The sequence below is a fragment of the Gopherus flavomarginatus genome, chromosome 24 (assembly GCF_025201925.1).
Source record: "Gopherus flavomarginatus isolate rGopFla2 chromosome 24, rGopFla2.mat.asm, whole genome shotgun sequence".
Taxonomy (NCBI): domain Eukaryota; kingdom Metazoa; phylum Chordata; order Testudines; family Testudinidae; genus Gopherus; species Gopherus flavomarginatus.
In genome coordinates, this window is record NC_066640.1 from 11239849 (window position 1) to 11347117 (window position 107269).

General features: G+C 52.4%; 5 protein-coding genes and 1 non-coding gene across 20 annotated transcripts; 3 read left to right on the forward strand and 3 right to left on the reverse strand.

Annotated features, from left to right (window-relative positions):
* Positions 1–2737: 2737 nt before the first annotated feature.
* PLPPR3 (phospholipid phosphatase related 3) lies at positions 2738–52984 on the reverse strand. 3 transcript variants are annotated; one of them, XM_050933897.1, is made up of 11 exons: positions 52939–52984; positions 36900–36996; positions 25332–25728; positions 22212–22340; positions 11658–11777; positions 9019–9204; positions 7766–7895; positions 7000–7195; positions 6722–6779; positions 5925–6098; positions 2738–5700 (listed from the first exon to the last, which is right to left on the reverse strand). In XM_050933897.1, the coding sequence occupies exons 5-11, from the start codon at positions 11730–11732 to the stop codon at positions 4399–4401; spliced, it is 2121 nt and encodes a 706-aa protein (XP_050789854.1). In that variant the 5' UTR covers positions 11733–11777; positions 22212–22340; positions 25332–25728; positions 36900–36996; positions 52939–52984; the 3' UTR covers positions 2738–4398. The 3 variants fall into 3 exon arrangements, with proteins under 3 accessions (XP_050789854.1, XP_050789855.1, XP_050789856.1); XM_050933898.1 differs by lacking the exons at positions 22212–22340; positions 25332–25728; positions 36900–36996; positions 52939–52984 and adding an exon at positions 15110–15236; XM_050933899.1 differs by lacking the exons at positions 22212–22340; positions 25332–25728; positions 36900–36996; positions 52939–52984 and adding an exon at positions 13321–13380.
* On the forward strand, positions 24682–31865 carry LOC127040135 (complement factor D-like). The gene is made up of 5 exons (XM_050933951.1): positions 24682–24933; positions 26415–26571; positions 27057–27201; positions 28030–28287; positions 31167–31865. Exons 1-5 carry the CDS (start codon positions 24876–24878, stop codon positions 31320–31322), a joined length of 774 nt encoding a protein of 257 aa, XP_050789908.1. The 5' UTR covers positions 24682–24875; the 3' UTR covers positions 31323–31865.
* Positions 34247–39570, forward strand: LOC127040133 (mast cell protease 1A-like). The gene is made up of 5 exons (XM_050933945.1): positions 34247–34834; positions 35518–35674; positions 36099–36234; positions 37835–38101; positions 39229–39570. The coding sequence occupies exons 1-5, from the start codon at positions 34684–34686 to the stop codon at positions 39376–39378; spliced, it is 861 nt and encodes a 286-aa protein (XP_050789902.1). The 5' UTR covers positions 34247–34683; the 3' UTR covers positions 39379–39570.
* On the reverse strand, positions 41424–69633 carry MED16 (mediator complex subunit 16). Of its 10 annotated transcripts, none has more exons than XM_050933880.1 (17): positions 69231–69312; positions 67769–68550; positions 67064–67263; positions 66654–66761; positions 65827–65996; positions 64155–64586; positions 62888–62993; positions 62362–62517; positions 60915–61126; positions 60093–60299; positions 59253–59463; positions 58413–58546; positions 57528–57720; positions 57033–57249; positions 55999–56082; positions 49930–50005; positions 41424–43634 (listed from the first exon to the last, which is right to left on the reverse strand). In XM_050933880.1, exons 3-17 carry the CDS (start codon positions 67197–67199, stop codon positions 43575–43577), a joined length of 2502 nt encoding a protein of 833 aa, XP_050789837.1. In that variant the 5' UTR covers positions 67200–67263; positions 67769–68550; positions 69231–69312; the 3' UTR covers positions 41424–43574. The 10 variants fall into 10 exon arrangements, with proteins under 10 accessions (XP_050789837.1, XP_050789832.1, XP_050789836.1 ...); XM_050933875.1 differs by having other exon boundaries at positions 67769–68636; XM_050933879.1 differs by lacking the exon at positions 69231–69312 and adding an exon at positions 68852–68867.
* A 341-nt stretch (positions 69634–69974) lies between these two features.
* LOC127040411 (U6 spliceosomal RNA) lies at positions 69975–70081 on the forward strand. Its single transcript, XR_007771436.1, has one exon. It is a non-coding gene; the product is annotated as a U6 spliceosomal RNA (small nuclear RNA).
* Positions 70082–75597: 5516 nt separating this feature from the next.
* On the reverse strand, positions 75598–107059 carry R3HDM4 (R3H domain containing 4). Of its 4 annotated transcripts, none has more exons than XM_050933946.1 (8): positions 106918–107059; positions 94981–95135; positions 93733–93866; positions 85888–86011; positions 85171–85295; positions 82191–82276; positions 81042–81097; positions 75598–78909 (listed from the first exon to the last, which is right to left on the reverse strand). In XM_050933946.1, the coding sequence occupies exons 1-8, from the start codon at positions 106974–106976 to the stop codon at positions 78806–78808; spliced, it is 843 nt and encodes a 280-aa protein (XP_050789903.1). In that variant the 5' UTR covers positions 106977–107059; the 3' UTR covers positions 75598–78805. The 4 variants fall into 4 exon arrangements, with proteins under 4 accessions (XP_050789903.1, XP_050789905.1, XP_050789904.1 ...); XM_050933948.1 differs by having other exon boundaries at positions 85210–85295; positions 106918–107056; XM_050933947.1 differs by having other exon boundaries at positions 93733–93851; positions 106918–107055.
* Between the last annotated feature and the right edge of the window lie 210 nt (positions 107060–107269).

Sequence of the window (107269 nt, forward strand, 5' to 3'; positions counted from 1 at the left end):
TGCATTTACTTCAACCCAGCATGAGCGTCAGGCCCCGCCGGGGGCAGGCAGCACCTGGCTGGCCTTGCAAAGACACGCGCATTCACTCACATCCACGTGCACAGCGTCACCCATGCAGACCTGGCCCATAAACAGCTTAGCAACTGGCTTTGGGGTTAGGATGGTTTAGCTGGTTCATATCCTCCCGCCATGAGTGTGTGCGGGGGTGGGGACAAGGGGGACTTTGGGCTGGGTGGGGGCAGGAGAACAGCACTAGCTCGCACAAGGCAGCCAGCGTCATTGATTTGTAGTGTCAGTGTTACGCAGCAGGCCTTGGGCTCTCGCTCTCTAAGGGTTTGAGCAGGGACTGGCAGCAGGATTCCTGGGGTCTTAGATCCCAGAGGCTCAGGAGAGACACAGGTTTCTAGTGGGTTTTAGCTGGCAGGGGCATCCGGATTCTACGCCTGGCTCTGGGAGGATTGGAGCTAGTGGTCAGAGCTGGCGACAAAGCTGGGATTCCCGCGTTCTCTTCCCAGCTCTGGGAGAGGAGTGGTGCCTAGTGGTTGGGGGTGGGCACAGACCTGGCAGTCAAGCCCCCTTGGTTTCTCTCCTTTATTTGGCCTTTGGGGACGTCGCGTCACATTTCTGTGCCTCAGTTTCTCCAGATGATCAGACCGTGCCGGCTTTGTCAAGCACTTGCCCCCACCTCTGCCGAACGCTGCCAACAGGAACCCGATCAGCACCGATGTATAAATGACCCGTGTGGCACAGCGCGGGCGGCAGATGCGCTAGGAGTTAAAATTAGGCCCCAAAAAGCTAAAAGAGCAACTGATAATTACAGTGTGGCGGGGACGGGGGGACAGGGCAGGAAAGCTAAAGGAAGAGCGAGTGAAGACCTGTGCGTTGGGAGAGGGTGGTGCTGAAGCCTGACCCAGCCGTAGCTGCCGGCCACCTGCCTGCTAATTGTGCCCATCTCCCCTTCTGCGGGGGTGTCACTAGTGCTTTGTGGGGCTGGTGAGCAAAGCTTTCCAAGCTGGGGCACGGGAACATTTAACAGCAGCTGTGAAAGCCTTGGCGACGCGGCGTGGGCGGAAATCAGGCTCCAGCCGCCTCCGACCCGCCGCAGCAGGCTGAGTGATCACCTAGCGCACCGTGCAATTAGCCACAGGGCGGAGGCCACCAGCTTGGTTTGGGACGAAGTGGGGATGGGGAGAGGAAAGCGGGATGGGGGGGTCTAGGGCCCAGGGGGTGATCAGACTATTCGGGGTGGGGAGAGCCCTACCCGGCGCTGGGTCCAACAGCTGGCTCGAGTGTTGGCCAGACTTGCTTTTGAATGGGATTCAAGCGAGCGGCAGGTTGGATTAAGAGCCTGATGGAGCTGGGAGAACATAGGCCCGGCAGCCCACACGCTGGGGATCCTGCATAGACCCCCAGAGCAAGCCAGTAACGCTCAGGGACCAGCCCCGGCCCGAGTCAGAAAGGGGCGTTCCTGCCAGATAGGGGCAGCGGATGCTTTCCCAAGGACGGGTCGTCTGGGGGGGGCGCTGGGAATCAGGGCGCCTGGGTTCTACTCCCAGCTGGAGGAAGAAAGTGGGTGGGGCGAATGGGTTAAAGCAAAGAGCAGTGGGCCTCAAGCCGCTTGGGTGCCATTTGCAGCTCCGGGAGCGGAGTGGCTAGTGGGTAAAGTAGCGCCTGGGGAAGCAGGACTCCTGGGTTCTTCTCCGTACGCCACTCACAGATTCTTGCTGTGCTAGTGGAACTTCCTGCTGGCCGGTTTGCCCAGCTTTGTGGTCCCTTTGCACCATGGGTGCCGGCATAACGATGCCAGAATGAAGCCCCCTGAGTATACAGCCAGCCTAGCCGGTGAGGCCAGGTGAGATGGGGGATTCATGCAGGGGTTGCCTCTCTTCTGAAAGCACAGGCCACATGCCACCAGCGGTTCGGATCCCCGTTGCAAAAATGTCCCTTTTGAGAAACATTTTCATGCGGCCCATGGGCAAGTCATAACTTTGCACAAGGGCAAAGAGCAGCAGGCAGAGTGATGAGGGGCAGGGGCCGACTCCATCACAGGCAGGAAATTCCCACACTGAGGCAATGGGGTTTTAACAAGGTTTCCAGTCACTTATCTGCCACACAACAGACTCTGCCTTCCCCCCGCAACCAGGCTGAGGTGGAGAGAGACACAGGTTCATTCATTTATTTCCTTACAAACACAGCAGGTTCAGCCATCGCCTGACAGATGCATTTACAGTTTGGGGACTGGCTTAGTGTCAAGGTGTCCCCACCTTCTGGATCCCCGGAGTGGCTCTGCTTCCTCCTAGCGTTCTCACCCTTGCAGAGCGGGGTAAGGAACGGCACAGTTACATCTCTGCGTCAGTTTCCTACCATGACACCTGTAACTCCCTGCCCCAAGCTCCAGCAGCCACGAAGCTCCCTCAAAGTTGGGGGACGCGCCCTGTCTCGCCCGCTGCCAGGGGACCAGGCAGGGCTCCATCCTCACTGCTCTCCCAAGAAGTTCCCTCACCAGCCAGAAACGTGGCTGCCCCTGAGAAATGGAAGAGCACTGAAGGATCAGAGAAGCCCTTCTAATTGCACCGGTCGCATTGGGCAATGTAAGGAATCAAGGCCTCTTATTCCACTGTGTAATTCCCCTCCCCCATTCCCCAGTGGTAGCTCCCTGCACCCTCCTCTCCCAGCTAGGACCCCCCATCTCTCTGGAGAGTGTATTTCCCCCTTATGCAACCCTCCCACTCCCGTACGCATGCCTCCCATTCACCCACCTGCCTTTCAGCTCACAGCCCTCCCCCTCCCACTGCTCCTGACCAGCGAGCTGCTGTGGCTACAGAGACAGATGCCCGAAGGCTAAGCAAAGGCCACGGGGTCTCACACAGCTGCTGGCTAGAGCAGGGGGGCAGATATCCATTTCCTGTCCCTCCGCTGTCCCCCATCCCATCGCCGTGGGCCACATAGGGGCCCTGCTGCAAAGCCCACTAAGTCAGATGTCGCTAGGCTGGTGCTCAGACCCCCGGCAAGTAAGGGGCGGCCAGCTTGGCTGTGGATGGGGCAGGGGAACCAGGGGAACTGAGGGCCACTTTTCATGGGGGGCGAACGACAACGACAAAAGCATCACGAAGACGTCCTCAAACTTTCCCGCGCTATTTAAAAAATAAATAAATAAAAATCCCACCAGCTCAGATCACAAGGCTGGTGCGAAAGCCCCCTTCCCTCCCCCGGTCACTGTCTCACTATAGGGATGGTGAGACGAGAGAGAAAATTATATTGGCGCAATCGGGTTTCCCCCCTCCCAAGCCTGGGTGCTCTTCCAAAGCCTTGATCCCGCCTGGGATGCCCGTGCCCTGTACCACATTGTGCCAGGAGGGGGTGGTAAAGCGGCAGCAGGACTGAACAGCCTGGAAGCCACAACAAAGCACAGAGGGTTATTTATCAACGTGTCCTCAGCTGATGGGCAGCTAAGGCAAGTGCCCCCCTACCCCCAGAAAGCTTTGTCCGTCAGCCTCTTCTGACCACCCATAGGGAGTACATGGGGTGAGCTTCAATTGTCCCTAGGCACCCGTGTGACACTCAGCACAGAGGGCAAGGAGTGGCCAGGCCAGCACTGACACCTGAACAAGGGGCTCCTGAAAAATCTCCAGGCAGCCAGTGAAAAGCCTTTGAGCCCCAGCTAATGCCCCTTCCCACCGCATACGCCCCACGCGTCAGCCAGGGAGCTATTTCCAGAGTCCGACAGTGTTCGGAATTCAGTCGCTGGCCGGACGGGCCCCCCTGCAAATAAAACAGATGGAGGAGGACATGACACGGGACGCTGTCCAGGTAGCCGCTGGCGACTGGATCAATTGGCTGCCAGCTCCCAGCGAGCGAGGCAAATAAATCGACATGTAAGGCTGGAGACAGTTGCCTCAATTGGTAGCCCAGGACTCCTGGAATCCGCCTTTTCAAAGTCATTCATTCTCTCCCACCCCACCATCGCAACAGTTGAAACTCCAACCCTCCTGGGACCCATCAGCACCTGGTTAACAAATAAATAAACACGGAAAATTCCTCCCCTGGTTGGACATTGGGAGTCCCGCGGAGGGCTCGTTGTTTTAACGCCCCGGAGAAGAACTCTGCGGTCCCTGCGTCTTCTAGTCCACCCCTCCTATCCGGCGCTTGCAACATCTTCTCCACATGCTGCTCCGCTTTGAGGCTGCTGTAACTAAATCCCTGGAGACCCCCCCGCACCAAAGATGGATGCTCACACCACCCCGGTCCTGGCCTCGTCCCAAAGCAGCAGCACACGGATCGTGCTGATTGTGTCGTTCAGCAGCGGAGAAACCCACGGAGGCAGGTTCCCCACTCTGGACAGCTGCCCTGGGTCGGGGCAGGTGGGGTGAAAGCTGGGGGGGGGGGCGGGGGAGGGAATTACTCCTTAAATCTCCGGTTGGCTTGGATTTTCTTGTAGTAGTTTTCCGCCTCGTGGTCCGTGTGTCCCTCCTTCTCACTGACTGTCAGGCTGGCAGGCTTCCTCCGCAGGGTGGACTCTCGGCTGGCGGGGCCTAGCACGTTCTCCAGGCCGCCCTCACCCCTCTCCGCCGCCCCGCCCCCTCCCGGCGCCACGTTGATGGTGGCCACGCTGCCGTAACGCGGCTCGTCCTGCTCGATGTCACTAATGGAGGAGCCAGGGGAGACGCCGGCGCTCCTGGTGGGCCGGAAGCCCCGGTAATCCTTGCTCATCTCGTTCAGCTCGTAGGTGTCCTGCCCGTCCGAGCCTTTCTGGGCCACCTTCCACTCCCAGGGCCCGTTGCCGGAGGACAGGTGCACCACGGGGTGGTGCGGGGCGTGGGCGTCGATGGTGACAATGCTGGAGCTGTCCCGCTCTGACGGCGAGCGGTACTGGGAGGAATCGGAGCTGGTGGAGGAGGAGGAGGTCTCCGAGTGCTTGGGGGTGACCGACACCAGGCCCTGCTGCTTGGACATGGCGATGACCTGCATGAGCCGAGGCGGGTTGGCCACCCGCTGGCCCGCCCCCTTCTCCGCCATCATCATCCACTTGGCCCGCACGGCCGAGCTGCTGTTGGGGGAGATGTTGGCGGTGCCTTGGCTCTCTTCAGGGATGTGAACCAGCTGGGATGCCCCCGGCCGGGGCTGGATGAGAACCCGGGGCCCCATGGCGGCCCGCTCGGCCGTGCGGGCCTGCACCGTCGGGTAGAGTGAGGGGGGGACGTGCTCCTCTTCATCCGCGCCCACTGAGTCTGAGCCAGCCCTCGCGTGCCCACTGGCCTCCTCGGCCAGTGTCATGCTCCGGCCCTCCAGGGATTTCTGCTTCCACTCGGTGATGAGCTGCTTGGAGCGGGAGGCATCCACGGGGACGTGGATGGTCATGTGGCGCCGGGCGGGGTCGTCCATGGAGGGGGTGTTGACTCGGGGCAGGGTGTTGCTGAAGGTGACCATGTTCTCTTTGCCCATGGGGCTGCGGGGGGCCAGCAGGTCCACGTCCACACTGGCCCGTTTCAGGCTGCCCAGGGAGTTCTTCTCCCGCTGGACCTGGCGGTTCACCCCGTCTAGCCGGGTCTGGGGGTTGAGCTCATCCGTGCTGACGGACTTATTCTGGTGGTACACCGAGTCATGGCCCCGCTGGGTCAGGGCCCGCAGGGCATCCTTGGCCGGGGGGTTGGCCGGGGCCCTCTCGCTTGGCGCTTGGAAGTTGCCCACCGCGTGGTATGCCTGAAGGGGCAAGAAAGGCCGGGGTCAGGGGTGAGACCGCACAGCAGCCATCCAGTCACAGTTGGGGGCCCGCTGGCTCCCCATTTCTAGGAAGCTTCCGTTGCTCCTAATGCCAGTGACGGAAGCCAACCCCTGGAGGGAGATGCAAAGGCCCTTCCTCTCCATGGGGGCTCTAAGCTCAGCGCCCTGAGCCGGGCTCCCGCCCCCCAGGGGCGTGAACTCACCAGGTAGGCCGCGATCCCGGAGCCGATGAGGAAGCCAACGTAGACGTCGATAGGGTGGCTGCGGTACTGGGTGATCTGGGTCAGGCCGCAGACGCCGGCGGCGATGGCGAAGGCAAAGACCAGGATGGGCTTCAGGAGCTTGGTGCTGTCCGAGATGATGGAGTTGAAATACATCTGGCCAAAGGAGGGGAGAGCAGGGGCCTGTCAGAGCCACGGACCGAGTGCTAGCCCTGCAAATGCATGGGGCTGGCTGGGCATGAGACCTCCTGTATCGGTGGGTGACCCCCTCCCTGCATGGACTGCCCAGGCCTTTCTGGTTTGGGGGAGCACCTCGGCTAGTCCCAGGAGGGTGAGGCTTATGTTAGCTGTATGCAGTTTTGCATGTGTGTGTGTGTGTGTGTGTGAGTGAGAGCAAAGCAATCTGTGTGTCTGCACACATGGGCATGTGTTGAGGGGGCATCTGACTGTGTCGGGGGGCACCGTAGTTGTGTTTGCATTTGCATAAGGCAGGGCGCTGTGTGCATGTATCCATGCGTGTGCAGGGGTACACAGGGGGAGGAGCATGGGCTGAGGGGGCACCAAAAGGTGTTTGCATGTGTGTGGAGCAGCACGTGTGTGTTGGGGGGCTGTGTGTGCACAGCGAGGTGGCTTGCCTGGGGAAGGCGCTGTGCGGGGGCATGCACGAGGGACTGAGCTGGAAGCATGAGGCATGCGTGTGCCTGCAGGCACCACATACTTGCTTGCATCAGCCCACAGTTGCAGGCCGGGGAGATAAGGAGAGAGGCGAGTGAACTCACCGACACGTAGACAGCGGCAAAAGCTGAGAGTGTTGCATGCTGGGATGGGAAGGTCTTCCTGCAAAAGGGAAACAAAGGACAGCTCGAGCAGCCTGGACTAGTGCTGGCACGGACTTGGCTGTGGCACGGTGGGCAGCCAGATCACAGCGTGGCACTTGTAGCAGGGCCCGGCAGGGGGGCGGGTGAGAAGAGACAGCCTCGGACTCCCTTCCTTTGGGACCGTCAGGGGCAGAGTCCCTCAAGCCGAGCCCTTTGGCCCCGGACTGCATGGGACGTACCTGGCAGAGAGAATCGCATTCTGGTCCTGGCCTGAGCAGATGTCCTGAGTGATGTAAGGATTGGAGTCACAGGAGATCCCCAGCAGGGTGTAGTTGGGCTTGCAGACCGTCAGGAAAAAGGGAGCGTGGTAGCCAGTAGCCAGCTGGATCACGTCGGTCACCAGGGCGGTGGCACAGAGTCCGAACACGTGGACCCCTGGGGGCATCATCAGCGGGTCACGGGTTAGAGCCATGGCCACTGGGAAGTCACAGATGTTCCTCTGCCCCCTCCCACCTGCCTCTCCCCCTAGTTCCTCTGTCCACCTCCCCAAGTCCCCTCCCACCTCCTCACCCCTCCCAGGTTTGTGCCAAAGCCAGGTCTGGAAGTGCCACAGGGCAATGAACATTTTCCATTTCCACAGCACTTGTCCTCCCCAAGTGCCGTGCAGACTAGAACCCCGTGAAATGCAGCCACCTCTGGGGTGGTGGCCGCAGAGCCCACAGCACGAGAGCAGTGGAGCAGGGCCATGATGGGGTCAGAGGCCAAGGGCATCCATGTGGCAGGGGCAACCAGAGAGACACTAACATGGAGGATGAACGTGGGGCTTTGGAGCCTGCAGTGATCTCTGGGATGCTGCAGGTCACGCTCCAAGCTGCATGTGCTTCCCATGCAGGCTCCTCTGTCGCCGCCCCATCTTCATCCAAGCCCAAGGCAGCTTCAGAAGGAGCATCCCCCCCGGATACAAAGAACTGAAAGGCTCCAGGCCAGGACTGCGGCAAAACCTACCCACAAACCTTACAGTCCTGCGCAGGAAGGAGTTGAAGTTGCAACCGCCAGCGTTGATGCTCCCCTCTGACCCGCTGCGTCCCTTCAGCTTGGACTGCAGGCAGTAGATGATGCCTTCCCCAACCATGATCTGGGGGGAGGAGCAGAACTCAGCGTGGGCCATGCAGGCTAGTTGGCAAGTCAGAGCGAGGCGTATAAATGTAGAGGTTTTGGCACAGGGCAGGTCCTACCCTCTCCCAGCAGTAGGGATCGGGGCAGGAGTGATGGGGGGAACTCCCAGGAATTCCAGTCCTGACCTCTCCCAGCAGGGGGCGCTGTAGGAAGCAGGGGAAGAGCGCTGGCAGTGGGGTGGGAGGGAGCTCCCAGGTACTCCAGTCCTGACCTTTCCCAGCAGGGGGCGCTGTAGGGAGCGGGGCAGAGCACTGAGGAGTTCCCAGCTACTCAAGCCCTACCCTCTCCCAGCAGGAGGCGCTGTAGGAAGCAGGGGAAGAGCGCTGGCAGTGGGGTGGGGGGGAGCTCCCAGGTACTCCAGTCCTGACCTTTCCCAGCAGGGGGCACTGTAGGGAGCGGGGCAGGAGCGCTGGCAGGGTGTGAGGGGAGCTCCCAGTTACCACAGGGGGTGCTGTAGGGAGCGGGGCAGGAGCGCTGGCAGGGTGTGAGGGGAGCTCCCAGTTACCCCAGAGGGTGCTGTAGGGAGCGGGGCAGGAGCGCTGGCAGGGTGTGGGGGGAGCTCCCAGTTACTCCAGGGGGTGCTGTAGGGAGCAGGGCAGAAGCACTGGGGAGTTCCCAGCTACTCAAACCCTACCCTCTCCCAGCAGGGGGCGCTGTAGGGCAGGAGCACTGGTGGGGAGCTCCCAGCTATTCCAGTCCCAACACAACACACATCCCCCTCCCGCATACTCTACCATTGTCCTATCGTGCCAGGTGGCTGGTCCACAGGGGCCCCGAAACCTGGCCCAGCTTTGCATTGTCTCTGCTAGAGCCCCAGTTGCTGGGGCTGCTCTGGGCAGGGGGCATCGGGGCGGAGGGGCCTTTGAAGGGGCACAAGTCTGGGCTGCCATAGCCTGTGCCTGGGGCTGTACAGGCCCCTGCAGTCTCTGAAGAAGGGAGGTGAAATCAGGGCCGGGCGGAATCTGCCCTCCCTCCTCTCCAAAAGGTCCCTCCAGGCCTCTCCCTTCCCTCACCCCCTTGTCTCAGCCCTCCCGGCCCACGTGGAAAGAGAAGCCCCCCCGGGCTTGGCGCCGGCTACATACCGAGGCAGCGGGAGCAGCAAAGGCCAGGCTGAGAAGCATCAGCAGAGGAATCATCTCCTCGTTGGTCTCCACGTAAGGCATGGACAGGGCCCGGTCATAGCACTGGAAACCCACCTTGGCTGGCTTGAAGAGGTCGGTCAGCTCCAGGAAATACAGCGTCACGATGGAGGAAGCCACAATCGGGAGCTGGGCGAGGGGTAGGAAGGAGGCAAGCAAAGAGGTGGAGTCAGGAGCATGGTGCAGTGGGCTCACTTTCATCCCCCTGCCATGCTACAGACCTGCCTTCAAGGGCCTTAGGGCGCAATCACCCTCTAAGGCAAGTCAGGGGTGTCATTGTAATCACTGCCTTTTACAGATCAGGGAATAGAACCCAGGAGTCCTGACTCTCAGTCACCCCCACGACCACACTCCCCTCCTATAGCTGGGAATAGAACCCAGGAGTCCTGACTCCCAGACACCCCCACAACCACACTCCCCTCCTATAGCTGGGAATAGAACCCAGGAGTCCTGACTCCCAGTCACCCCCACGACCACACTCCCCTCCTATAGCTGGGAATAGAACCCAGGAGTCCTGGCTCCCAGACACCCCTGCGACCACACTCCCCTCCTATAGCTGGGAATAGAACCCAGGAGTCCTGACTCCCAGTCACCCCCAAGACCACACTCCCCTCCTATAGCCGGGAATAGAACCCAGGCGTCCTGACTCCCAGACACCCCAGTGACCACACTCCCCTCCTATAGCTGGGAATAGAACCCAGGCATCCTGATTCCTAGACACCCACGCAACCACGCTCCCCTCCTATAGCTGGGAATAGAACCCAGGCGTCCGACTCCCAGTCACTCCCAAGACCACACTCCCCTCCTATAGCTGGGAATAGAACCCAGGAGTCCTGACTCCTAGTCACCCCCACAACCACACTCCCCTCCTATAGCTGGGAATAGAACCCAGGAGTCCTGACTCCCAGTCACCCCCACGACCACACTCCCCTCCTATAGCTGGGAATAGAACCCAGGCATCCGACTCCCAGTCACCCTCAAGACCACACTCCCCTCCTATAGCTGGGAATAGAACCCAGGAGTCCTGACTCCCAGACACCCCCAAGACCACACTCCCCTCCTATAGCTGGGAATAGAACCCAGGTGTCCTGACTCCCAGACACCCCTGCGACCACACTCCCCTCCTATAGCTGGGAATAGAACCCAGGCGTCCGACTCCCAGTCACTCCCAAGACCACACTCCCCTCCTATAGCTGGGAATAGAACCCAGGAGTCCTGACTACCAGTCACCCCCAAGACAACACTCCCCTCCTATAGCTGGGAATAGAACCCAGGCGTCCTGACTCCCAAACACCCCTGCGACCACACTCCCCTCCTATAGCTGGGAATAGAACCCAGGCGTCCGACTCCCAGTCACTCCCAAGACCACACTCCCCTCCTATAGCTGGGAATAGAACCCAGGCGTCCTGACTCCCAAACACCCCTGCGACCACACTCCCCTCCTATAGCTGGGAATAGAACCCAGGCGTCCGACTCCCAGTCACTCCCAAGACCACACTCCCCTCCTATAGCTGGGAATAGAACCCAGGAGTCCTGACTCCCAGACACCCCTGCGACCACACTCCCCTCCTATAGCTGGGAGTAGAACCCAGGAGACCTGACTCCCAGACACCTCTGCTCTAATCACTAGAGAGTCTTTTTCCTATGTGTCCGTACAGCACCTGTCACAATCAGGCTCCAGTCTCTAGGGGCTGCAGTAGAAATGTTAAGCAGACCCTCTGCCTCATTCATTCCTCCCCCTAGGCCTAGCGTCTCTGCCCATCCACCAACCCCACTCAGACCTGGCCAGGAGGGGCTTGAGGGGCAGAGCTCGTCAGCCCTCATGTACCGATCCCTCTCCCCCTGCCCACAAGGCCTGTGGTCCATTTTGTGGTAAGCGTCTCCCTGGGAGAGATTTTATTAGAGCGCGAGACAGAGAGAGGAAACCTGCAGCTCTGCCACCCAGGGAGCAGTCATGACATGCAGCCACATGCCTCAATTCTCAGTGACACTCAGGCCACATTGGGCCCCTCTAGCAGAGTCAAAGGGCTTCAGGTGGGTGAAAACAGCTTCCTGAGAATGGCCCTGCCAGGGGTCTCCCTGATCAGTGCAGGGCTGGCACAAGGGCTCTTCTTGCACCCAACCCCAAGACAGAAGATTGCTGGGGGTGTGGCCGGGGCACACTGCACTATGGGTATTCTCTGTTTGCTGGGAGTCATGGGAAGCAGAGTGCAAGATAGAGCAGCCACAGGGCTGCTCTAACTCAAACCTCGAGTTGAGCAGACCCATCCACACCTTCAAAGTAAAGGAAGGACAAAGGTAGATTAAAGCCACCTTAACCCTCCTCCATCCAGGTCCCAGGCACAGGAAAGGAGTAACTGAGACTCAGCCCCAGAAACGGAATCAGCTCCAGCCGTGTAAATTGAATCATCTCCCATTCATTCCCCCGTCCTCAGCCCCTGCAGTGCTCAGCTGGCTCTTGTGAGAGCATCTCACATGCTGCTGACACTCCGCTCCCGCCTCGCTGCTGGGACGTGGCGCGAAAGGCAGCGCCCGCCCCCTCCCTGCTGTGCTCTGGGTCCCCTTGGAAAGCCTCTACCCACCTCCACAAAGTAGAAGCACGGAAGGAGCGTCATGCTATCCTTGGGGGCTTTGGACTTCTCTTTCGTGGAGATCATGGTGTCGGCTCAGGGGGCCAGCGACGGGGGCTCGCCTGGGTCAGTCTAGACAACGAGATACGCGGCAAGGGTTAGTTTAGCAGCACTCAAGGGGTAGGGGAGTGCTGTCTGGGGGGGAAGATCATCGTTACCCCAGGACCAACCCAGCACTGGAGCAAGTAGGGCAGGAGCGCTGACTGGGGTGGGGACTCTCGGCAACTCCAGTCCCAGCCTCTCCCAGCAGGAGGCACTGGTGGGAATGGCGCATGAATGCTGGGTGTATGGAAGGATCCAGCCACCTCATACCCAGCCTCACCCGCGTTGCCCCCCTGTCCAGGCTCTGCATTCCCCTTCTCGCTTACCCCTTGTCTCATGCCCATCCTGCCCACCCCACCCAGCCTGTGGCAATAACACCTACTCCCTGCTTTCCTTCCCCCAGGCTAGGAGCTGTCAGTGTGATCCCCCAGCCCAGGGTTGGTCTGCCCAGCATGGGGGAGTTGCGCTCTGTAACAGACTGGAGGCGGGACAGGGGAGGGGAGACATGTGGCAATCGATGGGTGAGGGGGAAGGACCCCGGCATGGGGCTGACGTGAGATTTAAACGGCTCACTCTGGGGATGCTGGAAAAGGTGGGTGGAGGTGCGAGGGGTAAAAAGCCAGGCAGTAGGCAGGCAGAGTGGGGTGACTGCTAGAGAGAAGGGCAAAACAAGGGCTGCCTTGAATCCCTCATCCTGGCCCGAGGAGGGGGGGCTGGAGGGAAGCCCAGGGCCTGGCTGGGGTCTCAGCAGCAGATCTTTGCAGGGAGTCCTGCTCTGCCCATTCTCCAGATCCCTGCAAGACACTGATGCTGCAGCAGGTTGCAGCTTGGCCAGGCTATCCTATTAAAAATGCCAGCGGGGGTGGGGTGGGGTGGTTGCGGGTGCGGTCTGAGTCCCCTCCCCTTGCTCCCCAACCCTGCCAGAGACCGGCAGGGCAGGGCTGAGGCTCCTACCTGCAGGCTGTGGAAGGGTCCCCACTTGTATTGCAGCCCGTGGGCTATACGCGGGAGGGGCGCCCCCTAGCGACCCCCCCGTCGTGCCAGCCCCAGCCCAGGACCCCAAGGAACAAAACGCCCGGGTACCGCGGCGCGAGATTGCGACAGGAGCCAGGCTCCGTGGGGAGGGGGGCGGGTCCCCCACGCGGGTGACAGGCTCAGAGAATGGGGCTGCACCTTCCCATCGGAGCCAGCGCGCGGGGGGGGGGGGGGAATTGACCCTGCCAAGCTGCCCCCCCCGGCCGCTACCCAGCCCCCCCCCCCACGCGATCCACGCCCCCAAACTTTCCCCAAGTCCTGCCCGAGGGAAGCGGACCCGGTGCTGGGACCAGTCGGGGGGGGGGGTCTGGACAGGGGGGCGCACCCCCGCTCAGGGGAAGGGGTTGGGGCGGGGGCAGCCCCACCCGAGCGCCCAGGGGTCTGAGCCGTGGGACCCGCTGGCCTGGGGATGGGGAGGGTCTGTGCCACATCCCCCCACCCCGGGCTGCAGCACAGGGCGGATCCAGCCCTTTGTCCGGCCGCCGGGGCGGGGAAAAGCCTGGAGCCCGCAGGTGCCCGCCCCGCCTCGGCCACTCACCTCGCCGCGCTGCCGGGGCCGGCCCGGACAAAGGGGGGCGCGGGGCTCGAGCTGCTCCCGGCTCGGCCGCCGCGATCCCTGCGGGGCTGGAGCCGCTCGGGCTGGCGGCTGCGGCGGCGGCTGCGAGCGCGCACAAAGCCGGCGGGGCGGGGGTCGGGCTGAATTGGGGCGGGGGGAGCGAGCGTGTGCGCGCGGCTCGGCTCGGCTCGGCTCGGCTCCTGCCCGTTTCCATGGCGAGCCCGGGGCAGCGAAACAAAGGAGCAGGCGGGGGCGCCCAGCAAGAGGAGGGGGGGTTGCAATCAGCGCCCCCCCATGCAGCTCTGCGGGTGGGGGGCTGGTACCTGCCCCCCGTAAGGGGAGGGGGTGGCTTAGCCCCCCCTCCCCGTCCCCAGCACCTGCTTGCAGGGCGGGACCGATCGTGTGCCCCCTCCTTCCTCCCACCCCGTGCATCCCCCAGCTGGAGATCGGGGACTCCGGCAGCCCTCTCCTGGCCAAGGTGACCAGATGTCCCGATTTTATATGGACAGACCCGATTTTGGGGTCTTTTTCTTATATAGGCTTCTATTACCCCCCTCCCCATTTTTCACACTTGCTGTCTGGTCGCTCTACCGGGGGCAGTGGGGGAAGCCATGCGGGGGGCTTTGCGAGCTGCCTGGCACACATCAGCCTCCCCTCGCTGAACCCACCCCGGCTGGAAATCCCAGCCCTGCGGAGCTAGATCCAGTCACACCCACAGCTGGTGGTCCTGGGAAGCAGCAAACAGATCTGCGTTCCCAACACACCTCCCCCAGCAGCCAGGACCCACTCCTGGGCCACTGGATCTTGGTCCCTCTGTGGAGCGTGTCAGGGCCCAGGGCCGGCTGGGAGTGTGTGGAGACCCACCACCAAACTCACTTCACATAAGAACTCCTGGGTGGCCCTCAGCTGGGATCAGCCCTTGGCCACGGTTGTGTCTTTTGCGCTTTACACAACAAGGACGGTATGGAGAAACCAGACAGGCGGAGCTTTGCCCAGGTCGCCACATTCCTGGGACACCAGCATGCCTGGCCTCGCGGCGTGCACTTCTCAAATATGGAACATGGTGGGCACCACTAGAAGGTTCACAAGCTATTTAAAGGGAGGCTGCACCGTTCCTATACAGTCACTGTCCCCACCTGGGCTGGAGCTGAAGGTTTCAGAGGCCACTGTCCCCAGCTCTCCCATGGAAACCAGAACCGCGGGACAGCACGGGCTCTTCATGACCACAGACACCAGCCAGATTCCCGTTTCCATGTCAAATCCCAGCTCAGACCCCCACAGAGGAGTCGGTGCCTGGAGTGAGTTTGTCCATTCTCAGCCGGCTCCATGTTCGCTCAGCCATCAGCCCATCTCTGTCTGCGGCATTTCAGCCCCCCTGCTGTCCCCTCCAGCAAAGCCTGGCAGGGCCATGTTTACTGGGTACCGTTGGTTCCCAGACAGGGGCCCTGGAATCCTTTGCACTGGCTGCTATGATGCCACCTTCAAAGCACCTGCTGGTGCAGATGATTGCAGGAAGCTGCTCATGGCACATGACACCTGGAGGTAGCAGTGGCACAAGCAGGGCACCTGGTGGAAGCGGCACAATGGTGAGCCAAAGCCTGTTCTTGCCCCAACCCACCCACAGCTGCCCCACAGGGGACCCTCCCCACAGATCAGCAGCACCCAGCAAGGAAAATGCCAGGTCTGGATCCGAGCCCCTCCTCACACCACTCCGGGCTCTGCCCTGGCAGGCCCCAAACTGGAACTCCCTCCTGGCATCTGGCCCTGGTACCTGCCTGACCAGCCCGGAGGAGAGCGCTGAATGAAGAGACCCCTTCGCAGGAAGCGCCGCAGCCCTGAGGGAGGGGTGGGAACTTCAGCAGCGTGACCGGCATCACAAAATCCTCTTGCCCGGTTACCTAGCAACACGGAGGCTGCCTGAGCCTGTGTCTGGGGATGCTCGCATCCTAGCTCCCTCGCTGGGCGGGGCAAACTGCAGCTTCCCTAGGGCCTGTTCAGCCTGGCACAGAGACTGTGGGGCAGACACGCCTACATCCCAGCCCCTCTTCCTCACGCGACCTCAGCGGGGCCTCCACAGCAGGACCAGCCTGGGGGACGGGCAGCTAGGAAGGGACCGAAGTTGAACTCTGGATCCAGATCTAGAACATCACGAAGTTCAGGGGCACGGGGGTTTAAGGCCTGATTCTGACTCTGTTCTCTCTAAAATCTCAGGCCCCATGTTCTGACCTTCCCTTGCCAGGACTGAGCGGTGGAAGAACTAGGTTATGGGATCTCTACCTAGGATCAGCACCCGCCCACGGGGATCTGTGTGCTGGTGCCGAACCCAGCTCTGCCTTCCCGAGACCAAAGGCAGGATTGCTCCCTCTTTTTAGTAACACTTTGCCCTTCTAGAGAATCTTTCATCCAAGGATCCCAAAGAGCTTTATAAATATTGGCTTTCTAGGCCTTGTGAGCCACCCATGTGATGGGTTGGTATTATCATCCTTATTTGATAGATGGGGAAACTGAGGCACAGAGCAATGAGGTGATCCACACACAAGGCCACACAGTGAGTCTGTGATGGCACAGAATCCAGGAGTCCTGTTGCCCAGCTTCCTAGTCCAACCAGTTGATCAAAGTCTCCTCCCACAGCTGGGAATAAAACCAAGGTATCATGAATCCCAATCCCCTCTCTAAGTACTGGGGACCGAGACGTGGAAATCCCATAACCCTGAGGTTCGTAAAGTTCCCATCCCAGCATGGAATGGGGAAATCTCAGCTCTGAGACCCTGCCTCGAGGGCAGCCCTAGGTGGGAATGCGGTAATCAGCAGGAACAGCCCAGCATTGGTAGCTGAGGAAAGCTGGTTTGCCCTGGCTAGCAGCTGCCTCCCCTGAGCCCTGGCCTTTCACTGCCAACAGCTGCGTGTCATTTGAACAGTGCACCCCTCTTGCTTTCCTTGCTGGTCTGATGGGCTTAGTTCCTAACCTCCCTCCTTCCATTGCTGCAGGCTCTTTGCCTGTCATGTAACCAAGCTGCAAATCTCCCTGCTCCCCCTGGTGCAATTACTCTCGCTGTGCTCAGGCTGCTCCTAGCTTCCCGGATTCCCTTCCTTATCTGCCAGCAGTTGCAGTGGGGAAGCACTGACAGGCCTGTAGGCATTTATCCAGGCAAAGCATGTCTCAGCTGGAACCCGGGAAAAGGGTCTGAACAAAAGGATCCTGCCAAGTCAGCCTAAGATTCACTCTACCCGGCTCCGCCCGCCCGTGGGTCGATGCTGTTTGAATGCAGCTCAGTTTAGGCCCAGGAGTGGGTTTCAGAACCTAGACTCGAACCCGAGCCACCTTGGGTTAGGATCTCATCAGCTGTCTTCATCCCATTTCCATTTAAATCCCAAATCACTGAAATCCCATTAGATTCCTGTTAGAACCCATTTCACTGAAACCTCATTAGCATTATTGACAGAAACAGCCATTCTCACAAGCCATGGCTGAACCAGAAATGTACAGCCCTCCTCCTAGCTTTGTCTCCACCCCAGAGGCAGGATTCATAAGAACAGCCCTACTGGGTCAGCCCAAAAGTCCATCTAGCCCAGTATCCTGTCTTCCAACAGTGGCCAGTGCCAGGTGCGCCAGAGGGAATGAACAGAACAGGTGATCATCAAGTGATCCATCCCGTCACCCATTCCCAGGTTCTGGCAAAAGAGATTCTGGATTCAAAAGGGATCAGGCTTGTGGTGGTGGATTCCCTGCCTCTAGCCCTGTGGAATGTCTCTGAGCCTTTCCAACCCTCCAGCTGCTCATCAACTCCTTCGTTATAAGATGTCCTCGGATCAGCCCCCCACATACTGCCAGGAACAGATGGAGACGGAGGTGGCTATGGTTTGGGTATGTTGCTGTTTGAGCTGCAAGTGGATGAGAAAAGCTCACTGCCCTGGAGTTCTATAGTATAGACTTAAAAATTTTTTGTCTCTTTACACCCCAGCATGTCAGTACTTGCTGTGAGGATACCTCGCTCCCAAAGCTGAGTGTGTCCCATTTGCCGGTACCCCAGCATGGAGTTAAGGGAGCATTGCCTTGTTCTTCTGCACCTTCCTATTCTGAAGTGCTTTCTGAGCTAGTCACTGGCGCTCCCACAGTGCTGCTTAGAAAGAATAGAGAAAAGTCCCCACGACTCTAGGCAACCAGTGCTCTCTCCTGCCATTGCGTGGTGGCAGAAAGTTCCTTGTAGAGCTGGTCGGAAATTGGGGTGTTTTTCCACAACAAATTTGGTGGTTTTGGAAACAAACAAAAACAAACTGGTAAGTATTTTGTTTCTGACACGCTCCCATGGTGCCTTATGGGAGTTGTAGTTCAGGTGCCTCATGTTCCCAGTCTCCTCTATTGGCCAGCCTCCTCATCCAGACTTCATCTCCCATGATGCAACATGGTCTCCAGTCGTGGAAGCAGTGCATCGTGGGAGCTGTTGAGCTGGGCCAGGTGGCTGTGTTTCCAGCTGCTTGTGGTCTCTGCTCTGTAGGCTCTGACTGGATCAGTGACAGACACACAGCATCTCTCTCTCCCCCCAATGCACACACACAGTTTGATACTATGGCTGGAGAAAGGAGACTGTGAGCCCAGCCACGCTGCTCTACTGACGGTCTCCTGCCCTCGTTGGAGGCCGCTCTGCTCCATTGCTCCTGCTGACAGTTGCAGCAGACCAGATGTGTGCCTGATGCCCATGCCCAACCAGCGCTCTGCCTCGCTGCCTTGTCCCCGCTTTCCCGAGCAAGGGTGCAGCTGGCAGGAGATGTCTCGCCTTCTGGATGGTGATTCCCTGGGAGATAGGGTTCTTCCCCTATGATAGGGCCAAGCAGTGAGAATCCCAACAGTACTACTCCAGAAACACGGTGATGACCCCTTCGTCCCATCACCACTGACGGATACTTGGGGATTGGGGGTGGAGGGAACCAATTGTGCTAAGAGTGCCACAAAAGGAACCAGGAACCTCAGAGGATGCTCCAGTCCCAGTCCAGTGGGGTGAGCTCTGTGGGAAGTAAGACGTGACCCCAGCCATTTCTCCGCCTGTGCCTGGTTCTCCCTTTGCTGCTACAGACACCTCCCCCTGTCAGCCTCACTGCTGGGGATGCAACTGCAGGTCCCCCGGATATTCCAGGCCCTGAGTGACTAAGGGAGAGAAGAGAATTTGGGCTCCCTGTTTTTCAGTCCTAGGGTCCCCAGTCCTGGGCTCACTCCTGCTTTACACTGCTTGGAATGAAAGGAGATCCAGGCCCTATCATGTGCAGCAACAGCACTCGATCCTCACAAACATCAGCTCTGGGCGTTCCCCTAAGCAGCCCACAAAGACTCCTCGCTGCCTGCACTCTGGGGGTACAGTTTGCCTCCCCATCCTGTAACCATGCCATTCCTGCACATAAGTGCATCAGGCACTAAGCATGCACAACCATATGCTCTGCACAAATGCTCACATGGCTTGCAAGCAACCTGAATCCTTCTGTATGCAGAGGGGAAAAACAATCCTGGGTCTAACTCCAGAATGTCACCAGAGTTATCCTCAGGCTGAATTTGTCCCACATGCTGGTATTTTGCATCACACTTTCTCTGTCACATATACACACTCTCTCTCTCTCTCTCTCTCTCTCTCTCTCACACACACACACACACACACACACACACACACACACACACAGTATCTCAGGTGTGTCTAAGCGGTGCACAGTGCAAGAAGGGAGCAGGAGATTAAAGTGTGAACCTGACAACAACAGGTGTGAATCTAAACAACCAGAGTATAAATACCAAAGAATATTCAAGGAGAAAGCCCATGCTAGCAGCTAAAGGTTCTTCTCAGATTTTGTTCAGCATTAGCTGAGGAATGACAACTCAGTACATTAGTGAGTGGCAGAATTAACCCCAGCTCAGAGACAGGCATCTCTGTACCACATGGGAGTTATTTATGGCATCTGAGGGTTTCCAACAGTTCCTGTGGAGTCCAGGAACTGAATCTCGAGGGGGAAAGACATGGAGCCAGTATCTGAGACCCAGGCATGGGTGAGGGACACCAAATCCAGCCACCCCTAAACAGCTATAGTGTTTAGTGACGATGCCACCAGGATAGCTTCTCCTGACAGAATAACTGTTAATAGGGGCAATGGAAATGGGGGGCAGGCAAGCGTCCGGCCACAGAAAGCGGGACGTAGAAGGGTAGGATTGGCCGCTGCGACACCCAGGATTAGGCTGGGGAACGGGTAGGAACCGGTGCGGTCAGGCCAGATCCTGGAACAGCTACCCCTGGCAGCTGGCAAGGGAGCCGCAAGCTGCTGGCCTCCCTCGCACCCCACCCCTTCTCCGCCTGGAGACAGCTCCCTGCCCCTCACCATGTCTCAGTAGCTCCCCCTGCAGAGCACCCCCCTTGTATCCCTTCGCCCCCCATGCAAAGTGAGCTTCCCCCCCTCTGATTGTTGAGCAACTGTTAAGTGTGAGCAGCTGACTCGAGTGATGCAATAAGAATCTCTGCCAAAGCCGAGCCTGACAAACAGCGGGATGTGACGCGCTCTGTATTGAGAACATTGGCGGGCTGGGCCGTGCTACAGGCTTGCAGGGGGTTGGAGCCTGACCTGGCTCCGTTTGGCTTTTGTGTGTTGTAAAACTAGAGTTTAGTTTGTTCCATGGGGGGTGAGCGGGACGGGAGAGGAGTCCTGGGATAGGTTATTGTTATTCTTTGGCTTCCCGTAGCACCTGTGAGCCCCAGTTGTGAACCACCACCCTACTGTGCTAGGTGCTGCACAGATCCAGAACTACAGCCGCTGCTAGACAACGTGTGAGCGAGTTCGGTAGGAAAGATCACGCCTCTCGTCAAATGTTTCAGACATTTAAGACTTAGTCACGCAGGAGCCAAGTTAAACAAACAGGCAGGACTGGGACTCAGGGGACCTGGTTTTGTTCCTGGTTCTGCCACTCGCTGACCTTGAGCAAGTGACCGCCCTGCTCTGTGCCTCAGTTTCCCCATCTGTAAAATGAGGATAATGATACTGGCCTCCTTTGTAAAGTGCTTTGAGATCAACGGATGAGAAGAGAGAGGATTAATTACTATTATTATTAAGTGCTTTCCTTTGATTCAGCATTGGCATCACAGCCTTCACCCTAGGGAAATCAGCGCAAGACTTGCCCAAGTAAACCAGGCAAACCAGAGAGGCTTTCTGTGTGCAGGGAAGGTTTCTAAAGAACATTGCTGTCACCTCCACTCATGTGAGGAACAAACCCGGCACTCCACCCTCAGCTTTGTTTATCAGGGGCTGGGGGGTTGCCATGAGTCATGTTAGCTGAGTTAGTTGCCAGGACCAGACTTGCAGGATGGGGCTGCAGGTCAGGACGGGTGGCATCGGCAGAGCGGTGCGTGGGGAGCCCAGGGCTGGGACAGCAAACAGACAGGCCTAGCTCCTCAAAGCTAAGCCGAGCCACAGTCTCTCACCCCTCGTCTTTTGGCCAGGCTGAGCTGTACACAACCCAAAGGGGGTGGGTAAAGGCAGCTTTAAGCCAACTTTGAACTCCCTGATTTGGGGCCTGTCTAATTGCCAGCATATATTAAAACCAGTTCAGAGCTGCTCCAATTCACACTCATAACCTCAAGGGGCTGTTCTGGCAGTGTAGCGATTGCCCCAGCCATGCCCCCTGTCTCCTGGGAACTCCCCCTATGCTGGGGGGGGAGCTGCAAGGGAGAATAATGTATGCAGGCTCTGCACCCCAGAAGCACTATCATGGGGAGGGGGGATCCTCAGAGGCCAGATCCCATAGCTTCACAGCTACTTTATACTACCAGGATCTGGCTCAGAACCTTTACAGGAACAACAGTGCACAGAGCAGGCGTGACCCTGACTTCACACTGAAACTGACTTCAGCAGATTTCCTCCTGTATTACACAACCATCAATGAGCAAAGAGCCAGGTTCCCTTGATATTCACCCTCCATCCTTCCTCTTTGAACAGCCCTGTTCTGGGAATTTCTCTATCACACAGATACACATCAGAGCCGCCTCTGCAGAGTACTTTGAAACCCTTACATGAAAGGGGCTCTGGAAGTGCAAACTAGTAATGAGAGTGTCTTACATCCAAGTGTGAAGCAGGTTTCATTGGTCTGCTCTCAGGTGAGGTCCCCATGAGAATATAGTATTCTATGGTATTGCAACTTTTTTTTATGGAAAGAGTCCCCAAAATTGCTTTGCCCCAGGCCTCCTGAATCCTCTGGGTGGCCCTGGGTGAGGCCAGGCTGAGATGGTAGCCGACCCAGCTCCAATATTTGGGTTGCAAATACTTCCTGTTCATTTACAAACAACTGTTTCTACTCGATTGTGTTTGAATTAATTTTCTTGTCACTGAAACCTGGTGGTTTCTCTCTCTCCAAGCTCATCTGGGCAAAATCTAAAGCGTGGAGCTGTTGGCCTCTTGCACAGGATACTGGCACAACCCCCGGAATTTCAGAACTGCGTCCGAGTCTCCAGTTGCCCCTCCCCCCGGGATAAAGGGGATGAAAACACAGCAGGGATGTGCAGAATCAATCATAGAATATCAGGGATGGAAGGGACCTCAGGAGGTATCTTGTCCAACTCCCTGCTCAAAGCAGGACCAATCCCCAACTAAATCATCCCAGCCAGGGCTTTGTCAAGCCTGACCTTAAAAACCTCTAAGGAAGAAGATTCCACCACCCCCCTAGTACTTCCACCACCTCCCTAGGAATGTGTCCCCCTTTGGGGAGTGACTCTGCGCCCCTTCTGAAGCATTAGTCAAAGCTGGTTTTTGGGGACCCAAGCCTGGCATGGAAACCGAGGTGTTCGCCCCACCTAGTGGTACAGATGAGAATGGCAGGAGAATACAACTCCCATAGCCCAGCCTCATTTCTTTACCATGCTCTCTGCTCCTCTGCACGCTCTCTTCTGTGCTTCAGGTGGATCTCGTGGGCTTGCCACATACCTTCTTGATACACGTAGGCCCCCAGAAATCATCACGGTCCTAGGCACAGCACAGCAACCAGCCTGGAGAGAGGAGGACAGAACACTCACCGGGTGAAGAGACGTTCGTCACATTGCTTGATGCGCCACTGGAAGGCGCTCCGATACTTCGGTCATGGGCATGGTATGAAAACCTACAGAACAGGCTAGGCCTCCTCCCTTTCCCCTCTCTCTAGAGCAGTGGTTCTCAACCAGGGGTCTGGGGCCTCCTGGGGGGCTGTGAGACGGTTTCAGGGGGGGCTGCCAAGCAGGGCCAGCGTTAGACTCGCTGGGGTCCAGGGTAGAAAGCTGAAGCCCAGGGCTCTGAGCCCCACCAGCCAGGGCTGAAGCCAAAGCCTGAGCAATGTAGCTTCACGGGGGGCCTTTGGCATGGGGCACCAGGCAGCTGCCCTGCTTGCTACCCCCTAACTCCGGCCCTGGCTTTCGGATGCAGAAAACCAGATGTGGCACAGGTGGGCCGTGGAGTTTTTATAGCCTGTTGGTGCATGGGAAGGGGGGCTCAGGAAGAAAAAGGCTGAGAACCCCTGCTCTGGAGTACTTCCCTGGCCCTCACAACTTCCCGGTGAGGTAGAGCAGAGCTAGTCTCTCTAGGTTTATATTTGGGGAACTGTGGCACAGAATGACTAAGTGACTTGACCAAGGTCACCTAGGAGTCTGAGGACAAAGTGGAGACTTGACCCTGGGTCTCTCCAGTTCCAGACGAGGCCTCCACCCACTGGGGTGGACTGACCAGTGCTGAACCCTTCGCTCTTCTTGGCTGACTTGGGTCATTGTGGTTCCACTTCATCTGAACTCTCTGACTCATGCAGCTGCAGAGGGGCTGCAGTTTGCAACAGTGGAGGCCTCTGGAGCAAGGAGTGTTGGACCCCAAACTTGGATGAATTGATATTGGAGGCTGTGCCACACCTCTCTGCAGCCTGCATGGCAAACATTGTCTCATTCAGCTGATCACCCCAGCAGGCAGGGGCTCGGCCTTCCACTCTCTGGCTTAACGCCTCTGCATTTTCCTCGCAGGATATTTCATTCTCCGTTATCTCTGCCAGACACATCAGATTCCTCTCTGCTGGCCATTCTTCTACAGCGAGACGCGCCAGTACAGCACGGGTCACTTGCCTTGTGATAAAAAACATCTGATCCAAGGTCGTTTTGGGTGCTGCAGTCCGGCTCCCAAGAAAACTGGAGCTCCATTATAACAACCTCTGATGCCTCTCTGTTGACAGCACCCACTGTCCCTGGGCTAGGATCCTTTAAATTGCTCCATTTGCTTCTAAATCTTTTGCTTCAGGGGCAGTTTTATCTTCAGATGTTAATTTTAGAGTTGAGTACCCCAAGTCATGAGAGTTTGTGTCTCACTCACACACGGGCTCGGCCCTGGGGAATACTGACGGGAGCGACCATGAGGGACACGTAAAGGCCAGGTTTACCAAGGTATTTAAGTGCCTGAAGATGCAGATAGGTGCCTAGTGGGGTTTACAGCAGGGCAGGTGCCTAACTCCCATTGGAAGTTACTAGAGCCCAGATTGTCAAAGGTATTTAGGTGCCTAACTTCCATTGAAATCAATGGGCGCCACGGGCCCAAACACCCGTAAGGATGCGGGCCTAGGCACCTAGCTTCATTTTTGGCTCTTTGGGAATCTGGCCCTAAGTCGTGACCTTCTCCAAAACACGATGTTGATGTCTGTATTGTTACAAACATTCTGAACACACACACACACACACACACACACACACACACTTACTTTCTCCCTTTCACTCACACCAGACCTTTACCTTTCTTTCTGGCCAGTTACATTGCAGATTATTTACCAGTGTCACTTGGCCACTAGCCACAGGGCGGCTTCCCTGAGATCTCAGACTATTCCCTTCCCTTGGTCAAAGTTCTGTCTCATGGCCTTGCCCCATGTCTAGGGCTATCAGAGGGGTGCAATAACCCCATCACTGAATTGAACAAGGGCAAAAAAACCATGCTGGTTTGCAGCCCTGGAGACCAAAGTCCTGGCTTCCTCCCCAGCACAGGTGCGCAGAGAGAGGAATCAGGTTGCAGCAGTTCCTCCAGTGACTGGCCTGTCCTGGAGGGAGCTTTGCTAAGGAGGAAGTTCACTCAATGACCCATTCAATTTTGCACAAACAGGGGCAGGCAGGGAAGGGGATTTTTCCATTCTTTGTTCTTCAAACATGAGCAGTTGGGGAATGAACTCTGCCTGCCCCTTTTGTGTTTGAAGAGCAAACAAACATTGCAGAAATCCCCTTCCAGGGAAGCCAGGCTTCAGCAGCTGGGATGGGCTGCTTCCTCCCTGGGCTGTTTGTGTTGAGAAATCATGAGCTAGCCCCTGGCACCGCTACAACCAAAAGGCCATTCCAGGCTGAGCGCTCAACAGCTGTTGCAAATTTCCTCCCAACTCTGGCTTTCCTGGAAATCTCCTTTTTTCCCCTTCATCCCCCACCCCCAAAGCTCTGTTATAAAAGGGAGGTCTCTGCTCTCACTCCCAGCAGAGCCGCCTATATCAAGACAAGACACAGCCCGAATTAGAGACAGATCTGCCGTAATCTGCGGCCAGCATGGGTCACCTTTCGCCCTTCCTAGCTCTGATTGTTCTGCTGGGCATCTCGGTGTGTGGTGAGTGCGTCCGTTCTCTGACCCTTCCCATACTCCCTGCTCTCTTTTCTGACTCATGCGGGCATGGCAGAGACATGGGTCTGCATGGGAGGTGGATACTGCAGGGCAGGCCTAGCTAAGAACTGACCCAATAAGTGAAGCAGATGGGTGTCTGTGCCGTAGTAATGTGCTGCCTTGCCACATAAAGGGGCAATTTAACTTTATAGTCTCAGCAGCAGGCCTAGGGGAACCTAGGACATTTCACCACTTTCTCCAGCCCCTTCCAGCTGAGGATCTCAAAGCACTTTATCAACCCAAAGGAAGTGTCACGACCACCATTTTATGTATGGGGAAACTGAGGCACAGAGCTGAGACGGGACTTGTCCACAGTCACCCAGCAGATCAGTGGCAGAACTCACCTCTCCTGTGTCCCAGTCCATTGTGCCAGCCACTAGGCAACATGGCCTCCCCTGGGATTAGGATACCATGGTGACTGTTGCTGGATGGATCTACAGCTGAGATTTCCTCCATACCAAGGACTGAGATGGCGGGGGAGGAAGGTGGAGGGCACTGTTCATCTTCTTCTAGGTCACTGAGCTGGGATCATGTACTAGAATCAGGTGCGGATCTTTCCCATGGTGGATGCAGGTACTGGCCATTGGTAAATATTGACTAAGGCCTCCTGCTATTCTCCCAAGCATGCAGTTGATCCACTGCTGCAGAACATTCGGAAAAATCTTCAGCCGAAACACCTGGAAGCATCTCACGTTTTGTACGTGGGGCTTTCTTTTTACCTGTTTCTTCTTCTTCAAGTTTCTGAAGGGGAGAGAAATTTTCTAAGGTCTAGGAAAAAAAAAATCTGATTGTCCAACCAGCCAGCAGAGCTCTGCAGACACAATCTAATTGCCTGCACCGTGGGCCTGGGCGAAATGATGTTTGAGCATTATTTGCACAGGCAGTCTGACTGCTTAACACACGCTCTGCCCTGTGTTTGTTTTTAAAAAGCCAGGGAGCTGGTGATAGAAACCGGCTGACTCATCCTGGACCCATTTCAGCCCATCGCAAGAGAGACTCGTATGTGACGATACAGATGCGTTACATCCGAGCACTTGCTGAAGGTCCAACCTGCCTGCCCTGCAGTTCCCGTGTGTTTGAAGGCAAACATGCCCTTGTAACTGAATCAGGCAGAGGGGGGTTTCAAACCTGTCTGTCTTACACCCCAGGGGAGTGCCCCACCCAGCTGGCTGCTCTGGGGTGGGCCTCTAAAGATCTCGCTGGAGAACACAAACAGTCCACGAAACAGAATTCTTGTCTCTCATCCATTGGACAAGAAGGTGCTCACACACCCCTGGGGATGAGGGGCCGATACGTCCCTTAGCTAGATGCCCTGCTCTGGATGTGCTCCCCCAGCTCCTGTTAATGCTAAGGGGAGACGCTCCACAGGAAAGGAAGGCTGGACAGAGCAGGTTCAGTGGCTAACGTTCTGTTTCTCCTCCCACCAGTGGGTCGCCCCAGGGGCCGTATTCTTGGAGGCTACGAAGCTCCTCCCCACCTGAAACCCTACATGGCTTCCCTGCAGGTGGATGGGAAGCATGTGTGCGGCGGGTTCCTGATCGCCGAGCAGTGGGTGCTGAGCGCGGCTCACTGCCTGGAAGACAAGTGAGTACCGGCCTTCGCGTCCGATGGGGCGGGAGTGCAGTGCTGGAGAGAAAGGGGGTGTGGAGGGTGGGCTAGCTGGTTCTAACACAGACCCCAGTAGTTATTTCAGGGGATGCTCTGGAGTGAAGAGCACGGGCCAGATCTTGCTCCCATCGCAGTCAGTGGAGGTTTGTCGCTGATTTCAATGGCTCCAGCCATTAGGGTTGTTAAAGGGTCACTATGAAGGGAAAGCTTGGGGCCCAGCAAGCACAGAGGCTGGATTCCCCTGTCACCCAAGGAGCACGTGTTCCTTCTTAGCCGGGGCTGGGCCCACAGGCAGGAGAGTCTGGGTTGACTCTCTATGGCTGGGAAAGGCAGAGGCTGACTACTGGTGATCGCTGTACATCGGGGTGAAGTGTACAGCCAGGAGGGACCGGAAAGGTCTCGCAGGTCAGTGCTGGGGGTGAGCAGAGCACCTTACGCTACCGTCTCCATCTCGACTACAGGCACGGCAAGCCGTTCCAGGTCCTCCTGGGAGCCCACTCTCTCTCACAGCCAGAACCCCACAAGCACCTTTATGGGGTGCGCGCAGAGATCGGCCACCCCGGCAGCAGCAGGGAGACTTACGACGACGACCTCCTTCTCCTCCAGGTGGGCACAACCCACACAGCCACCATCCCCCACTGCAGGCACGGCGCCTCCTACTGACTCCCGTGGGCTTCGGGCCAGGCCCAGCTCCTCAAAGGCACCAAACTCCTGTTGATTTCACAGCTGAGTCTCGCCTGACTGGCCTGAGATCCAACAAGCCTGATACCCATGGACATCCCTGGCTGGGGTCACCCAATTCACCCCACTGCAAGGGAGAGGAGGATAAGCCCAAGGCACCGGCAAGGACAGGGCCCGTTCTATCCACCAGCGGCAGGAGAACCCTCCCCATAAAGCAGCTGCAATCACACTGCTGCAGCAGGGACCGACTCCGTGGGTGCTCCTGGGCTGGAGCTCCCACAGGGGAAAAAAAATAGTGGGTGCTCATCACCCATCAGCCACCTGCCGATCCGCTGGGAGGCACTGGGGGTAAGGGGGTGGAGTGGGGGCAGGAAGAGGCGGAGCGAGGGTGGGGCCTTGTGTGGGGGCCGAGTGGGGACAGGGCCTCGGGGCAGAGTGGGAGTGGAGCACCCACCTGGAAAAATGAAAGTTGGCGCCTCTGTCCCGTCACCATTAGTTGGGGTATTTCCCAGGTGATCGCCACGTACCCTGTGCTAACGCAGCACAGCTCTGTCCCTCTCCAGTGGCCACACCCGCTACAGGTTTGAGTCCCCTCCTGGTCCTTTTAGCTCACGCTGTAGAGAGACTCCTGCTGGAAGATCCAGAGGACCCAGGTTTTATCCCCGCCCAGCACCCAGCCAGGGGCAGCGTTACAGCTACACAGTCTGTCTCTTTCACCCCGACTGACCCTTGTCTCTTTGCCTCTCAAATCAGCTAGAGGAGAAAGCGATCCTCAACGAGCATGTGAAGATCCTGCCCTTCCAGAGGCAAGACAGGGATGTCCCCACTGGCACGGTGTGCGAGGTGGCCGGCTGGGGTAAAATGAGCCACACCGGGAAGCTGCCTGACAAACTGCAGCAAGTGGAGCGTCCGGTGATCAGCCGGGAGGTCTGTAACCGCAGGGCCCACCACGACAACACCATCACAGAGAAGATGATGTGCACGGACTCCAGGAAGAAGGACACCTGCACGGTATCTATCTCCGGGGGAAATCGCTCGGCTCAATTCTCTTGCCTGGGGGTGGGGGTGGGGATGGGGGGGGTCAGAGCTGTGTCTATGCGCTTGCGTGTATCAGTGCGAACAGGTGTATGAGTGGGTATCTTTGTAGGTGTGTGTGTGTGTATGATTATTCTGGTAGCCTACCTATCCTCCTGCCCCCAGGGGTAAATACAGAACCATGTAACTTCTGGAGTCCTGGGTCCTTTGCTCTCTCCCTGCAGAGTTCTGGGGCCTAGTTCTCCTCTTAGGCTGGAGTTAGGCCTGACTTGCACCTGTCTAAGAGAGCAGAATCAGGCCCTGAATGTCACCCCCTTACTGTTGGAAAGAGAGGAAGCAAAATCCTAGTTTGTATGGAGCAGACGTACAATCCCATAGATCTCAAAATGCTCCCCGGAGGTAGGTCTCTCTTATTAGCCCCATTTTACAGATGAGGAACCTGAGGCACAGATCCTTACCACTGGTCACACTGCAAATCAGTGGCCAGATCACCACTGAAGTAAATGGGACCAGGACTTCTCCCTCCGTCTCCTGGCTGTTACCCCCAAATCCACTGCACCAAACGGCCTCGCCTGGATACACGAATAAGGGGAATAACTAAAAGCCTAGATCCTTCCCCCTGCTTTTAGGGCTTGTCCACACAAGGAGCTATTACAGAGTACACTATTTCTGATAACTGCACATGTGGACACTCTTATTCTGAATTAACTTAGTCCAGCGGATTAAACTAATGCACCAGGAATTAAGGTGATTCTGAATGAGGCACTCTCATTCCAGGATAAGCGCATCCAGCCATGGAGTTAATCTGCTTGAAACTCACACCCTGGATTGATTTTTACGTGTAGCCAAACCCTTAGAATCAGGTTCTGTCCCATCTCGCCAATGACACCTACGCAAGACGGGCGTCGACTGCGCCCGCCCTCACTCCAGAGCATTTGGCTTGACCTAGCCGCCCCCATGAACACTTTGCAAAGCTGAATACAAGATAATTATCAGCATGTGAGCAAACATGCAGAGGTGCTTAACAAAACGTCTAGCTTATCTTCCAGGAAGCTACCCGGCACGCAGCTGCGGTGCAAGTTACACATCTCTTGCTACTTTGGAGCAGGGACTTTGGTTATTTATTAACCTCACGTAACATGTTTTCTGTTCAAAATGAATCGAACCATTCGGCAAGGTGGAAGGGTGGGGAGGTAGTAACCGTGGTTAGATCCAAGCGCTGTGTATGGCTCAAGAGACCACATGGCCTAGTGGATAGGGAATGGAATTGGGAACCGAAAATCCTAGTTAGGAACAAAGGACTTGCCAGGTCCATCTAGCCCGGTAGACAAGAGGGACCAGAACCAGTTGCTTCGGGGGAGCATGCAAGAACTCCACCAGAGGCAAATGTGCTCTGGCAGAGGCCTCCTGTGTGCTCTCTGCCTCAGTTTCCCCATCTGTAGAACTGGGAGGCTCTGGGGGTTAAACTTCCCTGGCTGGATCCTCATCTCTTGCTGCAGAGAGTTCGTGTCATCTCAGATTGGCCTCTTCTCTCAGCTTCTGGCAGCCCTTTCTCTGCCGCCTGACCCCTAGGCCTCGAACGGAGACACCCCCCGAGCAACAGGCCACCCTGAACGCAGAAGGGAGGGAGCTTGATGCTTGAGCCCCTACTCCTGGGGCACCCCCTCAGCCTATCCTTGCACCATTCAAAATGATCCTCAGCTTCTCTGCTCAGGAGAGGGCTGAAGCCGCGGCAGGGGCTGTGTGTCCGGATTGAGCAGAGCTGGGGGCTATAGGAAGGGACTGAGATGCATTTGAAGTGCTGGTGGTGGGTAGGGCTGGAATAGCAGGGGTGCTGCCAGCTAGTGGGGTGCTCTGGCAGAGCCGGGGCACGGGAGACATGTCTGTGCTTTGGAGCCAGCACACTTGGTTTCTCCCTTTCTGACAGACCTGCAGCCAGATCCAGGTTTCAAAGACTGAGCCTCCCTCCCAGCCCCCACCCTGTGATCCCCGTCAATCCACATCCCCCTCTGCCCCCCAGAACCTGCCAGCCGCCAGGGCTCCCACACTAGCCTTGACGAGCAGCTGCGCTGGGGTGACAGTGTCCGTGGGTGAGCTGCAGGGCACTGGGGCCCTGCTCTCTCTGAACCCCATCCGGGGTTACCCAGTGCTCCGGTCCCATCAGCTTGCTTGTAACCCCAGACGACTGAGCCGCCAACCCCCATCCTAGCCTGTGGTGGACAATCTGTTCCCACTTCCCTCTCATTCAGTCTCATCCTGATCTAATAGGTAGGGATTAGTTCAAGGCCTGAGGTTTAGCATAATTAATGATGACCTATTAAATTGGGATATTCCTGACATCCCTATAAATGTCCCATCTCCTTTCGGGACCTATTCCTGTCTCTACTGTGTGTGCCTGGGCTGATCACTCTGCTCTTCTGTGTTTCCAGGTCCCCTCCTGTCCCTTGTCTATGTAGCCTGTGGGTTCCTCGGGGTGGGGTGTGTCATGCTTTGGGTCTGTGCAGCACCTGGCACAATAGGGCCTTGATCTCAGGCAGAGCTTCTTTTATCAAATATTGCCTTATTTGATACAATACAAATAACGGGGAGACACAGGGCAAACTTCCGCCCAGCATCTTGGGCAAGGGCGGCAGGTGTACATAACAGATGCTCTTCTAGCCCGGGAAGAGTGGTGATGGGTAGCCATGCCCAGCATGGGGCTGATGGGAGAGGAAGGCTGGCAGACAGCCTGGCTCCCAGCATAGCCATTGGCTGCTGAGCAGGCCCAGAAGGGGGCAGAGGAGGCACAGTGCCGTCCACGGTATGTGGCAAACTGACCTCCACCCCGAGGCTGATCCTGTGACTTGATTCTCCAGGGGGATTCCGGCGGGCCGCTCGTTTGCAATGGGATCGCCGAAGGGGTGGTGGCTGCCGGCTCTCGGGTCTGTGGGAACCATAAGAAGCCCGGAATCTACACTCGGATCCCCCCCTACGTCGACTGGATCGAGAGAGTCATGGCTTCAGCTAACTGAAGGTGGACGGGTCAGCCCTGGACTGGAAGGGACCGGCTGCCTGGCCCCTGCAGGGGCATGCAGCAGACTCCACGCTATTTCCCAAGGGCAGGGCTAGCGGCTAGCATGGCAGAGAGCACTCAGACACTGCAAACGTCAATGTAACCGGACATCGGGGGCTTATGGGGTGCCCCACTCCTGCTTTCAGCTGCCCTTGCAATCAGATAAGCTCACCGCACTTCCCTGCAAGCAGCATCCCGGAGAGGGGAGCAGCCACCCCGAGGACTGGCTTCTTCCACCCAACACAACGGCTGCTCCTGGAAACCACCCGGCCCAGTTCTCCTGTCTGCAAAGAGACACGTCTGGCCTGCCAAAGGGGCGGTTTGCAAGGGGGTGGGAAGGGAAAGAGGTTTTCACCCTACAGGATGGGGCCCAAGGCAGGATTTCAGGTGGCATGTTGTCAACTCTGCCCTCCCCAGTGCAAGCCAGCTCCGGTGCAAACCTGACCCGCTGTGGCTGTTAGCACTGAGCACAAGTATTGCAATAAAAGGGAACTGACTGTAACTGCGGGTCACCAGAGTCGTTGGGGTTGCACAGATGTGACACACTGGGGATCAAATTGGGGGGGGGAGGTTCCTGGGGGAGGGGAAAGTGTCACAAGATTTTTCCCCATCCCACATCAGACGTGGCCCTTCCTCAGTTTTCCCACATGGTCCACCCACTATCTCATGTTCTGGTGGCACTTCACTCTCCTGCTTTTAGATTTGCGATTCTCATGCAGCGCCGTGATTTAGCCCTCTGGCCAAACCAGAGTCCATTCCCTCCCCTTCGCAACCCCTCCACCCCACACACACACACTGTTGGAGAGGTGGGAGTAAACAAAAGGTCAGCCAAACAAGGCAGACATCCACCAATCTCACGCCGATCAAATGGGGCCACACAACGCGCCCCAACTGTAGCACCGAGCTACAGTTCCCCTTCCAGTCCTGTCCTAGCTCATGGGTTCATTTGCACAGGGCAAGAGGAGACAGCGTGGTGGAGGGCACTGCTTCCTCCCTCCCTCTCTGGATGGCCCAGCCTGGACCCCTTAGCAAGTACGTCTCAATTCCCTTCCTCTCCAGCCTGCCCAGGCTCCTTGCTTCAGGAGCCATCCCTCCCGCAGGCCTCCTAATTCCCTTCCGAGGCAGGGGCTGCTGTCCCCGGCTGCGGGCCTTGCCCTCTGGCTGGTGGCTCTCTGGCCTCCCTGCAGCTCTCCGCCATGCTCACCTGCCCTAACCCATCAGCTGGGAGGCAGTTCCCTAGGCACCGGTGGGGCTGAGCACAACTCCCCTTAAAGGGCCAGTGCACCCTGTGACAGGAGGTGCTGATTTATTCAGTGCTGGCGCAACAGCCCTCGGGCTTGAAGGCATCTGCCCACCGCACAGGTGGTGGCGGGGTGAGAATCCCACACGTAGCACCACAGCCCTGCCCTGGAGGGATGAGAGGGGAGCTGTTTCTGGGCAGGCCAATGGTTGCTGGCTGGGGGGGAGGGTTTGGAGCAGGCACTTTTTCCACTGAGGCCGGGGTGGAGACTCATCAAACTCATCACACCTTCCAGGCGTCACCTAGGCTGGATCAGAACTGAAAGGCCAAAGAAAGACTCTCCCCTCGCCAGCCCTCTGGTTGCTACTATTGTACTGATGAGTATTGGGTAGGTGATGCCAAGAAACGCTTGGTCCTTGACACTATGTGGAAGACACGGTTCCTGTCTCAATGGGCTTCCAGTCTGGAGCACTTTTCCTGTTGAGGACATCTACTGATCTCTCCCAGTCTATCTCCCAACCCTCTGAAGGTCTCATTCATCCCTAGTGGAGCTTCATTGATTTCCAGGCAGCTACACCAGGGATGAATTTGGCTTCAATGCTCATGGGGAGTCTCCTTGTCTGAAGGGAAGGCTGCATAGACAGACGGGAATCACCAAACTGGATCAGAACCGAGGTCCGCTATCCTATTTCTGACCAGTGGCCAGCACTGGCTGCTTCAGAGGAAGGTGTAAGATCTATACAGTAGAAAGTTATGAAGTCATCTTTTCTAGTTACCATCAGTTAGAGGTTGGTTTACCCCTTGAAGCAGCGGGGTTCATATCCCCATAGATCTTGAGCTAATCGGTATCCTGTGGCCATAAGTTCCACAGGTTCATTGTGCCCGTTCTAATGCCAGCTGCCATTCAAAGAAACGAGAACCTGGGGAACTGGGAGTCTGCGGCGGTTTTGCATGGGAGCAGGATGGGAATCCCAGTTGAGCCATGCTGGTTTGTAGTATCTACCAGGGAGTGGGAAACTTTCAAACTGATGGCAAAGTTCAACTAAGCAAAATAAAAACCCAGCCACAAACTGTGCCAGGTTCGTTGGGAAACAGTCGTGCCCAGTTGTGGATTCTCCCTGGGGGCTTTGATGCCTCTGGAGATGACAAGGTAAGGAACTAGCATGGATGCTGCATGGACTTAAAAAACTGCAGACGTCTCCCAAACTTTGCTTCCCCAGACCAAGGCAGATCCATGTCCAAATTACACACTGTGAGATGCGGGGGGCATCCAGGGGGTCTGATGGCTCTGAACTTGGAGCTGGACAGTTACATAAACAAACCACCATCTCACCAGCTGCCCCTCCCAGCTGCCTCCAGGGCAAAGCCTGATTGCCGTGCATTCCCGATGCAGCCCACTCAGTCGCAGCGGAGGTGCAGAACGCACCACAGGTGAGCAGCGATCAGGGCTCTGGAGTCAACAGAAGTCCGATGCTTGGGGGCTTCCGGCTCACCAGGGATCAAGGCTGCTTATTGGATGTTGCATGACACCCCCTCAACACAGGCTGTTGTGTACTTTGCCCTTTACACAACAGTGATGGCACAAAGAAACCACTGGCACAGTAGCCAAATAACCATATTATTAACAACATACAAGGCCTCGTTACACGCACACACACACACTGTTGCTCCACCTGGGTTCTAAAACCTAGAGCCCAGTGAGCACCACTCGAGGGCTCCCAAATTACTTAAAGGGAAACCACCCAATTCCGCTACACTGCACAGTCCAACAGATGTGCTGCTCTCCATCTCTGCTTCCCTTCCCGCCCAAACCTGCAGGAAGATGATCAGGCCCTAGCATCTGCCTTAGTTTTACTTGTACATAAGGAAGTGAGCTGAGACCCTGCAAACTCATTCCTGAGGGGAATGCACTTTGGGGGCTCTGTTTTCCCAAGTCCTTGAAGCTGGGACGAGCGCTCAGCACGATGGAGCATGGACTCTGCTGTTAGACTTGGCCTCACCCACCTTCTCTCGCGTCTCCTTTGAGCAGGTTCTACTCTCTGTGGCTCTGTGGTTTCCGTTTTGCAGAGAAAGCACCTTCATGCTGATCCAAGCAATTTGCTGCTCCTTTCAAAGGCATAAGAGCCAGGCTGTGTTTTTATTTCAGCCTAGTCACGCTTCGAGGACACAAGAGATGGAGAGATCCTGCATTGTCCTGCTGGGGCTGCTGCTGGCGTGTTCCTGCCATGCAGGTAAGTGAATCGCACACCTGGGCCCGCTCTTGTTTCTCTGGCAGGATCTGCATTAGCCATGGAGCCGTGTCATAGCAAACCCCACCTGCTCACTCCCTCACCTGGCATTGCACTTTGCACAGGCTTTGGCTACAGCTGCAGTCAGATCCAGCCACTCTTCTAACATGTGATACAGCTGAGAGGCAGTGGGCATATGCGGGGGAGCAGTATTCGACATCATGTCTTCTGGCCTTAGAGATCACAGGAGCCACATGCAGGGGTAGAGATGTGTAAACTCCCTGTGACACTGGGAGCACAATCTTCCACTCCCTCCAGGTTTTCCTGCATCCGACTCACCAGCTGTCGGGCGCATGTCTGTTTCCACCACTTACCCCACCAGTCTCCAGGCTTTGGTTTCTAGAGCCTGGTGAACGCTGGACTCCCCTTAGCCAGATCCTGCATGGACGCACGGCTGGCTGGAATGTCAGCCGCCCTCATGATCTTACACGCAGGTCAAATTTTGCCCTGGGTTGCACCACTTTGCTGGGGTTGAACCTGATCTTCTAGCTGCTTGGCTGTCCCAGCTGCTGTCCCGGAGAAGCGCAGGTATGCTCAGACCAGTGGACAGCGTGAATCCTGACGTCCGCTCTCTCTCTGCTCTGCCAGGCGACAGCAGATAAACTCCGTTTTCTCCCCTTCGGCAGGCAAGCAGGATGCTCTGATTCTCGGGGGACGCAGGGTGCAGAATCACTCCAGGCCCTACATGGCCATCCTGGAAAGCGATTATAAGGAAATCCTGTGTGATGGGTTCCTGATCCAGCCAGAGTGGGTGATGACCGCAGCCCACTGCAGGAGCTCCAGGTGGGTGCCTTGATCATTCAGCTGAAGGCTCCTGGGAAATAGGCTCCTGGGGAGCTGGAGGCATAAACCCACCCTGCACCGTGGGCTGCACATAAAGGAAGAACTAGCCCCAATGCGTCCCCTCTTCCTCCATACACTGCACAGCCAGGATTCGTAGCTTCTAGCAGGCCTCTCTCTCCCCATGCTCTTACACTGCACTAGTCAGTCACAGCTTCTCAAATGAGGAAACTAAGGCACAGGGAGGAAAAGTGACTTACTGAAGGGCTCACCCAGCCAGTCAGTAGCAGACAGGCTGAGAATCCTGGTCTCCTGTTTCTGAGCCCCGCTGCTTTAGCCACGGAACCACGCTGCCTGTCTCAAGGACAGTGCACAGGGTCTGGGTTGCCGGTGATGGCTCTGTTCACGGGAATGTTCCTTCTCACAGAAACATGCGAGTCCTGATTGTGCTGGGGGTCGAGCTGCTGAGCGAGAGGTCCAACCACATATGGGACATCGCAAAGTTTTACCAGCACCCTGATTACGATTCCACCACCTGGGAAAATGACATCATGCTGGTCCAAGTAAGTACCTCCTCCCAGTTCTCACCCAATTCCAGGGAGCCCAAGGTCATCATCACAGTTAAACACAAGGGCTGAAAGCTGGAGAGTGTAGGGATCACTCCAAATCCACATCACCAGCGTGTGTGTGTGAGAAAGAAAAAAAGAAAGAAAGAAAGAAAGAAAGAAAAGCCTGTGCTATAGTAATTGAGTTTTATTTGATAGTCAGGCTTCTCCTGCTGCTGGGATGTCCTAGTTCTTTGGCAATGGCTAATATTCCAGGGCTGACGAGTTTACGCTCCATGGACAGAGGAGCATGTAGCAAAAATGATGAATCGAGAGACCGGGGGGAGTCTCCCCTGGAATTGCCCAATGGGACAATTTGCCTGGCTACTTAACATCTCCAGGGCTTGACTCTCCACTGCCCTGCACCTGCTGCAGGCATCGGCACCTGTGCAAAGCACTACTGAATCGTAGCTCTTTGCACTGGTGTAAATGACCACAGGCGTTGCAAGCCAAGGGTGAAACCTGGACCACCATTTCTAGGTCATTTGACTGCCCTCCTCGGTTCAAAGGGGCTCGTGCAAATCATTCAATCGGTTCTTTGTAGATGTGCTATTTCTGACGCTGGGAATGAGGACAAGGGGGCTCAACATCTGCCCTGCTGTGTATGTCCCACTTGCATGTACCTTTTCAGTCTCAGGATGCTCTGGTGTCGCTGACAGCATGATCTTTGTCGGCTATCGCTTTGCAACGCTGCTTTATAACCTGCATTTGATGGGCTACCTGCAAAAGGGAGGCGATATAATGTCAAACTAAGAAACACACAGATACATAAAAAAAATAGATTTGCTGACAATCTAGGCTAGAAAAGCCTTTGGTTTCATGGTTCTTTCTGCCAGGAGGGACCAAGGTTTTAAAAACTGGGAGATTACATTTTAGATTGTATTACATCAGTGCCTTGGTATCTGAACTGAGAGCCCCTGTGCTCGGCTCTGCACAGACAGAGATTAAGAGACAGACCCTGCTGGAAGCCCTCACAGTCTAAACGGCAAAGGTGGGGAGAGGAAAAAGAGGCTGAAAATATTCTCAAAAGCACCGAAGTCCCTGTGAGCTGATGGATGTTCAGCACTTTTAAACACCAGTTCTCTTTTCTAGGTGCCTAAAATACAGGGATTGGAACTCCAAGTCTTTTTAAATCTTGGCTCTATTTTCCGACAGATAAAAATGTCTGACTTTTCCTCTAGAGGGCACCAGGCTCCATCAAAGGCAGCCACTGTGTATTTAAAGCAGAGGTGGGCGAAATGTGTATTTCCAACCAAAGGGCCAGAGTCTAGGATCTCTCCACCAAACCCAAAACGACAGGCTAAGATGCTTCCCAGACACCTTGTACCCCTTGAGCGTTGACTAGGGTGACCAGACCGCAAGTGTGAAAAATCGGGACAGGGGTGCGGGGTAACAGGCGCCTACATAAGACAAAGCCCCAAATCTCGGGACTGTCCCTATAAAATCAGACCATCTGATCACCCTAGCATTGACTGACAAACAAAAGGGCATTAGGTCCTGTGCTAAGCAACTGAGTGAAGAAGCATGTGCTGTGAATTCATTCTCCCACTGTCCGCAGCTGAACACCCCTGTTCCCTATGATAACACGGTTCAACCAGTGAAACTCCCGCAGCAGTACAGGGAGATCCCCTGCACAGCTGCCTGCAGCACCGCTGGCTGGGGACGCACCAGGAATGGTGATAAGGATGCATCAGGGACGCACAGCCAGGTTCTGCAGGAGGTGAACGTCACCCTGGTTCCTAGGAAGTCTTGCGCATCACTCCACACACGGAAAATCACCAGGAATATGATCTGTGCTGGGAACAAGGAGCACAACGCCTGCCAGGTACCTTCTTTTCTCTTGCTCACCGAGGAGAGGTCTGATGAGGAGCAGACAGGCTCCAAGGACACAGTTACCGGGGCCACAGTTACCCCAGAAACCCTGGGGGATTTCTTCCCAACAGGGCATCCTGGGTAACTGATTGGCCCCTTACTGTAGTGCAATCAGCAGTCCGTTTCCTGAGTGGTTTAGACCAGGCTGGGCTACAGGCAGACTGTAGGTGATCTGTCTGTGGAACTCATTGCCACAGGATAGCCTCAAGAGCGTAGTAGGTTTCATAAAAGGACTGTATGTTTCTGTGGATAATAGGAATATCCAGAGTGATGATAATATGGATTTAGGGACAGGGAGGAGGGATATAAATTCGCACGTTTCAGGCCATGATCCAACTGCTAACTATAAGTGGTGAGGAAGAAAGGCTCCCTGGGGGCCCATTATTTCGTAACAACCTACTCCTGGGGCTTTCGCAGCTTCTTAAACCTATAAACAGCCAGCACTGTAGGAGGACAGATCCTGGAGCTCTGGTCTGATCCAGTGTGGTAATTCCCACATTTGTCATTAAGATCCAAATTCGGCTGCCAGGCTCATTGGACTGCAGGCTTCCTTCAGCAAGCGTAAAATGCTGCTTGTCTGATTCGTCAGCCTCTCGCCCCCTGTTTGCCCTGGAGCAAGTGACTGCGCGAGAGGCAGGGCGAGACAACGGCAGGCCCACTGAGTTCAAGGGGTGATGTGGCGAGAGGTGGGGGGCCTAGAGGTCAGGGTGCTAGCTTGGAACATGGGACTGCTTCTTTGCTGGCTTCCTGTGTGCCCATGGTTAAGTCACTTAAGTCCAGATCAAAGGGATTTAGGCACCTGACTCCCAGAGGATTTAGGTGCCTAACTGCCTTTGAGGATCTGGGCCTTGCTCTCTCGGGGCCTCAGTTCCTCCTCCATAACCTGGGGACAATAGCACTGCCCCACCTCGCAGAGGGGCAGAAAGGGTAGAGGCAGAGAGTCAGTGAGGTGCTCAGATACTGTGATAATGGGGCCATAGAAGTACTTTAGGTAGTTGCCCTGAGACATGAGTCAGGTCAAGCTTCCATGGTTCCTGTGCTGTTAACATGTGACCTGGCTCTCATGTGTCACGTCTGCAGGGCGACTCGGGCGGGCCGCTGGTTTGCAATGGCGTGGCTGAAGGCGTGGTCTCCTTTGGCAGCAAGAAATGTGGCGAGACCCCGACAGTTTATACCCAGATCTCCAGATACCTGCCGTGGATCAACGAAGTCATCAAGTCGGGCAGTTAAAGGATCCCAGGGGGCTGCTCAACATCCATCCTTCCCATCCAGCAACATCTCCCTTCTGTAAATCCTACCCCAGCACCCCCACCAGGAATGGCTCCCTCACCCTGCTCCCCCAAGTGCTGCTAAGAACCCCACCCACACCTGACTCTATTAAAAACACAAGCTGAGCATGTGCTTGTTTTAACCGCTTCACTGCTGAGCCCAGCTGGGTCTGGTGGGCTCTGACGGTGCACAGGATAACGCTGCTGGGGACCCAGGCCTGTCCTAAAGGCAGTGAAAGGATTAAATGGGGAAGAGAGATTTTTACATCTAGATAATCCAGACTGGGAGAGTAATCCATTTGTTCTCTGTTTAATTCAGTGGTGACAGTGATCAGTGTGAGTTAGTGGCTGCACCACTGGGGATAAGAGCCTACTATAGCTAGCAGGGTTACTCCTTTAGCTCAAGCAGTGGACACTCTGCCTTTAGCACTGGAGAGCAGGAGTTCAGTCCCCAGCGACACCACCAGAGGATGATTGTGTGTCCATACCCCAATCTCAATCTCAGCCTGCCCACTGATGCTACCAGAACTGGCCGTTGGCTGACCCATGTTGCAATGGCTAGAAAGAGCTCCGAATTCTTCTCTCCTTTATTTGGCCCATGCAAACTCAGGATCTCATTTCCTTTGCCCATATTTTGTTCCACCCACCTGCTGTTTCTTGTCTTATATAGCTTGTAAGTTCTTTGGGGCAGGGACCAGCTCTCTTTGCTTGTACAGCACCGAGCACCAAGAAGCCCTGATTCATTTTGGAAGCTGCTAGGCCCTACCAGAAATACACATAATAAATAATATCCTGCTGCTATTTTGATACTATGAGGCCTTTTGCTTTTCAGTGTGAAAAATGCTTTTTGTCTGATCCTAATAAATCTGCTTCATACCTGGTGTTTGTGTGAAACCTGCTCAGCAGAAATTTGCCCCTCTCCTACCTTCCTTTCTCAGGGAGGATTTATTTGCAAATATTCCATTTACAGACTAGGAATGCCCCCTTTCCACCCCCTTCCAGTGGATGTGTGTGCTAACTGAACCCAGGGCACTGTACATACTGTTTGGGATCACAGCACCTAAGCTGTGTGTCATATGCCCTATAGTGTATGTGTAACACCAACAGACCCCAGTCGTCGGTAGGCAGGATCAAACCTGGGATCTCTGGAGCTTAGTGCATGAGCCTCTAAAGCATGAGCTAAAAGCCAACTTGCTGTTAGCTAAAGCTGTGCACAGACTCATTTGATCTCTCGCTCGACGTGGTCTCAGTACCACTAGCTGGGACAGAACCCCACATCCAGGAGGTGTGTGGGTTACATCTGCATATGATGGGGATTCTCCTTTAGCCCAGCCAAGAGGGGCCTGTATCTGTGCCTATGGGTGCAAGTTCTGGGCCGTGATGTTCTGAGGATAGTGAGTTTGTGAGGCTGAGATAGGAACCCAGAGGAAGCAGTTCTGTAGTTTTTCTTAAGAGTGCCCATGCACTGAGATCAAGAGAAAAGCTGGGGGAGAGGAAAAACACCTCGTTCTAGTCCCCACTGGCTTTGGCTTTTGAAGTCCCTCCTTGCTCATGGGAGAGGAATGTCAACCCACATCAGCCATCATGTGTCTGTCATGTATACATACGTGTGCACACAACACAGGCTCTGCAGCGTGGCCATCTCTAGTCAAGCTTGGGGGCAGCAGCAGGCAGTTCCTGTGCTGGAGCGCAGCAGTTGAAAGCTGCTCTCAGATGAAGGCAGAGCAGTTGGCGAGGGCCTCAGTCTCTGTTCAGGTAGGCAAGAGGAAGTGAATGCCAAAGCTTTAACACTTGGGGTGGGGATAGCTGCCACTGGGCGACCCATAGATCTGATGCCACCTTGTCTTAGACTGTGATCTCCTCTGAGCAGGCCCTAATGCAGTTCCCAAACTTTAACAACCCGTCAACCCCTTTCACTAAAATCTCAAGTCTCGCGAACCCCCTCCTAAAAATGAATGTTTCCAGGGATTTTCTCATTTACCCGAGTATAAATTATAAAAGCAGTGATCTTGGCAATATAACATTTGTTTTTATGACATGCTTATCACACACTATTTATTATTAATTATTTATCATTACAGTATTTTTATTACATTATGAAAACGGCACCACCCTTCCTAGATCTCACTTTGAATAAGCCTGTTCTAAGACAAGGCTCCTATGTTTCATCAAGGAGTATCAGATGTGAAACAGCAGGAAGGGATTTAAGGAGCCAATTCAAAGAGTTCCTCCTACACAAGCATTCAGGTCCTGAGCAGTCCAGGCAAACAAAGCACGTAACAACAAAGCTTAAACTTGTTCATCATCATAATTTTAAAAACTAGACTAGCTGCCTATTTCATTTCAAAAACAGCCAAAAATATCCACCTCCCTTTCCATTTCTTATAAGGAGTCTTGAAGTTGAAATCTCCTCACTGTGATAGATGCTTGCTTTGATCTGCTTAGCTCTTGGAAGTCCAGGGGCTCCGGGCTGCTGGCCCCGGGCTGCCCGGGGTCCCTAGGGACAGCTCTGTCCGCCACCAGGGAATTTTTTCCCAAGAACCCCCTGTAACATTTTGCAAACCCCCAGTGGGTCACAAACCCCAGTTTGGGAACCACTGCCTTAATGTACCATGTTCACTGGGGTCCCCTTCCATTTCACCCCAATTACAGATGCCTAGGGCCCTGGTACAACTGCCCCCTCTTCCCCCCTCAATCAGCCCAGCCCAGAGCTAAGCAGAGTTGAGTCAGGTCTATATTGGACTGGAAGTCCTCAAGGGATGAGCAGTGGCAAAGGTTGGTGTTCTTGTATCTGCCCCAGTGCTGTAGAGGGCGCTGTGCTGATGGAGGTGCAAAACTGAGCCCCTGATTCCACTTGTGTTCCTTAAAGATCCCATGGATTCATGAGGACAGGGGGGTTAATCCCAATGTCTGGGGCAAATTCAATTCAGGCCATTACAGCTGTAGAGGGGGAGCATCATTAATCTGCCCACCTAGATTACTTAATTCAGAATATTCAAAGTGGTAGGACGGGAGCTCAAAGCAATAAAGTGCCATTTTAGGATCCATCATGTAACCTCCTCCCATCTGCAGCTCAGGTCATATGTGGGCAAGTCAGTTTCAGGTGTCCGTGGTCCACATCCATCCCTGAATCTCATTAGAGGGGTTATAATTTGTCTTCCATCTTAATGCAAGAAATGTCTATGTCAGCTCAAAAGTGCATAGGCTGCGAGAGCTTCTTTTCTGTCAGCAGCTACTTTACAAGAAACCAGCTCAATCAATGAAAGATCTGCTTAGGAAATGCTGTCAAGGCATCACTCTGCTCAGATACTTAGATTGATCATCACCACGTATTTATCTGATGCAAAGCTACAGAGCTCAGAACAGAAGTTTGGAGTCAGCGTGCCTCACTCAGCACAGATCTCCCGCCTGGAAGGACCAGGTACATAATTCAGAGGCACTTAGCAAATTAAATCATCCATGCCCCAGGCCTCTGGATGCCAGCAAAAGAGATCAGGCTTACCCGCCATGCACTGGGATGCATAGTTCACATTTAAGGCCAAGATCCAGCTCTCTTTTCGATGGGCACGGACCAAGACCTCGCATCTCTGCTTTCCACTGGGCTCAGACCAGACAAGGAGTAGTTTAAAGATCAGAGGAAAAGGCTGCGTATATGCAGTAGAGCTCCTGCTGGTGACTAATCAGAAGTGAGTAAAGTATATTACCCAGAAAAGTCACCTTCAGTTAGGAGCGTCTGCAAGGAATTCTTATTAACGTGTATGACAGGAACACTCAGAGGCCTCAGCCCAGATCAGCATTCCATTGTCCGAGGTGCTGCACAGACACATAGGGAGAGACAGTTCCTGCCCCACAGAGTTTGCAGTCTCAAAAGATGTGTTGCTATCTTCATTTCACAGGCAGGGAACTGAAGCACAGCAAGATTAAGTGACTTGACAATAGTCATACAGAAACCAGTGGCAAAGCCAGAAATGGAACCCAGAACCTTCACCACCAGGCCAGCCTGAATGGTGGCCCTCCCACCAGCAGAGCACATTGAAAGATCCCCTTCCAGGGGCTAATAATCTGTCATAGTTTCTTCTCCGACATTTGTACGTGGGGCAGGCGATGGTGCAGCAATGAGAGTGAAACGTTTTGCGTCTTGGCACCTTGCAAGGCAGCTCAGCGATAAGATAGAAAGCTGAGACATTTGTTGTTTTCGTTCTTTTTTTTCAGCAGAATCTGCAAATTGCTGATAAGGGAAATAACCAGTATAGTCTCGCAGCTTAACTGGCCGTGGGAAGGAAGTGAGGGATAATCTCGGTATCGCAGCACTCCCGCCCTGAGTCTATTAACAACCATTTTGGAGCGGCAGATTCCTGGACAGAAAGACGACTTCTGATTAACTCAAAGATACTAAACCTCAGATAACTCCCCCCTGCCCCCATTTTAAATTGCTCATGATATCTTTCATCTAAAGGGGACAAATGCTTAGCACACAGAAGGCAAGGTGCGATAACTGATCATTGGTATTACAGGAGCACAGGCAGATCCCATTGTGCTAGGTACTGTACATATAGACAGTCCCTGTCCAGACGAGCTTACAATCCAAACAGAGAAGGGCTAGGTGGGGAAACAGAGGCACAGAGACCTGCCCAACATAAGGGCACACATCACCTGATTCTCTGGCCAACACCCTACACACTCAACCACTTTGTCTCCACTGAAGGGCGTCCATAACTGCCTATTACCTGGTTTCTCTAGCCTTCCTCTGAAGCAGCTAGCCATTGCCAGCGATGGCTACTGGCCCAGATGGATCACTGCTCTGACATAAGAATTGCTCTGTTGGCTATCACAGTGGCATCTACAAACCTCAACTGTGATCCGGGCGTGTTGTACCAAGCACTCCACAGAGACATAGTGAGAGGTGGTCCCTGCCCCAAAGAGCTGACAACCTAACTAGAGAGGCCGGACAAAAAGATTATTATCCCCATTTTACAGAGAAGAAACTGAGGCGCAGAGAGCTGAAATGACTTGCCCAGGGTGACACTGCTGGAAAGTGGACCCACATCTCTTGAATCCCACTCCACTGCCCCCGATGTCTTACTATGTGTATGGACAGCACCCGTGTAATGGGAGGCCACCTCAGCCAGGCATCTCTGGGCATTGTTGCAATACGAATTATTGATGCAGAGGAGTGACATTGGAGAGGGTGGTAGAGGGGTGGGGCAGAACGGAACAGAAAAGGAATGGAATTCCTACCCTATGGGGACACTCTTGACCACCATGGGTCTGAATCAAGATGATATCTGTGGACTTTCTTCTCTTGCCCAGAGTAGGAGAGAGAGAGAGAGAGAGAGAGTGGTCAAGAGGCCAGGTCACAAGCCAGGAGAACCCCTCAGTTGTATTTGCAGTTCCAGCACTAGGTGACCTTGGCCACATCCCTTTGCAAGCTATGGATGACAATCGCTGTATTAGAGCGCGATATTATCATCTTCCTGCCATTGATGGTTTGCACGAGAAACAGCTCTGATCCCAGGAACATCCTAGCTGCATCTCCGGCAAGAAATGCAAACTGAGAAACATCATCTGGCTCCTTACAAGACAATTTAGAGACGCTGAATGACTTTGGGAGGGTGAGAACAACAAACCCTGAGCAGATTAACTCAGATTTGCATAAGAGCCACAATAAGCGAGCAATTATAGCCTGACAGAAATGTGCAGGGGATCATCCTCCACCAGACGTTCAGTTATATCACCGCAACACCAATGGATTAAACCCTGGCTGCTGGTTCCTCATTGTGAGCTTGCAGGAGGCTGAGTTGGTGGAAAGACTCCGATTGACTTCAAAGGGATTTGAGTTAGGGCCCAGTCACCCCACTTTCTTGCCAATGCACACTCCACCCGACACCTCAGAGACAGCATGGCAATGCGGATTCTAAGCTGCAGCCCAAACACTGATAGCTGGAGCCCTGGGGCCCAGTCAGCCCTCTGAGCAGCCGATATTGAGACCCCAGTACAACAGAAGACACGATCTTTGACGTGTAGATTACATGGTGCATAAGCTATCCCTTCCCTTTTCACAGAAGGGGAAAACTGAGGCTCAGGCCAGCAAAGTGCCTTGCCCAGGGTCACGTAGTGGAGAGACCCAGAAATAGATCTTAGATGTCCTGGCTTACAGTCCATCCAACCGCTAGGCCAGCCTGCCTGAGGCCAAACCATTTCCACCATCGTTTGAGTCATCACCAGTTTCTAGTTAGAGTACAGTGGGGATGGAGCTGGTCTCTAGTGCCCCACTTCCAGCGAGTCCGCAGTAGCATTCACAGTCTCCAAAAGGAGCTGGTCTAGCTCTGGGGTGGGAGCAGGGTCACTGGAGTTTGCAGGGGGGGGGTCTCTCCTTAAGGGAGAAGAAGTGCCCAAATATTAAGCAGAGGCTCTTTAAATGCAATTGAGCAGGCTGGAACATGTCAGAAACGAGTCCCAAACAACTTCATAAAAGGAATCAAACCATGCCCTAAAAGAGTCGGCCAAAGCAACATGGGAAAGGCCCCGGAGTGTCCATGCCTGACCACTGGCTTTGAGGTGGGATCTCTCAGGCCAGGAGGATCGTCTCCAAAAGCGCGGGACTCTCTGTGAAAGCAATATTGACTAGCGACGGGTTCTGTCCACCTAGGCCATAAATAAGCCTCAGGAGGCTCCTGAATCCCCCTCCCTGCCCAAATTTCCAGATGCACAATTATGAGTAGCAGTGGGATAGCAGCACCTCTGGTTCAAGTCAGCTCACTAAAACTAGCTGTGTGGATACTGTGGCTCCAGCAGCCACCCAAGATCAGAACTAGTGGGGTCCAGTGGGCTTGGACTTGGGCTGCCATGGCCACACTGCTATTTTTAGCATGCTAGCTTCACTTAAGCAAGCGTGAGTCCGTCTACACGTGCTAGGAGGCTGCAGTGTAGACATACCCCAATGATTTGCCCCTGCACCCCCGCCCCTGACCTTCTGTCTTGAATAAGGCCATTTCCATGACGGCAATAGAGTTGCATCCACTTACACCCCACACTGAATGTGACCCACTAATCTTTGGGTCTCAGGAGATCATCTAGACCCAGCACCGTAGGTCACTGGCAAACAGAACATGACGTCTCAGAGAACGACAGGGGCGTGACTAAGAAGTGAGAAGCCTACATAACAAACTTCCCAGCCTAGATCCCCAGATGGTGTAAACTGGCGTTGCTCCACTGAAATCAATTAACCAGATTTCCAGCTGGTATCACTCTGCCCGAGCACCACTGAAATCAATGGGCTCGATTCCGAGCGGGTGTCTCTCGGCATTGCTCCATTGACGTATGTTTACAGTGATTGACACCACCTGAGGATGTTGGCCCCAGCAGCTCGTTGCCTGTCCGGAGATCTGCATCCAATCAAACGCGCTGCAGACAGCTGCTTCAAAGAGAAGTGAGAACAGCCAGCCTCGGTGCTGTCGAGATGAAGACATGACGGTAACTATGCTATTACTCCTGCCACCCCGTTTCACCTGGGGGAGGGCCGTGACAGAGACAAACGTTTCACAGTAACTGGTTTAACCTCTGTGCTTAGAGTGCTTACAACCTTTCCCACCAAGCCTAGTAAAAACTTTCCCCTTAGCTGGATGTCTGAGTGGTTATTGGGACCCCCCAGGGCTAGCGCCTACAAGGACTCGTGGCTGAAGCACCTACAGGGCTTGCGTCTGAGCTGCAGCACAGTATGTATGTTACTGGCACCCTAGGGGCCTGGGGTACAGAGTAACCCCAGTAATTACAAGGCTAATGGGTGAACAAAAGAATGAGCCATGGCCCTTTATAGGGGTGCTTAAAAAAAAGAGACTTTGGGGGAAATCATGACACCAGATGGATTGAAAGGAGGGAGCTCTATTATCATGCCTGCCACCCCCACCATCTCCTGGGACCCCAGGATCCACCGTGAGACTGTTGGGCCTTCACCACCCTGAGAGATGTGCTGACCGGACTGGGCCAGAGAGATGGAACCAACAACCTCACCACCTCCTCTGACTTTGGCTAAGTCCTGAACAGCACCTCTCATGTGAGATGGGGGCGCCTGCCAACACCCCACCTTTCTCCTCCTTTTCCGCTCTCCTTTTGCCTTCTGTTTAATAAGACTTGTCTCTTTTGCAGCACTGACCAGGGAGACGGCTAAAATCAACACCCTAAACAGTCCAGCACCGGTACGAGTTTGCCAGCTCTCGGGGTGACAGATCAGACCACGGGCTGTGCTCAAATTCCGCCAGCAGCGAGGTTACAACTGAGCATCAGCATTACCCAGAAGTCACATTTTCTTTTCTCTTCCCTGTTGTGGGTGTGTGTCTTAAAAGAAGCAGGATAGGACTTTAAACACAGCTCCAGCCATTCCCAACTAACTTTTTTTCCTCTTCTCCCAAACTGGAATAGTTAATACTATCTTAAAGACTGTCACATGGGGCAGGGTTTCCTTATTAAAGCTCTCTCCAGCTCCAGGGAAAGGGAATAAGCAATAGTGTTAAAACAAAAGCTTTACTTAATACTGTATATTTCCAACGTTTTACCTCTCTTCCCTTCTTTTTCAGTGCCTTCAATAAAAGATTATAAAGATGTTTTGACTGGTGCTTGTTTCCAAGGGAAGAGTTTTCCCTGGTGGGTACAAACAGGTGTGTCCCTTCTGCTGCGAGCAGGTGGGAGCAATTCTCCCAGGACACCTCCAGTACCCCTGAAAGTGTCACGCTCAGCAAGGGCAACATATCACAGCTGAGACACGCTCAGGGACCGAGCATGGGGTTGGGATCACATCCTCATTTTGAGTCCTGATAAGCCACATCGTTGCTTTAAAAGTCAGTTTGTTAGTGGAATCTACCACCCCAGCCGCCCTCTTCCTTGTTAAGTGGGTCGCTGCCTCATTTTTATTTCTGCTGGGAGCCAACTTTCATCCCTTCTCTCTGTAACTGGGCTGGATGGGCACTCTCAGCTCAGTGCTCTGACACAGCTGCCCCAAGAGTTTGGTTGATGGAGCAGCACACACTGTAATCATGTTAAAAATTTCTTTTTGTACCTGATGGAGAGCCCTGGGGACCTGAGTTTCATAGGCATGGGAACTAGGAGGCAAGGGGTGCAGCACTCCCAGGTTTTGTGTGGGGTCCTGGCCACTGACCCCATGCCCAGGATTCCACTGCTGCTAGCTCCACTCCCGAGGCTTTGCTCCCAGCCCCAGCTGTGTCCCCCCCCTCAGCCCCCTGTGTCTCCCCACCCTCCCGAAGCCACAGCCCGGTCCTGGCCCCAGCTCTGAGGAGAGCGGGAGGAGGTGCGGACAGGGGTAAGTGGGAATGTGAAGTAAAAAGTTTGGGGACCACTGGTTTTCAGCACTCCCCCTGTAAAAAGTATTCCTGCACCACTGCCACGCCTTACAGATCTCCATAGAGCAGTGGTATCACAATACAAACTTCCCCTCCCACTACCCCAACCAGTCTGCCACCTCACTCCTTGCTTGGGAGAAACCCTCTCTAGAGTGCAGAGGCCAGATCAGGCCTCATGACCCATTGATGCCTTGATCTCTCTACTGGGAATGCCAAGGCCCCTACTATAGATTGTTCAAACAAGCAGGGCCAGTTGTGATGGTGAGTGTATCCAGTCATACACCTGGACATGGAATGAGCCCAGTAACCACCAATTTAAAGGCACAGGGACCCAATTTTTAGAGGTACTGAGTAACTGCCCGAGCTGTGGGTGCTCAGCAGTTCTGAAATTCAGGTCTTCAGCACGTTTTCCTCCTGCATGATCATCACCTTCAGCAACTGTCATGAACAAGGGGGCTGGATCCACACCAGTGTCTATCCACTAAGTTTGGCTGTTGGTTCTCATCAGACTCTGCAGCATGGAGGAGACATGATCTCTCCACCAACAATCGGCAGGTGAATTCACATGGACACCACACGTGCTTTTTTGCATCAGACCGCTGGAGACTCTGCCAGTGGGGAGCTGGGCAACTGACCGTTGCCCCCTGCTCCCCAATCTCATTCTTAAGTCAACAGGAGATAATGGGGCAGTTTTGCTTTGATAGCTCTTAGCGTTTCAGACGGGAGGAAACTGGCTTCTATGGAGACTCAAGACCCGATTCAAGCCAATGAGACTTAAATTCTGCTTCCTGTGGCCCCCCCAGAAGCAGAGAATAGCCCAGTGCTCTTTGACCATACACTCATCACACCCACTGGGGGCTGGACTCTTGCTCCGCTGTGACTGTCTTCAGTAGTTGGGCAGGGCCCCGGTGAAAAGCAGATTCTCACTAGGCTGTTTCCCCTCCCTTTATGTCCCCTTTATGCTGTCAAAGTGGTGTAAAAGCACCTGAGGGTGACTGAGAATCAGGCCCTATATCCGGACAGGCCTGCTGCTTTACAGTTTGTACGAGATCTTACGTACGCTCTAACTTGAAAGTTAACCATTTCATTTAATTCAAACACAAACCCTGATTTCATAGTCCCTCAGTCACGCAGCCCCCCAAGATCCTGCAAAGGGATACACCTAAGTAGAGCCTTCTGGGCATGCAACGGGAGCTCAGCCAACTGCACGAACGGGGCCACAGACATCGTCTGGAGCTGAAAACAGATGTACATTTCCTACTACAATAGCCAAAAAAAACCCTCAGACCTCTCTGTGGTTAAATGCTCTTTTCAGACTTCTACTACCCCATCCCTGAAAACTAAAACTATAAACAAGCCTCCCCCATTGCCCAGGGAACACATGAATGAACTCTTATCTGCCATGCATCTAAATGCTGAAAACCCCAGGGCAACTGTGTGTAGTTGATGCCACAAAATAGCTGTAATTAATGTGCGGTTGTTGCCGAGTGTCCACAAGGCAACGGTAGGGGAACACAATCGAGTACAGTACTCGTGCTTATTGCACTAGCAAGCCCCTGCTCCCCACATTAAGCTAACACTGCACATTACTTCAAGTACAAGGGTGATTGGGGGCAGCTAATGTCGAAAGGCGGGATGGGAGATCAACTATAGTCAGTTATTCAAAGTTTTTTCCTTTTCAATGGCTAATAAATGTTGTTTTCAAGCAGCTTCCAGGTTATTTTCTTCCTAATTTGGCTAGCGATTTAACCCCTCTTTCCTAATGGAGTTAAAATTAACATGGTTTTCCAGTTCATCTCCTTGTTTATGCACCAGGAGAACGGCATGTGCATTAGATACTTGTTTCTGCAGCACTAACGTCAGCTTATTATGCTGTTGTCTAAATTGTTCCCACAGCAATAGAATTTTTAAAATGTCACAGCAGTGTAGTTCCAGGTAGCTGCTGCTGAGAGATTTAATGAAATTAATGTTTGTTTGTTTCATCCACATGGCATCGCTTGTGGTCACCCAGGCTTTAAGCTCTTTTAAGGCAGGGCCTGTCTTTCTACTAAGGCAAAGGTCCCCAAACTGTGGGGTGTACCTCCTAGGGGGGTGTGGATAAACGTCCACGGGGGTGCAGCAGGGCCCAGGCCAGCCCCTACGGGGGGCAGGGAGGGAGTGCCACCCAGCCCCACCCCCAGCTCTGCTCTAGTCCCACCCCAGCCACCTACCCAGCTTCCGTACCTGCCCCAGACTTGGCTGGGGCTCCATTCCTGGCCTGGGTCCAAGGCTAGGGGTGGGACTGAGAACAGAACTGCACCTGGCCACAGGCCCAGTTGCTAGCCTCCACCACAGCCCAGTTGCCACTCTCCTCCCATCCCCCCCTTCTGCCTGTCTGCAGCTCCGCTCTGGGCCTGACCCACTCACAGCTGTGGCCCCAGCCTCATTCCCCTTTATCCCATCTGCATCCCTGCTCCCAGCCCTGGCTCGGGGGGTGGGAGCATGATCCTCAAAAGTTTGGGGACCACTCTGCTAAGGGTTTGCACAGTCCCTATTTCTAGACTACTGGGGCTGTGTGTGGCTACTGTACTACAAACAATTCATAGATTTTAACATTAGAAGAGATCCATGGGGCCAGACCTAATACATCCAAGGGTGCTGAGAGAGTTGGTGGATGTGATTGCAGAGCCATTGGCCATTATCTTTGAAAACATGTGGCGAGCAGGGGAGGTGCCGGGCGATTGCCCATCTTTAAAAAAGGTAAAGAGAACCCAGGGAACTACAGACCAGTCAGCCGCACCTCAGTCCCTAAGGAAAAATCATGGAGCAGGTCCTCAAGGAATCAGTTCTGAAGCACTTGGAGAAGACGAAGATGATCAGGAACAGTCAACATGGATTCACCAAGGGCAAGTCATGCCTGACCAACCTGATTGCCTTCTATGATAACTGACTCTGTAGATATGGGGAAAGCAGTGGACGTGATGTATTTTGACTTTAGAAAAGCTTCTGATAGTCTCCCACAGTATTCTTGCCAGCAAGTTAAAGAAGTATGGATTGGACGAATGGACTATAAGGTGGATAGAAAGCTGGCTAGATTGTCAGGCTCAACGGGTAGTGATCAACAGCTGAATGTCTAGTTGGCAGCCGGTATCAAGTGGAGTGCCCCAGGGGTCAGTCCTGGGGCTGGTTTTGTTCAACATCTTTATTAATGATCTAGATGATGGGATGGATCGCACCCTCAGCAAGTTAGCAGATGACACTAAGCTAGGGGGTGAGGTAGATATGCGGGAGGGTAGGGATAGGGTCCTGAGTGACCTAGACAAATTAGAGGATTGGGCCAAAAGAAATCTGATGAGGTTCAACAAGGACAAGTGCAGAGTCCTGCACTTAGGACGGAAGAATCCCATGCACTGCTACAGGCTGGGGACCGACTGGCTAAGCAGCAGTTCTGGGGAAAAGGACCTGAGGGTTACAGCGGACAAGATGCTGGATATGAGTCAGCAGCGTGCCCTCGTTGCCAAGAAGGCTAACAGCATATTGGGCTGCATTAGTAGGAGCACTGCCAGCAGATCGAGCGAAGTGATTGTTCCCTCTATTCGGCACTGGTGAGGCCACAACTGGAGTATTGCATCCAGTTTTGGGACCCCCACTACAGAAAGGATGTGGACAAATTGGAAAGAGTACAGCAGAGGGCAAAGAAAATGATCAGGGGGCGGTGACACATGGCTTCTGAGGAGAGGCTGACGGAACTGGGCTTATTTGGTTTGCAGAAGAGAAGAGTGAGGGGAGATTTGATAGCAGCCTTCAACTACCTGAAGGGGGGTTCCAAAGAGGATGGAGCTTGCCTGTTCTCAGGGTGTGGCAGATGACAGAACAAGAAGCAATGGTCTCAAGTTGCAGTGGGGGAGGTCTAGGTTAGATATTAGGGAACACTATTTCACTAGGAAGGTCAGTGAAGCACTGGAAGGGGTTCCCCAGGGAGGTGGTGGAATCTCCTTCCTTAGAGGTTTTTAAGGCCCGGCCTGACAAAGCCCTGGCTGGGATGATTTAGTTGGGGGATTGGTCCTGCTTTGAGCAGGGGGTTGGACCAGATGACCTCCTGAGGTCTCTTCCAACCTTAATCTTCTATGATTAGATCTAGTCTGACCTCCTCTATAATATATGTAGGCTAGAGAATTTTGTCCACTAACCTTCTGTATTGAGCCCAGTAACTTGTGTTTGACTAAAGCATGTTCCATAACAGCATCCAGTCTTTGAAGTCATTTACAGATCGAGACTTCACCACTTTCCTTGAGAGTTTGTTTCAGTGCTTAGTCACCCTTACTGTTAAAAATGCATGCCTTGTTTCTTGATTGAATGTATCTGGCTTTTAATTGGCTTCTCCTTGGGCCTCTCTCTGCTGGATTAAAGAGCCCTGCAGTATCTGGTATTTTCTCCCTTTGAAGTTTCTCATACACCGCAATCTAGTCATGTAATAAAAGAAGAAAAAGCTTTCTGGTGATTTAAAGAGATTTTACCAAAACTTTTTGTACAAAATTAAGAGAATCATTATTTACAAGACAGCTACTAGTTCAAGGACAGCCCTACTGCTTATATCGTCCCAGGGCAGTAATGTCCTTCTGTCACTTTCTCGGTTCCTCTGAAACAGGGAGAAATGCTCTCAATCATTAAAATAGTGATACTTTACACTGATAAAAAGCCTTTCACCGGAGGATCAAAGTGATTTATAAAGGGTCCATGTGTGTGTGGGCAGGGGGAAAAAATCAGCATTATCCCTCTGCTTTTATAGATGGGGAATCCGAAGTTAACCGACTTGTTCTATGTTTCACAGGCTGTTGGTGGGAGAAGTCCCACTCAACTGATTTGACCATTAGACCATGCTGCCCCTTTAGAGAATGGTAGAGAAAACCATCTGGAAAGATTCCCCTCTTAATAATCTTCTCTTCCTTTCATCCTAGAGCACAAAGGAAACAAAATCAATACAGGCAAAACCAAGGAGGATGAGAATCTAACTGCTCTACATTGCATCTCGGGCAGCACTGAGTGGTTCCTTTGTGATAGCCGGGTAAGGAAGAGCACTGTGTACTCTCTTAAGGTTTCAGAGGGCTGACTCTGGTCCTCTTCCCAGAGGTTTCTAAAATGGGAAGGCTGCTCTGGGCTTTTCTCCCCCACCTAGTGCAAGTTGTTCCCTTTTCCCCCTGCAAGAGGAGATTTCAGGAGTAGCTGAGTGGCATTCTCCTCCAAAGCCCGCCACAGAGGCAGTTTTTGATCCAACGCTGCTCCCACTGTTTCACGGCTGTGGTTTTGTTGGGCGATTTCAACATGGTTACGCAGCCACATCTGAGAGAGACACGAACAGAGAAAACAGGTCACCTGAAATGCAAGCTGGCACTACCAAGGGACTTTATGGAGCAGGTTGGGATGGAGAAATCATAGGCGGGAATTAGCTTTTTGTCCTTTCCAGGTGATGTTTGGGAGAATCAAAGCAACATGGAACAGGTGTTGGAAATGATCCCCAATGGAGAGGGGAGATCCAAGGACCACAAGGCAGTCTTCAGGATAATGGCTCCCGGCTGCTATTTATATGAAATGTAGCAAACACACTGGCCTTGTAAAAACAATCTGGTCTGGTGACTTTCTATTAAAGCTAACATTTAAGACCAATTTAATCATTCGTTCACTGCTCTATCATTGCATAAGCCAGGCTCATTATTAGAAGAGAAGTGAGAGAAAGGTGTGTGACTCTAAGCCACATATTCGTCATAGCAATATTGTTAAGATCTGATTATGGCATAACTAAGATGTATTCTACACAAGATAAGTCATGTGACATATCATTGGAAAGGTTATGACTGACTGAATATGATTATCTCATCCGTACTACACACATCCAATTTCTTTAGTAGATTAAAGCTAGGTAATCTGCTTTAATCTGTTCACTATCCCTTACAAATCACTTTAAATTATATTTTGTAGTTAAACTTCCTTTCGGTTTCAGAGGGGCAGCCTTGTTAGTCTGTATCAGCAAAAACAATGAGGAGTCCTTGTGGAACCTTAGAGACTAACACATTTATTTTTGTTTTGTCTAAACCAGTGCATGGAAATCACAACTGTGGGGTAGAAAGCTGTGGATATTCCTCTCCACGCTGAGAGAGAGGGTGAATTTCATGAGCTTCTGCTGTACAGATTTCTGTGCAGCGCAGGATGGTATAATTTTGGGTTTACCCTCTAGAGGGGATGTGCACTTGAGTACTGGGCAGTTCCTTAGCTGAGCCTTCCCACAAAGAGTTAATCTCAGCACCCGGGTGAAGCTGTCACTGTGTGTGTCCCGGTAAAGTGCAGTCTGAAGCTTGAGGGAAGGCTTGGCAGGCTGTACAGCAGTACAGTGTTAAGGGAACCCAGGCTGATGGGTCAGGCGGGCTCAGTGGTACCCCAGTTCCAAGTGGCACTCTGGGGGGAACCTGTCACAAGGTGCCGCTTGGAAGGACTTCAAATGCAGACCCATTCTGAAAAGTGATTCTAAATATGACATTATGCGGTTCTGTATTCATTCCCTTTCATCCACTCCAAACCGGTACACTGAATAGTATCTCTAGCTTCCAAGCATGCAAACATAGCCTGGAGATCTTTCCTATTCATGAATAGTCGCTAGTTATAATCTGTAGGCTGAGTTCTGCCCTCAGTTCTGCCAATGCAATTGCTGTCCTTATATCCTGCACCTAAATCGATATTATCTTCAGATATAACTGAGTGCAAAACTTGGCCTTGCAATTGGAATGTAGTTAATAATTCTGCTGAGAATGTACAAAGCGGGACAGACTCCAGCTCATTCTTCCACAGCTGGGCTGGATTTGCAGAGCATACCAAGCAGTAAACACACATAGAACAGTAAAACATTTAGTACCCCTGGGGAGCATTGTATGGAGTAAGAATGGTGCCATTTTACACAGTTTTCAGACTAGATCAGCACTTTAGGGATCTTAGTGAGCCCAGGAGAAAAGGGTCAGAGAAGAGCATAACCATGATGGTCTCGGCTTCCTTCCAATATCCAGGGGCATGAACATAAGATGAGAAAGAGCCATGTACTAAAGGTAACATTTTGTCATGTGCACAGTATTTAACGTGGAAAAAACTACCAAGGAATTGCTAACAATACAGATCTATTAGTGTATAGGCTAACACTATTCAGGGCGGTCAAACCCTGAATAAATACAGCTGTGAATTAACGGAGTGACACATGCAGAGCTTACCGGGTACATGACTTGCACTCCTCTGTTGGATACGCCCCTAAGTGAAGCCGTCTCAAGTGGTCAATTTTTGGCTGCCCAGGTGCCCTGCATAGGAAGAAAAATGTGAGAAAACCACACTGCTGAAAAATTGTAGAAGCTGTTTCCATGATCACAGGGTCGTTACACAGAAGGCCTGAGACCCAGACAACCAAGGTTCACATGGAACTATGGACAACTGATTCCCTTTGGCAGGCGTGTCGTGTATCTCCTAATGGGGCAGTGAGATAACTCTTCTCCAAGTGTAAGGGGCTGCACTCAAGGGATTAAAGTTCCACTTCTAACCATAATGATTAACTATTCCACAGTCTCACAAACCGCTGCCTTCCTCCTGTGAGTGAATTTCTATTATATAAATAGGAAGCATTTAACCCTCGTATCCTGGCCAAACCCCATCTTAAGAAATTACATTCTGCTTACCTAAATTCCCCCATAGTTTCAACCAAATGCTGCATCTTTTTCTCCAAGTTCCCCGCTAAAACCTAACATACAAAGTTTGACAGAGAATGGCTACTATGCTCCACCCGAGGAGTGGCTGCATTTCAGTGAGGGCTGACTTGATCCCTGACCATGCAGTCTGCAAAGCAGTGAGATTTAACAAGAGGAAAGAGATAATGTAAGGTAGTGTTGCATTTTTAATTCCCATCACATTTTATTCTTTGAATTCCCATTTCAGATTCCTTAGAGTCTATGTGTCAATAAAACACTATATCCATTTTAGAGACTGAAAAATCAAGGTGCAGAGAGAGCAAGCAACTCATCTGTGGTCACAGAGTGAATTTTTGTCAGAGTCAGGGGTACTAACTTAGTTCCCTACACTAACCAATGTATCACACTCCCCTCCTTAAGAAAGGAACAGCAATTTTGACTTCTGGTCTATTTTACTGTAATCCCTAGATTACAAGCCTTCCCAGAACTGAGAACAGGATCCAGGATTCCTGATTCCCAGTCCTCTCTCTGCTCTAACCACACTACCTGCTTGTTTCAGATTTCCATACCTGACAAAGACATCAAACTGCGATGAAACAGTGTGACCAACGAGTCCAGGGGCCTTCCCGAACTGCAGCCTGATGAGCTGCTTGTTCTGCAGCTTGCTGATAATGCCATTATTGATGGGTAACCAGTCTACACTGGGAATAAGCAACTGGCTGGGGAGAAGACAGCACTCGTCAATCAGGGTATCGTCTGGCTCGCTCGGGTGAGGTTCATCACGACCTGCATGGGAGACGAAGCACAGAGAGAACTTTCTCTAGCATGCTACTGGCTTAAAGGACAATAAATGTGGTTGCCTGCTAGTTTCCCCCTCCCCAACCCAGTAGGGCAGCTCAGGAAACCGACAAACAATCCTTTTGCCTCTCTTTCTCCTTTTGATTGCTACAGACCTACCCAGAGCCTCATTATCCCTAAGTGTTTTTCCTGTGTACAATATGCAACATCCACTGCGCACAATATAGGATGAATCTCTCTAATTCTGGGAAGTTCTGAACCCTTACAGCACAGCCAGAGTTTAGTCAACAGCCTGAAGAGTAGGGACATGCTGTCCTGGGTATCTGAAGTTGCCGTGTAAACAGGGAGGCAGCTTGGCTTCAACAGGCCCCAGATCCGGATCACCACCATGAGCTCTCTTAGCATCCCCAGTGATGCCCCATCTCGCAGGAAGCTGTGCCCTGGCCGCACAGGGGATCCCTGCAGGGAAAAGGAGGAAGGGCAGGGAAGAGAAACTCTTATGATCTGAGCTCACAGACATCACCACCCGAACCATTTCCCACACAGGTGATCTAGATAAGGTACTTATATGGCCCCCATTACTGTCATCACCTGCTAAATTTTGCAGCATGGCAAAAGGGTAGTATAGCGCCACATGTGTTTGTGCTCACTGTAGGTGCCCACAGAGTAGAAGATCAGAAGTTCTGGAGTCCAACTCTGATTTCACTTACACAGGTGGTTTCTCCATTCAGAGTTACTCTGGATTCATGCTGGCATGAGCACGATACCAGGGCTTGTGGTTTCTATTCCTAGCTCTGCCACTAATTCGCTGAGTGATCATGAGTAAATCACTTTCCCTCTGTAAGAAGAAAATAATGCTACTGACAGTCTTAATTAATGCTTGGAAAGCACTCAGAGACTTAGATGAAAGGCCCTAGGAGAAGGGCTAAGAAGGGTTACTGTGTCCTCTGCGTAGATCTGCACACTGCAAGATGAAAAGTCACGCTGAAAAAGACGTACTTGGCATTAACACAGGCTTCAGAGCAATCCATTTCTAGGACAACACACGCTGGACACACCGATTAACCCAACAGCACATGGCCACTGAATGAAAAGCGGCTTTCATTACCCGCCACACACAATGCTGCCAAAAGTGGAGGACAAGTTCTCACCTGGTTAGGGAGGCTAGCAAGTAGATAGAGCACAAAGTCTCCCACCCACTGGATGAGCTGCTGCAGGGACTGCAGGGTAGTCATCTCCAGGACAAACTCCTCTGTCTTCAGGTTAATCATCACTTTGTCAATGTCTGAAATGGAAGCAAGAGAGCTCCTAGCACCGGGAGAAAAGAGGCTCTGGGAGTTTCCACCATTGTGAACAGACTGCTCTGCTCGCTTTTAAACCCAGCTACTGACTACAAAGGCATGCAACTTTACATCTACCCCAACAGTGTAGCCCGCAAAAGGCAGTGTGGCCCAATGGGTAAGGCACTGGGCTAGGCTGCAGGAGACCTGGGTTCTGGTCCCAGCTTTGCCAACTGCCCTGCTGTATGTCCCTTCCCTGACGATGCCTCTGTTTCTCTTCCCAGCCTTGATCTGTCTTGTCTAATAGACTGTAAGCTCTTCAGAGGCAAGTTTCTGCCTAACTGTGAACCTGCAAGCCTGGCACTGGTTGGAGCCTCTATGTGCTATCACAGTATAGATACACACTCCTGGGGATCCTTCATGCCCAGCGCCTGTAATAGCCTACATAGAGTTGTCCACATTCTCCTGTTTCATTGGTGGGCAGCTGGTCTCTGACACCATCATCTTTTGGGGTTCCACCAACATGCCTCAGGTTCACAAGTGAGTGAACCTTCGCTGGGACTGGTCGTCACTAAGGTGTGGAACTCACTCCCCCAATGGAGTGTCCACCCTAATCTAAGTCCCCCCAATGAAAGACTGATTCAGAAAGGGAGAGAGCTGATCATCAGTCATGCAAATAGCCGCGCTGTAGCAAGGGATGCGAACCGCTACCTATGTCCGTAATCTTGGAGCAGATCTCGGTGAGCCGGTCACCAGGGCTCTTGTCTGGAGTGTTCAGGAAGTGCGGGCGGAGCAGCGATTTCAAGGTGCAGCTGATGGCGATCAGAAATAGCTTGGCATGATAGTCACACACACGTGCCACCGTGTTGGAGGAAAGCTTGCAGAGAGAGGCCTTCATGGCAACGATGCGGGTGGAGAGAACCTGTTTGACAGGGACACACAAGGATGGGCACAGAAACAAGATCAGATTTAGAATGAATCTACTTAAAACAAAAACCTGCTACTCCCCAACGCCCATTTCCTCTCTCTAGACATCACCCTGAGGAATGAATGCTGGTCTCCATCTGTACTACCACTGGCCACAGTACCATTCACATCAGCAACAGGCTTTACCAGCCTACCAGGAGTTTCCTGAGAGCTGCTACGGGCAGGAGCTGCTGAAATCTAATACTCTTAAGGCAGAGCAGCCAAGACAGGGGTACCAACCGTATGCTTAAAATGCTAAGTACGAATAAACCAGCAATGCTCCATCATTGGGGCAAACCTATTAGACACTAGACAGTACGCTGAATTCATGCATAAGAATACTCTGCACAGCCCTTCATATGCTGAAGTCATATGCCTGTCCCAATCACTCCAAGCCCCCAACAGTACATAAGTACCAGATTCGGAGAGGCAGTGTAGCCTAGTAGTTAAAGTAACCTGTGGAAATTACTGGAAACCAGTGAACCCTGGAAATTAACATCCCCCCCATCTACTCCTGATCCTGGACTCCCCTTCTACCAGTCCACACTCTGCACTGGGCCTCGCGTGCCTCTGCTGTTCCCTCACCTGCTGCAGGGCTGCATTCTGGCGCATATACTCCTCATGCAGCTTCTCCACCAGGTTCTGCACCATGTTGGGCTGAACATGGAGCAGGATATCCCACCAGTCGTACCCTGTTACCATGCAGTATTCCAGGAGGAAGAGCAGGTGGCGGAGAGACATGTTCATGTCCAGCACATGACCCATGGAGGGAGAGATCCGGAGCATGCTCAGCTGAAGAAAGGAAAGGGAACACACATCAAGAGGATCCATCCATTCTAAGGGACTAACAGAATCCGAGTGGCAGGAGATCAGAAAAAGTTATCATTGATCTACAAAGCCTCCAACAGTGAACAATGTCAGCAACGTTCCAGCAAGTTTTGTCTACACTACACCCTGCAAATGTACCTCCGCTACGATCTGTGGAGACAATCTCCCAGGGTACGGGCACTTCAGTCTCCATAGCAGTCTCAGACTTTGCTTCTCTGTTAAAACTCTCAACAAGAGGCCAGTTCTGGAGAGAGGTGTGAAAACTGGACTGAGACCTAAAACTCATTCCACACAAGTTAACGGACTGTATATCTGACAACAGCAATTTTTAGTTACTACTGAGCTGGAGATACAGTTCTGTTAAACAAAGGGAAAATGCAGGCTCTATCTTGGAAGAGACTCCCTACTGGCAAGATCAAATGGACTTGTAATAATGTCCCCTGGGAACTCCTGGAAGACCCATTGCTTGAGTCATGTAAGAGCAAGCAGAGCAGAGGCCTGGCGAATGGAAGGGAGTTTGTCCTGGCCTAGAAGAGCTAATAGGTCTTTTCCCACATCTAATATAACAAGGCAAAGTACCTTGCCATGGTTATCAATCCCGACCAGGGCCAGCGAAGTCCAGGAGAGCTGCATGGCTTTGAAGTGAACCAAAGGACCAGCTGCCCGCTGCCTTTTGATTGCCTGCTCATCCACTGGGCGCTGAGAGGAAGAACCATAGAACACTGCCATGGTCTGCAAGGACAGGCGATGAACTATGTGGACGCTACCGTCGTGGAAGGCCAAAGCAAGACCTGAGGGCAAGAAATATCTGGGGTTTAGCAAGTGACTCCAATTAGCGCAACCCATCCCACCCCCATAAGACACAGATAGTCGTCACAAAGCCAGACAGCATCTCTGCAGACAGCCCAATGGACTCCAGCCTACCAGAAGCCTTTCTTCCCCACTCTGCCCCACATTTTTACAGTAATAAGAATACTTGGCTCTTTGTGTAGGATCTGCTACTGGAGGATCCCGAAGCACCTTGCAAACATGAAGACTCCATCTCACTGGGAGGTGGGTACACAGTACAGCCATGCTGGTGTGTGTTAAACACTGATGCACTCAGTCCCATACAGGGGGAAAAGCAAAGGTGGACCCTGCCTCCCAAGCCCTACAGTCTAAGAGTACATCTGCACTGGAACAGAGGTGTCATTTCCAACTCGGATGGACGTACACATGCTAGCTCTGATCTACCTAGCATGCTAAAAATAGCAGTGAAGCCGCAGCAGCAGGGCAGGCTAGCCACCTGAGTACGTACCTAGTGTCTCAGATAGGATCGTGCTTGGGGCCTTCCCACTTGCACTGCTGTTTTTAGCAAGCTACCCGACAGTGATCGGTACTGGATAAACTGAGGCAGGAAGGGGGTTAAAGGCCTGATCTACAGAGCACCTGCTGCTCCCACTGACTCCACAGGGGAGTTATGGGTGCTCAGCACATTGGAAAAGCAAACGTTATTCTAATCAGGTCCTTGTCCTGACCTATCACTGTGGTACCTGAACACCCTAAGTGATTTGCACAAGTTCACCCAGCAAGACAGTAGCAGAACCAAGAATAGAACCCAGAAATCCTGACTCTCATCCTCCACTCTAACCGCTATATAGTATCCCTCCTCAACGTCAGCCTCATTAATAGCACTGCCTGGACAGCTGAGAACAGGAGCCCAGACCTTTCTAGGTTTCTTCAGTCCTCACTAGTAGACATGCAGAAAGTCCTTTCATGTTGGGATACAGTGACAGAAGCCTCAGGCATCCCAACACAGCTACAACAGCTCCTCCTGAGGAAGCTCTTCCCCATCGCTAGGGGGATGTACTCGACCAGACTCAGTCCACTTTTAAAGGACTTCTTCATTCCTGCAGAGCATCTTCTATCAAGAAACACACAAACACACTCCAAAGTAGCTGGGGCTCTCTCTGTTCATAGGTGAGATGAACAGAGGCAGCAAAAACTTCTATCCGCAGCCAGATGATCAGAAAAGAAGCCTCCTCACCCAGTCCAGGGAAGAATTTGGTGTCATTGGCCACTTTCAGATCAGTATTGGTTAGGGAGATTGGCAGTTTCGGCAAAGCCACAGCTGAAACACGGTCCAAATCATTAGTGGCGGAGAGAATCCGCCATTTCAGTATCATCGGCTGCTTGTCTCCAACTTGAAAGAAAAAACGAACAAAACAAATGACAGAATTTCACTTTAAAAAGTCAGAGAAAGTGCCACAGATGTCCCAGTTTTGAATTCTTTCCCCCCCGCCCCGCCCCGCCCCAAATGCTTGGAATTAAACATTGATAATAAGTTTATTCACTCAGACTAATGCATTTTTATAGACTCATTAGTTTTACAAAAAAGTTGTGTTTTTTTTCCCCTAAATCCATCACAATGGAGGGCTTCTAGTAGTAATAAATCGAATGCATAGAAGAAAAAAGGATGAAATTTTGCGTACTGAGTCAAGAGTTTACACTAAGTTTTGATTTTCCTTGGGCTCGGCTCCTGTTTCTGAGGGGCATCAGCTGCTGAAACTCACCCACAGGAGAGATCTGTTGGAAGATGTTATTGACTGGCAAGCCCTCTTTCCGGAGAGACCAGCACTCCACTATGCTGCTGTTCTGGTTGGAGGCACACAGCAGCACCTTCAAAGCAGAAAGGAATTGTCAAACCAGGCACAGCTACAAAACTGTGTCTTTCGTGTCCTTCCTCTAGACCAAAAGGGGGAAGGGGGAGATTTGCTACTGTAACTGTCTGCATGAAATTCAGAATAGGAAAATGCAGAGTACAGGGTGAAAAAGTGAAAAACGGAGGTTTTGCAACACACACAGTTCCAAGATCTTCCTTGAATGTTTAACCTTCTGCACCCTTATGAGACAGACATCACAGGCAGAACTTTGATATGCATATCTAGCAACTATCACACCCTTTACCCCTTCAAATTATGAACACTCTGCCCTGTTTCTTCTCCCACAAGTCTGTAAAATGCAGCTCTTCTCAATGCCAGGAGAAAACAAAATCATAAAATCAGACAACAGGAATTGAACTTATTATTACAGGTAACAGCCCTATAAACTGTATTCATCTCCTTAGTCACAGAACATTCACTCAGATCTCTGAGATAATGTGCTCCATCTCACCTGGAGAAAACAGCTAGAAGTGGAGAGTTTGGTCTTTATCATCAGTAAATTCTTGGCCCCCTGCTGAGACTGCCAAACTGCTACCAGTTAAGACGACAGCTGTGAAAGACACCCATCCACTGCCAAGCAGACTTATGCCATCAAATCACTTCAGACAGACCAAGAGTGTCCAAGAGCTTTAAGCGCAATTGGCCTGGGCTGGCTTTGAAGCAGTGAAACTCAACCAATCGAAAGATTCATATCCCAGAATCCCATGAACAGTCTAGTGCCCCTCAAGATCAGCTATTTGTTTGGCCATTCTCCCAATAGAGACAATAACCACCAGGATCAGTAAGAGTATGGTTTTTCAAATTGCCTTTCCATGACTCAGAGAGCCCAGCTAAAACACCAGAGTGTAACACGTCACACAAACCTCTCACACAATTAGGCCCAACCACCAGAGTCTAGCTCCGAGGCAGTGAACTGGGAATGCAGTGGAGCATTGCAAGAAAAGATCCATGTGCATTGGTAGAGCTGGTGGGGAGCCCTAGATTGGCACAGCAGATGGGCTACTGGTTAGTGCAACAGCAAAACTGTAGGGAGGAGTTTATAGATCCAGTGGGTCCTTCCCTTTCCTAAGCATTTAACTCTTGGAATGCCAGTATAACACAGGAGGAGGGAGCTCACCTGCTCAGACATGTCCCTGGCGAGGAATTTCAGGTGAGTGATGGCTGGATACTTGTCCTTGCGGGCTGGGTCTGTGGTGCACCGCATGAAAAGGGAGGGCAGAATCTCTGTGTCAATTTTGCATTTCTCGTTCACTACGCTGACGCAGACTTTGTAAAACTGGATGGGAGAGGTGCTGCTGCCATCCGAGGTGGCTACCACAATGTTTCCCCCACCCGTGAAGGCAATGTCCGCCAGGGCGACACGGCAGCGCAGACGGCACAGGCTCTCCGTGGACGTCAGCACTTGCCCATTGGGCTTGAGGAGAGAGACTGTCACCAGGCCACTGATGGTCACAGCGATCCAGCCTTCCATGGGCTTCCCACCAAACAGAGTCAGGGAGGGAGAGAACTTGACCCGGGAAAACTTCTCGCCGAAGTTTGATGCTCCGGACTGTGAATGGAGATTAACACACACACAGAGGTTTCATCCTATGGTTGAACGACTCTGCCATTACCTGAGTCTCCTTCTAATATCACCGTGACATGGTCTAGAGCAGTGATACTCAGACTTCAGTGGTACAGGAGACAAATCAGCGACCAACATTACCCAAAAGAGCCACAGTAGTGTTAATTCATTGTTTCATTTACTATATCTATCTATAATTATTCTCACAGCAAAACGGCTGAGCAGGCAGTATTATTTTATCTACTAAAATTATTCAACAACACAGTAAAAGCACCCTGATTGGTTAGTAATTAAATCACAGTGTTTTAATATAATGTGCTGCAGAGAGCTGCAGGAGACACATTAAAGAACCATGTGTAGCTCATGAGCCTAGGTCTGAGTATCACTGGCCTAGAGAGTTAAGCAGGGGATTAGGAATCAGGACACTGAATTCTTATTCCTGACCTTGCCATTTTCTCACTCTGTGACCCTGGATAAGTACTTTCGCCTCTCTGCGACTGAGTTGTCGTCATTTGTCACATAGCAGGGGGAAAATATCAACAGCTTTTTAAAGCTGAGCTCCTCTGGTGAAAGGTGTAATGGAAATGCAGAGGGTCCATATTAGGTACATGTGCTGTGAGCCAATAAAGGTCTATTTGCCTCCTTTTTTGTCCCTCGGAAGAGTGAAGCTAAGCTTCTTCTGCCTTAGCAACAGCACAGTGCTGGATAGAATGCATCAGACTAGAGTAGAAAATGAGTTAAGTTCAGGCTGTTGGCTTGAGCAGAGAATGGGAACCACATTCCTCTCATTCCTGCTCCTATACCAACTTGCTATGCAACCTTGGGCAAGGCATTTCGCTGTAAAATGGGATAAATATTTATCTCATTGGCGTATCAGGAGGGTTGTGTATTATGAGACGTCCTGTGGAATGGAAAGTTTGCCAAAGGCCCCAGATTGTCTCTGGAATCAGGGAGATATTCCAGATCAGGCAGGCTATATGGTATACGTATGGTCCTCATTGCTAAGCACATCTTACAATTCTGAAGGCATTTATCCTCACAACACCCTGTGAGATAGGCCAGTGCTAGTCTCCCCATTGTACAGCAGGCAGAGAGGCTAAGTGACTTGCCCAAGGTCATACAGGAAGTCTATGGCAGAGCAGGAATTTGAACCCACATCTCCCTGGTCTTAGACTAGTGCCCTAACCACTGGACAATCCTTCCCTGTGCAAGAGCTAGAACAAACCTTTTCCACGTGCAGGGCTAGCTTCACACCATTATGCAACCAGGAAAGAGCCACGATTGGATCTCCCTCCACCATGCTACCCACGGTGTTCTCCCAGCTGTTGGCCAGGTGATCTGTCATGCCCCAGCACTTGATGTGTCCATCTGCATCTGCTGACAGAAGCCTGGAACCTAATGCAATGCCATCAAAAGGACACAAAGGTCAGAGCACACCTCTCACAGAGATTACCAAGAACCCAGCCACAGACATCTTCAAAGCAATGCAGTGGGAGGGGGAAGCACACAATGCAAGACAAAAGGATTAGGGAACATTATGCTCGCACCAATATAAGCAGAAAATTCATAATTCAAGCAGCAATTTAACCTTGAGCACCAGTTCCCACTGTGTACTGGTGATACTGTGAAATCTTATCCGGGTTGGGTTAATTCCTTAAGGATTCAGCAGATCCAGGGCTCTCACCTGTTGCTGGATTTTAAAAGTACCTCCTTCAGCACCTTGCAGCTACTACAGGTTGGCTTTCAAGACGTGACTCCTGGCACCCAACAGGACATTTGGTACAACTCCAGGAGACCAATCTATCGTTAATAACTAACCCAAGAAGGATGAGAAGAACAGTCCTCTAAGAAATCCACTATGGACCTCACAATGCAGGTCGGATTGAACTGAACAGTGCAGATATTACATGACTGGCACTATACAAAGATTCCAGATAACAGAAATCTAAAGGAGAAAGACCTCCATAAATTCCCTCTCTATGCCCCATCATACTGTGAGCAATTTTATGAAACCAAAAAAAACCCCCAACCAGCTATAAGAGCAAAGCTTACCTGACTGATCCCACTCCAAACAGGTGATGATTTCAATGTGCCCAGAGTTAATGGAATAAACATCCCATGGATGCTCAGTGTCCAGGATATGGATCATGTGGGTAAGATCTAGGCAGGGAGAGACACCAAGTCATTTCAAAAATTTGCAGTGGGATTTAATTTATTTTTAAAACATTCAATTTTTTATTGCAGGACATCACTGAGCTTCAATTATTTTTATAGGGCTATAAACATATGTTGCTTTACAAGACCAAAAAATAAAGCCTCTGCTCTGAAGAACTAAAGATCTAATTAGAGTGTTTTTACACAGCAAGACCAGTCTGACGCAGGGGTTTTTCCAGCTGGGGGTCATGAATCGGTGTCAAGAGAGGGAGCAGATAAAAATCACAGACCATAGGGATGAACTGTACCTTTTTCCTCCTCATTTTTGAGGTCTGTTGTGAAGGCAATCAGGTTTCTGCAGGACCAAGCACACACCAGTGGGATGGAAGGACAGTGGTTGCTTTTGGGCCTTTTTTCCCACTCACAGACATATGCCAAATCCATTGTGTCCTGGAAGACCTCCAAGGCACCACTTGCCTGTTGAAAGCCTATTCATAGATCACTGTGCCTAAGAAAGAGAAGAATGAATAGGACGAGCAAAGGACCCTAAGCACATAATCAAAGATCCCCTGTTAAAAACAGCAGTCATTTTCACTTTCCAAAGGAAATGTGTCGCTTTGTGCAACCCCCACTGAAAATAAGGATGCACTGACTTACATTATCAGTCAAAGCAGGCAGAGTGGAGAATTCCTATCATGGCTAGTTTTAAACCTTTCACCGTTTAAAGACTATTTTTACCTCCTGTGACATAGCTGGACCCCTTTGCTCCCATTTGCATTAATTCCTTTCCTCACTACTCTTTCCTTTCTCCCATGTCCTCATTCCTCTCGAGATCTCCCACTTAAGATCCTCCCAACCTTTACAGCTCATTCCTTTGTCCCTAAAGGTAAGCCAGACATGGTGATCCTGAACACCGTTAATTAGGGTTTCCCTTAGTACAGGGTAGCCCATACTTGGGCATCTGAGAGCAAAGAAAAGCCAATGGAGCTCATAATCCTTACAGCCACAATCACGTGCTTTAAAGGTTACATTTTCTGCTAAGGTGGAGAGAATGTGATCACACAGTTTATCCACTGTACCACTTCTTCCCAGGTAAAAGAATACCAAGTCTCCAATCCAAATCCCATATCACTCATTTTGCTTGTGGGTACCTATCTCCATAGCCCACTGACAAAACAGTTCTTCTGTTTGAAGGAAGAGTACAGTGAGATTAAAAGATAAAACAAGAGCCCATGTAGTGGGCTGGATGGTCTCTTTCTAAATGGCTTAAGCTTTCTTGACGTGTAGGTCCAGTAAGCACACTAGATGATCATTAACTCTCTGAGCTTCTGTATAACAGTCCCTGTTCTTAACCTGGAAATACAGCTCCATTAGCCTCATATGCTATCTGTATACAAGTGCTGCCTCTACTGTGGAAACATTACCCCCTTGTTACTAGCCTTGGATCAAGGCTGGTGAGGCTCAGATGCTGTTAGAAAACAGGATGTTTTCTTTAAGCGATTAGCGACCGTGGCGCAGTGACGGTCACCAAGGTACCACAGGGGTCCCCCAGAGGTGTCACTCTCAGGACTACAATGGGCCTGCCAGTGTTTCCCCTCCACCCATGAACCCCTGCTACCAACAGCACCCCCCGGGGCAGCTGGGATCCCGCCACTCCTAACAGCGGGGTGGGCAGGGTCTTCCACGCAGGCCGCCCCCAATGCCACCAAGATACAGGGGTTGGGAGATCATCCCCCCCAACACACACACACACCCTGGCACAACCAGCCATTCGTGGAGATGGGGAAGTGCCCACCTCCTGCAAGGTGGGGGGTAACCCCCCAACACACAAAAACACCCCCTGGCACAACCAGCCATTCATGGAGACGGGGAAGTGCCCACCTCCTGCAAGGTGGGGGGTCACCCCCCCAACACACCACACACACACACCCTGGCACAACCAGCCATTGATGGAGATGGGGAAGTGCCACCTCCTGCAAGGTGGGGGGTAACCCCCCCCAAGACACACACACACACACACACACACACACACACACACACACACACACACACACCTTGGCACAACCAGCCGTTCATGGAGACGGGGAAGTGCCCACCTCCTGCAAGGTGGGGGGTAACCCCCCCCCAACACACACACACCTTGGCACAACCAGCCATTCATGGAGACGGGGAAGTGCCACCTCCTCCAAAGTGGGGGGTAACCCCCCCCAAGACACACACACACACACACACACACACACACACACACACACACACCCTGGCACAACCAGCCATTCATGGAGACGGGGAAGTGCCCACTTCCTGCAAGGTGGGGGGTAACCCCCCCCAAGACACACACACACACCCTGGCACAACCAGCCAATCATGGAGACGGGGAAGTGCCACCTCCTCCAAAGTGGGGGGTAACCCCCCCCAAGACACACACACACACACCTTGGCACAACCAGCCGTTCATGGAGATAGGGAAGTGCCCACCTCCTGCAAGGTGGGGGGTAACCCCCCCCCAACACACACACACACACACCCTGGCACAACCAGCCGTTCATGGAGACGGGGAAGTGCCACCTCCTGCAAGGTGGGGGGTCACCCCTCCCCCACAGAGGCAGGGACAATAGCTGTCCCCTCCCCCACACGGGAAGGGGGAGGGTAATTACCCCACCCCAGAGAGAGGTAACTGCCCCTCCCCCCCGCTTGAGAGACTCACCTACCTCCCCCCAGCGCTCCGCGCCGCCTCCTGTCTGCCGAGAAAGGCCCCCAACCCGGGCTGCCCCCAACGTGCCGGACCAAACCGCCGCTCTCAGGGAGCAGGCCAGGGCCGGGGCTCGGCTCCGGAGCCCGAGGGAAGGAAGGAGGAGACTCGCCCCGCTGGCCGGTCTCTGTCAGAGCGGGAGGCGGTCTCGGAGCCGCTAGTAGACAATTCGCTCAGGCATCGCAAGGGGCAGCCCCAGAGTGAGGGCCTTCGACAGCCGAGGCGCTGCTCCGTTTATTTGCATAAACGCTTACCCATGAATCCACATGCCTGAGAAGCTGAGATGAGGGCCAGATTTCAGTGGAAATAAATAAAAATACAATATCATTACAAAATCAAATATTTATGTATATTAATTAAAATAAGAATATGAATTTGATTAATATAGTTTAAAAAATACTAAATTCACCCTTACTAAAATAATGTCAATTTTTGGAGCTATAAATACTAACTTGGTCCTTCTAGCATTTGTGCTTGCTTCGGCAGCACATATACTAAAATTGGAACGATACAGAGAAGATTAGCATGGCCCCTGCGCAAGGATGACACGCAAATTCGTGAAGCGTTCCATATTTTTCTTGCCTGCTATTCCCCTCTTGCAAGGAGTGAAAGGAAACAATCCCCAGGGGTATTTCTGTTAAATCCCTCTGGGGCAGGGTTTTACAAATGAACCTAAGGGGTGAAGCCACCCAAATATCCCCCCCAAAAGCCTTTGGGAAAGTCCAAGCCCCCCACCCCAAAGCTAATTCTTCAGAGGTACCCAAAGCAACCCATATTGAGGTTCCCCCATAACCCAAATTTACCTCAATCTCACTCTTAATTCTCCAGATCTCAAGTAAACGCCAATATCTTGATATTTACATAGACCCAGATACACCCCACTATTTTTTCTGTTTGGTTACATACAAATTACTCCATATCTTGGAAGTTGCATCGGTGCAAATGAAGCCCAGCAACTTGCTACTTGCATAGACCCAAATAAACCTCAATATCTCAGTATCCAACAAAACTTCACCATCGCAAGTAAATCTGAAGAATTCCCCAGGTTCTCTCTATTTAGGGAAAGTGACAGGCCATATTCTTAGTGGTATGAGTTCCTGCCTGGCTCGGGATTTTGTTACACCTCATAACTTGGCCCAGGTTTGCCCGAAGTTCCATGAACCCAGATCAAGTTTGAAGCCACAGCCAGACCAAGTCTGAAGTCAGCCCCGTGGGGGCTTGAGGGAGGCACAAGCCAGCGCTGAGGTTCGAGCAAGCTGGGAGTGAATTTTGGAGTGAATCAGGGGCTCTGAGGTTTGAGCAAACACCCACCCACCATCAGGTGCCAGGGTGGGAGTTGTGGTTTCAACATGAAACTTTGTGGAACTGCAGAACATGCTGTCAGCAGCTTCATTCAAACTAGAAAACTCCCAAGCACAACTGCCTGCTGGGGAGGAAAATGGTGCCAAACCCCATTCACATGGGCACTGCCAGTTTCAGGACCTCCTGGCTCCCACGAGCAGGGGAGGCATGGTGGGGGTGCACAGAGTTCTAGCCCCTAGTGACCACCCTGACTTACTCAGCTCCTTGGTCTGTTCCCGTTCCCTTTCCACGCTGCCCCATTCCAGAAACATGAAACAACCTGAGAACTGGGGACACATTCAGCTTCCTGACAGCTGGGCAGCCCTTTTTAAATTATTGTTAGCTACATTGCTGTAGTACCTGTCAGGCTGCGTCATGGACCAAGGGCAGGGTGCTAGGGGCTGTACAAAAAGACGATCCCTGTCTCCCACTTTGCATGATGCAGTGTGACCAAGCAGGGCCTCTGGGACAGTTCTCTGTCCCCTCGGGGGCTTAAAGTCACTCCTCTGGCCTGGGGCTCTGTGGATACACCTGAGGCACTGGGTTGATTCCCCCAGGGGCATGCAGCTGGCTGGTTTCATGCTCCCCATTAGCCTGGCTGGTAGGTGGAACAAAGCATTGTGTCCCTTGTCCCCTCCACATGATCACCCCTGCTCCTCTACCTCATCCAGCAAAGACAGATGGAGGCTAATCTAATGCACTTGCAACCCCCCATTTCCAAATGAAAACGTGCAAGATGAGAAAACCCGACAGAGAGCAGGTGGTGCTGAGAAGCCCTGTGGGCTCAGTCCTTGGGCCTGATGGCTCCAGTCAGAACCCCAGGGGGCTGCAGAGCGATGGCTGCTCCAAACAGCCTCAGCTCTGCCAGAATGAACCAGCCAGTTGGGCTGGCCAGAGGCCCAGGAGGCCTCTCACTCCCTATGATCCCCCAACAGCTCTCGCTCCTTGCAAGCTTGTTTCGCTCCCTGGCTCCTGCCTTCCCATCCAGCCTGGCAGGGGGTAACGCTTCTCCACAACAGGTGGCAATTAGAGACCTCCTAGGGCTGCGTGGGGAGCCGGGAAGTGGCAGGAGGCAGAGCGAGTGCTCCACGGGGCTCCATCAGACAGGTGCCTTTTATGTGCCTGTGAATAAAGCTGCTCATTAGGGCCTGACTTCCCTGCGTTTCCATGTTCTACTGCAGTTTGCAAGGGGCTGAGGCAGCCCCAGCTCGCCATAAGCAGGAGAGACAAGCCACAAAGCCCAGGCCCCATGAGTGACCCCACTCCCACTTTCTGCTTAGGCTGGGGGGTGGGAGGGTGGGAAGGGCATCTCCCCTGGCTCCCTGGCGTCCAGCTGCAAATCACGAGAACATCCCCCCAAGAGAAAGGGAGATTGAAAGGACAGCGGAGGATCTGGACCAAGTCGTTCAGATTTTGGATCCATACTCCCAGGGTCCTCAGGCTTCTGATTCCACCCTCTTTTTCCTATTCCAAGGCACCCTCAATCTCAACCTGTGTCCATTTGCTGTCCCAGCCTTGGCTCCCCACCCCGTTCTTCTGATGCATCTCAGGCCTGACCTGCAGACTCCTGCTGTTCTAGCCTTGGGCCTCCCAAAAGCAGAGGAATAAGTGTGAGGTAAAGAAGAAACCCCACCCGCATTCACTGCCCCCTGCCCTAACCCAGCCTGCATTTCCCCCCGTGCTCCAGGCCCAGTATCAAAGACCCGAACCTCTGAGCCCAGCCCACATGGGGGAGACTGAGCCCCAAGCCCGCTCTGCCTGTAGGGTCGAAGAGCAAGGTGCAGCCGGCTCAGAAGGAATCCCCAGCGGCACGAAAAGGGGACTTTTATTGGTGGCTAAGTCACCCAGTGAGACCTGCAGCCATGACACGAGGCTTATGGCTACTTACCACACTGAACCAAGCCCCTGTAATCCCTGGGTCACACTCCAGCTGCAGAGCCACAGGAGGATAACAGCCTTCTGCTGCTTCCAGCTAGTGGAGCTGCTGGCCCACATGGGGGAGGGAGGCGTTACACTCCCCCCCACAGTGAGATCTGGTCCCACGATACAGTCCCACTGGTCCACGCAGGCACCTTCCACAGACCCACGCCTGGGGCTGATTGGCGAGTTGGGTGGAGAGCCGAGATACTGCACAATGTGGCCCTATAAAGTTGGGGGAGGGGGGAATCAGTCCTGACCCGATAAGAAAAAACTCCAGTTCGTCAGCCCCAGAACAACAGGCCTGTGGGGTGGAGCCCCTGGGGCCAAGCCAACCTGATCGCAGCACAAACCCTAGCTGAGGGGGTCAGGCAACACCCCATGCTGCAGCTATGGGAATGAGAGCCAGGCTTAATCAGCGACAGAACCCAGCCAGAGTGAGGATAAGGTCTCCAAGCAGCAAGCCTGGGAAGGGCCCTGATTAAGCAGGGGGAGGACAAGGAACCCCAAGAGGAACTTAGAGGGTGGATAGGAAGTGATGCAGGGAAAACCACAGCACAGGTAGATGAGCAGACCCAGCTCTTCAAGCCAGGGCCCTGGGCCAGAACCCAGAGTGGAGAGTTGGGCTGGGTTCTCCCACCGGTCCCGAGGCAGGCCGCTGTGCACCTGCCTACACTGCAATTAAACACCCGCGGCTGGCAGTGGACTCAGGCTGTGGGGCTGTTTAACTGCAGTGGAGACGCTCGGGCAGGAGCCTGGGCTCTGGGACCCCCCGAGAGCTGCTATGCCACACCTGACCCCAGGGGCACGAACCCATTCACAAGGCAGCACCTCACTATTAGCCCACAACTGCAGCTCCCCCGGGGGCACTAGAGAATCCGTTCCCGCCACAAGATAAAGCTTCAAGGGGTCCAATGTATAGGTCTTGGGACTAGCCATCAGCACGGCCTTTCCCCTCCTCCCCCCCAAGGGAAAAATGCAACTCCCGTTGCTCTGGAAATATAGCCAAGTGTGAAAGCTGGAAGTAACGGTCTGGAGGAAGAGAGATATTGTACTGCAGCCACCTGGACATGACCCTAGTTGGACAGACACGTGTGTGCACGTTCACGGTAGGATGATGCTTACTGGGAGAAACAGGCAGCAATACAAACTGCTAGATCAATTTCACTCAGAGACCCGAGTTCTACAGAAGATCGAGCAGCCCCATGGAAGCACTAACGATCACCTGTGGCCAGGACTCAGCCCTAAGGCTGATCCCACTTACGTGACTGTAAATCAGCTTTAATAGGAGCTGCCCATGTGCTGTGAGCACAGCCCAGTGCGATCCCAATGTTTCCTCATATTCCCATCTGTATCCACCTGTCGTCTTAGATTTCGTTTGTGAGCAATTTAGGGAGGTGCCTAGCACCGGGGGCGCTGGCCTGGAACTGGTAGGTGCCAGCGCTGTACAAACCACATATGCAAACCTGCCTGTTAGGCCTTGGCCACGCAGAGGTTGCCCCAGCTTAACTAAAATCAGAGCCAACTTATGTGGCGCAATTACATCTCTCCCAGAGTGCACCCAACTGACTGCATTACGGGTCTAGCCAGGGAAGGGGCAAGGGTGTCCTCTACTGGCTCAGAATCCCAGACATCCTGTTATCTTTGCTACCTCGGCTCCTTCACCTCAACCTGCTTGGTTTGTCTCATGCACCTGTAAGCTCATCTTCTAAGCTGCAAGGTCTTTGGGACGGGGGAAGTCATTCGTCCATACAGCACCTAGCACAACCAGTATTTAATATGAGCAAGAAATCTATTTACAACCGGCGTCATTCGCTCAGACCTCAAAGGGCACAAGTTACGGAGAGGAACTCGTTGACCCACTGGTTTAGACGTGGGCCCGCAGACGGCTTCCACTGGCTTAACTACAACTTAGTTTCACATCTATATAGTTCAACCAGTAGAACTTGTGAACAGACAAGGCCTCTTATGGCTAACAGAAAGGAGAAAAAGGTTGCACTTTAAAAATGGTACACAAGTACCTTTAAGAAAAACAGGTTGACTGTTTGATCGTTTAAGAAATCTGCTGTTATGAAACACAGAGCTTTTGTATAGTAGGTTGATTGAAAATATAATTTATGCCTATGTTAGTTTCACAACACCCAAGGCGCTAAGTGTATTTAAACGCAGCGTGCGATGGCAGCTGGCCCATTTCTCTTCAAATGGAAGACGGATGGGGCTACAGCAGACGCCCTGGAGTTTCTCCCAGTTAGGATGACTCACAAGTTAACTGCGACAGGATATTCCACCAGGCCATGTCTTCACTATGGAGCACACAGTGGCACAGCCGTACCGCTGCAAGACCTTCTGTGTAGCCGATATATGCTGATGGAAGAATCAATCATAAGAACGGCCGTCCTGGGTCAGGCCAAAGGTCCATCCAGCCCAGTATCCTGTCTGCCAACAGTGGCCAATGCCAGGTGCCCCAGAGGGAGTGAACCTAACAGGCAATGCTCAAGTGATCTCTCTCCTGCCATCCATCTCCACCCTCTGACACCCAAAGGCTAGGGACACCATTCCTTACCCATCCTGGCTAATAGCCATTAATAGACTTAACCTCCATGAATTCATATCTCTCTCTCACACACACACACACACTCTCTCTCTCTCCCTCCCTCCCTCCCGCCGACACAGTGCTGTCCACAGCAGATGGTTTTGTCCACACCCTTCACCGACAAAAGTGCTTGTGTAGACAAAGCCTCAGTGTCCTACAGTTCTTGCTAACAAGACCACCCTCACACCCTGGCTTGGACAGAGGGCAATCGCCATTACACGACCCACGAGCAGACAGAGGACTCCGGAGCACCATGATTTATTGTTCTTGTGCACACACCTTCACCAGCTGAGTCAGCTCAGAAGGAAATTTTTTTTTTTCCTTTCAGCAGAAGCCCCAGCTTTGGCCTCTGGCTGCCAGCAGACTGAAGCATTACAAACTCCACACAGTCGCCATCCCGCACATAGATTTGCTCAGGCACAGCTGCCGTAAGACCAGGCGACGGCCCTTTCAACTGAAGCAAGAGCTGGGGCTGACAGATACAACTGACACATTAAAAAGAAAAATCTATGAACATTCCCGGAAGCACGACACACAACATCCATATCCACATTACAAATCGCAGTACGGTCCTGATCGGGTGCTGGGCTGCACGGAGGCACAGTCCGTGCCAAGATCGCTTTGGTTTGCGTCGTCTCACCAGACCAGGGCTCTCAGGAGCACGGGCTGGAGAGGCAGTGTGCAGAGATGGCAAGAGGGGAAGCCAGGCCCCAAGGCAGAGCAAAGCATGGACTCTGGCAGGAGTCGGCCTTTTCTGCCCAGAGCAGCTCCCAGAATGGTGCGTGGGTCTGACGCGCACAAAAGCGCGTCCAGGGGAAGTCAAGCGCTGTGCTCTGCTGTCCTGCATTGTCCAGCTAGACCAGACCCTCGCCCAGGCTGTCCAAAGCAAATCTCTGCGGCAGTGTGTGAGAGGGCTTTTTTGCTGAAAAAGATTTTCACATCCAGCTGCTTTATAAGGGATTGTCCACCCACTCGGTGTAAAGCCTCACTTACAATCTACACCGATGCTCAGCGAGAAGAGGGGAAATGGGCCTGATCCTGCCCTCCGGGGGCCTAATTCTGGTCAAGAACCCGTACAAGTCAGGAGTAACTCCAGTGAAACCAACGGAGCTGCACGATAGCGGAGAGGAGAGTCAAGCCCTGAACCTGTGCAGAGTGTTTGTCACCTGGGATTCTTTACTACTCACCTGCGGAGAATTCCAGCACAGGAGCTGTGACACAGGCAGTGCAAACCCGGCCCATCCCTTTAAACCAGCTGCTATGTACAGGTGAGAGCAGCTCTTGATATGCACCAAATTAAACACCGCAACACGTAGGATACATATTAAAAACCACACACATCCGAACGGGCTCTTCGCTGCACTAGAGTGCTGGAAGCGGAGCTATTTAAATTGCGCCATGATATAAACTCCCCCCAAGCCCTCCCCCCATGCCAGAAACCCCTGGCAGACCCAAGCGGCCCAAGCTGTGACGTTCAGCTCTGACCACCCAGCCCCGCTTGCGAGCAGCAGGACTGCCGGGGGCCTGGCTTAGATTCCACAATCACAAACCCAAACCTGTAAAATTACACACTATATTTAGAAAAGGCCCCCGCCCTGCAGAGAAAGCCAGAGCTTTGTGTTAGATGTCTCACTGGTAACTGTCCCAGAGCTTAAACAACAGCGATCCGGCTTCAGGGGGCCGTTTGCTCAATGCCAATCTACCCGGAGGCACTAAACAACGGGCTGGTTGCTCCCGCCCGGGCTGGCTTCCTGGACAACTTCTCTGAGCTTCTGTTGGAGCCAACAGGTCGCTCTCCCTAGTCCACAACCAAGAAGCCAGCAGGGGAGGGGAGGTGGGCACTGAGTCCTGCCTGGACACTTCTTCGAGCTTTTCACACAGATATTTCACTCCTTTGCTTTCCAGAGAGGAAGCTAGGTAAGTGCTAATGCGTGCCTTGCGGGGGGCGAGGGGGGATCTCCACCCCCTGTATGTCACTGGATTGTATGCAGGGCTGAGGCTGCGATGGGTTAGGTACTAACCAAAGCAGCGCCCGTGCCTGACCCTGAAAGGCTGTTGCAGTCTGTGGTAATTCCCCTGCCTCCCTGGTTTGTGAAATGCAATTTACAAGTGATCTGCTCCAGGCAGCTGCTGGACATTCAGCAAAGCACTTCAGCGCATGCTTTAGCTTAGGCATCTGTTGAAGTGTCTGCTGAGCTGGGGAACGAGACCAATTCAAATGCTCAATGGCCAGGTCAGAGCAGCTGAAATGCTAAGGCCGAAAGGGAACTGTTTTGTCACAAAAATACTGCTCCAAACTCACCCCCGGGGGAAGCCAGAGTCCCCCAGGGACAGGTTGGTTGTTTAAACGAGCTGGTGTGTAGACAATCACACTTCCAGGGAGTGCAGCTACTGCTGAGAGATAGCACCACGCCCAAGGCAGGGCTAGGCAGGCTGGTCACACACCGTAAGCATGGTGATATCTGGCAGCAGCAGCAGGTCCTGGAACCCCCCTGCCAAGCTAAGAGGTCAGTGAGTCAGAGAAATGAGGGGAGGATGTGGCCTGAAGGAGCTGAGATGAAGGGCCCCATCTTCACTATTCAGGAGTGATCTTGTTCCCCCAGCACGGTTAAAAGCACAATTCCATTTTATGCGAACAGAACTTTCACCATCGCCCCGAACCTGGCTGGATTCTGAATCTGGAACATGGCTTGGGGGACAGAAGAGACACAATCAAGATCCCATCTACGCGACAAGAGGGACCAGCGTCGCAACAACAGCTGATATGCATTTGACAGCGTCGATGGACACTTCCTAACCTCCCACCAGCCTACAGGCAGCAGGGGAAACCCCTGGAGTCAGCTCCTACCCCCCTCACCCGCTCCAACCAGTAGGATGCTGCCCATCCAGAGCAAAGGCCTCAGCCTCCCAGCTTCAAGAGAGGCAGAGTCCTCAGTCCTTGAGTGGGGTTGGACACGTGAGCATGATGAAGGTTGACGTTTTGGGCTGTCCAACAGGTGGTTCCACCCCCGACAGGGTGGTCTGCCTGGGGGGTGCTTGCAGGCCTCTGCCAGGCCCCCCTGCGAGAAGCAGAGATGGTGCCCTCCACTGGGTCCTGGGAGCAGTACGGAGAAGCCTTGGGTGGAACCAGGAGCACCCTGGGGGTGGGGAGGAAGCTGGAAGTCACACCAGCTTTGCCACATGGGAGGAAAGCGGCAGCTGCGGGAGATGCCTGCAGGGCTTCAGCGATGGGCAAGGGAAGACTTCCTCTCTAAAAAGCAGGGAACAGGTGACGGCGATCTAACAGGCTCCACACAAACCCACCCGCCAGTTAGGCCATTGCACAAGTGCAGAGACTCGTCAGAGGGTGGGGACACACCCTGTTTGTGCGCCAAGGACTGAGTGGACGGAGAGCAGATATGGGGATCGTAGAAGCCATCAGAGCACTGAGTGGGACGTCTTCCAGACCTATCAGCTCATCTGCTCCAAGTAGGCGGACAGCAATAATTCCGGGGGCAGGAAGTCTCTGTGTTTGTTGCTCACTTTCATTTGGCGTTTCCCTTCAAAGTCAGAACCTGGATAAAGAGAGAAAGAAGTGTGAGTTCTTTTTTTTGGAACCAGATCATGCCTCTCTCTCTCACACAAAGACCACAGGATTGGGGCCTGCAATTGGGGTATATTCTAGGACCAAACAGAAAGATACAGTGCTCTTCTACTCATTCACCCCAGAGAACAGACCAGATGGGTCTCATTAGTTCCAACCCAGGGGGATAAGCTATATAAGCACCTAATGCAGAAGGCACCAGAGGCAAGGACAGTGGTGTCCTGCCTGGAGAAAATTGTAGCAGCAGTCATGCTCAGGAGAACTCTTAGGTTGAGGTTTGTATTTTGTTACTTAAGGTTGAAGTTTTCAAAGTTGCTGGAGGGGGCTGGGCAGCCAAGTTGATAAATGCAAGCCCCAAAGACGGGGTAGGTTTGGGCCAGATCTGGAATGTTTGCGTGCACTGGGTTAAAAACAGGGCAGGAGCACACCTGCTTGCAGACCCCCTCAATGACCTCTTATAGCACTGCCCAGAGAGAGGCAAGTAGGGTCAGTCATGTTTGACAGATGGGAAAACTGAGGCACCACATGACAATACGACTTGCCCAAGGTCAGAGTCTCCAGCAGGATTCGAGACCAGGACCGGCCCACATCTGAGCTGCTAAATCCTTGTGCCTCCCAGCTGCGAGGTGGTGTATTCCCAGTAGGGTTTGTATATGCCTCGCCCCATGAGCCCCTTCGCACAGACAGCACGCAGTGTGCCCTTCCAGCCATCACACCCTCCAGACAGACACTCTCTTGCTGGTTCCTGGTGGCCAGGCCAGCCTGCTGCTTGAAAGGGAGCTGCAGACAAAGGCTGACGCGGCAAGAGACTGACTGGGCCAAGTGAACAGCGGGTTGTTTTGAACCAGCTGAGCCAAACCTCCTGGTGAACATGTGGAAGGACGGCAGGATGCTCACTCCCCAGTGAACGGCTCCCCCAGAGCTGCAGCCAATAGCAAGATCAATTCCAGGACCCGCAGGACGTCTCCCAAGGGCTCAGCCTTGCAGTGGGATGGCAAAGCTCTGGGCCAAACTCGGCCCTCGTATAAGCAGCAGCCATAGGCGCTGACTCCGTGGGTGCGGCGGAGCTGGAGCACCCACAGGGAAAAATTGGTGGGTGCTCTGAACCCACTGGCAGCTTCCTGCCCCGCCTCAGCTCACCTCCGCCTCCTCCCCTGAGCACGTCTCTTCTCCCCCTAGCTCCAGCACTTGCTGCCACGAAACAGGTGTTTTGCAGCGGCAAGCACTGGGGAGAAGGGCGGAGGACGGAGAAGGCAGCACGCTCGGAAGAGGCAGGACTGGGCTGGGGATTTGGGGAAGCAGCCCAATAGGGGCGAGGGGGGTGGAGTTGTGGATGGGGACTTCGGGGAAGGGGTAGAAATGGGGCGGAGTCGGGGGGTCTGAGCTCCCACCGGCACCGGGAAAAGTTGGCACTATGGCAGCAGCAACCCCCACTGCCTTGCCAACACGCCAGAGCGAATGGGGTTCCCGGCCCAGACGTGCCACCCAAGACACTCCAACTCCATCTCCCCTAATGCACACCCCGCTAGCCGTAAGCAGTGCTGCAGCTTGGGAATGGATTCCTTCCTTTCCCCACCCGCGGGCTGTGCCGGGGCTTGGAATAATGACGCACAGCGGGGAGGGAAGCAGAGCCCAGGGCAAAGTCGAGTGGGTTGCAAGCAGCTCATTGAGCTGTGTAATTAAAGGCTGCGTCCAGGCGTTTGGATTCCCAGGATCTGGCCCTAAGGGGACTGGCCATACATTTGAGACAGCAACTTGCGTTTCCAACGGCAGTACAAACATTAGCCAGTCAAACCCCACAGCACCCTAGCAGGGCAGGAATGAAGCACTGAAAGATACACAATGACTCACTGGCACAGCTGGGATTACAATGCTGGAATTCCTGCCTCCTAGCCACATGCGGCCTTCACATAAGCTCCTGGGGTAACTCACCAGACTGCCCAGCTCCCAGGGCCAGGGGGAAGCGCTGGCAGCATGTGGGGAGAGTTATCTGGGAGCTGCAGCGGCAGGCGGGCGGGCGTGAGGGGAGAGTGGGGAGGAAGAGGGCTTAGCTGGAGAGGCTCGATAGCAATGGAGGAAAGAGAACCAAAACAAGGCTCTTACTGGCAGAGACGAGGTCCATGTACTGGCAGAGAGCGTGGAGCAGCAGCCGCTCAAAGCTGGAACAAAAACAAACCAACCAGGCTTTGGTCACACATGGTTCTGACACTCCATCATAAGAGCTCACAGATCAGACGCTTCACAGCACGTTAGGCCCCCTGCGGCAAACAAGCCATTGGTCCAGATAACAGGGCCGGCTCCAGGCACCAGCGAAGGAAGCAGGTGCTTGGGGCGGCCAGTACAAAGGGCCAGCACTCCGTCCGCTATTGGGGCGGCACATCTGGGTCTTCGGCAGCAATTCGGCAGCGGGTCCCTCAGTCCCTCTTCCGAAGTGCCGCCGATCGGTTCCTGCCTCCCCCAGCCCCCCGCCACTTGGGGTGGCAGAAAACCTGGAGCCAGCCCTGTAGATAACCGGAGGTTGGAGCAAATCTGGCCATCTCTCTCTGACGAGGACGGGTCGGTTGAGTCCCTCTCCAGCCAGCAATCTTAGATCAGATCTGACTCTTGGGGTATGTCTACATTGCAGTCAAATACCCAGGGCTAGCTAGGGCGACCAGATAGTAAGTGTGAAAAATCGGGCAAGGGGTGGGAGGTCATAGGAGCCTATATAAGAAAAAGACCCCAAAATCGGGACTGTCCCTATAAAAATCGGGACATCTGGTTACCCTAGGGCTGGCCTGCATCAGCTGACTCAGGCTCACAGTGCTACAAAAATCAGTGGAGACAGCCAGGCTTGGGCCAGAACCTGGGCTCTGGGACCCCTAAGTGGGGAGGGTCCCAGAGACCAGGCTCCCACCCAAGCCTGGACATCTACACTGCAATTTTATAGTCCCGCAGCCTGAGCCTCTGCCCTGAAAGCAAGTCAGCTGCGTACACCAGCCATGGGCGTTTTATTGCAGTGAGGACATATCCTCATTTGGTGGCCGGAAGGCAGATTGGGTTCCAGGGGATGCAGGTAGAGGACTCCGATCCCCACAAGTCCATTGCAACAGGCAACTCTACAGAATGACTGTCACGCACCCTGCATGGCCTCATTGCTAAGTGAGAACCCGCTCCAGCAGGAGTCACCGGACAAAACCCTCCCTCCCTCTGCTTCCTCTGGGACAGGAGCCAAGGTGCCCTGCCGTCCCAGCAGCAAGGAAGAAGGATTACCTATTGTCCATCATTGCTGTGTAGACAGAGTGAGGGGTGACTGAGAAAAAGGCCAGTAACTCCTCCTCCAGACACTCCAGGGTCCCCTGCAAAAACGAGAATCAAGTGAAGGTGACAGTATGGCTGAGAAGCTATTTGGAAGCTTGAAACCAGCTTCAGGTCACCAGCTGCATGCATCCAGAAAGCTGGGCCAGCCGACAGGCCGACCCGCGAACAGAATGCCATGAGATCCTCACACATCTCCCTCTGAAGTGGGCGGTTGCCAAAACAGCGTCTTCCATATCCACGGGTAGCAAGCTTCTGTGCCTACATTGTTTGTGTTCCCTATGTGAAGTCACGTTCTGCCGCCTCGCCTCTGCAGGCAGGGGGGTGAGGCATGCAGCTAGTCACAGGGACCGGGCCCCAGGAATTTCTCTGCTTTTGTCACCAGAGCCAGGTTTTTTTTTGGGGGGGGGGGGAGCAGGGGGGGAGGAATGTAGCATTTCAAATCTGACTCCTCATCTCGCGGCAGATCAGAGTCCCAGTAGACCAGGCCCAGCTCCCCTGTATCAGGGCAGCTGGGCCCAACTAAGCAAATTCAAGGGGGGAGACAGGGGTGATAAAGCTCTGTCAGAGGGGGCTTGATTTGCCCTGGAGCTGCTGTTCCAGAAGAGTAGCAGAGCTGGCCGGAAATGGGAAGCTGCACGAAGCAGGATCACCAGAGACCCCTGGGACAAAGGCTGAGCTGAGGGACTGTTTCACTTGCTTATGTTTGGACAGTAAACCCAATCACAAGGAGGCTGGGCATGGCAGCATAGGCTTGAAAGCTGGGGAGAAGCCATGCCATGTCACAGTGCCCTCCTGCAAGCCTTGCCAGACCCACTGAGAGCAACTGATTGAGATGCAGGATGTGAAGCACCAGCCTTTAGCCATCACCAATGGAGAGGGAAAATCATTCCAACAAGGGCATTGGATCAGGACTCCCGGGTTCTGTTCTCAGTTCTGCCACTGATCCATGCAGGATCTTGGATAGGTCACTTCTCCCCCCAGCCCCATTTCTTTAATCGACCATCTCTGTATTCACACAGCGCCTAGCATAATGGGCTTCCCATCTCTGGTGGGGCGTCTAGTCTCTGCTGCAATACAAATAATTCATACGGGCATTGGATGTAGATGGGACAGGGGGGACTTTGTTCTCTGCAGCCCGAGACAAGCAAGAATCCAAGAGCAGCAGCCCCCAGCTGCAGAGCTTGTGAAGAGAAACCTCTGTGCTGGCATATTTCCCCTACACAGTCTCTCCCAGCAAATATTTACATTTGTGTTAACAAGCCGGCAGCGGCAGCGGCTAACAAGCTTCCAGGAGGTTACTCCAGCCTCCTGCTGCTGCCTCCGGCCTGCCCCCCAGGATAACAACCGAGCAGCTCTTTGGAGCACTGTGACCTAAGAAATTAGCAGCAAAGATCGGTGCAATTGGAGCTCAAATTGGAGCAGCCACGCCAGGCACGAGCTGGGGCTGCTTTTAAAAGCAGGTGCTGAATGGAGGCAGCAGAAAAACAGACCAAGAAAATTATAGCACTGAGAAGCAAAATCAAAGGGAGCGGAGAGTTAAGGGCCCTTCGGTAACAAGGGATAATTGTCAGTGTACGCCTACTGACATGCCTGGTCATACCAAGGCAAGTGTAATGTCTTCCTCCCGACAGCGGAGGTGCATGATGGGAGCGTGTACCCGGCCTGTGAAGTCTAGACACCCTTGTGGATCCTTTGTGTGGTTCTCTTCCCCACATCCTTCCTACAGAGCATGCTCCTCTCTCTCTTCATCCAAGCACAGAGGCCAGCAGCAAGGATGTTTGCTAATCGAACTCTAGCAGAGACAACTTCATCCTCTGGAGTGAACCAAGGCTAGGGCGTAAGATGCTCTGGCGGGATAAATCTTCCTTCTCCGGAATAGGAACAGCACAAGCTGGGGCAGCGAAAGCCTCCCCGCAGTGGTCTGCCAGCGCCCCTCCAACCCAATGTGAAGAGGCTGCCTCTACGGAGGAGGCTGGTGCCGTCTTAGCACCCCACTGGTTCCTTGGCTTCCCCCCATGAAGTTTATTAATAAAGGGAGGGCAGTTGTGATTTGTGTGATGTGGGGGGAGAAGCTAGCTCAGTGGTTTGAGCATTGGTCTGCTAAACCCAGGGTTGTGAGTTCAATCCTTGAGGGGGCCATTTAGGGATCTGGGGCAAAAATCTGTCTGGGGATTGGTCCTGCTTTGAGCAGGGGATGGATTAGATACCTCCTGAGGTCCCTTCCAAGCCTGAGATTCTATGTGGACACACCAGGAGCTGGCTGGAGACACTTGACCCCCTAGCCCCCGCCCCCAGAGACTGAACAGCCAGCAGATGACAAGAATTCAGTCCTTACTGACCCAGAATACACTGAAACCCCACAACCTAGAGAGGACAGGCTCCATTTCCGCCCTGCCCCACTCCCAAAATCTCTGAGCCACTTTGTTCTTGAACTGACCAGACTTCTCTGGTCACCCACTGTGCACTGCGATTTCGACACCCGCTTCCCATCAATGGTACTGGGTGAAAACTTCAGCCCAGGCTTCCTGTGTCAACTGCAGTATCTTCAGCTGCAGCCGGGGGTGTGATCTGCAGCTCGTGCAGACGTCCCCGTGCTGGCCTTAAGCTAACGAGCTTGCTAAAAATAGCCGCACAGCCAGGGTGGCTTGGGCTCCACAAGCCCACCTCACCCCCCGGGGACGTGCTCCCTTGTGTGGCTGGCATCATCGCATCCTCACTGCTATTCGTAGCAAGCTGGCCAGATGGAAGCTAGTGCAAGTACATGAACACAAGCTGCAAATCACACGGCCAGCTGCAGTGTAGAGATTCCCTCATGCATAAGCTGCAGCAGGAAGTGTCAGGACAAGCATTGGCTCCGCCCACTGGATGGAAGTGGCACATGGGTCACTGAGTCTACAGGAAACTTCTAGTTCCAGGTGGGAGCTTCCAGCACCTGGATGGTCACCTGACCAATGACGTGGCAGGGTCTCACCATAGGGATCCTGCCTCGTCTCAGCGTGGTGCGAAGCCGGCGGCTGATGCGCTGGAAACATTCTTTCGGTGTGTAAGCAGGATGCTCTGGAGGAAACAAAGAAACAGATTTAAAGAATTGGCATTCCCAGCAGCAGCCGCAAGCCAGGGACTTGAATCAATGTTGCCCTGAAAAGTGGGAAACTAGGCAAATGCAGCATGAAGGTCACACTCCTCAAATAAGGTGCACAAGTCACCTTAACTCTGCTCCAGTGGGGACAGCTCAGCCAAGAGGGATCTGGAACAGGAAGAGGCAGGCATGGCTGTGACAGTCACCCCAGTGATTCCCTGCTGTTACAAGCCCCGAATGCCTGGAATCAGGGAGACACGAGCTGCCTCACCTCTGTCCTGGACCAGCACCAGCACAGGGATGAATTTATCTCCATAGCTCCGTGTGGCATGACCTGCCCCCTCTCACCTCTGTGGATGCAGGCAGACACACCTGATAAACTGAGGCTCAATATTAACTAGCTCCCTGCTGATTCTTTTAGCAGAGAGGCCAGGTTGTCGTGCTTCTCTGGCACAGAGTAATGTAGGAGGAAATGAGAGCAGGGTGCAGCAAGGCGACACCCAGGAACGTAACATCCACTTCAAGATTCAAAAGTCACCCCTGTCCGGCCTTCCCTTCCCCTCTCGGTACCTTTCCACTTGTCCTCCGCTTTAACAGGGAGCTTCCTCTTGTGCTGCTTCTTGGCCTCTTCCTCTAGGTAGAGCAGGACCCTCTCCTGTTCCTCACCAGACCGGTTCATGAAGTCATTCCAGATCTGCGAAGGGAAGTCACACCACAATTTCAGTGTAGCCGTGTGCAGTGGACTCAGATTCAGTCACCAGAACTCAGCCACCTCAGGTGCATGCAACGCCGTGGTCTCCAGGCACCATTTGAAACTTGGATAAATTACTGCCCCTTCAGCCCACCCACTCCCCAGTCCTTGAAGCTTGTCATTTGGGGCAAATCTGTTCAGTGAAGTCCTTGAGCAGCTTAGAAGATTCACAGCCAGCTAGGAACAGAGATGAACAGACTAGTTTACAGGAAGAACTTGGCCTGCCTAGCCCCGCCCTTGTATCAATACCCGAGTTCGCACCCAGAGATACTGGATCAGAGTTTGGAGCTCGTCACACCAGGCCTCTGAACTTGCTACTTATTCATTCTGGGGGCAGCTCAAGGTGTTAGCTCTGAGCCAAGAAGTTCTGCATGGCCTTGGTGTGGCAGTGATTCCCCCTCCAGGAAGTTTTGCTGTCAGCTCTTGGGACTGAAAGCTCTGGAACCTGTGGCAGGATATTCTCAGAACAGTCTTTGGACTTTGCTCCTCTGGCCCCTGGAGTATTCCAGGACTCTCCGCAAGATGCAGCTGTCTGGGTCAAGCGATTCAGATTGTTTTAGGGGCAGGAAATGCAGATTTTTTTGTCTTTTTAGACCCAACCTATTAATGGTTTTTTTAAATGAATGTGACGAGTGCTGAAGTGTTGGTGCCATTTATGAAATCCAACTGATCTCAGCGCTAAACGCTAATTTAGGCTTTCTAATTCATGCTACACTTTGATCATAAAAGGCTACAGGCATGATGGGTTTATTATTGGTTTCAGTCCTACATTCACAGCGCCAGCCCTGCCCCTGGATCTTGGATAAGCTGGGGAGAGACCAGCTTTCTCGGCATTAAAAAGCATACACGAGTAAGGTGATGCTGTATTCTCTTGGCCAGATTCCGAGGCCAGAAGGGACGACTGTCATCATCCAGTCTGACCTACTGTGTAACTTCCCCCAAAATAACTCCTAGAGCTGAGTGGTTAGAAAAACATCCCATCTGGATTTAAAATTTGTAGAAAATCTGCCAAAACCCTGGGTAAACTGTTCCAACGATTAATTACTCTCACCGTTAAAAACGAACATCTCCTTTCCAGGCTGAATGTGTCCAGCTTCAACTTCCAGCCAGCGGATCGTGTTACACTTTTCTCTGCTAGTTTGAAGAGCCTATTATTAAATATTTATTCCCCATGTAGGTACTTATAGACTGAGGATCGAGTCACCCTTTAACCTTCTCTTTGTTAAGCTAAATGGATCGTGCTCCTTGAGTCTGTCATTATCCAGCATGTTTTCTAACCCTTTAATCCATCTCATGGCTCTTCTCTGAACCTCCTCCAACTTGTCAATCTTCTTCTAAAATTACGGACGCCACAGCTGGACACAGCATTCCAGAAGAGGTCGCAACAGTGCCAAATACAGAGGTAAAAATCACTTCTCTGCTCCTATTCAAGACTCCTCGGTTTATGCATCCCAGGATGGTATTAGCCCTTTTGGATATAGATTTGCTCCAGCAGCTCACATTCAGCTGATTATCCACATCCCCTCACAATCTTTTTCAGAGTCTCTGCTTCCCAGGATAGAAGCCCCCAGGAAGTCCAGGAAGTATGGCCTGCGTTCTTTGTTCCTAGATGTATACTTTTGCATTTAGCCATATTAAGCTATTCAGACTGCTCTGTATCAATATCCTGTCCTCTTCATTACTTACCACTCCCCCAATTTGTGCGTCACCTGCAAACTTTCAGAGATGATTTTACAGTTTCTTCCAGGTCATTAATCCAAATGTTAAACCACGCAAGACCAAGAACAGATCCCTGCGGAATCTTACTAGAAACAGCTGTTCAATCATGATTCAAAGTTTACAGTTACATTTTAAGATCTATCAGTTAGCCAGCTTTTAATCCACTTCATGTGTGCTCTGTTAAATTTGATATCTTTCTAGTTTTCTTTTTTAATCAAAATGCAGTGTGGTACCAAGTCAAATGCCTTACAGAAGTCTAAGTGTATTACATCAACACTTTATCATCCAAACTTGTAATCTCCAAAATAAAAAAAAATCAAGTTAATTTGACAGGATCTATCTTCCATAAACCCATGTTGGATGGCATTAGTTATACTACCCTCCTTTAATTCTTTAATAAATTAAGTCCTGTATTAGCTGCTGCATTATCTTGCCCTGGATCAACATCCGACTGACAGGCTTATCATCCCATTTATCCTTTTAAAATATGAACACAACATTAGCTTTCATCCAGACTTCTGGAACTTCCCCAGTGTTCCAAGACTTATTGGGAAAAAAAATCAATATTAACAGTCCAGAGAGCTCCTCAGACAGCTCTTTTAAAACTCCTGCATGCAAGTTTTGTGGACCAGCTGATTTTAAAATGTCTCTCTTTAGTAACTGCTATTTTACATCTTCTTGAGATACTAGTGGAATGGAAAGAGTGTTATCATATATGATAGGACATCTCCCCCTATCCCCTTCCCTCCCCGCAAATACAAAACAGAAATATTTATTGAACATTTCTGCCTTCTCTACATTATTACTGACAACTCTACCAGCTTCATCTAGTAACGAACTAATACCATTGTCAGGATTCTTTCTGTTCCAAATATACTTAAACAACTCCTTCTTATTGTTCTTAACTCTGCCGGTCAGATATGTCTCCTTCTGTCTCTTTGCTTCCCTTATCAATTTTCTACCATTCCTAGCTTCTGATTTATATTCATTACTGATGATCCCCGGGTTACGCAAACCCCACCTATGGAAATCCAGACTTAACGGAAAAAGTTCCATAAGTTTTGTTTTTTTTTTTTTTTTTTGGGGGGGGGGGGGCTAATTGTTGGAGATACATTCCCGACTTCCGCAAAATTCGACTTATGCCAGGCATTCCAGAACAGAATGCTTGCGTAAGTCAGGGAGCTTCTGTACTATCAACCCTTCCATTTGATATTTTATTTTTTAATTTTTTAAAGCTGCCTTCACCTCCCCTTTAAACCAAGTTGTTTTTTTTAACCAATACAGCCTTCTTCTTTGATTGCGGCTTTTGGGACATCTAGTAAAGTTTTCCTAGGCAATTTCCAATTATCAGTTACTTTTTTTTTTTAATTAAATTCTTCCTCGGAGATGACTGGGCTCATAATTGTCTTCCGCATTGTGAAACTGCATCTTTTAAAGCACCAAATATATATACACTGATGATCTGGACTTTATTCCATTTGCATATTTAAAATGTGATCAAGTCATGATCAATTGTACCTAAGCTACCATTCATTTTTAGTTCTGTGATCAGTTCCTCTTTATCTGTCAAGATGGAGTCTAATGTAGAATTCCCACAGCTGGATGCAACACTTCATGAGTTAGGAAATGGTCATCAATAATATTTAGAAATTTCACAGATGATTTAGTACTGAGAGCAAGAGATATCCAGTGTGAGTCACTCAAACTGAATGCCCCATGATCACACAGCTTCCCCCGCTCGCCCCACCCCACATGTTATAGGGAGACATGTAAGGAGATGGTCATCCTGCTCCCAAGTGTGATTTGGTGATCTGTACCAAACACCAACTAATATTGCATCTGGTGCTTTATCTGTTCGACACTGATCCATAAGCGTTCAACATCATTTTCTTCCACGTTACCAGTGACTCAAAAACAGGTAGGGCCATTTTTGACAGAGTGCACCCTCCCTTTTTTGTCCCCTTGAGCCTTCCTAAATAGGTTCGGACCATTGATTTTAACATTCTGGGACTCATCCCACAAGGTTTCGGTCATGCCAACTAAATTGAATTCATGCTCCTGAATAAGCAACTTCAATTCCTCATTTGTTACCCAGGCGCCTAGCACTGGTGTACAGGCAATTACAGAATTTTTTCTCTTCATGTCCTTTGGTCCCTTGATTAATTTTGTCCTCAGCATCCTGATTCTGTACTAAATGATGCTTGTATCTTCCCTCCTTTTCACCCACCTTGTTTGTTAGTCGTTTAATGCCCTCCTGACCACTCAAAATCAGTTCCTCTTCTACTGAGATGGAGGCCATGCAAACTATAAACTTCTATACACCAATAGAAGGTGGTCCAATGTTTCACAAAACCAAAACCATACACCACTTACCTAGCCAGCAGTTCACTTCCAGCATCTTCCACCTTGCCTTTTCCTTTGTTTCTGAGATGATCACTTGGACATTCTTCTTCTTCAGCACGCTTCCAAGTTCCCTGAAGACATCGTCTATCGGCGAGCTCTCTAACAACACAGTATCATGAGTGCCTCTAGGAACCACCACCAATGGTTCCTTTCCCACAGAGTTCCAAATCCGATCCAGCCTTTGAGTGACATCTTGGGGCTTGGCTCCAGGAAGGCAGCACACCATCCTGTTTTCTTCTCGTCCGTTGCAGAATGTTCTTCTGATTCTTCTGAGCATTGAACCCCCAGCAAAGATAGTCTGTCTTCCTCCACCGGTTGGAGAACTTTATGGACAAGCTTGATTCTTCTGACAGGTTGGTCCCAAGCTGCCATCCACACGTGTCCTGTACATCACTCCATTCCTTGGGACCGGCTGGATCTTGAGAGATTTTCTTCAGTTTCCACGTTAAGGACCTGACATTGATTGGCAACTTCTAACTGCATGGAATTCCTCCTGGTCTTCTGCTCTGGTGGTCCAAGCTTGCCCATCCTCATCCATCCCCAGCTGTGCAGAATGCTGCTGTGACCTCTTGTCTCTGGTGGTTACATATTGCTAGGTCTCCTGTGACTGCTTGGCAGCCAGCTCCTTTCTTCCTTGAACCTAGAGTACTGATGTTTCCTGAACCTGGCTGTCTAGGAGCTCCTCAGCTTCTGATAATAATAATTGGAGATATATCTATCTCGTAAGAACTGGAAGGGACCTTGAAAGGTCATCGTGTCCAGCCCCCTGCCTTCACTAGCAGCACCAAGTACTGATTTTTGCCCCAGATCCCTAAGTGGCCCCCTCAAGGATTGAACTCACAACCCTGCGTTTAGCAGCTCAATGCTCAAACCACTGAGCTATCCCTCCACCCAGTAGCATCTTTACTTGCCCCTCCAATCCAAGAATTTTCTCCTCCGGCACAGCCACCAACTTGCCCAGGAAGTCCCTTCTGGCTTCAGCTAGGAAAGAAAACATGACACATCCGTAGCAGGTCACCACCATGTGTTTACCACTGGCCATCTAAAAATCGCATGTAGAGCTGCACCTGGAGAGAGTACCTCTAATATTCCCTCTCTCAACTCCCTCTGAGACTGTCCTGTTAGGTGCCTCCGTTCATGGCTCTCAAGTGACCTTTAATGCCAAGTCCCCCTGCTTAGCTTAGCTCTGCCCCTCAGCACCAGGCAGCAATTAACCACTCAGACTTCAGACAGACCAAACACCACTCACCAAGTCCCGCTACCTCCAACCACAGAGTCTGCAGCTACACCTTCCAACAGTCCCCTTGTAGCTGCTTCTGTTCGCCTGCAACGTTAAAAGCCTAAACATCTAAGATAGGAGAGAGAAAACAACATTTCCAAACTTCTTGTTACAAAGCAGATTGCTACATCTCATCCAGACAACTGCAGGAAGGAGGTTTGGCAAGACGCCTGTTCTGACGGAGCGCTGCAGGTCACATGGGGTTAAACATCAGGCACAAACCAAGTTGTTTGATGCTGCAAGTGTCCCTCCAGACAAGGCAAGCCTTGATTTAGCAAGCACCTGTTAAGCAGGAAGTGCTGCTTGCTTTGACAGAGCACTTCCTGAAACTGACAGCTCCTTTGAGCCAGAACCTGAGCAGGAACTACTTCAGCACTGGAGTTTTTGCTCCTATGCACAACCAACGCCTCAGTATCTCTGCTCCACCCACAGGCAACCTCCAAGTCAGGACATTAGCCTGCCACATGATCTTTAAAGCTTGGTCCAACTATAGACCAGAAAAAGACCAACAAGGGAGCAGCCTTCCCACTATATGCTGGTTTTCACCATGCAGGAGAGATGGTCTGTGCAGACCTAGATGGAGCGTTACATGTTGGGATATGGTGCCACTAAAACACAGCAAGTTCCACTGTACGAACTCTAGCAACTTACTGGGCACACGAAGGCTTGACCTGGTGTGACCACTCATCAGGCAGAGCGTGGATATCAACGTTCTACTAGCTGGTTTTGTGTCCAGCCATCACCCACAATTGGCTGCCTCATACTCCTGTGGAAGGTCTCAGATGCTAGACCTTGAGACGCTGAAGAATTCTGCTCGGAGGACACGCTCCCTCCCAAGGCAACCTGGTCTGAACAGACATCCCGGGTGGTTCAGTCAGTGAAGCATGCGGTGGGCATAACAGTTCATTACGACCTCCTACTCCAAGTCCTGGCCACTGAAGTCCTCTCCCAGTTAATTACTCATTTAATCTCCTCACAGAGAAATGATTCCAGCTTCCCCAAACAAAAGCTGCTCTCTAAGTGAGTGTCTCAAATGATGCCTCTGCGGCATCTGCTTGTCATACAGCCCCAGGGGACAGGAAAGCGGATAGAAATCATCATTGACTGGGCGAGTCAATGGCGAGCATTAAAACGCTGAGTTTCTTCACAGCTCTCTTAACGGAGGAAGCCATTGCGTCCACTAGCTAACAGTTCCGCTGGGGCGAGCCCCCCCTCTGTTCAGCTCATCGTGCAGGCTCTTGAGGGTTTCGTGGCACAGGCCGTGCCCGCACCTGTGACGGGCCCACAGAAGCTTGGCAACATGTCACACTGTCTACATCACCCCAGGGAACTTCCCTCCCAACCTTTGACCCCCAAAATAGACCAGGGAATTAGCTTCTTAGCCGTAAAGAAAAAAGTTGTCGCGGTCTCAACCACCCACTTCTGCTGGACAGAAAATTGACTCTGGTGTGAATTAAGATATGGCCTCCCATCCCAATCTATAAATACTCCAGTGATCACCCCAGGATAGACCCATCGTAGGAAAGCCAGGAATTTGCACTTTAGAGATCATCTCCAAGGCCTCTGCCCAAGGGAAGCCTGAGAAGGCACATCACAGCTCTTCCCCAGACAGGGAAGTTTGCAATTGTCTGATCCAAAGGTCTCCTGGTACGTATTTCCGCTGCTTTTGAGGGAGGATACGGAGCTCCCAGCCACAGGAAGCCCAAGTAAACAGAAGACCCCTGGAAGCCAAGGGAGCGCAGATCTTTCCGCACGTGCTGGCCTTGCCTGCAGAAGTCACACAGCCCAAGGCAAAAGAGGGGGCATGAGGAATTGCGCTTAATTTGGATGCCAGCACTTGGCTCTAGATGCACTTGTTAACGATGTATATGAAGCGAAGGCCCCACCCCACTCAGGAGCCCATGTGGTGCCCTGGGAAGGGCAGGATGGAGGCGCTTGAGGGAGGTTAAAAGAACCTTGAGGCCCCAGTCTCCACCACTTTCAGACCAGCCAGACCCCCTGGCAGCATGGACTAGTGGGCTGAGCTCAAGGCTGGAAACCAGGAGCTCCTAAGTGTTATTCCTGGCTCTGACACAGACTCACTGTGCAGTCCTGGCCAGGTCACCTCCTTACAGCAGGAGGAGGCTGAGTGTTAGCCAGTGTTCCTGCACTACCTTGGCAGGAACAGCAAGGATCTAAGGACCAAGCGATACCGTTACTGGACACTTTATGTCCAGGTTTCCCAGCCTGAGCCTGAAGCAGGTACATTCACCCCGGCACCTACCTCCATGTACATCTCGTTGTTGCAGGCCTCCGTGAAGATGCTTGGGGCAGCAGAGTGTGTGAGTTCCCCATCGTCATTCCCACATTCGTCCCGCTCCAGCAGGGTCATCAAGTACCGAGCTAGGAAACAGAGCCCTTTAGAAACAAGGAGCGGGAGCTCCAGGCAAAGCGGCTCTCAGCAAGAGGGTTTCTGATTATTGGGAGTGACTCCAGCTTGAGTCCCAGCCTGGGGATCTAAGGCCAACGCAAAGCAAGAGACCCACCTACACCTGGGCAGGACAAAGGGGAATGGGGAAGGAGAGCTACCCAGGAGCCATGCCCTGCACTGGAAACATAAGCAGGAATTGTTCTTAGCCCCTTCCCATCCTCCCAAATCAGAGATCAAGCATTCAACATGGCAGAGACTCAGTCATCAAATCCCCATATGGGATTGTTCCCTACAGTACGTTTTCCGGAGCTCTGTCCCAACCAGTTTGCAGCCTCCACCACATTCTCTGTGAGACTGTTCCTCCCTCTAAGAGCTCAGGCCACTCTGAACTTCTCCTCTCCAGAGATTCAGCCCGAGTCTTCCTCAATTTCATCCCATTACTCTTTGCCAGACCCCACATCAGGTAAGATCACTCACTCCACAGCTGGGCAGAACTGCATCCACTTTACACCACCGCATCGTGCAAACCCATCGCTAGCTGACTAGTCAAGCTAGAGCCTTGGAAGTCATTAAACAGAGGGGCAAAGTCCACAGGAAAATCCATCGGGTGGGGGAGTCTGAAGACAGGGGAGTGGAGATCAGAGGGAAATATATGAGGAGCATTTTAAATAAGCAGTAGCAGCACATTGGCCAAAGTTTGCACAGGTGACCATGCAATCTGACACATCTTAAAGGGACCTGGGTTTCAGAGGGTGGATGCTCAGTCAGATCCCTTTAAAAGTTCTCAAGTTGCGTACTCTACCCCTCCACCCCAAAAGGCACTAGTCACCTTTGCAAGCCTTGGCCTGTTTGTCCAGAAGGCTCCACGCAGTCACCTCTGGAGTGGCTGGCTTCAAGCTATCTCACTTATGTACCTGGCATACAGCCTGGCGATGAGCAAGTGCAGGCAGAGCTGGATTCCACCAGCCTCACGCACCATGAACTGTCCCTCATGCTGCAAGCTGCTCCCAAGGAAACAGATGGGACTACCCCAGGGGTAAGAGACTGCTGAGTGCTTAGGGGGAAGAGGCTGCATGAAGCATAAAATGGCCTGATCCTTACTGTTCTCCAGCCTCTGAAGGCTCTTGCGCCCCTTGGCCTTTGGGATGAGGTCGGAGTTGCGGATGGCCTGGTTGATGTAGTACTGCTTCCGTTTGGAGGGGGAGACCCTCTTGGATGGGGAGCTCCCCAGAGGAGGCAGGCAGTCTTCAATCCTCCTACAGAGACAGAAAGAACACACCATGAGAGGTGCCACATGCCAAGGGCTCTGTTCAGATCTTGAGGCCACCAAGGACTGGCCCAGCTGAAAAGCTCTGGGGACCTAGGCCAGGAATAGTAAGAAGGGGGGACTGCAGGGCAGCCTTGACGATCGGCTCAGCTGTGTATGGGGAACCCAGGGCCAGAATAGCAGAGGGCCTGCAGGTCAGGACAGGGCCAGCAAGAGAGCTGTGAATGGGGAACCCAGGGCTGGGGTAGAGGTCAGGACTGAGATGCATCAGCAGAGCTAAGCAGGGGAGAGGGGGCGGGCACGGCAGAGGAAAGCCCGGATAACACCTATTCTCGTCAAGCTTTGTGCCAGCCAATGACAAATTCACTCAATGTTACAATCATGCAAACCCATCGCTAGCTGACTAGTTAAGCTAGAGCCTTGAAAGTCATTAAACAGAGGGGCAGAGTCCACAGGAAAATACATCGGGTGGGGGAGTCTGAAGACTAGTGTAAAAAAACTCCCATAACCACCACCTCCATTCCTCAGGCTTCGAAGCCCAACTTGATTAGATTGCTTCAGTGGCCATGTAGTAACAATAAGATTTGATGCTTAATTAACTCTGCCAACACGCACGTAAATAGACAGCCTGCTTCTCAGCAGAACAAAGACAAATTCCATCTGGCAGCCCAGATTCTCAGACATCCACAGACTCTGTTATTAGAACCGGACCTAGCGATGCAATGAGCGCACCCAGATGCCGGGTAAGAGAACATGCCCATATGGGGGTTTAGTCCTGGCCAGGCAAAGCTCCACAACCAGCCAGTGGAGTGATCCCCAGAGGGACGTGTTTTGTTCTGTTACACGAGTGCAAATCTAGAGGAATTCAACTGGGATTTCTTATGCAAGCATAAAAGGAGACTTGGGCTTGGTGATTTCTCAATATTCTTTGGCGCGATACATGAGCGCCGATGCACTGAGACGGCTCCCTCCAGTAAGGGGTCACCGCGTCAAACCCTGACTTACACGGCTTCTTCTTGTAACATTCCAGGGGGCATCACTCATAGCCGCTGACCCTTTGCACGTAGGCAAGGATCTCACAGCACTTTAGAAAAGGTAAGTACTATGGTCTCCATTTGATAGATTAAAAAAACAGCCACAAAGGGCACTTTAGGCCTGTTCTACAAGTTTTGCACTGGTATAACTATTTTGGTTGGGGTGTCATTTTTCACCAAAACAGTTATACCTGGACAACAGCCCTAGTTGGCGTATCATGACACCTTGTACCAGTATGTTATTCCTGTCAGGGAAAGGGAATAAACTATGCTGGTATAAGGTACCTTTATACTGGTATAACTGTGTCCACACCAAGGCTGTGCTGTTTGAACTATATCACTGTAATTAAAGCAGTAGTCCTTGTCTAAACACTCAAGTTGTAAGTGATTTGTCCAAGATCACAAGGCAGAGTTAGGAACAGAACCCAAGTTCCCAGATTCTCTTCCCCAATCTAAAATGATACAGTAGAACCTCAGAGTTATGAACATCCCGGGAATGGAGGTGGTTAGTAACTCTGAAATGTTCATAACGCTGAGCAAAACATCATGGTTGTTCTTTCAAAAGGTTACAACTGAACATTGACTTAATACGGCTTTGAAACTTTATTCTGTAGAAGAAAAATGCTGCTTTTAACCATCTTAACTTAAATGAAACAAGCACAGAAACAGTTTCCTTACCTTGTCAATTTTTTTTTAAACTCTCCCCTTTTTTAGTAGTTTACATTTAACACTGTACTGTACTGTATTTGCTTTTTTGTGTCTCTGCTGCTGCCTGATTGCATACTTCTGGTTCCAAATGAGGCGTGTGGTTGACTGGTAAATTTGTAACTCTGGTGTTTGTAACTCTGAGGTTCTGTTGGTGGTAACCTTACCTTGATCCCTATAGAAAAGTCATGAGAGAAAGCATGCACAGCTGGAAACTCATTTAGCGATAAAGCTACAAGCTGAATACTTTGCCTGCAGAGCAACCTGACATTAGCGTCTACAAGGCCGAGCAGGCAGACAGAACTACTTGACCTTCGAAGTGAATACAACTGATACACGAATGAGATATTCGCTTGCTACTGCTCTGTAATGCAGAGCAAAATTATTCCACCAAATCTACCTGGGCTGTTTGCCAACAATCAGCTAAAGAAAAAGACCACAAGCTGCTCTGGTCCATTTTCAAGGCCAGGGTTTTATATTATGCACAGACATGGCCTAGCTCTGAAGTCGTTATTTTTTGTCCAAGACCCCAGATCCCAGAGGGAACAACAAAATAATGATCATAATAAGCAAATAAGATTTCTGGGTCCGTTCTAAAGCATCTGGCAGTCCAGATTTGGCCCACAGTCCATCTATTGACTACCCCTTGTCTAGCTGAACAGCCTGGTAAATATTAAACCCAAGCATGAATTTCAGAGGAGTTCACTGAAGATTTAAGTTGGCTGTTTTTTCTTTAAGAGCACAAAATTTTTCATCTGATTATTTTTAAACCTGCAACTGTTACAATTAACACCCAAGATCAACATAATTTAATGTTTCCTGATTCCCCCCCTCCCCCAATATCTTTGTACATTCGGCAGCACGCTGTGTGCATTCGGCAGCAAGCTGCGTGCAATCAGTTTCACTGTTTGCTTCCCCTTTTGTTTGCATGGATTTCCACATAGCAACAGGAGACAAACATTAAAAAACCAAAACCTGCAGCTGTAAAAAAAATTGGCAGAAGGATGGGGGGAGGGGCAGATCTAGCATCTGAAACTTTTTTTGTAAACTGTTTGAAACTAACTACATTTCAGTTGTCTCTTTAAATAGAGGCTAGTTTGCAAGCTTAGGGTAACAGGGGACCACCCGTATCCCCTCAACCCCACAATGCTGCTTCCTCCACTTACAACACCCAGATTTGTGTCATCAGAGGTCCTGCTCTTCCTTGCAAGCACACCTGGTCACAAGGGGAGCAGCACAGCATCAGACAGGCGAGTCACAATGTTATGGTGCTTGGGGCCAAAGTTTATGATCACTTTAAATCTATCTCCTAGGCCTGAAGTACTGCAGATCAGAGACCGTCTCTCCCCCATGTCCCTCCAAGGCAGCCAGAGGTCATCTTTTTACCCATCCTCATCCAGGCCAGGCCAAGGCAGGAACCCCCTTGGTTCTAGGGCTCCCTTCCTGCAACAGAGCCAGGGGAGTCCAGCTGAAGCTGCCTTTGAGGTCTATTCACCCCATCTCTGAACCAGTGGATACAGCACTGGACTGGGAGTCAGGAGACCTGGGTTTTACACCTGGGCTCTGCCATTGGCCTGTTGCAGGAGTCATGTCAGATATGTGCCTCAGTTTTTCCACCTGTAAAATAGTGATAATGATGGTGATCTTCCTGTGTAAGGCACTTTGAGATCTAGTGATGTAAAGCAATGCATAAGAAACAGGGATTATTATTCTATTCCTGGCTCTGCCACTGACTCACTATGTGACCTTGGGCAAGCCACCATCCTGGTCCCCGCTCCCTCTCACCCTTTGCCTGTCTTGTCTATTTAGACTGTGAAAATCCTGCACCCATTGAAGTCAACAGGAGTTTTGCTATGGACGTCAATGGATCCAGGATTCCATCCTAAACTCTTTGGGCAGTGACGGTCTCTCACTATGTACAGCGCCGAGCACGGCTGATAGGGTCCTGACCTTGTTTGGGTGCTACTGTACTCCAACTAACCCAGCTTTGACCCACTGAGATCTCTCCTTACCAATCCCTTTCTGGGATTAATTTTTCTGCCCAGTTTAAGCTGTACGCTGGGGCCTCTGGCTAATGATTTCACTTTGTTCACATTATTTATAACCTCCCAGGTACAGCAGAACCTCAGAGTTACAAACACCCAGTGTTACAAACTGACTGGTCAACCACACACCTCATTTGGAACTGGAAGTATGCAATCAGGCAGCAGAAGAGACCAAAAAAACCAAATACAACACAGTGTTAAACGTAAACTACGAAAAAAAGGGAAAGTTTTAAAAAAATAAAATAAAGACTTGACAAGTTAAGGAAACCGTTTCTGTTTTTCATTTAAATTAAGAAGGTTAAAAGCAGGGGTTCTCAACTCTCTCAATATGCTATAAAAACTCCAGTGCCCAGCAGGGCTGGAGGGGGGAGAAATTCGGGGCTCCAGGCCAGGGACCCTTGGGCATAAGTGTAGTTTGACTTCTATTTTGGGGGACGGGGGGCAAAGGCTGGCAGGGCTCAGGCCAGCTCCGAACCACAGGGTCCAGGGAGGGAGTGCCACCCCCGCCCCGTGACTCACCTCAGCAGGTGGCACCCACCTGTCAGGGGCTGTAGGCTGGTGGCTGCTCCTTGAGGGCTCTGCCAGCCCCGGAGCCAGGCCTGGGTAGCTCTGACCGACTGCGTGAGCAGTCAAAGGGGGCTGGGAGCTCAGGAGCAGCCGCAACCCCTGGCACCAGCAGCAGATGGGGGAATGCCAGGGCTGCCCACTCCACGGCGCCACCAACCAGAGGAGCAGCTGCCCACACTGCCTGGCTCCAGCTTCCCGCCTAGGATCTGGCCCAAGGGAGGGGCCTGAAGGAGAGGAGGAGGTAGGAGGGTGGAGCTGCCCCCAGGACTGCCCCCCTCTGGGTAAGGCACTGCAGTTTGTGGGGAGCAACACCCTCATGACCCCTCAATTCTGCCCATGGGCTCAGGGCTTCTAGTCCTGCTGCTTTCAGCTTTGGCAGGGGAAGCTCAGGGTTTCAGCCCCACGCTGCCCCCGGCTTCAGTGGGAGGAGGGGAGGAAGAGAGGGGAGCTCTGGGTTTTCAGCTCCAGGCTGCTCCTGACTTCAGGGGAGGGAGGGAGAGAGGAGGGGAAGGAAAGCTTGGGGTTCCAGCCCCGTGCTGCCCCCAGCTTCAGCCCCACGGGAGGCGCCGGGGATGGAGTTTCAGCCACATGTTGCTCCCAGTTTCAGCCCCACGGCGGGGAGAGGTGGGGAGGGGGCAGGGTTTCAGCGGTGGGGCCATGCAGCTCCCCTGCTCGCGGATCCTCAGGGGCCAAGACTTGCAGTTCAGAACCGCTGGTTAAAAGCAGCATTTTTCTTCTGCATAGTACAGTTTCAAAGCCCTGGTAAGTCAGCGTTGAGCTGTAATCTTTTGAAAGAACCAGAACATTTTGTTGAGTTACAAACAACCTCCATTCTTGAGGTGTTCGTAACTCCGAGGTCTTATTGTACTTTGAGATGGGGATTTGATGAGTAAATCACAGCCCAACTGTGCACAGGTTGTAAAGAGCAATTTACAATTCATGACTCAACTTTAAGATTTAAACCTGCTCCAGCCAGACTGAGAATCCAAACACAAGCAGCATTGTGCTAGTGTATGAGACCACGTCAGAGACTCCCAGCGACGGTCAGCGCAGGCTAAGTTTGGTGTAAATAGTAAACGGCATAAATGACAACCAAAAAATCCCCCCAAACAAATTAAGTTTATAATAATCCCAGATATTCTTCAAAAAGAATGCAAGAAATTGTAAAGCAGGTTTCATACTGAGAACGTCCTGTCTGACTCCTGAAGTTGGACTACACAGAAGGAAGAAACACCTCTGGGTCCTTCAATCAAAGCAGCTGCTGTCTGGATCATGCTAATTCCATAGTGCATGAGGAAGAGTAGCCTCACATTTTAAGGCATCGGATTGGGATTCAGGAGATCTAGGCTAAAGGCCTGACTCTGCCACCGATTTCCTGTGTAGTCCTGGGCAAGACACTTAGTCTCTCTGTGCCTCAATTTCCCCATCTGTAAAAGAGGGATCAGAATCCTTCATGTTTCCTGTTTAGATTGTAAATTCCCTGGGACATGGGCTGTCTCTCACTATGTGTCTGGATGCACCAAGCTACTGTAACTAATACTGGCTAAGACTGCCACAAACGGGTGGGTTTGACCAGTCATATTTCCCAGCGACCGACATGTCATTCCCTGGGGAAGACCAAGCAAGGGGAACACCGGGAACCTTCCACAGAAGTCACTTCTATTGTGGAGGTCTGGTACTTTAGCTCTAAGTCATGCTTAGCGGCAGCTTGAGGTCAATAACACAGGTGGATGGTTTAACGCTCCACATGGACTTATTTATAAAGAGGAAAATGCCCCTCACCTGTAGCTTCAGGAATATTGCCTGGGTCCACTGAATACCCTAATTCTGCCAGTCTGGAGCCCCATTACACATCCCCCCTCGTGAAAAGTGCATTACATGAACAGGGGCATTGGCACAGCTCCCCTCACCATCTGGAAGATGGGAGGGCTGTGCTGGCAGGTTACCAATTGCAAATGGCACACAGGGATGGGAGGAAGGCAAGGTTTTTAATTTGCCTCCATGTCCTGATTTTCTCTTAAGTGGGGTCAAACCAGGGAGAGAACCTCTATTGTAAAATCTCTCACCCCTTCCAACTGGGGCAGGGATGATCTTGCAAAACAGAGGCAGGAAACTGGGGTGACAATGAACAGAAGGAGATGGAGAACCTTGCACAGTGCTGGAGCTACAGAAGAGAAGGAGAACCTGCACAGAAGTCTCCAATATAATCATGGCTTAAAAAAAAATAAATCATCCCACATATAGCTTAACTGGCTCATCATAAAGTTGACGTGCATGGAACCAACAGGTTTCATTCAAGTGTCTCAAAATCGGTAGGCGTGGAGTTAGTACCAGAATACCAAAACTTGCTTCAGTAGCCCAGCGGCCTATTGCTCTGAGATTTGTTTGACTTAAAGAGGATTATGCAGAAGAGCAAAAATCCAAGGCAACGCAGGTTTTGAAATATCCAATTTTAATGGCACCTTAAGGCAGTCCCAGCTCATCATAGCAGGGCAAATAAAAAAAATAAAGAGGACATTTCCCTCTGGCCTCGGCTGGAAAAAAGTTTTTAGAAATAAACAAGCAAGTTTCACCACAGAGGGCGTGTTCCAAGACTTTGGTGTCAAGTTTAATTTGGCTTGTGCTAGCAGGTTACCTCTTGCCGTCCTGTCTGATATCCTGGCAAAAAGGCCTTTCATCATACTCTGAGACTACTTCCATGCAAGGAGAGCACTTTTGCACTGTCACTGATTAACCCCGTTCCTTAGAAGAAGATTCGTGTGTAAAATCTACCCCGAGGTTGTTCTGCTGGAAGTTATGGTTTTGCAGTTCACCTTGTCTGTTAGGAATCAACACTTTCTTCTGACCTCTGCTTCCGTACTGGCACTTGGAAGGGTTTAATGTACCTGAAAGCATTCGCTCCAGTCTGCCAATTCAGCTCTCGTCCGAGTCTTTCCCACACGACTTTAGTGGCAGATTTCAAGAAGCAGCAGAGCTGGGGTGAATGCTTTATCCCACTGGAAGGATGGTATTCCGGCCTGAGAATGCACAGCACAACTTGCTAGCTCCAGCTGTTCTTAAGCTCAGAGCTACTATGAAGACAATGTCGCTTAGGCAGGGACCTGGACTAGGACTCAGGAGGCAGAGGTTCAAGGCACAGGTCTGCCACTGGTTTGCCAGCTGACCTTAGGCAAGTCATTTCACCTGTGCCTTAGTTCCCACCCCCCCATCAAATGGCAACAATGACCTGCTTTTGACAGGGATGACTGGAAAGCAAGATACATGAACTAGGTGTTAGCAGCAGCTACTGAACGGTTCAAGCAGGAAAAAATCCACACCAGAAGGTGACTGGCATGTCTTTCGCAGGTCCCGTCAGAGCAACAGACAACTGGTTTAATACTGCTTGGGAATCTCTGATCTTCGTCCTCCCTGCCAGATTTAAATGGTAACACATTCATTTTCAGCCTCGGAGACTCACAAGGCACGGTGACCTTACAATCACGCAGGCCCCTCGGTAACAGGCCCCAGTCCAGGAGCGAATAGCCAGTCCAAGACCGGCTTAATTTTCAACCCGTGACATTCATAGCAGGTTGCCCAGACACTCCTACAGGCAGAGCAGGCTCAGCATCATGCCAAGGCCTGTTCACAATCTCTTAGAAAGAAGGCAACATTTTTCTGGCAGCAGCATGAAACCAAAACTGCTTCTTCTTAGTGTTCAACCACCACCACTTGCTTGGCCAGCTCCTTCCAAACCTTTTCTCCACTTACACAACCAGTGGCTTAGAAAGGGGACTAGCTCTTGTTACCACTCTCCTCCACGCATCAGCTTCCCCCAGAGACGCTATATGCCGCTGTTCCTTCAGCATCACAGCATGGACAGTGCTGCTGCTAGAGAGCGTAAAATCTCATCCGTCACTGCTTGATACTCTACGAGTGAATGCGTTCTCATTTCTCACCCTTTCGCCAACCCCCCGCCCGGGTTTGGATTAAAAATGGGGGTGGGGAGCAGAGCACTCAGAACACTTGTGCAACCCTGAAGTCACTGCTAGTTCTCTAGCAACAAACAGCGCAAACTTCTAGCCATTTAAAACAGTTTTTGAGCCAGTGCTAAAGCAAGCCGCAAACCTCACAATGACACACACCTGACAGATTTCCTCACTGCTGCTCAAAACCAGTTCCTTAATGGTCCCTCCCAGGCTTACAGGCAATCAAAGGAATCAACAGATTTCATTACAGGAGAGCTGTAAACAAACAGTGTCTGGCCTTTACTACTTTATGAATAGGATACGCTGGGAATGGTCCCGGATGTTAGAAATTGGCTTTGTAGAATTGAGCCTCATGCATTAGTCCCAAGGAAGATCACTGATCATGCTAAGACAACAGGCCTGAGAGCAGGGTTTCCCTATCCGGTATGGACAGCATCCTCGTTCTAGAAAGCTGTCCTCTACAGACTGTAACCCCCGAGTACAGCATGGCTTCCAGACAGATACCTGGTTAGGAACTCTAGGGCCCTGCTGGTAACCAGGGTTTTACCTATTTTAGCTAGCACCTGCTAACTGTGGCTGATCCCCGTAGCCACCATGCCAAGGTCCCAGTTTTGGGACCATTTCTGACAAAAGCATCCAACATGAAATGGGTCATTTCAGCAGATGACAGTGGCAGACTCAGTTTCCCCAACATGCCCATGTAGGCAGGTCTGAGCCCCAGACACCCTACAGGAAGAACAAGCAGAATATGCCCCTCGAGGATTTCTGTTCGCACCCACCTTTACAAAGAAAAAAAGTTTAGGTAATCAACCAAAACCAGGTGCTTGTCAAGGTCTTCCTCTTCCATGATTTCTACACAGACTATCAGCCCTTCTGCCTTATTCTTAAGTGCTATGGCTACCCAGCTGTTAGGGCAGAGCACAGGGACTCTGTGTGACTCCCTCCAGGGCCAACTCGCCCTCTCTCTATGCCCAGCTTCGCTCACATGACGATGATGCTAACTTAACTCCATAAAGTATTTGGTGACCTTGGATGAAAGATGCTATAATTGCAGAGTGTAAACAATAATTAGTTAATTATCTGAGTAATAACCCTGTGCCCCTTATTCACCCAATGCTTCCAGCCTGCAGTTCACGAAGAACAGAAAACAAAAGGTTTCATGGTACAAAACGTGTTACCATTTTCTGAAGTTCACCTGACTCAGCTGGTTTCAGCCTTTTCCATACTTGTGATCTCCCTTTACAACAGGAGCTCTCTGGAACCTTCCCCGCAATCTAGCCCTGACAAATCACGGGGTAGTTACAACACCCAAAGTCCATTTCCGACTCTCAGGTTGAAACCCCAGGATCTAACACCAGCTCTGGTGGACAGCCAGAGGTCTGATTCTCCTTCGCCTTAGACGCCGGAGAGGAAGGATCGCTTAGTGATTAAAGCACTAAACTCTGGAACTCAGGAGACCTGCGTTCAATTCCCAGCTCTGACACACCTCAGGCAAGTCACTTGGTTGGTATGAGCCTCAGTTTCCCCTCTAACATGGAGATGAGGCTCATTCTCTACTGCATAGGGGTGTTGCCAGGGTAAATACATTAAGTCTTCGATACTATGGGAATGGGGGCCAGAGAAATATGTATCCACATCCGAGTGCCACAACTATGTTGACCTCACCCCCTAGCGCAGACGCCACTAGGTCATAGCTGTAGTCCTATAACCTCCATAGTGCATACAAGCCCTAAACTAGCCAGACTGTGGTGTCATTTACACCTTTTCCAAATGAGCATGTGATGCAACCATTCTGGTTGGGGACAAAACACCCACCTAGGACGGGTGCATTAGATGCAAAGCAAGGAAGAACTGGGCTGGGGAATCCCCCAGGCAAGAGGCCTCAAGGTTGTCTGTATGAGATGGTTGCACTGGTTTTATTCCTGGTGTTTCTTGAAACCAATGTAGTTAAACCAGTGCAAAAGGCTGTGTGAACACTTATCCCAGTTTAAGCCAGGCAGCTTGTTTCAGTTTAGCTTAAAATCAACTGAACTGAACAACAACAACAGCAGCTTCTCCACAGGAATTTGCTTCAAATTAACTTCAACTGGAGCAACTTCTGCATTTAAACAAGGCCTTATACCGTACTTTCAGGGATTTGGAGGTTCAAAGAGCCCAACCCAGAGTAAGGTGAAAGGTATTTGCATTCCCTGCGCTGCTGATCAGAAGGGAGGAGGAAACAGAGTGATGACCTTTTATGTGTCACCAAGGCAGAAGGGCGGGAGGCGGGGACCGGCCATAGCACCTGTGCCAGGTGAAGCAGATGCCCTAGACTCGTATGGGACCAAGGTCTCATTCTAGGGGGAAATGAAGCAGAGGAAACCTTAGGCTGTTCCAGTCTCTAGATCTGAGCACCTTTCAACTGTGCATTAAGCAAGATGACTGACATCCACCAGAGGCTTGAAAATACGCGGCCTGGGCTCAGTCCCCACTGGGTGCAGGCTTGGGGCACTGTGTGTGGGGGGGTTGGGGGGGCGGGTTGCAGACTTGAGACTAGAAGACTGTAGCCCTTCAGGTTTAACCCCTCACTCCCTGAAGGGAGAAACAAGGGAGAATAACCCTCTAGTATTTACCTGACTGGAGGTGGGGGCAGTTCCTCTTTTTTTATCTGCCCCCCCTTGGGTAAGGGGTGGGGTAATATGGTACCAGAGAAAGATGGAAGAACACTAATTTATCACCACTAGGGCGAGTGAGGCCCCCAACCTCAGAGAGGGTGGATCTGACCATGTGTGGGGACTGTGCCCCTCCCTGGGACTGGGGGCAGAGAGAGAGGATCTCTCTTACGTGGGAGGGAAACAACCCCCAGAACCCCCACCCTGAAAGGGGGGGATAATCTCACCCGTGTGGACAGGGACACCCCAGAAAAAAAATCTCCCCTGTGTGGAGAAGGAACCCCCCGGGCTGCTCCCACTCTCCCAGGGAAGGGGGCTCGGGATCTCCCCGGGGGGCAGAGAACCCCCACTCTGGCTGCTCCCAAGAAAGGGAAGAGTCCTCTTGTGTAGGGACCCCTGGCGAAGGGGGATCCCCTCTATATGGATGGGGATCCCCTAGCTGACCCCGTCGGCAGGGTGCCACCTAGGGACAGATGGGTGGGCGCCCCAGGGGCAGACGGGGGATCCCCGGCACCCCAGCAGAGGCCCCCCAGGGACGGACGGGGGAACCCCTGGGCTGCCCCCCCCAGGGGCAGACGTGGGAACCCCCGGGCTGCCCCCCCTCGCCAGGGGCCCCCCGGGGGCAGACTGGGGAACCCCCGGGCTGGCCCCCCCGGGCAGGGCCCCCCAGGGGCGGACGGGGAACCCCGGGCTGCCCCCCCCGGGCAGGGCCCCCCAGGGGCGGACGGGGAACCCCCGGGCTGCCCCCCCCGGGCAGGGCCCCCCAGGGGCGGACGGGGAACCCCGGGGGTCCCCCCCACTCACAGGTAGGGCTCCTCCGGGGTCTGCCCGCCCGCGGCCTCCCGGCCCGTCAGCACCACCATGGCGGGGCCGGCCGAGGCAGGCGGCCGGGCGGCTCCGCTCCGGATACAGGGGCCGCGGTGCCAGGCCCGGGCCCCCCGCCCCGCCCCGCCGGAAGCGGTGTCAGGCACGGGGCGGGCCCGGGGGTTAACCCCTGCGGGGCCGGGCCGGGGGAGAGGCGCCGCTCGGGGGGGCGGGGGGTGGGCACTAGAGAAAGAGGGGCAGGAAGGGATGTGGGGCAGCAGGGGCTGGGGGGCAGGAAGGGATGGGGGGCAGCAGGGCATTGGGCAATAGAGACGCGGCAGGAAGGGATGGG

Excerpts from the sequence above, each read along its gene's own strand:
- PLPPR3 (XM_050933897.1), bottom strand. The coding sequence starts at position 11,732 with ATGATCTCCACGAAAGAGAAGTCCAAAGCCCCCAAGGATAGCATGACG. Across the intron at positions 9,205-11,657 it reads CGTGCTTCTACTTTGTGGAG|CTCCCGATTGTGGCTTCCTC; the intron begins GTGGGTAGAGGC and ends CCCCTCGCCCAG. Across the intron at positions 7,896-9,018 it reads TTGCTGCTCCCGCTGCCTCG|ATCATGGTTGGGGAAGGCAT; the intron begins GTATGTAGCCGG and ends TCCTCCCCCCAG.
- LOC127040135 (XM_050933951.1), top strand. The coding sequence starts at position 24,876 with ATGGGTCACCTTTCGCCCTTCCTAGCTCTGATTGTTCTGCTGGGCATC. Across the intron at positions 24,934-26,414 it reads GCTGGGCATCTCGGTGTGTG|TGGGTCGCCCCAGGGGCCGT; the intron begins GTGAGTGCGTCC and ends TCCTCCCACCAG. Across the intron at positions 27,202-28,029 it reads ACGACCTCCTTCTCCTCCAG|CTAGAGGAGAAAGCGATCCT; the intron begins GTGGGCACAACC and ends CTCTCAAATCAG.
- LOC127040133 (XM_050933945.1), top strand. The coding sequence starts at position 34,684 with ATGCTGATCCAAGCAATTTGCTGCTCCTTTCAAAGGCATAAGAGCCAG. Across the intron at positions 36,235-37,834 it reads ATGACATCATGCTGGTCCAA|CTGAACACCCCTGTTCCCTA; the intron begins GTAAGTACCTCC and ends CACTGTCCGCAG. Across the intron at positions 38,102-39,228 it reads AGGAGCACAACGCCTGCCAG|GGCGACTCGGGCGGGCCGCT; the intron begins GTACCTTCTTTT and ends TCACGTCTGCAG.
- MED16 (XM_050933876.1), bottom strand. The coding sequence starts at position 67,199 with ATGGATTTGGCATATGTCTGTGAGTGGGAAAAAAGGCCCAAAAGCAAC. Across the intron at positions 62,518-62,887 it reads CCAACAGATCTCTCCTGTGG|TTGGAGACAAGCAGCCGATG; the intron begins GTGAGTTTCAGC and ends TTTTCTTTCAAG. Across the intron at positions 56,083-57,032 it reads CAGTTTGATGTCTTTGTCAG|GGCACCTGGGCAGCCAAAAA; the intron begins GTATGGAAATCT and ends CTTCCTATGCAG.
- R3HDM4 (XM_050933946.1), bottom strand. The coding sequence starts at position 106,976 with ATGGTGGTGCTGACGGGCCGGGAGGCCGCGGGCGGGCAGACCCCGGAG. Across the intron at positions 85,296-85,887 it reads AGCGGAGGACAAGTGGAAAG|AGCATCCTGCTTACACACCG; the intron begins GTACCGAGAGGG and ends TGTTTCCTCCAG. Across the intron at positions 78,910-81,041 it reads CATGGACCTCGTCTCTGCCA|GTTCTGACTTTGAAGGGAAA; the intron begins GTAAGAGCCTTG and ends CTCTTTATCCAG.